Source organism: Cnephaeus nilssonii (assembly GCF_951640355.1).
Source record: "Cnephaeus nilssonii genome assembly, chromosome: 3".
Lineage (NCBI taxonomy): Eukaryota > Metazoa > Chordata > Mammalia > Chiroptera > Vespertilionidae > Cnephaeus > Cnephaeus nilssonii.
The window spans coordinates 102,590,588-102,734,766 of NC_137074.1; the positions used below are offsets into that span (position 1 = coordinate 102,590,588).

Here is a 144,179-nt window from a genome sequence, read left to right on the forward strand (position 1 = left end):
TAACATTTAAGTTTAACTGCTGGTTAAATTGTAAGTTTTACCATGATTTGAGTCTATACTAGGTTCTGCTACAACTCTCATTTCACTAAGTCCAAAGAATGTTGAGAAGCTAGAGAGACCACAGCCAGTAAGTAGGCCCCTATTTATCTGCTTATCATACCTAACAAGTTACACTACCAGGAATTCATCCTTTCGGTGGAACTCTGATAACTCTCATTCCATTCCTGAGTTCACCTCCTTAGTGCGAAAAGGGGTTTGAGAAAAGGGGGTGGGGGGTCGGTACGGTTCATTCCTGGAGCTCCTTTTTCTGAAGTAGTGGGGAATCGAAAACCTTGGATCACTGGGGGTGAGGCTGGAAACTGCACGCCAGGGCAACAGACTTGTGCCCACAAACCTTCAGAAGGACCAAAGGAGCAAGGAGAAGGCTTTGGCTTCTTCGGGGGTCAAAGAAGTATTGTTTATTATAACGGTTGATGCCTTCATTGCAAAATTTTATTGGTTCATTCAGATGAGTACCAAAAAGCCTCTAGTAAAGGAAAAGTAAATTGCATTTACACATAGATATGTAGTTAAAAATATTTTTCTTTATAAAACAACGCTATTATGATAAAACTTAATTCATTTGACCAATTCTGCAAAAGGAATCTCTATCTTATAAAGGATAAATATGCTAACTCTGTCCCCAGATTCTTTAACATTTGTTTATTCTTATATGATTTCAGATGTATTATTAGTTGCAATAATAATGCCCCCCCAAAATCCCATATACCCTTTTTCCAGAATCACCAATTGTTTCCTTTTTGCCCCATTTGCTTTTTCATTTATGCTCACTCTGTTCAAACAGATATATTTTTTTAACCATTCGAATGTAAATTGTAGGCATCCTGCCCCTTTGCCCCTAAAGACCTCATTGCATTTCTCCTAAAACATCTTCTTATATAAGTAAGGTAGTTACCAAAGTCAGGAAATTTGACATGTAGTAGGTACTATTATCTAATCCACTGTGTTCAGATTTCATTTGTTGCTCCAACGCTGCCCTTTTGGGCAATTTTGTTTTCCCACTTGCATTGCATTTAGCTGTCACTGTGCATTTTGTGATCCTTACAGCGTACTTAGACTGAAGAAAAGTGGTTGGCTTTTGCTAACTCCAAGACAAGGTCATTTCTTGGATTTAATTCAGAAGTTTAAGAGCATGAACAACAAGATATTGATTGTGCTTTGTTTTCCTTGAGACATTCTTATTTGAGGTGTTGGCAGATGTTTTGCTAATAAAGTTTACTGTTTCCTAGGAGGGAAGCAGGTGGAGGCAGGGCGGTTGCCTCACAGTCCCCATGGAGGGGATGCTTCGGCCTGAGCTCGTGGCGTCGCCCCTTTAAAAGACATTGATTGTTGGAGTTCAGCAAATTGTTCTTGAATTGCACGGACTCACATTTAATTAAATAGGTTAAATGTCCTGAACCAGTTACAGGATCCATGACCTTCACCAAGTATCTGGCTAAGAAGGGTGCTTATTGTGTTTATATACTCACTCCATAAACAAATATAATGCGACTGAGTCTATTAGGTAAATAACAGGTGTCTAGTGTTTGACTATGGATCTGTTTCTGATGGATCTGGTCCTATCTATACTAATAAAAGGGTAATATGCTAATTAGACTGGGTCGACCGAACATCTTCTGGTGGTCAAGTCCTCCTTCCAAACAAAACCACGGTGGTGGGGGCCAAGGCAGAGGTGGTTAGGGGCAATCAGGCCAGCAGGGGAGGGCGGTTAGGGGCAATCAGGCTGGCAGGCAGAGGGGTTAGGGGTGATCAGGCAGGCAGGTAGAGTGGTTAGGGGCTATCAGGCAAGCAGGCAGGTGAGCAGTTAGGAGCCAACGGTCCCGGATTGTGAGAGGGATGTCCAACTGCCGGTTTAGGCCCAATCCCACCGGCAGTTGGACATCCCCAAAGGGGTCCCAGATTGGAGAGGGTGCAGGCCAGGCTGAGGGACCCCCCTCCTGTGGACGAATTTCATGCACCAGGCCTCTAGTCTATATATATAAAAGCCTAAGTGACTGAAGGACTGGTTGACCGGTTGCTGTGATGCATACTGACCACCAGGGGGCAGATGCTCAATGCAGGAGCTGCCCCCTGGTGGTCAGTGCACTCCCACAGCCAACCTCCCGTGGCCAGCCAACCTCCCACGGTCCCTCCCCCAGACCAGCCAGCTGCCCCTCTTCTCCCCCCCAACCCCATCGGCCCCCATCGCCGGCCAGGCTGAGGGGCCCAAATTTGTGCACCAGGCCTCTAGTTTGTATATAAAAGGGTTTCTACACCAAAACCCTGCCTAGATTCATTTAAATACACCCTGCAAACCCATGCCGAGAAAAAGAATTAGTTCTGTTTACTGCTTTCTGCAAAGACTTAAAAATGAGGCACCAGCCCTAACCAGTCTGACTCAGCGGATAGAGCATTGGCCTGCAGACTGAAAGGTCCCGGGTTTGATTCTGATCAAGGGTACATGCCCAGGTTGTGGGCTCAATCCCCAGTTGGGAGCATGCAGGAGGCAGCCAATCAATGATTCTCTCTCATCATTGATGTTTCTATCACCCTTTCCCTTCCCCTCTGAAATAAAAATATATATATTAAAAATATATATATTTTTAATGAGGCACCAGGCCACTTACTGCCTTTCCTGACAGGAAACATTTGCACAAGACTTTTGAGCCATTGTAATGCAAAAAGTTTCTAAAAGAGAAATCAGAAATTGTATTTCAACACTTGTTTCTCATTCTGCGGGGCCATCCTCCCCCGCCCTGCATTCTTCATTGCTTGGAGCTTTGGTGTGTGGTGGTGCCTCCCGGCCCCACCCCCAAGAGGTTTACTTAAGCCTATTCCCACCTCACCAGCAGATATTTCCCTTTGGAGAAAGCTTGTTTATAGCTGAGGACAAGTCCCAGGACCCACAGGCCGCCCTCTACAAACCAGCCCAGGTGCTGCTTCTTGGGAACAAGAGCGAGCATCCAAGACAGAAGCATCTGAAGGAAAGCGGCCGCCTTTGAACCCGCCCCGGTTGGTGGGGCAAGCTCTAGCCAGAGTGGGAAAAGTGAAACCTCTTGCAGGTGCCCGAGAAGGCTGGGAGGGCTAATGACCGGCTCCTTATTTGTGGGTGTGCTGCCCTTCCTCAGGGAGACGCCTTTCGGGGCTGTTTTCCTCCTGTGCAAACCTAAGAAGCTAATTTTAGAACCTGCCTGTAAACGCAGTGCGTCTCTCCACTCTGGTTTCTGTGCTTGTGGGTTTGGGTGCTGGGAAGTCAAGGCAAATGTAAATCGGTTTCTTTTTCTCTTATTGTTTGACTTGTAAGCACAGGATGGAAAGCTCTGCTCCGTGTGGCCACCAGCTCTGATTGTGGCTGCCCAGCCAGGTTTTGTCATTCATTTAAATTAGTGCCTCTCTGCCGAAGCCGGTTTGGCTCAGTGGATAGAGCGTCGGTCTGCGGACTGAAAGGTCCCAGGTTCGATTCCGGTCAAGGGCACGTACCTTGGTTGCGGACACATCCCCGGTGGGGGGTGTGCAGGAGGCAGCTGGTCGATGTTTCTCTCTCATCGATGTTTCTAGCTCTCTATCCCTCTCCCTTCCTCTCTGTAAAAAATCAATAAAATATATTTTAAAAATAAATAAATAAAAAATAAATTAGTGCCTCTCAGCTGGGACGATTTTGCCCCCCAGGAGACATTTGGCCATGCCTGGTGACAGTTCAGGTTGTCACAACGTATGGGGGTTGGGGGACAGTTGCTACTGGCATCTAGTGTGCAGAAGCCAGGGACGCTGCGAAAACCCCACAATGTGCAGAACAGCCCTGTCACAGAGAAGTGTCGGTCTGAAATGTTGATAGTGCCGCTGTAGAAAAAACAAAAATTAACTAAGTAGTCAATCAGGTCCCTGCTTCTCATTTAGGTTTTATCCCCACTGTTTGCTCCGCCACCCTGCGGGGGACCCACTCCATCCACAGTCCCTTTGTCTGCTCACCACCTCACCTCCTCATCCCATCCTCACTTTTAGAGTTGCCCCTGGTCTTCCTCTGCACTGTTGTCTGTATCTCTGCTGAGCTTGAGCTGGTGGTTGTTGCAGGGGATGGCCGCTCTCCACAGGAAACATCACAGGGCAGGATGGGCTCCAGGATAGCGGTTCACGACCTTTCGAACCCTCGGAGCTTGTCAGGAAGCACAGCCCAGGGCCGGCGCAATTTGGGTTTGCTGCTCGGAGGCACCCGGACAGTTTTTCATGCCGTTTCCGGAATTCACAGACCCTGAAACCCTCCTCCTTGTCCCTGGATTCGAGCCCCTAATGTAGGTAGCAATAACACAGTAGTGTTTTCCAGAACAATGCTGAAGACTATTATAAGCATGAAGTGTGACTGTGGAGTGTGTATGTATGTGTATATGAGTGTTTAAAGTTTTTTTTTAATTTTTATTTATTGATTGATTTTAGAGAGAGAGGAAAAGAGGAGAGAAAGAGGGAGGGAAGGAGGAAGAGAGAGAGAGCAACACTGATTTGTTGTTCCATTTATTTATGCATTCACTGGTTGATTATTTTTTATGTGCCCTGACCAGGCATCCAGCCTGAAACCTTGGCTTATAGGGACAACATTCTAACCCGCTGAGCTGTTGTAGGCCACCTCTCATCAACCCTAGAGAGGTGTTCTTAGGACAGCCCCCTGAATCAGCGGGAGAGGGCTGACCCCAACCTCCATCCTTGTGTTCTCATATAAATGAATTGATACAGGAGACCTTGACTGCATTGTGAAAGGCCAATTTATTAAAGCAAAACAAGCAAACATACATCTGGCTTATGGAGCACAGACGGGTTCTCAGCTAATCTAAAGAGCAAGTTGGCTGGGGGTCTGGGGCGTTAGATACCCTCCTGTCAATAGGCATTCAATTCCTCTGCTGAATATTTTGGTACAGATTAATTCTCAAGGTTCCTTTTTTTACTTTGTTGTGGCCTTCCCAAAATTCATGAAAAGTACCTGGCAACTTTACCTTAAGTCTTGAGACTGCTGGCTTCTCTTAGGAAGTAAAACGACCCTTTTTTTCTTCCCCCTTACCTCCCTCCCTTTCTGCATTCTCTCATTAGGGAGGTTTTTTAACCATTTGCTCTGGTGTCCTTGGTTGGGGAAGATAATAGTTTGTTAGTTAAAAGCTGGCTGTAAATTGCTCACACTGTTGGGACTTGTTTTAACTTTCCTGTCTCAGTTTCCCTATTTTCCTGCATTGAAATCCTGTAACAGGGCTTCCGGGCCAGGGCTAACGTTTAGATGTTTTCTTCTTAGAATAATCTCTAATCCAAACATCATCAAAGTGACAGCAGGGATCATGAAGACGCCCCTCACCCGTGATGGAAAAGAGAAGGAGTCGTTTAGCATTAAAGTTCCGCTTGTTTAGAAAAAGCATGGAGTAAGCACCTAACACTGGAAAAATACTGAAGTTCATGGAAGGCAAGACCTTTCTTCTTAAGGTCGCTGTCCACACAGATGCTCAGTAATGCCTCTTCTATTTGCATACTTTGGGGAGGTGCCCTGTTCTCTCTATTTGGGTTGAAGGATAGTGTGTGACTTGTAAGGCCAACCAAGTAATTCAGAATATAAATATTTCTACTTGAGTTACACAAGAGAAAAGTTCTAAAATGACTGCTAGGTGATGAATATTTGCCGCACTTTGAGTTGGTGGATGTGGAGTGTTTGGGGCTTTTAGCTGAGGAAGCTGTGCAGGTGGCACTTTTCTGTACATTCTGCCAAGTCCTTCGCGCTCCTGGAATTAGTACTGGGCAGCTGTGGTAAACAGCCCATTCTGAAACGCTTTCAGATCCAAATATTCCAACCAGAGACTCTGCCAGGCTCTGGTTAATTCTTGCGTATGTATTTTACACTCTGGGCAGAAATGCCTCCCTCATCACTCACAGAACCTCAGAAGACTATTCCTAGCTGCACCCTAGATTTAAAACACAATTCATAGGAATTTGCTTATTATGGCCTTATATTTGTTAGGAACACAAAATATTAGCATACATGGGTAAACTTGTTTTTCTCCTCTGATTAAATTTTTTACATCCATGCTTTTGAAATTAGTCCATGTTAAAAATATGAATAAGCAGTTCCTATGGGCAAAGTAAATAACAGTGAAATTTCTGCCAATTTCTATTGAAGATTATCATCATCCACTTTAGGTCTGGGAGGAATGAGCTGAATTTCTTTCTCTAAGCTACTCTCCTTTATTAGGGGCGTGCAGACTGGCTTCATCGCTTCTGTATCCTCAGTGACTAGCTTGGGGTCTTGTATGGAGAAGGTGCTAATGCCTGTTTGTTGCTAATGGTAAATTCAGCTGTAAAAATTCGAAGTTGACCTACTTAAAGTTTATAAGGGGTTGAATCCCTAAGGCAAGGTAGAGAGAAGCAAAAACAGCTGTGGGAATTTTTTTTTTTTTTTAAGCATTTGGACACAGCATCTTGGAAAATGGCCTGGCCCTGCCCTCATTTGCTGTCTTGTTTCAAAAGGGGGTGGGGGAGTCCAAGTGGGTAAGCCAGACACCTTACCTGCCACTGCTGCTCGAGGGTGCTGAGACATACTTCTAGCTTCACCCGAAAAGGTGTTCAGGCTTCCTCATCCTTTACAAGACAACTGCATAGTACTCTGGGCAAGTGCCTACTGTCGCTGTCTGTTAACTAGGAATGAACATGGTCATTTTTGTGAAAGTTGGTAACAAATATCTGATTCCTTTCCATGTGGTCTTTTCCTGTGATAGGTGTGATTTATCCATCAGGAATGTCATCCTGAGCTTAAGGGAGAAAAAGGTTTTATTTGTACCCTATTAAGGCAGTAGTGTAAGGGGTGGACTGGCCAATCAGAAAACTCCTCTAGGACAGCATCCACTCCAGGACCCACTTTAGTTCCCCTTTCTCCTGGCCTGTCGAGGACCTGACATACCTGGTCATAGGAGATGTGCAATTGGACTTGAGGATGTGGTCTCAGGAGAGCTCAGAGGCTTTGAGAGGAGTGTGAGGCCCTGCTCATTTTAACCTCCGCTGGCTGGAACCAAACCCACCAGCAGTCTCCCAAGTTAGTTAAGCAGCTGTCAGACGTGATTTCCTCTCACCCAAGAGGTACGTTCAGAACCCCTCAGGGGAAGATTTAAAAGATAAAGAAGGTGAGGTAGTATTTCTATCATGTGAGTGGTCTCCAGCCTTCTTCTGCCCTAGCTGAACACTCCAGCAGGCAAAAGCATGGAGCCAAAGGGCAGTCTTCCCCACAACCTGCCTGCCAGTCACCAGTTTGATCCAGGAAGAAGTGGAGACCAAAAAAAAAAGGAAAAAAAGAAAGAGGAGTAATATTTTATAAATTGTCTTTAAGGTGAAAACCAGTCTGGAGATAACATATTCCTTGTCCAACCCTACCCCTAAGCAATTTAAAATTCTTTAAAAGGTCTTGAAATTCACAGAAAAAAAAGGGGGAAAGACGAGGAGGCTCAGCAATTTTGTTGCTGTTTCTACTAAGAGTAGTTGAGCTGTGAGTTTTTTATTTTAGTCGGGGGTTGGAATGCAGCACATTCCTGCTGCAGGATCTGCCCTGGTTTTGTGCAGAGTAGTACTGACAGTGAATGGGAACTGAGACTTTTACTCAAGTCTTCAACTCATCTCCAGCAAAAATAGTTGAAATAAGACTACAGGTTAAGCCCGGGAAACCTGAGTGGGTACTCTTGGGGCTGAAGCCAGTAGAATTTGTTTTTCACCTTTACTGTTGAAAGTATTGCGTATGTCCCCCGATTCCCCCAATGGCCTCTCCCAGCCTGCCCCCTGCCCCACCCAAGGCCTTCACCACCCTGTTGCCTGTGTTCATGGGTTATGCATATACACATAGAAGTTCATTGGTTGATCTCTTCACCCCTCCCCCACCCTCCACTGCCTTCCCTCTGAGGTTTGATAGTCTGTTTGATGCTTCTGTGTGTCTTTATCTATTTTTGTTCATCAGTTTATATTGTTCATTATATTCCACAAATGAGTGAGATCATGTGATTCTTACATTTCTCTGACTGGCTTATTTCGCTTATCATAATGCTCTCCAGGCCCATCCATGCTGTTGCAAATGGTAAGAGTTCTTTTTTACAGCTGTGTAGTATTCCATTGTGTAGATGTACCACTGTTTTTTAATCCATATAGTCTGTTTCCAAATCTTAGCTACTGTAAATTGTGCTGCTATGAACATAGGAGTGTATATATTCTTTCTGATTCATGTTTCTAGTTTCTTGGGATATATTCCTAGAAGTGGGATTACTGGGTCAAATGGGAGTTCCATTTTTAATTTTTTGAGGAAACTCCATAATATTTTCCACAGTGGCTGCACCAGTCTGCATTCCCACCAGTAGTGTACCAGGGTTCCCTTTTTTCTACATCCTTAGTAACACTTAGTTGTTTGTTGATTTGTGGTACCTCATTGTCGTTTTTATTTTCATCTCTCGGATTAGTGACTTAGAACATTTTTTCATATGCCTTTTGGCCTTCTGTATGTCCACTTTGGAAAACTGTCTATATAGATCCTTTGCCCATTTTTAAAATTGGGTTGTTTAATCTTCCTTTTGTTAAATTGTATGAGTTCCCTATAAATTTTGGAGATTAACCCCTTATCGGATGTATCATTGGCAAATACGTTCTCCCATGCAGTGGGCTCTCTTGTTGTTTTGCTGATCATTTCTTTTGCTGTGCAGAAGCTTTTTATTTTGATGTAGTCCCATTTATTTTCTCCTTAGTTTCCATTGTCCTAGGAGATGTATCTATAAACATATTACTACGAGAGATGTCTGAGATTTTGCTGCCAATAGTTTCTTCTAGGATTTTTATGGTTTCATGTCTAACATTTAAGCCTTTTATCCATTTTGAATTTATTTTTGTGTATGATGTAAGTTGGTGGTCTAGTTTCTTTTTTTTTTTTTTTTTTGCATGTATCTGTCCAATTTTCCCAACACCCTTTATTGAAGAGACTGTCTCTGCTCCAATGTATGCTCTTGCCTCCTTTGTCAAATATTAATTGAGCATAATGGCTTGGGTCAATTTCTGGGTTCTCTGTTCTGTTCTTGTGCCAGTACCAGGCAGTTTTGAGTACAGTGGCTTTGTAATATAGCTTGGTATCTGGTATTGCGATCCCTCCAACTTTGTTTTTTCTCAAGATTGCTGTATCTATTTGGGGTCTTTTTTTATTCCATATAAAATTTTGGAGTACTTGTTCTAGGTCTGTGAAATATGCTGTTAGTATTTTAATAAGGATTGCATTGAATCTATAGATTGCTTTCGGTAGTATGATCATTATAATGATGTTGATTCTACCAATCCATGAACATGGTATATTCTTCCACTTGTGTATATCTTCCTCTATCTCTTTTTTCAAAATCCTGTAGTTTTCAGAGTATAGGTCTTTCACCTCCTTGATTAAGTTTATTCCTAAGTGTCTTAATTTTTTTGTTGCAATGGTAGATGGGATTTTTTTTTTTAGTTTCGCTTTCTGAGAGTTCATTATTGGTGTGTAAAAATGACATTGATTTCTGGGTGTTAATTTTATATACTGCTACGTTGATAAATTCATTTATTAAATTGAGTCATTTTTTGATGGAGTCTTTAGGGTTTTCTATGTACAATATCATGTCATCTGCGAATAATGACAGTTTTAGTTCTTTTTTTCCAATTGGGATGCCTTTTATTCCTTCTTCTTGTCTGATCGCTATGGCTAGCCCTTCCAGTACTGTGTTGAACAGGAGTGGTGAGCGTGGGTATCCCTGTCTTGTTTTGTTTCTAGGGGAAATGGTTTTAGTTTTTGCCCATGAGTATGATGTTGGCTTTAGGTATGTCCTATAAGGCTTTTCTTATGGTGAGGTATGATCCCTCTATTCCCACTTTGCTGAGAGTTTTTATCAAGTAAGGGTATTGGATTTTCTCTAATTCTTTTTCTGCATCAATTGATATGATCATGTGGTTTTTGTCTTGCTATCTGTTAATGTGCTGTATCACATTTATTGATTTGCGGATATTGTACCAGCCTTGCATCCCTGGACTAAATTCCACTTGGTCATGGTGTATGATCTTCCTAATGTAATGCTGGATCTGATTTGCTAGAATTTTGTTGAGGATTTTAACATCTATATTCATCAGGAATATTGGTCTGTAAATCTCCTTCTTTGCAGTGTCTTTTTCTGGTTTTGAGACTAGGGTAATGCTGGCCTCAGAGAAAGAGCTTGGAAGTATTCCTTCCTCTTGAATTTTTTGGAATAGTTTGAAGAGGATAGGTGTTAGTTCTTCTTTGATTGTTTGGTAAACTCGCCTGTAAAGCCATCCAGACCTGGGATTTTTTTTTTTATAATTATCACTGCTTCAATTTCATCAGTAGTTAACGGTCTATTCAGGTTTTCTGATTCTTCCTGATTAAGTTTCGGAATATTGTATTTTTCTGAAAATATGTCCATTTGGTCAATCAAGATTGTGCAGTTTGTTGAAATAGATTTGTGGCAACTCTATTTTTTACGATCCTTTGTATCTCTTTGGGGTCAGTTGTTTCTTCACCTCTTCCATTTCTGATTTTGTTTATTTGGGTTCTCTCTCTTTGTTTCTTGGTGAGTCTGGCTAGAGGTTCATCAGTCTTGTTTATCCTGTCAAAGAACCAGCTCTTGGTTTTATTGATCTTTAGTACTGTACTTTTGGTCTCTGTGTCATGTATTTCTATTCTGATCTTTATTATTTCCTTCCTTCTACTTACTCTGGGTTTCCTTGTTGCTCTCTTTCTAATTCTTTAAGTTTTAGGGTTAGATAACTTATTACAATTTTTTCTTGTTTTTTTTGTTTGTTTGTTTTTTTATGTGTGTTTTTTTAGGTAAGCCTATAGAGCTAAGAACTTCCCTCTCAAGACTGCTTTCACTGTGTCCCATAGATTTTGGATTGTTGTGTTTTCATTGTCATTTGTTTCTGAGATGTTTTTTATTTCCTCTTTTATCTCTTTGGTAACCCATTCATTGTTTAATAACATGCTATTTAGCCTCCATGTGTTCGATTGTTTTTGAGTGTTTTTATTATAGTTAATTTCTAATATTATGGCATTGTGATCTGAAAAGATAGTTGATATGATTTCAATCTCCTTGAATTTATAGAGACTTGTTTTGTGTACTAACATGTAGTCTGTCTTTGAAAATGTCCCATGTGCACTTGAGAAGAATGTATATTCTGTAGCTTTGGGGTGAAATGTTCTAAAGATGTCAATTAGTTGTATCTGATCTAGTGAGTCATTTAGGATTTCTGTTTCCTTGTTGACCTTTTGTCTAGAAGATTTATCATGATATCAGTGGGGTATTAAAATCCCCTACTATGATTGTATTGCTGTCTATCTCTCCTTGGTATCTTCCAGAAGTGGTGTTTTTTTTTAATGTATTTGGATGCTCCTGTATTGGGTGTATATATGTTTACCAGAGTTATGTCCTCTAGTTATATTGATCCCTTTAGTATTATGAAGTGGCCTTCATTATCTCTTGTTATTACCTTCACTTTGAGGTCTATTTTGTCAAATATAAGTATTGCTATCCCAGCTTTTTTCATTTTCATTTGCCTGAAGATTTTTTTTCCATCCTTTTGCTTTCGGTCTGTGTGAGTACTTTGTTCTGAGGTAGGTCTCTTGTAGACAGCATATATATGGGTCATGTTTTCTTATCCATTCAGCTACCCTACGTCTTTTGATTGGAGCATTTAATCCATTTACATTTAAGGTTATTATTGATGGGTATTTGTTTTTATTCTTTATGCCTGTTTTCCTTCTTCCCTTTCTATTTCTTCTTTTTACAGCAGTCCCTTTAGCATTTCTTACATTGCTGGCTTAGTGGTAATAAACTCCCTTACCTTTTTTTGTCTGTGAAGCTCCTAATTTCCCCTTCAATTTTGAATGATAGCCTCACTGGATAGAGTATTCTTAGATTCAGTCCCTTGCTTTTCATCACTTTGTATACTTCATCCCATTCCCTCTGGCCTGATGAGTTTCTGTTGAGAAATCAGGTGATAGTCTAATGGGAGAGATTCTGTCTCTCTCTTGTAACTTTTAAGATTCTTTTTTTTTCTTTGTCTTTTATGTTTGCCAGTTTAATTACATTGTGTTTTGGTGTCAGTCTTTTTTGGTTCATCTTGACTGGGATTCTGTGAGCTTCTTGGACTTGCGTGGTGTTTTTCTTCCCTGAATCAGGGAAGTTTTCTGTCATTATTTCTTTAGGTTTTCTATTTCTTGCTCAGCTTCCTCTCCTTCTGGCACCCCTATTAAGTGGATGTTGTTTTGTTTCTTGTTGCCACAGCTCCCTTAGGCTCTCCTCCTGCTTTTTAACTTTTTCCCCCTAGTTGCTGCTCTGCTTGGGTGTTTTTTTCTACCTTGTCTTTGAACTTTCTGATTCGGACATCAGCTTCTTCAAGTCTTCTGTTGAAACCTTCCATGGTTTTCTTTATTGCAGCTATGTCATTCTTCATTTCCTCTTGATTCTTATTCATGTTGGTGAAAATCTCATTCAGCTCCTTATAATTCTCATTTAATTGCATGTATTTGTCATCCAGACGATTGAGCATCCTTATTACCATTATTCTGAATTCTTTTTCTGACAAATTACTTGCCTCCATTTCATTTAGTTCCTTTTCTTGCGATTCCTCCTTTTTTCCTTTTGGGGATTGCTTCTTTGTCTACCCATTTTTGTTGTCTCATTGTATTTGTTTCTATGTCTTAGATGAAACTGCTATGCCACACATATTTTTGAGGGGTGTTCCTATGTAGTAGGTGTTTTGTGGAACCCATTGGTGCAGTCTCTCAGATCTCCTGAGTTGGCTGTTCTAGGAAAGCCCGCTACTTGAGTTATTTGGTGTAATTGGATCTTGAATGTTATTGTCCCATTCATGGGTGGAGTTTCCTTACAGGTTGTCTGACTGTGTAACTCACACCCAACCTCATCATGCAAGCTGTTGTGCATGTGCTCGGGGTCATGATGTAGGACTCGCTTCGCGGTCCTGGAGCCCACTGCCAGAGTGGCACGACACACAGCAGGGTCCTATAGCTCATGGGAGGTGTAGCATGACACACGTAGGGTCCCGGAGCCCGTGGCTGGGGAGGTAGGGGTCCCGATGTCTGTGGCTGAGGCGACACAACTTTGGCTGGGTTGGGGCTCACTCAGCAACTCACTGCGGGGGTCCCAGAGACAGCGGCCAGGGTGGCATGACTCTAGCTGGGGTGGCATGCACTCTGTGGCTCACTTCAGGGTCCAAGGTGGTATCCAAAGCCAGTCTGGGTGTTGGTGTGGCTGCACCCCTAGGTACAGCTGCTCTCCCCTTCGTGATGGTGTGGTTTCTGTGCCAGAGCCTTGCAGCTGGGGGAGTGCCTGTGGCTATAGCAGGGGCTCCCCGTCCAGGAGCCTGATCTGCCAGCCCCGAGACTCCTGCAAGATCTAACTCGCCCTTCACTCACACACACACCACACACCACACACCACACATGTCCTCACTCTCTCCCTCACTCTCGTCCTGCTGGCTGCCATGTATGTTTCTTTTCACCCCAGTAGAACTTTTGGAAAAGCCCATGGCTCATTGTGTTTCTTTCTGTCCTCACAGTATGCCACCACAGGCTGCTCCCTGACCCTTCACCACACAGAGAAGCCAGAGCACGAAGACATCTGTGAATACCGACCCTACTCCTGTCCCTGTCCTGGCGCTTCCTGCAAGTGGCAGGGGTCCCTTGAGGCTGTGATGTCCCATCTCATGCACGCCCACAAGAGCATTACCACCCTTCAGGGAGAAGACATTGTCTTTCTAGCTACGGACATTAACCTGCCAGGGGCTGTCGACTGGGTGATGATGCAGTCGTGTTTTGGCCATCACTTCATGCTGGTGCTAGAGAAACAAGAGAAGTACGAAGGCCACCAGCAGTTCTTTGCCATAGTACTGCTTATCGGCACCCGCAAGCAGGCCGAGAACTTTGCCTACAGACTGGAGCTGAATGGGAACCGGCGGAGGCTGACCTGGGAGGCCACGCCCCGATCCATCCATGATGGCGTGGCTGCGGCCATCATGAACAGCGACTGCCTGGTTTTTGACACAGCGATAGCACATCTTTTTGCAGATAATGGGAACCTTGGGATCAATGTGACTATTTCAACATGTTGTCCATGATGCAGTGAAATTATTTGGGCATAGTGCTCTATGGTTAATAAAGGATTTTATGGATGTTTTATTCACTATGTCTTCACAAGTCAGGGTCCCCAGTTACCTTGTGTTCTGTTTGGACATCAGCCCAATGGAGTTCATTAAACTGGGTGAATGCTGTTGGTCTGTTGGTTCTATAACTGGATTATTAAATTTTACTTCCTGAACAGCCCTTGACTGGTTGCTCAGGGCTCCTATAGACAGACCAGTAGGTTAAGACCAGGAGGCTTCTTCCTGCCCCCTCCCTAATTGGTCCTTCCAAATTGACAAAGTACAGTGACTGTCAGAAGATTGCTTTCATCTTGTGTTTAGGGGGTAGGAGTTGTTTTTAGTGCATTTTAAACTGTTTCTGTTTCTCAAACTGGAAGGCTAATCAGTATGCATCGTCACCTGGAGTACTCTTAGACATGCAGATTTGAGAGCCAATGAACTTAACAATCCCATCAGGTGATTCTTTTCAGCAGTCAAGTTGGAGAATTACTGGGTTAAGTTGTGGGGAAAGGGTCCAGATTTTAAAGGTGCTTTACAATTGCCCTCCACTGATACTATTTGTCTTTCTACCATTTCATCCCCCAACAGCCCACCCCCAAATTAAAACTAGAACTATAGGTCCCCAGGAACACATTTCTCTTGTGTTTGGTATAGATTACGTAGGACAGTGAGTCCTATGTCCACTGAAGTCCTCACATGATTAGTTTTTGCTCATCACTAGCACAGGGGAGCTGTTTACACGAGGCTTCCCTCAGGGGCCTTCCTTGATCATAGATGGTGGGAAAAACTAGGTCAATAGAGTGGGAAAAGCTTTATAACCAATGTCATATGCTTGCTACTTAAAGGTACGTGTCGGGGTTTTTTGTTTTGTTTTTTGCCACATTCACTTTAGTTTTTTAATAAATATTTTCCAAAACTGAATGTTGTACTTCATTTTCCAGATTGAATAACGGGCATTCATTGTATGCCTCCTGTGAGCAGGGCAGGGAGGCTGCACTGGCATCTGGGCATGGAGCTCTCACCATCTCCACAGAAGGAAACAGCCATTTGCCCAAGATCAGAGCTCAAGTCAGTGGCCACATTAGGGTCCACACTCACTTCCCTGAACATGGACTGTTGGTGGTGTTACAGGACTCTTCTATGGAGCTGTTATTTGTCTGACAGTGCCCGTGCTTATGGAAAAAAGAGTATTATTTCTCATGCTTTACAGAATCAGAAGGAGCAGGCGTGGCTAGAGCTGATGTACTGGGCTGGGTTTGAGCCAGGGTGACCCACTCCCTCAGTCCCAACCCTAAACTCTTAAAAGAATTCAGAATATTAGCCCCGAATGCTCCATGAGAATTGAAGACTGCTCCAGTGGCATTAGAGTAGTACCAGGTGGGAGTGGTGGCTTTAGAGTTGTTCTTTTTTTTAGGTGAGGTGCAGGGTTGAGTTTTCAGCCAGGGTAGAGTTCTGGCAGTTAAGGAATTGCCAAAGTGACTTATCTTCCAGGATAGTCTTCAATTACAAGTGAAAAGCAGTGCCCTGGACAAGAATCGGTGCTTAGAACATGTTTGGGAAATGAAAGGAAATAACAGCTCTTGTCACCAAGTCAGTCACATTTCAAGCCAATATCTGGAAGGATCTGTGGAGGTGAGACTAGGTAGGATCCAGGAGCAGGTGGATTTGGACCCTTGGGAGCAGAGCTGATCCAGGTCGGCTGTCCGGTGCAGGCACAGCACCCAGGCAATGTGTGTTGTGCATAAACTAGCCAAGTTCATCATGTTTGGATCTAACCACTCTTGTTATATATGATGGAAGAAATCAAGACTGGATTAGTCAATAAGTACCAAAGGGTAAAGCTATAATCAAAAGTGGAATCAAGGTACCCCAAAGCATAAAATGTTAGATCTTTAGCCCACAGAGGTGAAGTCATGGGCCAGCAGCCATACAGGGTACCGGTGGCAGCACTGAGTCAAAAATTCAGACTTCCTGACTCCAAATTCAAACATGCTTCTTATGTAACAAATGAAAATAAAGTTTTAGGCAACAAAACTCTGAACTTTTACTTCCAGAGTTATTTAGCCCCCTTAAATCTCTGTCACTGGAAATCTGTAAACTGAACTCTTACTCTGACTTTTTTTTTTTGAAACTAAGCATTTTCTGTCAGAAAACAAACAAACAAACAAAAAAAAAAAACACACCGGTTTTAGGAGGAAGTGAAAACACCAAAATAGATTATGTAAACTAAATGTCTCTTTATATAGTTCCAATTTCAAAGGCAGTTTAAAGCACAGCAATAAAGAGGGATGGGAGATATCTGTAATACTATCAACAATAAAGTAATAAATAATAAAATAAAGCATAGCAATAGACATTTGTCAAACTCATCACATGGTCCACTTTACATTTTCTTAAAACAAATTTTTTTTATTCCTGACCGAGTTATACTGAAGAGGAATATAAGACATTTGGGGGGGGGGGGGGGGGGGGGAGGCTAGCAATCTGAATCTGTGCCAGGAACCAGTATTCTGCCGCACATTCTTGCTAGTGTAATTGAGCCTCATCCCTCTTATCTGTAATGCTTGTACAGAGGCCATAAACCATGAACCATACACAAACCCCAGAGGGGGTTATCAGCACTGGCGTCAGGCCAGGCCTTTGGGTGTAATCTCACTTCCCCTATCCCAACCCACGGGGGGCTGCAAGGCCTGTGAAAGGTCCAGAAGCTTGATCCATATTTGGGGGACAAAGGAACTAAAGGGTATAAAGGGAAAGCTTCGTCCATATTCTCTCACTCAGGCTTTGGAGAACTGACTTCCCTGAGTCACTGTACTAGTACATCTGCAAATAAAGGGTTTCTCCTGGAATCTCTGAGTATTCATTGTATATTTTCCAGTCGCCTGGTAAATTCTGTAACACTACATTCTAATGTGATAGAAATCTGGCTGATCAAGCACACTGGTAGATTCAGTTTGTGCCTTATGATGCCCGAACCATTCTAAGGAAAAAATTTTCTCAAAATACCTTGGAAAAAATACTCATTAATTCTGGGTGACAGGAACCTGGGAATATATTATATTAGTATTTGCATTGTTCTCTATTTTTAAAGTCTTTAAAAACAACCAACTTTGAGATCAGCGTTCCCAACCTTTCTGTGAAGAGGAACTAGCCTTGGTTTCCCTGAATCCTTACAATTTAAGGGAGTAAGTGAACTGTCCCATGTAAATTATGGGAAACCAGGGAAGAGGTCTCTGAGGCATCACCGTCTGGAACTCTACTAAGTAGAACCTGAAACTACCAACAGATTCAAACCAATGGCTGAGTCTGTCTCAGTAGCAGAATCATGCAAATTCCTCACAATACCACCCCACAGAAATTGTCCTTTTACCTAACTGCAGGTTTTGGGGACTTGCCAAGTGTGACCTTAGGTTTATCAGCTGACCACTCTGGTTTCAAGTTTCCTTGAGAAGGCTAAAAAGGGCTAATTCCAATGTAACCCTGATATTTGGGGCTAGTGATCTGAATCCAAGCCAGCAAGCTCAGTGTACATTCCTGATAACCTATAATTAAGTCCCTCTCTCCTTCCCAGAAACTGGTCTTGCAGAACCTGTTACTGTGAACAGTGCACTGCCCCAGAGGGAGGGTTATTAACGCTGGCGCCAGGCCAGACCATCAGATATGGCCTGGAGACCCTCAACACCTGGGGGCCTTCTTACAAGGCCCACGAAAAGGACCGGAAGCATAATCCATGTTTGTGGGACAAGGACCACAGGGAGGGAGATATAAGGGAGGGCCCCATGCGTGTTCCTTCACTCAGATTTGGAAGGCTGTTCCCTGCGTCCACCGGTGTATTAAACAGTGTCCCTCCTTTTTCTTAGAAGTGTCTTTGGTTTTCTTTGGTCTTCTGCAACAGCTGGTTCCCTGACCGGGAAACCAACTGCGCTTGGCTTTTTTGGCCTCCGGTGAGGGGACAGGGCTTGGGGCCCGGGAGAGCAGGATGGGCCGCCAGAAGGCGCGCCCTGCTGATTTTGGCAGAATTGAACCGGGGGACGCCTGGCGCTCCCGGACCTCAGCCTAGGACCCGGCCGGCATCTGGAGAGAGTGGACGGACACTTCTGGACCTGTCGACAGAATCGGTAACATAGGGGCCCCAGTCAGTCAGGCCCACTCCAGTGAGTGGAAGGGGGAGCTTGATCACCTCCCCGGAAGTCATAGGACTTCATCAGTTAAATTGGTCAGGAATCGGGTGGACTGTGTTTTTAAACTCTGAGTGAATGTCTGGTGAAAGTGTGTGAGTGTGGGGGGAGAGGGCCTGCCCTCTCTTATCCTTTGTGTGGCTCCACGACCTTGGTTACGGAGTCCGAGTGGGCCCCAACCTGCGGTTCCGCGATGTGTCATACGGCATAACGGTGACTCACCCCCGCGTGGAGGTGACCAGGCCCGGGTTTATATGGGTGCACCTTAGCTAAGACAAATCTAAGCTCCCAAGGGACGCGGCCAGGCGGGCATCTGAGTGAGGATCTGTGAAAACAGGTCACCCCCTCCCTTGTCTGTCTCTCGCCACCAGTCATCATGGGGTCGGGACAAAGTAAACCCACTGTTCTAAATTGCATGTTGAAAAATTTTGAAAATGGTTTCAATGGAGACTATGGTATTAAAATAACCCCAAAACACTGAGGAAATTCTGTGAATTAGAATGGCCAGCCTTTGGGGTCGGCTGGCCCTCGGAAGGCTCCTTAGATAAGGGACTGGTCAGGGAAGTCTGGAATGTAGTCACGAAAGACCCTGGACACTCAATCAGTTTCCCTACATAGACAGCTGGTTAGAAATTGCTCAAACCTTGCAGCCTTGGGTCCGGTTCTGCGTGTGTAACAAGGGACAGAGTAAAGTTTTAGTAGCAGGAGTGAAGAGGCAGGCAGGGCAGGAGCAGGCTAAGGAGAGGCAGGCAGGAGAGGAGAAAGCAGAAGAGAAGCAGGCAGGAGAAAAGAAACAGGTCCCTCAGAAGGGAACCCAACCCCCTGTTCTGCCAGGACCCCCTGAGGAAGTCCCGCCAGTGTTACCACCTCCATATGTGCCACAGGCAGCACCACGTGCTCCCCCCGCTGGTCTGGAAGGTCCGGAAAGTCTAGAAACACCAGCCCCCTCCATCTCTCCTCAACCGGGCTCTCCTGAGCCAGTTGGGCGGCGCTTGCGTTCAGCCGATCAAAGGCCCAAGCCACAACCGGCATGTCAGATGCCTCTCAGGGAGATTCGGGGTGCCGAAGTGCTTGGCAAAGATGGGACCTTGCAGGAGGGAATGCCAGTCTATTATAATCAGCCCTTTACCACAAATGACATCCTGAATTGGAAACATCACACCCCAGCTTATTCTGAAAAACCTCAGGCCATGGTAGACCTCCTAGAAATGATTTTCCAGACCCAGAAGCCCACGGGGGTGGACTGCAAGCAGCTCCTTTTCACATTCTTTAACACTGAGGAGTGCATGAGAGTAGTAACAGAGGCTCGGAAGTGGCTCCAGACCCAGGCCCCGGCAGGAATATTAGATACAGACAGATGGGCCAGGGAGGCCTTCCCAGATGAGGAACCTGATTGGAACCCGAACTCAGAAGACGGAAGGGCCAGGCTAGAAAGATATCGGCTGGCCTTCCTCCAGGGGGTCAGGGCCGGAGCCAAGAAGCCCACCAACATGGCTAAAACCTCTGAGGTTTTCCAGAAGCCTGATGAAAGTCCAACAGCTTTCTATGAGGGACTATGTGAGGCATACCGGATCTACACCCCCTTTAGACCTGAGGCCCCAGAAAATCAAACCATGATAAATGCCGCTTTTGTAGGCCAAGCCCAGCCTGATATCAGGAGAAAATTACAGAAGCTAGAAGGGTTTCCAGGAAAGAATGCCACCGAACTGCTGGAGATAGCCAACAAGATTTTCATCAACTGAGACAGTGTGGCAAGGAGGGAGGAAGAAAAGAGACTACAAAGAAGGGCCAATATAGTAGCAGCGGCTTTTAGAGGCTCAAGCTCCCAGACAGATCAGAAAGGGAAGCAAGAATATAGATCAGGAGGAAAAGGAAGAGCGAGCCTGAGACGAGACCAGTGTGCCTATTGTAAGGAGACAGGACACTGGAAGAATGAATGTCCCAAACGACAAAGTAAGAAAACTGGACCCCTTTTTCTGCCCAGTCTCTATCAACCAGAGCCACTCGAAGCAGATCTCATTGGGCTAGCAATGGCTGATTCTGACTAGGACAGACTGGGCTCTTTTCAGCTAGGCCCCCACGAGCCCATGGTCAGAATGAAAATTGGGGGCCAGACGTGGACTTTATGGTTGATACTGGAGCTGTGCACTCAGTAGTCACACAGAAAATAGTGCCTCTCTCGGGAAAGGAGGTCACAATTATTGGAGCTACTGGGGACCAGACCCATAGACCATTCTGCCGCCCTCGTCGATGCCAACTTGGCGGTCATCAAGTAATTCATGAATTCCTGTACTTGCCAGACTGCCCGGTGCCTCTAATGGGTAGAGACCTTTTAGCCAAAATGGGTGCAGAAATCACTTTTGCTCCAAATGGCTCAGCACAGCTTCGCCTAAGTGAGGAGAGCTCCCCAATGATCCTGTCCCTAGCAGTGTGAAGGGAGGAAGAATGGAGACTTTATACCCCCCAGTCAAAGGCCTCACCATTAGAACCTAAATTAGAAAAAGAATTCCCACTGGTCTGGGCTGAAGGAAATCATCCAGGCCTGGCTAAGGACCACGCTCCAGTGCCGATTGACTTAAAGCCTGGGGCACAGCCTGTTAAAATCTGCCAATATCCAATTCCGAGAGAAGCATGCCTAGGAATCCAGGTCCACTTAGACCGGCTGCTTCAGTGGGGACTTGTTAAACGATGCAGGTCTCCATGGAACACGCCACTCTTGCCTGTCAAAAAGTCTGGGACTAACGACTACCGCCCGGTGCAGGATCTACGGGCTGTTATAACCCTGCATTCAGCACTGCCGAACCCCTACACTCTTCTGGGACTCATCCCATCAGAGGCGGGATGGTTTACATGCCTAGATCTGAAAGATGCCTTTTTCTGTCTTCGATTAGTGCCTTCCAGTCAGCCTCTCTTTGCTTTCAAATGGGAAAACCCAACTACAGGGGCCAAGGAGCAGTTCACCTGGACCAGACTGCCACAGGGGTTCAAGAACTCCCCTACTCTCTTTAGTGGAGCACAAGCATCTGATCTGTCTAAGTTCCCAGGACAGGACTTGGGGTGTGTTCTACTCCAGTATGTAGACGACCTCCTACTAGCCACCTCCACACGAGCTCAGTGCTGGGAGGGAACACGAGCCCTTCTGAGACTACTAACTGAACAGGTCATCGGGTGTCTAAGAAAAAAGCACAGATTTGTCAGAAAGAAGTCAAGTATCTAGGCTTCCGGATCACCCAAGGGAAAGAAGGCTGGGGACTGAAAGGAAGCAGGCAGTATGTGCCATCCCAGTCCCTAGCACCCGGCAGCAGATTCAGGAATTCCTGGGAGTGGCAGGATTCTGTCGAATTTGATCCCAGGGTTTTCAGACCTGGCTAAACCTCTCTATGAAGCTTTAAGAGGAGAAGAGAAGGCACCCATCGACTGGGGTCCCGAACAGGAGAAAGCCTTCATCACCATAAAGGCAAAGCTCACTGAGGCCCCGGCACTAGGGCTACCAGATGTGATGCGAGACTTTAATCTTTTTGTTCACAAGAACAGCGGGGTAGACCTAGGAGTTCTAAGCCAGGAGTTTGGACCCTGGCAAAGACCAGTAGCCTATCTCTCCAAGCGGATTGACCCAGTTGCCTCCGGGTGGCCGCCGTGCCTCAGGGCCCTTGCAGACATGGCATTGTTAGTCAAGGAAGCAGATAAGCTTACCCTGGGACAAAACTTAAATGTAAAAGTACCTCATGCTGTGGTCACCCTGATGGAAGCAAGGGGGCAGCACTGGCTGACTCATGCTCCAATAACTCAGTATCAAGGGCTGTTATGTGAGAATCTGCAGGTACGATTAGAAGCAGTGAGAACTCTTAATCCTGCCACCTTTCTACCCATCGCTGAGGGGGCCTCTGAGCGTGATTGCCTGGAAGTCCTAGAGGAGGTTCATTCCAGCCGGCCAGATCTAACAGATAGGCCCCTGCCAAACCCGGACTTGGTATTGTTCACAGACGGCAGCAGCTTCTTAGATGAAGGAAAAAGACGAGCCGGATATGCAGTGGTATCAAACTTTGAGATAATTGAGGCACAGGCCCTGCCTGAAGGATGGTCAGCGCAGAGGGCAGAACTTTGGGCCCTAGTAAGAGCCCTAGAACTCAGTAAGGATAAGCGGGCCAACATCTACACTGACTCGCGCTATGCCTTTGCTACCCTGCATGTCCATGGGGCCATATATAAGGAAAGGGGGCTCTTGACAGCAGGAGGAAAAGGAATCAAAAATCAGAATGAGATTTTATAGTTACTAGAGGCAGTCTGGGAGCCCAAGGAAATAGCCGCCATCCATTGCAAAGGTCACCAGAAAGGGAAGGACTCAGTGTCAGAAGGAAACCAACGTGCTGATGCCGCAGCCAGGCTGGCTGCTAAAGAACAAGTGGCACCGTCACGGATCATGTTGGCCCCTGAATTACCTGAACCTCCAAAATACACTCCTCAGGAGGAGGAATGGACCCAGCAAGAAGGGGGCAAGAGAACAAAGGAAGGCTGGTGGATACTCCCAGATCATAGGGTCTATGTCCCAGAACAGTTAGCCCATAAGGTAGTCCTCCAGCAGCATGAACTCACTCATTTAGGGAAGACTGTCCTAGAAGCTTTGTTAGGCAGGTACTACCTGATTGCCCCTCTTCCCTCCTTGTGCGCCTCAGTCTCTCAGCGTTGCCTCCTCTGTGCTCAGAACAATGCCAAACAGGGTCCTGTGGGACCGATAGGAGTTCTGCGCTGTGGGCAAGCTCCTTTTGAGGACTTACAAGTAGATTTTACAGAAATAGGGCCTAGCAGAGGGAATAAATACCTGCTAGTCTTTGTTTGCACCTTTTCAGGCTGGGTCGAGGCATATCCCACTCGCACTGAAAAGGCGACAGAAGTCACTAAGGCATTACTGTAGGATATAATTCCATGGTATGGAATGCCTCTGACCATAGGGTCCGATAATGGCCCAGCCTTTGTAGCAGAAATAGTACAACAGGTAGCTAAAGCTTTAGGAATTAAATGGAATCCACATACAGCTTACAGGCCTCAGAGTTCAAGGAAAGTGGAGGGCATGAACCGGACTCTAAAGCAGGCTATGGCTAAGCTATGCCAAGACACAACCTTACCCTGGACAGATATCTTGCCTCTTGTACTCCTGCGGGTACGCTGTGCCCTGAGGGCCAGGGTAGGTTTCTCTCCCTTTGAAATTCTATATGGCAGACCCCCTCCCTTAATTCAGCCAAAGGGAGATTTGGGGGAAACAGGGAACTTAAAAATCCAGAAACAACTACAAGGACTTGGAAAAACTGTCTTTGAGGTCCACAGGTGGGTTATTGACCGACTGCCCATCTCTCTAGGATAAGGTGACCAGATTCGAACCTGGGACCCTTGAGTCTGCAGGCTGACGCTCTATCCACTGAGCCAAACCGGTTTCGGCCCGGGGGAGGGGCAGGGAGGGGGTTCTTGATTAAAAATTTGATCTATATTGTAATCGCTTTTGGTTTTTTTAATAAAAGGAAATTCACTTCTTAGATCATCGTTGAATTTGCATCCTCTTTTCTTACTCATTATGTTAAAAATCTAAAAAAAATAATTTGAAATTATATTATAAATTATTATATACATATTGCTTAAAAACACAGTAAGTAGGTACATAATTACATGAACATATTTTATTGTTAGTTTATAAATTAAATTAATTTGATTGTTATAAAGTAACTATATTTTAAAAATTATTTTAATCCTATATTTCTTTCTAAATAATAACAGTACTAACTTGAATTATTTTTCCTCTGAATTTGCCGTAACATAAGTCGTAAGTGTCACTTTCAAGGCCGGCGCTAGACTTTTTGCCGCCACTATAAAATATAAATAATACGAGTACTGTCTGCTAAATTCAAGAAAATTTATGTATTTATGAAATAAATAAATAAATAACTTACCTAAATTATCTGAATAGCTGATTTGTAATGACATCACTTGTTTAACTAGCTTACTAGCACGCAGTACGATGTGTATCGTCTGAGAGACAGTTACAAAATGTTTTCTTCGTTGCCAATCCCCAAAAATGCCATTGTTCATTCAGTCCAAACAATGGTGGTCGGATTCTAACAACTGGTCGAAAATGCGAACTTTGATAAGCAGTTCTCGATAATCAGTTCTCAACAATTATTTGTTATTATTAAAGTTTAACCTTATAAAATTAACAAAACTAATATAAAACTCATATCCTGGCTAAATAGCCACATGGCCGCCGAAAACCGTATATTCCCTTCCCGTTCTCCCGCCGTTCCCTAGCTTGTCGTGCATTCTTTCCAAAAATCGGGACTTTTTTAAAACGCCGCGGGACGCGGGACAAATTGTTAAAAATCGGGACTATACCGCCAAAAGCGGGACGTCTGGTCACCTTACTCTTGAGACCACGGAGAGCTTGTGCGAAGGAAGTGTGCAGGGGCCCAGCTCCCCCAGCAGCTCCTGGCCTCACCACCTCTGTGTCTCTGTCCACCATTCCACCCAGCTAAGGGGGCCCGGGGGCTTTATTTATTTATTTTTAACATTTTTTAAATAATCCTCACCTGAGGATATGTTTATTGATTTGAGAGAGAAACATCCATCGTTTCCTTCTGCACGTGCTCGGACTGGGAATCCAAATCTACGGAGCCACCCGCCCGGGGCTCTGGGGCTTTAAATGCCGGAGTTGCACGCGGCTGGCGGTTGCCCAGGGAGACGGACAAACAACAGGGCGCGCCCCGGGCCGGGACCAACCGCATCCCCCTTCCGCCATGGCTGGCTTGCAGCGGCGTGGCAGCTTCAGGAAGCCGGAGGTGGAGGGCCAGGAGGAGGAGGAGGAGGAGGAGGAGGAAGAGGAGATGGGAGAAGAGGAGGAAGAGGAGGCCGAGGGGGAGGAGAAGGCAGAAATGGAGGAGAAGGCGGAGGCGGTAAAGCAGAAGAGGGCGGAGGTCCACGGGGCGTTGGACGATGAGTACTTCTGGAAGATGATGGACATCGACGAGGGCAACGAGGAAGACGCACGCCCCCGCCTAGCCAGCGTCGTGAGCCCCAGCCTGAGCTCCACGCCCAGCGAGGCTCGGACCTTCAGCCAGCCCGTGAGCCCCGGGGGCGTCAGCTCCAGCTCGCCCTCCAGCGCCTCCTCCCAGAAAAGTACTGCCCCTGCCCGCCCCTCCCGGGAAGCCTCGGGCCCTAGGGGCAGCGGACCCAAGGGCTCCAGAGCCTTCGTCCACCTGGGTGTCTGGTTTCTAAATATGGGCACCACCACCACCACCCCCAGACACACCTCTATCTCAGTCCCCTCTGTAAAAGGCATTGAAATCCTGGCTGAGCGGGTGTGATGGTTCACAATTTAGGATATAGGTGAACACCCAGCACGCAGGGGTCTCTCCCCTCTCTCCCCTCTCTCCCCTCTCTCCCCTCTCTCCCCTCTCTCCCCTCTCTCCCCTCTCTCCCCTCTCTCCTTTCTCTCCCCTGTCTCCCTCCCGTCTCTGCCTCCCTAACACCCCCCCCCCCCCAACACACACACACACACACACACACACACCCTCTCTCTCCCCTCTTGGAGAAGGAGTAGTGCCTTAAGGGTGCTGTGTAACTAAAAACAGTCCTGCAAAAGGCAAGTCCCCTTTCTGTCAAATTTCCTCTTTTCCTCTGCTGAAACCCCTTCAGTCACTTTCTTCGAAATGTTTTGTCAGGATAATTCTTTGTTGGGGCTGGAGGAGGGACAGGCTGTGCTGTCCTCTGCACTAACAGGGTGTTTAGCAGCATCCCTAGCCTCTAGCCCTGGCTAGGCCATTAGCTCCTACCCCACTTTATGACAATCAAAAATGTCTTCAGATGTGGCCAAATGCCTCCTGGATGACAAAATTGTCTTCTTGATAACCACTGATTTAGAGGCAATGGCTAAAATTTTTAATGTTTCATTCAACAGGTTTTCCTACGGTGTTTCAGACATTTAGGAAAGGCATGTCTGAAGTAGATTTAGATAGGTAAGAATGTTTTCATGTTATTTTTGAAGCTGATTACATTTACTTTTTGGATAAACATGTCAGGAAGTGGAGTAAAATAACCCAGGACATTTACAACTAATTAATTTTTTAAAGTTTTGGGTTTTTTACAAATCTACACTGTTAAACAATTTGGAAGAGATAGAGACAAGGTCCCTGCCCGTTTTCAACTCATCACCTAGCTGTAGAGAGGACAGGTGCACTTAATGTAACTCAATAACAACTGTATGCATGTGTAAGCGCTATGAACATTTAGGACATAAGTCTCTATTGGCTAAATTCAAGAGTGATCAAGGACACTTGAGGAGGAGAGTGGAAATTATGATCTTTTTCTTCTTCCTGTTGTTGCTATTAGCCTTTGAGTACTTTGAAATAAGAAGACACCAGAGAAATCCCTTTTGAAATATCTTTATAAATCTTCTCTGAAATCTACGCCAAACCTGAGACAACAATCTTGAATTACTATTCACCTAAGTTTTGCTTTTACAAGCAACTTCTAAATTATTAAGCATAAAGAGAATAGTTCTGTTCCACTTATATGTTTCTATGTATCCTCTTATTTCAACATTTTAATAAAAGATAATATATGTACATGGTTAAAATATTAAAGTATACAATTGTATAAAATTTTATTTTTTAATAGACTTTTATTGATTTCAGAGAGGAAGGGAGAGAGAGAGAGAGAATTATTGATCAGCTACCTCCTGCACGCCCCCCACTGGGGACCGAGCCCACAACCCCGGCATGTGCCCTAACCTGGAATCAAACCATGACCTACCTCCTGGTTCATAGGTCGGCACTTAACCACCGAGCCACACCAGCCGGGCAAATTTTAAATCTTCATACTCTTCTTCACCATCACCCCACTCCCACTCATCATAATTAACATACTGTTAACTGTGGGGAAGCACGGGACTTGGTCAGAAAGTCGGTAAGGAGGATTCTCTGAAAGGCTGGGCGGGGGGCGTCTCTAGGGGGACCTTGCCGAAGGTGGCAGACCCTGCCTTGACTTTTCCAAACAAGTCTGAGCTCCTGGGTGCTTTACTGTAATCTTTATGTTTAGTCTTTAGACATCCTTGCTTAAAGGACAGACATATGTCTTTTCAAGGATGCTTACCTTACTGATAGTATCTAATACTTAATTTTAATTCAAGCTATTGTTACAATAAAAGCCTGAGGAGGCAGGGGAATGGGGCTGTTTAGTTCCGATAGCCAAGCAGCCCCTTAGCCCTCTCTTTCACAGAAACGTGTGTCAGAGTAATCCATTCATCTATCGATCAGGGTCTGCTGGTCAGTCCTGACAGTTAACAGTTTGTTTTGCTTCCAGTACAATTTTAAGTAGCATATTTTCATTTCTTGACTTATCAATTTGTGACATAACTAATGACTTACCACCATGAAAGATAACAAATGTAATTTATACTTCCCTCCTCTCCATTTTTGGTAGTGACATTATTTTTAGGTTTTCTAACTTTTAGGACATTAATATATTTAAATCACTACTTCTTTTAGAGAGAGAGAGAATGGAAAGGAGGGAAAAAGGGAGAGAGAGAAAAACATCGATGTGAGAGAGACACATAGATTGGTTGCCCCCTGAATTCACCTACCTGTGGAGAGGACATAACTTGATCTCTAGAGCTGGGGATCAAACCTGCAACCAAGCTGCCTGCCCTTGACCAGGAATCAAACCTGAGACCCTTCTGTGCTACGGCCAGTGCTTTAACCATTTAGCAACACCAGCCAGGGCTAAACCTGTACTTCTTGACTTGTCAGCTTTAGCAGCTATTAACTTATGAAAAATTACACATTAATATACTTCTACTCCCTTCTATCTCTTCTCTCACCCTTCCTTTCCCAGTTAACAACAAATTATATAGCAAACTATATTAAAACATACATATATGATATATATATATGACTTTATATATGTATATATGTATATATATACACACATATATACATATATACACACACATATCCTATCTAATAATAGAGTAACATGTAAATTACCATCACTCTGCTACGCCCACGATTGGGCGGCAGGAGGCTGGGGGGCGGGACTCGGGGTGGCCTATCCGGCCATTGAGAGGCACGGATCCGCTGCCACTGAGGGGGGCTACCCTGCTGTTGAGAGGCGCAGGGGGCAGGACTCCCGTCCCCTGCGCCTCTCAAAGGCCAGATCCACGGCCGCTGAGGGGGCCTGCTGCGGACACCCAGCTGCACCTCTCAACGGCAGGGTAGCCAGGTGTCCGTGGCAGCCCCCCTCAGCGGCCATTGAGAGGCGCAGGGGGCGGGAGTCCCGCCCCCTGCGCCTCTCAACAGCAGGGTAGCCCCCCTCAGCGGCCGCGGACCATCAAAAGTGGGGAAGCTGGGTGCCTCTCTGCTCCGGCCCCAGGCCTTTCAGAAACCTCCGCCAAGCCAGAGGCTTCTGAAAGGCCTGGTGCACCAGCGGACAGGCACCCAGCTCCACCGCGAAAAGCGAAAGCGTGTAGGGGACCCTACACGTGCATGATTCAATCATGCACTGGGCCTCTAGTATACATATAATATGACTTTATATATATATATATATATGTATATATGTGTATATATATATATATATATATACATATATATATATACACACACACACACACACACACACACATATATATATATATACATATATATATATATAAAGTCATATTGCTTTGCCAAGCTTTATTATGTTTGTATTATATTTTGTAATTATAATTAACTCTAGTACTTTGGGTACAAGTTGATTCTAAAAATTAAAAACCAATCAACAATACTCAAAATTTCATGCTGACACCCAATAATGTTACTTGGTTTATGCACAGAAAAATAAAATCCTATGTTCACAAAGCTTAACTCCTAAAAGATGAACTTTTCAACTCTCAGTTGTTTTTAGTTATCTTAAATTTTTCTGAGTTGTGCTCAATGGCCACACTTTCTTGATTCCCATATTGCTTGCTTGCTTTTATTCTTTTTCTTTTTGCTGGAGAAACTCCTCAGGTAATTATTTCATATAGATCTCAGGGGAATTTCTGAGTCCTTGCCTGTCTTGAAATTTCTTCATTTTACCTCCTAGTTTATTAATCATATAACCTACTTTATTAATCATATAAAACAATAGATTTAAAACCACTCTCCCTTGTGCTCTGAATACATCGATTGCTTTATTGCATTCTAGTATCTGGTATTGCTGATCAGTGACTCTCAAACCCTTCTGATACTTGCTTATTTCCTCCCTTCACTGCCTCTGTTCTTTCCATCCTGCAGGTATCTGAAGGATGGCTATTGGGCCTCTGGATATCTAAGATTTTAGGTGTTTACATGCTACTGTGCAGCCCTTGCACAGATTTTATTTCAGGATTCATGTTTGTAGCTTCTAAGAACCAGTTCTTGTTCTCTACTGCTGTTCAGATAGTTGTGTGGGGTCTTTTTGAATGTCTTTGGGGGTATTCTTACAACATACTAAAGTTCTTTGTTCTTTGTATTGCTTCTTTTTTCTTTCAGAATCAGTTGTTCTGGTTTATTTATCTTGGTCCTTCCTCTTCCATGCTACTGATTGTCCTTAAGTGGCTGATAATCCTTGGTTACCTAATGACTGTTAGCTAAAATGGAGTCCTACAGCTGAGTAGTTCTGGTGTGTGTGTGTGTGTGTGTGTGTGTGTGTGTGTGTGTGTGTGTGTTAATTTTTTATTCATTGACTAGAGGCCCAGCACATGAAATTCGTGCATGGGTAGGGTCCCTAGGCCTGGCCTGCGATCAGGGCTGATCTTCCCCAGCTGCCGGCAGTTGGCCCTGCCCTCCCCTGCCCACCCTGTCGCCCTCTCTGTGTGGGGCAACTGGCGAGAAGATGGGGACCCCACTTGTTCGCACCCGCCTTCGCCTGGTGCTGCCCACCACCACCCACCCTGGGTTCCTGTTCCCCATCGGGCGATTGGAGCCTGCTGGCCAGCGGGGAAGGACCAAGAGGTTGGCCGTTCCCGCCCACTCACCGGCCCTGCCCCCACCACCGGTGGCCCTCTATGTGTGGGGTGACCAGCAGGGCGATCGGGGCCCCACTCGCTGGCACCCACCTTGGCCTGACTCCGCCCACATCCGCTGCCACCCAACCCCGGTTCCCCGTTCCCCATCGGGCAATCAGAGCCTGCTGGCCAGGGGGAGGGACCGAGAGGTTGGCTGGCAGGCCCTGATTGGGGCCTGCGGGCTGGGGACAGATCCTGCATTGAGTGTCTGCCCCCTGGTGGTCAGTGCATGTCATAGCGACTGGCCATTCTGCCATCTGGTTTATTTGCATATTCTGCTTTTATGTAAAGAGATTTTTAGAGAAAGAAAGAGAATCATCGATTTGCAGTTCCACCTATTTGTGCATTCATTGGCTGATTCCTGTACATGCTCTGACCGGGGATCAAACCTACAAGCCTGGCACATCTGGGCAATGCTCCAATCAACTGAGTTACCCTGCCCGGGCCTGAGTAGTTCTCTTTTCTGACAGGGTATGCAGAGGGGAGTTTGACTGTGAGTCCTATGTAGGTGGGTGACGTATTTCAGAGCCAGCTTCCGGGGAGTGTCAGCAGGGAGCAGGCAAGGTGGGCAACCCTACTATTGCTAGGCTGGCGTTAGGATGAGGACGCTTGACTGTGTGGCTGCAGTTCTCTCTAGATAGAATGTGCCTTCCCTTCACCAAGGCCCGCTGAGCAGATCCTCAAGAATCTCTTACTGTGCTCTGCTTCTCTCTCAGGCCTAAATCCCTCAGGCTGGCTGCTCACATTTTCTAGAAAGCAGTTCTTTGGGCTTCAACTGGAATAAAAGCAACTCCTGCCAAATGCTCTGTACAAGGGGAGAGAAGGAATCTGCCTGGAAGCTCTTCTAAGTTCACTCCTTGAACTTGAATGACAGGCCCCAGCCCCATGTCTGCATTTTGTTGAGTCTGAGCTGGGAGCTCCTTGGAAAATTCCCTTCAGAACAAAACTCTCTTGTCTTCAGCTGTGGTGTTTCCTGTTCTGCTTTTCCATCAACCTGAGGCCACTTACTTTCTTTTGTATAAGAACTTCTTCAATATTATCTACTGATGACAGCTTTCTTGTTTTCCAGGGCTATTGCTTGTTTGCTCTTAAGTGTTTGGTATCTCAGGAAGGAAGGGCAAAAACGTGTGCTCAGATACCCTCTTGACCTGGACTCTCTACACGGGAAGCTCTTTCCCAGATCAAGTCTTAATTTCCTCTCATAAATCTTCCTGAGAAAATGCTTCTTTCATATTTCAAAGCATTCTCTGGTGAATTTGGTGAAGTGTGTTTTTAAGGAATTCTGGCCTAAAACGCCATAAAAATGCCACCAATATTGGCTCAAGTTCTATGTTCAGTGGCCCTATTACTATTCAGGTTGAAAATGAGGCAAACTTTGGGAGCAGGTAAATGTAGAGTAACAGGTTTGGGAGCCAGACAGGTCTGGACCCCCACCTGCCTCTGCCATACATAATTTCTGAACGGTTCCCTAATAGCCTCAATTGCCTTGCCTGTAGAAAGGGATACTAGCACCTGCCTTGATTGTTTTTTGCAAAGATAAATAATGTGAGAAAGCAAATACTATGTATGTACTGCTACATAGTCAGTTCTCAGAAAATGTTGGCTTTGTTATTATCCTTGGTCATCTGCCATCTTGACACAGGATTTCAGAAACAATCTTTGGTGTTGGTTTAAGGAAAACAAAGAGACCTAAATAAATAATACACTGCTTTTGTTAACCATTGCATTAGGTGGGGGGGTGGGGGGATCCAAACATTAAATGTTGTCTAGGGATTGCTCTTCAATGTGCCTGTACTCTTGGTCCCTATAACTTGTTTCTCTAGGAGGTTAGATAAACAGACTTGCACAGGTAGCTTCGGCAGAGGAGTTCTTCGCCCATTGCAAGGTGCAGTCATTTCAGAATTAAAACAAAACACCCCACTGCTACAATGTTCAATAAACAAAGCATCAAAACAGGAAGGTGGAGACACAGGAAAACAAAGAAACATGGAAAAGGGGACAGTTCTGAAATTGACTAAATTTTTGGAAAAATTTTGTTTGATAATTTTGGAAGATGCCCAAAATTATTACAAGAAAATGAAATTCAAAGATGAAAAGGAACTTGAAAAACAAGTTATCATGTACTTGTTACCAGTAACAGTCATTTTAACTAGTAAAAGTCAATAAATTCCTGCCTTTCTATCATGTCAATGATAACTCAAGTAACGGATTAAACTACTTGTAGGAAGAATGCAGATTTTTAAAATTACAATGCATTTAGCTTTAGCTTCAGCCTTCTAAAAAGAGTTCTCATTTAAATTCAAGCACATTCACCATCACTGCCACCACCACGAGCAGCACACACTCACAGAGTGGTGGTAATTGAGTCCCTGAGGGAGGTAATATGGCATTGGGAGCCTCCAGGATTTAGAAAAGAGTACTTGCTAAAGAACAGATACCATGCAAACACACTGTGCCTGACTTTACTGGAGAGATAAAAATGGAAGAAAATATTTCAAAGAAAATAGAATTCAGGATCTTCTATGTACACTTGTTATTTGACTATTAAATGTACTATATTTAGAACTGATAACGACTATATAGGTATACTCAAAAATAATGTTTTGTCTAAATTTCAGGACGAGTTATTATGGTTTACATCCAGGAATCCCAATATCAGTCCAAACCGAAGAAAGTTGGCTTCAAGAGATGTCCGGCAAAAGGAAGCCTCGTGAGTAGTTTGATTTTTAGCTTTTGCTGGGTGATGGGATGCACATTGGGAAGAGCAGTGCAGGCAATTGGGAAGTCCAGGTTTGAGCCCCAGCCCCAGCACTACCATTGTGAGGACTGGGCAAGCCGCCTCACCTCATTCAGTCTCCGTTTCCTCACATGCTGGCAATAAATAATACTGCTACTGTCACAGGGCTGTTATGTAGATCAAAATGAGGTTAAATGTTTAAACTCCTGGGCACTTAGTCTCTTAAGAAATAGTGGTGTTACTGCTAAACCCCCTGTTGGGCTCGGGCTGCCTGTCACTATGTCCAGTAAGGAAGGCAGGGTCGAATCCTATAAGGCATTTATGGAGAAGGCCAGCCAACCAAGAAAACAGGGTGCTTACAAGCATTCACATCCTGTCTTACCCAAGGTGCAGGGGACAGGATTATAAAGGGGAAGGGGCTAGAGCAGTGATTCCCAATGTGAGGCACACACCCAAATTGCACAGGGGGGCATTTGATTTTTAAGGGGGGCAATTTAAGAATAAGTTATTAACAGTTACTTTTTTGCATTTCTTATGTTTCTAGGGGCCTCATATACAGTATATAAATATATATTGTCACATATTTATGCTTTTCAGTTCTCATATGTTTTGAACTTTATTTGCTATTTTTTCATATTATATTTTTAAACAGTTTCTTAGTGATTTCTTCCACAGTACTTCAACTGTCGTTTCGTTCTTTTATTTTTCTCTTTCATGGATGCCATGTTCTTTGGAAGCTTGTTTAGACCAAGTTAATGGCCTTTTAGGCTTCCTCCACATGAATAGGAGCTCATTTTTTAAATAATCCTATATAATAAAAGCCTAATATGCAAATTGTCCCCTCGGGTGGTCGTTCGACCGGGAGACTGGATTCGACCGCTCACTATGATGTGTGCTGACCGCCATGGGGCGGCGTGGGACATGGCGGGCATTGGTGATGCGGCACTGGCAGTGGACACTCAGATGCCAGGCGCCTGCCCCACACTTGCACAGCCTCCTGGGTGAGCCGGGCCACAGCAGCAGGGAACGTAGGGGCCGGTAAGCTCCCCGTGGGTTCATGCAGGAGCCGGTCTGCGAGGCCAACCGGGAGAGAGCATGCTGCCCGCCTGGCTTCCTTGCAGCACCACTGGGTGGCCCAGAGGCCCATGCTGCGCCCTGGCCCGCAGTATCCGCTGCACTCACCGCATCTCCACGTGGGGACTCGGGCACCGTGACTCAGGCAGAGGGGGGTGCGGGGGCCCAGAGGCCCAGGTGCTGCCCAGAGTCCAGAGGTCAGCTGGGACCTGCCCTTCCACACCAGACGCTTGCACTTCAATCGCCGGCCAGGCCTAGGGACTGCACCTGTGCATGAATTTTGTGCACCAGGCCTCTAGTAAGAATTATATGAAACGGGTGGGGGGGGGGGGCGGGTGCTTAGGATTTTAGAGATGCTTAGATGGGGCATATCTAAAAAAGGTTGAGAACCACTGGGCTAGAGTGAGGCTGGGAACAGAATGCAGCTACCTGCAGCCCTGAAGGTCCGCAGACATCAGCGATTGTCCTTAGTTACCAGGCGATGAGATGATGTTCTGACTCCTGGTAGGTCTGTCTGACCCTGCTTATTGGTTCTGCTACTGGATTCACAGTTGAGTCACCTCCTCAATCGCTGACATAGGCCTTGAAAAGGAAACTTAAGTAAAACTTAACCCTCTATTCACATATGAGAAACTTAACTCCCTATTCACATAAGTATATGTGTTCTAAGATTTAAAATAATATGATTATTTTTCAGATTAATTCAGGTGCTCTATCTACCAGATTATAAGTCCCCCTATCAGTAGTGTTTATGTTCCCAGCAAGTAATAATGTGCCATTATATTTTGATACATATCTTTATTTTTATTATAGAACATATGCATACTGTTTTTAAATGTCAAACCATTATATAATACATTAGGTAAGTGCTAAGGAGAAAAATCAAGCACATAAACGGATGGAAAATGTTGGGCAGGAAGAATGCAAGCTTATACAGGGTGTTCAGGGAAATCTTCACTGAGAAGCTGAAATATTTGCTCAAAGACCTAAGAAAAACAAAACCTCAAATAGGTGAGAGCATGAGCCATCATGATCTCTGGGGGAAGGGTGTTCTAGGCACAGAAAACAGGAAGTGCCTCCTAGAACAAAGAGGCATCCTGGGTGGCTGCAGTGGAAAAAGTAAGGAGGAGAATCTTAGGGGACAAGGTCAAAGAGATAATGAGGACCAAATCTTTTTCAGTGGGAATGAAGTGGGAAATCACTGGAGGGTTTGCACAAAAGAGTGACACAACCTATCGTAAAAATATTTTAAAAACGTTAATTATTGCCAAATTAATCTCTGTGGTCAATGTAAGTTTGATTGGATTTTTCATTGGAATTTGACAAGTTGATTCTTTGATCTGGGTTGGCAGTGTTAAAAGATCAATCGAGGCATTTTCAAACGTTTAAGTGCTTATTTGAACAAATGTTCACCCAGATTGTGCAGCATAGACCAGGAGTGTTTAGGAACCCTCCATTGACAATGGGAGAGGTTTTTATGGAGGAGACACAGGAGCAAAGCAAGGAAATTATTTTATTGGCTACAGCGCCAGTGCTTACACTATTTGGGGAAGCCTCGTTGGCTGTTTGTGATTGGCTGTTCTTCTTAACCCTGAGGCATTTTCAGGAATTGACTCTGGTTTAGGTTTCAGCTTGCTTACATCGGACAACAAGACTCTGCAGCCACCTCTAATTTCTCCTTGTTTAATTAACAGTATTTGATTAGTGTACCTGTCCATTTTTTAAATGAATCTTCTTTTGTAGGTTTTTTTGTGTTGTTGTTTGTTTGTTTTTCAAGAGGACTCACATGCAGCTCTTATAAGTTTATTCCTAGGTACTTTTTAGTCTTTTTATCAATGTAACAATTAGCATTTTTTTTACTATTATATTTTCTAATTGTTTATGTTACTGCATTGGAAAACTGTTTATTTCTATGTGTTAATCTTCTATCTCTGACCCTCTTATTAATTCTATCAGTTTGTCACATGAAAGCCTATTAGACAATTATATTTCCTGTGAATAACAGCAATTTTATTTCTTCTTCAATTTTTTTTACTGAACAGTATGTCGTGCACATCTTCCCATGTTAGGGAAGATGGCTCTAATCCTCTGAATGACTGCACAGTATTCGTCTATGTACAGTTATTGTGACTTAGGTAACAAATCTGATTGCTAGGTATTTAAAGGTTGGTTAGGTTTGGTTTGGTTTGGTTTGGTTTGGTTTGGTTTGGTTCCTTGAGTTCTTCCCAACAGCAAATAATGCCTTAATGAAAATCTTTGTGCATTGATGTTTTTATACAGCAGGTCCTTGAATAATGTCATTTCATTATAATGTTGATGATATTAAATCTTTATAGTTGAAAGTATTACATATGTAGGAACTTATTGCTTGTATATCAATAGCCAATGGTAAAATCAATTTTGTTATAGATCATTTCACTTAAAGTCACTTAAATTAGGATTTATACTGTACCAGTGTTTGTATTTCTATTGGACAAAATGCCTAAAATGTATTTAAAATTATTTCAGATTCTCCACATAAAATGTGTGTTACCTCTGAAGCCTATTCTTTCTCCAGCAGCAGTCCTTGCCATCTCTAGCTCTGCTGGGAGACTTATCAGCCTCCTCCCATTACCACTGAGCGATTGTAGATTGTTCTGATTGGTTTCTCATCAGTGCAATCCTGTGTGCTGAAACTTCTAGATTTACTCCGTTCCTGTTGTGTTGGTGGCTGCTTTCCCCATTTCCAGTACTGCCCTGGAGTAGGTGGAGGAAATGATACTGGTGGATTAGTTCATTGGGTTGAACTTGAACACCCCTCCCCCAGCACCTGTCTACCTGAAAAATCTTTTATAGAATAGCAGACATCAAGTAGACAGAATAGTACTTAAGAGATGCAGAAAATAACAGCATCTGCAAAATTCTATATAATAAAAGCCTAATATGATAAGTGTCTGGACATCCGTTCAACCAATCATATGTAATATGCTAATGATATGCTAAGACCACTCACCCGTTCACTATGACATGTACTGACCTCCAGGGGCAGACTCTCCAACCAGTAGATTATCTTGCTGCTGGAGTCCAGCCGATCAGGACTGAGCGAGATGGGCCTGACACGCCCTGGAGCCCTCCTGCGTCCCTCCCTGGCCCCAATCGTGCACTGGTGGGGTCTCTTGGCCTGTTGGAGAGCCGGTTTTGGCCCTATCCTATTCAACGCAGGAGCTGCCCCTGGTGGTGAGTGCACTCCCACAGGGGGAGTGCCGCTCAGCCAGAAGCTGGGCTCACGGCTGGCAAGCGCAGCGGCAGTGGCGGGAGCCTCTCCTGCCTCCGCAGCAATGCTGAGGATGTCCAACTGCCCCGGGGAGCAGGCCTAAGCCATCAGTCAGACATCCCCCAAGGGCTCCCAGACTGTGAGAGGGTGCAGGCTGGGCTGAAGGACTCGCTCCTCCCCTCTCCCCCCATCCCCCACCCCCAGTAAATGAATCTCGTGCACCGGGCCTCTAGTATGATTATAATCAAATAAAATATGCATCCATACAGTATTCTAGTACTAGAAAGGAGCAGAAACATTTTATGTTTTAATTAAATATTTATTGTTGAAAGTATTGCATATGTCCCCCCTTTTCCTCCATGACCCTTTCTACCATGCCCTGTCCCCTGACCCAGGTGTTCACCCCCTATTGTCTGTGTCCATGGGTTATGCATATATGCATACAAGTTCTCTTCCCTCCTACCCACCTACCCCCACCTTCCCTCTGAGATTCCACAGTCTATTCCATGCTTCTATGTCTCTAGATCTATTTTCTTCATCAGTTTATTTTATTCATTAGATTCCACATATGAGTGAGATCATGTGATACTTATCTTTCTCTGACTGGCTTATTTCGCTTAGCATAATATTCTCCAGGCTATCTCAAAGTATAAGAGATCTTTCTTTTTTACGGCTCCATAGTATTCCATGGTGAAAATGTATGACAACTTTTCCACAGCTTTTTTATCCACTCATCTACTGATGGGCACTTGGGCTGTTTCCAGATCTCAGCTATTGTAAATAACACTGCTATGAACATAGGGGTGCATGTATTCTTTCTGATTGGTGTTTTGGGACTCTTACTGTATATGCCTAGAAGTGGAGTCACTGGGTCAAATCGCAGTTCTATATTTAATTTTTTGAGGAAATGCCATAATGTTTTCCCTAATGGCTGCACCAGTCTGCATTCCCACCAGCAGTGTACTAGGGTTCCCTTTCTCCACATCCTCGCCATCACTTGTCATTTGTTAATTTGTTGATGGTAGCCATTCTGACAGGTGTGAGGTGAGTTTGTATATCTCTGATGATCAGTAATTTTGAGCATTTTTTCATATGGTTTTTAGCCATCTGTATGTCCACTTTCGAGAAGTGTCTATTTAGATCCTTTGCCCATTTTTTAATTGGGTTGTTTGTCTTCCTTTTGTTAAGTTGTATGAGTTTCTTATATATTTTGGATATTAATTCTTTAGCAGATGTATCATTGCCAATTTTTTAAAATATATTCTCCCATACAGTGGGCTCCCTTTTCATTTTGTTGATTGTTTATTTTGTTGTGCAAAAGCTTTTTATTTTGATGTAGTTCCATTTGTTTATTTTCTCCTTTGTTTCCTTTGCCCTAGGAGATGGATACCCAAACATATTGCTATGAGAGCTGTCTAAAATTTTGCTGCCTATGTTTTCTTCTAGGATTTTTATGGTTTCATTTTTTACATTTAAGTCTTGGATCCATTTTGAGTTTATTCTTTTGTATGGTGTAAGTTGGTGGTTTAGTTTCATTTTTTTTGCATGTATCTGTCCAATTCTCCCAACACCATTTATTGAAGAAACTGTCTTGACTCCATTGTATGCTCTTGCCTCCATTGTCAAATATTAATTGGGCATACTGGCTTGGGTTGATATCTACAGTCTTTCTTCTGTTCCATCTATATGCTTGTTCTTGTGCCAGTACCAGGCTGTTTTGATTACCGTGGTTTTGTAATATAACTTGATATCTGATATTGTGATTCCTCCAACTTTGTTCTTCTTTCTCAAGATTGCTACGGCTATTCAGGGTCTTTTTGGTTCCATATAAATTTTTGGAGTATTTGTTCTAGATCTGTGAAATATGCCATTGGTAATTTAATAGGGATTGCATGGAATCTACATTTTGCTTTGGGTACTATGGGCATTTTAATTATGTTAATTCCATCAATCCATGAACACAGTATATTCTTCCACTTTTTTTATATCTTCCTCTACCTCTTTTTTTCATTGTCCTGTAGTTTTCTGAGTATAACTCTTTTACCTCCTTGGTTAGGACTTCCAGTACTATCCTATATAATAAAGAGGTAATATGCAAATTGACCCTCAAGCCCTCATGTCACAAGATGGCCACCCCCACATTGTCACAAGATGGCTGGCAGGGGAGGGCAGTTGGGGTGATCTGGCAGGTAGGCAGTTAGGTGTCAATAATGCCAGCAGGGGAACGTTTCAGTGTCAATCAAGCCAGCAGGGGAGTGGTTAGGAGCCAGCAGTTCCGGATTGTGAGAGGGATGTCCCTCGAGGGGTCCCAGATTGGAGAAGGTGCAGGCTGGGCTGAGAGACACTACCCCCCCCCACCCCCCAGAGCACGAATGTCGTGCACTGGACCTCTAGTGTTGAATAAGAGTCGTTGAAAGTGACATCCTGTCTTGTTCCTGTTCTTAGAGGAAATGGGTTTAGTTTTTGCTTATTGAGTATGATGTTGGCTGTATATTTGTCATATATGGCCTTATTATGTGGAGGTATGATCCCTCTATTCCCACTTTGCTGAGAGTTTTTATCAAAAATGAGTGTTGGCCGAAACTGGTTTGGCTCAGTGGATAGAGCATCGGCCTGCGGACTGAAGGGTCCCAGGTTCAATTCGGGTCAAGGGCATATACCTTGGTTGCGGGCACATCCCAGTGGGGGGTGTGCAGGAGGCGGCTGATCGATGTTTCTTTCTCATCGATGTTTCTGGCTCTCTATCCCTCTCCCTTCCTCTCTGTGGAAAATCAATAAAATACATTTTTAAAAAATGAGTGTTGGATTTTGTTGAATGCTTTTTCTACATCCATTGATATGATCATGTGATTTTTGTATTTTAATTTGTTTATGTGATGTATCATGTTTATTGATTTGCAAATATTGTACCAGACTTGCATCCCTGGAATAAATCCCACTTGGTCATAGTGTATGATCTTTTTTAGTATATTGCTGGTTCCAATTTGCTAATATTTTCTTGAGGATTTTAGCATCTATGTTCATCAGGGATATTGGCCTATAATTCTCTTTCTTTGTAGTGTCTTTATCTGGTTTTGGAATTAGGATAATGCTAGCTTCATAAAAAGAGCTTGGAAATGTTCCTTCCTCTTGTATTTTTTCTAATAGTTTGAGGATGATAGATGTTAGTTGTTCTTTGAATGTTTGGTAAAACTCGCCTGTGAAGCCACGTGGACCAGGGCTTTTGTTTGCTGGGAGTTTTTTTTTTTTTATTATTACTGCTTCAATTTCATCAATTGTTATTGGCCTATTCAGGTTTTCTAATTCTTCCTGATTCAGTTTTAGAACATTGTATTTTTTTTTAGGAATTTGTCTATTTCATCCACATTGTCCAACTTGTAGGCATATTGTTGTTCATAGTGTTTTCTTACCATTCTTTGTATTTCTGTGCTATCAGTAGTTACTTTACTGCTTTCATTTCTGATTTTATTTATTTGGGTCCTCTCTGTTTCTTGATGAATCTGGCTAAAGGTTCATCAATCTTGTTTATCTTTTCAAAGAACTAGCTCTTGGTTTCATTGATTTTTGTATTGTATTTTTTAGCCTGTACCTCATTTATTTCTGCTCTAATCTTTATTATTTCTTTACTTGTACTTACTCTGGGCTTTTCTTGTTATTCTCTTTAAGTTATGGGTTTAAATAGCTTATTGATAATTTTTGTATTTTTTTGAGGTAGGCCTGTAATGCTATGAACTTCCTTCTCAGGACTGCTTTTCCTGTGTCTCAGAGATTTGGTGTTGTGTATTCGTTGTCATTTGTTTCCAGGAAGTTTTTGATTTCTTGCTTGATCTCATTTGTAACCTATTCATTGTTTAATAACATGCTATTTAGCCTCCATGTGTTTCAATGTTTTTGAGTGTTTTTATTATAGTTGATTTCTAATTTCATGCCATTGTGATTTGAGAAGATGCTTGATACGATTTCAGTCTTCTTGAACTTGTAGAGACTTGTTTTGTGTCCTAACATGAGATCTATCTTTGAAAATGACCCATGTGTACTTGAGAAGAATATACTCTGAAGTTTTGAGGTGAAATGTTCTATAATGTTCAGATCAATTAAATCCATCTGATCCAGCGTGTCCTTTAGAGTCACTGTTTCCTTAACTTTTTGTCTGGAAGGTCTATCCAGTGAAGTCAGAGGGGTGTTAAAGTCCCCTACTATGACTGTATTGCTGTCGATCTCTCCCTTGAAATCCTCTAAAAATTTTTCTATATATCTAAGTGCTCCTATATTGGCTGCATGTACTAGTATGTTTACCAAGGTTATATCCTCTTGTTGGATCAATCCCTTTAGTATTATGTAGTGACCATTATTCTCTATTGTAATAGCCTTCATTGTGAAGTCTATTTTGTCAGATATGAGTACTGCTACCCCAGTTTTTCTTTTTGTTTCAATTTGCATGGAAAATACTTTCTATTCCTTCACTCTCATCCTGTGTGAGTCTTTTATCTGAGGTAGGTCTCTTGTAGACAGCATATAATTGTGCCATGTTTTTTATCCATTCAGCTACCCTATGTCTTTTGATTGGAACATTTAAACTATTTACATGTAAGGTTATTATTGATAGGAACTTATTTATTTTCATTTTAATTCTTTATTCCTAGGTTTATCTCTATATATAGTCTTCTTCTCCTTACAGCAGTCCCTTTAGCATTTTTTGCAGTGTTGGTTTGGTGGCGGTAAATTCCTTTAGCCTTTTTTTGGGGGGTCTGGGAAGCTCTTTGTTTCAGAATCTATTTTGAATGATAGCCTTGCTGGACATAGTAATCTTAGCTTCAGATTCTTGCTTTTCATTACCTTGAGTACTTCATGCCATTCCCTTCTGGCCTGTAGAGTTTCTGATGAGAAATCAGCTGACAGCCTTATGGGAGCTCCCTTTGTAGTTAACAAATTGCTCTTCTCTTGCTGCTTTTAAGGTTCTCTCTTTGGCTTTAATTTTTGGCATTTTAATTAAGATGTGTCTTGGCATGGGACTGCTTGGGTTCTTGCTTGGGATTCTCTGTGCCTCCTGAACTTGTGTAACCTTCACCAGGTTAGCGAAGTTTTCTACCATTATTTCTACAAACATGTTCTCTATCCATTGCTCTCTTTCCTCCCCTTCTGGCACACCTATTATGCAAATATTGTTATGTTTCGTGTTGTCCCACAGCTCCCTTAAACTGTCCTTCTGTTTTTTAATTGTGTTTTTTTTTTCTTTTTGGTTCTCTGATTGAGTGATTTTTATTTCTACTCTGTCTTCTAATTCACTGATCTGATACTTTGCTTCTCCTAATCTGCTGTGTATTCCTTCCACTGTGTTCTTTATTAGTGCTATGTCATTCTTTATAGTTACTACATCTTTTCTCATGCTTTTGAGCATCTTTACCATCATTATGTCATTACTCTATGTCTCGTATAATTTCTTATCTCCATTTCATTTATCTCTTCTTCTGGAGAATCCTCTTGTTCTTTCATTTGGGGGTTGTTTTTTTATCTCCCCATTTTGGCTAACTGTTTGGATTTGTGTTTGTATATTAGGTAGATCTGCTATAACTCCCAATCTCTAGTGCAGGACAATTTCAGACACTGTTTGTAACTGGCTCTGAGTACCCTGTTTGGAGCTACCAGCAATCCACAGCTTGTGGCTCCCTTTGCTGAGGCAGGGTACCTTTGGAAAGGACCAAGATGTGCACTAAGGTCTGCTTTTCCTAGCCCTGGGCCCAGAAGATAAGGCAAAGACTCAAAGCCTCCAGAGATTCTCCTCAACCGGCAGTCTTATTGTTTTCACCCTTGATTAGCCTCAGGCTGTCGACCACAGGGTGGGGGAAGAGGTCTTCCAATAGGGTGGAGCAACTGCCTTCCCCCAAGCAAAAACCGCCTGAATAGCAAATGTACGTGGGAGAAAGATGTCCTCTACTATGTGAAGGAGTGACTCAGCACAGGAATCCAGGGTGGCTGCCCTCCAAGCTCCAAACCCAGAGCCCTCACCCTTGGACTCTCCTCATACAGCTCCAGTCCACTCTGCCCTCCCTCTGTTGGAAACCAAGGTGAGTGGCTGCACAAAAAATTTTGCATTGGCCCTTTAAGAGGGTGCCTGCATTTCCAGCCATCTCTCCCTGGCAGACAGCAACCCTGCTGCTTTTCACAGCCAGATGTTATGTGAGCTCCTTTCTCAGTTTTGGTGCTTTGGGCTGGGGAGCCAACTTGGGGTTTAGAACCCAGAGTTCTCAGTTAGAACCTCCCCCCTCCCCTGGCTGAGCTATCCCTCTGGGACTTCAGCTGCTGTGTGTGGGAGCCCGGCCAGCCCTTTCATGCCTCTGCACTTCCTACCAGTCTTTAAGCGGTCTCCACTTTCCATCCTTGGTTATCTGAATTCTCTCCAGCTAGTGCTCAGTTGATTTTTCTGGGTGGTTCGTCTGTATTTTAGTTGTATTTCCAGTTTGGTCCTGAGAGAGTGTCAGTGTAGCTTCCATTTACTCCACTGCCATTTTGGAAAATCTGGGGCAGATACATTTATAAAAATGAGGCTCATTGGAGTGGTGGATTTTCTCTCTTTGTTCCTTATTGCTGATAAAATGTTATTTAGCCTGGCTGGGTATGGCTCAGTGGTTTAGCATCCATGGGGAACCAAAAGGCCACTGAATCTCTTTCGGTCAAGGCATATACCTGGGTCGTGGGCTTGATCCCCAGTAGCGGGTGTGCAGGAGGCAGCCAATTGATGATGTTTCTCTCTCATCATTGATGTTTCTATCTCTCTCTCTCCCTTTCTCTCTAAAAAATCAATTTAAAAAAATGTTATTTAGAAAAAAGCCAAAAAAAAAAAAAAAAGGCAAACACAATAAGGATATATATTTTTCAAAGAAATATATATATGAGGCCTGGTGCACGAAATTTATGCATAGGGGGGTCCCTCAGCCCAACCTGAAACCTCTTGCAATCCAGCACACCTCAGGGGATGTCCAACTGCCAGTTTAGGCCCGATCCCACGGACATCCCTCTTGTAATCTGGGACCACTGGCTCCTAACTGCTCGCCTTCCTGCCTGCCTGATCACCCCTAACCACTCTGCCTGCCTGCCTGATTGTCCCTAACCCTTCTGCCTGCCTGCCTGATTGCCCCTAACCACTCGCCAGCCTGCCTGATCACCCCTAATCACTTTCCTGCCTGCCTGATCGCCCCTAACCACTCACCTGCCTGCCTGATCACCTTTAACTGCTCGCCTGCCTGCCTGATTGCCCCTAACTGCCTCTGCCTCAGCACCTGCCACCGTGGCTTCGTCCAGAAGGATGTCCGGAAGGTTGTTCAGCTGTCCAGTCTCATTAGCATATTATGCTTATATATATACATATATATACTAGAGGCCCAGTGCACAAATTCAGCTGGCTATTGGGGCTGATCATGGTGCAGGAGGTTGGCCAGCTGGGGGGGAGGGGGCATGGGAGGTTGGCTGTGGGACTGCACTGACCACCAGGGGGCAGCTCCTGTGTTGAGCATCTGCCCCCTGGTGGTCAGTGTGCGTCATGGCAACCACTCGACTGGTGGTTCGGTTGTTTGGTTGTTTGGTCGCTTAGGCTTTTATATATATATACTAGAGGCCTGGTGCATGTAATTCGTGCACTGGGGGGGTGTCCCTCAGCCCAACCTGCACCCTCTCCAATCTGGGACCCCTCAGGGGATGTCCGACTGCCTGTTTAGGCCCGATCCACAGGGACATCCCTTTCACAATCCAGGACTGCTGGCTCCCAACTGCTCACCTGCCTGCCTGATTGCCCCTAACCGCTTCTGCCTGCCATCCTGATCACCTCCTAACCACTCCCCTGCCAGCCTGATTGACACCTAACTGCTCCCCTGTCAGCCCGATCGTCCCCAACTGCCCTCCCCTACATATTCCCTCTTTATTGGATAGGGTTTTTTCTTTAACATATTGGACAGCCCTAACTGGTTTGGCTAGGTGGATGGAGCATTGGCCTGTAGACTGAAGGGTCGCAGGTTCAATTCTGGTCAATGGCATGTACCTTGGTTGGGGGCACATACCCAGTGGGGAGTGTGCAGGAGGCAGCTGATCGATGTTTCTCTCTCATAGATGTTTCTAGCTCTCTATCCCTTTCCCTTCCTCTCTGTAAAAAATCAATAAAATATATTTTAAAAAATAATTTAAGATTCCTCCATATCTGCCTGGCTGGTGTGATTCAGTGGTTGAGACCCCAGGCTGCCGCCGCTGGCAGGGGATCACACTGTGGGGGTGTGCGCCCCTGCCAGGCTGAGACCCCAGCCCAGGCTGCCTCCGCTGGCAGGGGATCCTGCTGTGGGGGTGTGCACCCCTCCCAGGCTGAGACCCCAGGCTGCCGCCTCTGGGAGGGGATCATGCCGTGGGGAGTGAATTTGTTTTTGTTTTTTATAAAGGGTCAGGAGGGCCTCTGGGCAGCATTCCGCCAGGCCGCTTACTCTGCAGGCTCTCAGCGGCAGCCCTCCCTGAGACTGGGGGACTCCGGCGGGGCTGAGAGGACTGGGCGCTGCCATCTTGTGGCTATGGGCGTCGCCATTTTGTCACGGAGTGATGGTTAATTTGCATACTACTCTTTTATTAGATAGGACTAGAGGCCCAGTGCACGAAATTCATGCACGAAGGGGTGGGGTTGTCCCTCGGCCCACCCTGCGCCCTCTCACAATTTGGGACCCCTTGGATAGAGTCCCTAGGCCTGGCCAGCGATCAGGGCCTATCGGAGCTTTCCTTCCCCCCGCTGCTGGCAGCTGGCCCTGCCCCTGTTGCTGCCACTGCTTGCCATCTGTGCGGCACTGCCACACACACCCTGCCACCTGTCACCTCCCTCTGCAGGTGACAGGTATGGGATGTGATCACTTGGCTGGCCTGGGCCTCCCTCTGTGGGGTAATCGATCATGGGGCCCCAAGATCGATTACCCCGCAGAGGGAGGTCCCACCCACCTACCACAGCACCTCCAGCCAGGTGGTCTGGGCCTCCCTCTGCAGGGTAATCAATCGTGGGGCTCCACAATCAATGGCTTTACAGAGGGAGGCCCTGCCTACCTGGCCAGGGCTCCACGATCGATTGCCGCACAGAAGGTGGCCTGGGCCTCCCTCTTTGGGGTGATCACAGAGCCCCCACCCCCATCGATCTCCCCACTGACCAGTGGCTTGGGCCTCCCTCTTTAGGATGATTGATCGCGGAGCCCCCCATCAATCACCTCACAGAAGGAGATTCCCCTCTGCAGGGCAATTGTGGGACGATGCCAGGGCCACCCGACCAATCACATCACACGTGCCTTGGCTGGCCTGGCGCCAGTGCATGTCATAGTGTGGTCTTCTGGAAGGTCGTCCAGACAGTTGTTCTCTTATTCAGTTGTTCGGTCAATTTGCATATTATATATTATATATTATATATTATATATTATATATTATATATTATACATTATACATTATATATTATATATTATATATTATATATTATATATTATATATTATATATTATATATTACTAGAGGCCCAGTGCACGAATTCATGCACGGGTGGGGTTCCTCAGTCTGGCTGGCAGTTGGGGCCTATTGGTGCCATCTTGCCCAGTTCCTATTGGGGCCGATGGAGGCCAGCCAGCTGGGAGGAGGGACTGTGGGAGGTTGGCTGACCGTGGGAGGTTGGCTGTGAGAGCGCACTCCTGCGTTGAGTGTCTGCCCCCTGGTGGTCAGGGTGCATCATAGCTATCGTCTGGTTGTAACAGTTGCTTAGGCTTTTATATATATAGATTGACTTCAGGGAGAAAGAGAGAGAGAGATAGAAACATCAATGATGAGAGAGAATCATCGATCTGCTGCTTCCCGCATGCCCCAACCGGGTACTGAGCCCGCAACCTGGGCATATGGCCTGACTGGGAATTGAACTGTGACCTCCTGGTTCATAGGTAAATGCTCAACCACTGACCCACACCGGCTGGACTCATGTTTTCTTTTATATTAAACTTCTTTCCTATTTTTTCAGGATTAATGACAAATATATATTCTTTTGACAGGGAAGAAAACACGCACCAAAAAGAAGGAAACTGAACCTGAAAGTATAGCTGCTATGTTAAGAGGTGAATGGAAGTTTGGCATCATTCCCTGTGTGGCAAAGGCAAACTGCTATTAGGGAACCTACTTAACTTGGATGGTTCTCATGCCCTTTAGAAAAACCCTCCCCGTAATAATATATGCAATAAGGTGGTGGAAAGGGAGGGTTTCAGGGCATTTAAATGGTGTGTGTGTATAGGGGGGTGTGTGCATTTGCATGTGTGTGTGTATGAGTGCATGTGTGTGTGCATGTGTGTGTGGGGGGGGGGGGGGCGGGGTGATGGGCTAGGATCTCCAAACTAGAGAAAATGGGATACAGTGCACAAAGACTTTAAACTTTCCTTCTAAATCTATCCTTTTCTCTTCAGAAAAATGGGTAATTAATCCAGAAGAGCTAAAACTAAATATTTTATGTGAGTTGGAGGTAAGAAATATTTCAGTCCAACTAGTAAATCATGCTCATGGTAAATCGATCATTCACCTTCATTTTCTCTTTCTGTGTCTCTCTTTAAAATTTAGTTTGAGGAAGACTTTATAACATTGTTTGAGCCTTCTCTGAGAACATTACCCAGTGTCGGGCCACCATCCTTTCTGGCATTCAAACAGGAGCATTCCACTCTAGGCACGGACTTCAAGGTGATTTTCATTTTTTCTTTTTTTACTCTAATAAATGAAGTGAAAAGGCACATGATGATTTGCACAAAAGACAGTGAACATACTTTTAAAAAACATAGGCAAAGAGCCCATTTACTTGAAATAGCATTTGGACATAGGATAGCTATGGTAGTTTCCTAGGGTTGCTGCCAAAAAGGGCCACAGACTAGGTGCCTTAAAATGACGAACACGTGTTGTCTCCCAGTTCTGAAGGTGAGAAGTCCAAAGGCAGTAAGTGCCGCACGCAGGAGAGTAGCCTTTCTTGCCTCTTCCAGGCTCCTGGTTATGGTTGTCAGTTCTTATGCTTGGCTGGCAGCGCCCTCACTTCAGTTTCTGTCTTAGTTGCCCTGGAGGTTTGGGGGTCTGGGTCCAAGTGTTTCTCTTCTCCAAGGACACTAGCCATGTTGGATTAGGGCCCACCCTAATGACCTCATCTAAACTTGATGACATCTGCAAAGACCCCATTTCTAGATAAGGCCACATTCACAGGTTCCAGGAGTTGCGACTTCAGTGTCTTTTGCGGGGACACAATTCAACCTGTAGGAGTGGCCATAATGCCTGGGAACATAGATAAGATGTAGATGTGCCATATTGGATCATGTTAAGTGACCACTGCCTGTGCTTGGTGGGCAAGGAAAAGGTCATCTTAGTAATTCCAACAGGATGGCCCAGCACCCGCTTCACGTGAGTGGTGAGAGCCTGCCTGGTGGAATGATTATTCCCAAACTTGGGTGTTATGGGCATGTGGAGAGAGCTGCACAGCCCCCACATGGCAACCCCTTTGATTACTTCTCCTGGATGCACTAAGGCGCAGGCTTATTCCCTGAAAACAAGACACCAATCATGTGAGACGGCCTGTGGCCAGTGCATTGAAGGACTTGGTGGGAAATCTGTGGATGCTCTGAGGTGGTGTTCATTGCTGATTTGTGCAGCACATTGAACTGTGCGATTCTGGTGAGGGGCAACACGTTGACTATATCATGTCATTTAATGTCAACCAACATTTACTGTTTATATTTAGCCCAGGGTTAGTCACCCTATAGACCCTACAAGTTGAAATTCTTTATTCAAACATAACACCTTCCTCCTTCTGAACCACAAAGGCTCATATCCAGGGAAGTTTCTCAAGCTCTCTTCCCCTGACACCTAGAGATGCCCCTGAACATTAGCAAGGTCCTTTCTTCCAGGGACCTGTCCCTGCACTGGCACCTGGGCAGGGATGGCTCCTCCTGCTCTTCGGACAGACCTTCCAGGTCCTCTAGTCCGGGAGCAGAGCAACTGGCTTTCCCACTTTCCCCTCCAGTCATATCCTCTTCAAATGCAGATTACAATCCCACTCATGGTCTTTTGAATCATCTCCACCTTGCTTCACCCCAGGTAAAGGGATACCAAGACCCTTGAATGGAACAGGTTTCAGATGTCCTGGCATTGTTAAGCTCTCCTTCTGCCCTGCTCCATCATCTGGTAGCCATCCTGGATTTACTCCACCGTTTCTCTATTACAAGGCTTTACCATTCCACTCACCCACTAAGTCCTCTGCTTTCAGCTACATTATTGTGTCATTTTAATGGCTAAAGGTATTGAACAGAACTCCAGGATGGTGAATCCCTGACTGTACTGGCCACCTCAGTTACACTTTGGACCCATGATGGCCATCTTGCCAATCCCAGAGAATGGTTCCTATGGCAAATACAGATGCCCTTGTGGCATTCATGACCTGTGAGCCATAATCTTTGTCTTTTCCTGAGACCTGTGCTGAGGCTAGCCTGCTTGCCATCATGACCTCAGATCACCAACATGCCATAATGTATCAACCCCTCACGGAGCCACCTGAACTCCTAACTCCAGATCTTCTTCTTGCTTCCCCTGCTCTCTCCTTCCCCCTCAGGAATTACCTTCATAGCCCAGACCAGAGAATTCAGAGCCCCAATCTGGGCTTCTCCTTGAGAAAGGACTCTAATTTAGAATGGTGATCATTATGAATGGTGACCTGCATAAGTAATGTCAAGACTTTTTTTACCTGGCACTTCTTGAAGGAGTTTATGGCATTCAAAATCTTAGACCATTTGCCTACAATTTGATATATGTTATCTCCTGTCTCTTGCATCTACTTACACACTGTATATCCCCCTCCCCAACAAGAGACTCTGATGTCAACAGTCATTTCTGAAACTTTGTTCTTACACTAAGGAGCCATTCAAAGGCCCAACACAGCTCCTGATGGGCTCAGCTGTACTCTGGTGAACTGCACCCGAGAGAGGCCCTCAGCACCACCTCAGCATCCTCAGTCCTCACCAACTCATTAACAGAAGTGATGTCTCATTCTGGAATATATAGACCTTGCTGGCTTGGTACCTTCTAGTATAGAATCTCAGGCTCTTGAAAGTTTCCCGCCAACTATTTCTGGGAGACTTCAGGGTGTCTGGCAGGAGCTCTCAAGTAGGTCTGTACATCTCTGTACTCCTGCTGTCCTAACGGGCACTCACTGGCCTGCCCAGAGCCCTGGCTCCCGCTGCTGCTTGTGGGCAGGTCTTCATTTTCCCCCCTCTCTCAAGGGAGAAGAGGAAGAGATATTGCTGACGTGTGAATTTTGTGGGAGTGATCTGAGAACATTCCTTTCTGCTATGGACATTTCTTCTGACAGTAGCTCTGAACTAATAAAACATGTAAGTTCTAAAGCAGATTCACTGAGGAAATAGTGTTATTTTAAATACCATTTTAAAATATATGTAGTATTTTCTCCTTGCATTGCCATTCTTTAAAATTATGTGTTAGCAGTCGGGGAAACACAAATCATAAACACAATGGGATACCATTCCACACCCACTAGGATGGTATTAATAAAATGACAGACAATAACAAGTGTTGGCAAGGATGTAGAGAAGCTGGAACCCTCATATGCTATTGAAGGGGAATATAAAATGGTACAGCTGTGTTGGGAAAAAGTTGGGTAGTTCCTCAAAAAGTTACACATACAATTACCATATAACATACAAATCCATTCCTAGGTACATACCCAAGAAAATTTACAATACATGTCCACACAAAAACTGGCACACAAATGTTCACAGCAGCATGATTTATAACAGCCAAAAGGTGAAAATAATCCAATGCCCTTCAACTGATGAATGGGCAAATAAATGTGGTATATTCATAAAATCAAATATTATTTAGTCATAAGAATTGAAGTACTAATACATACTACAACATAGATGAACCTTGAAAACATTATGCTCATTGAAAGAAGCCATACACAAAGTAACGCATATTGTATGATTCCATGTATATGAAGTGTACAGAACAGGCAATAATAGAGACAGAAAATAGATTAGTGGTTGCCAGGGGCTGAGCGGAGAAGAGGATAGGGAGTGAGTGTCAATGGATACAGGTTTCATGTCCTAAAATTGATGGTTGTGATGGTTACACAACTCTGGATACACTAAAAACCATTGAATTGCACACGTTAAATGGGTCAATTGTATGGTATATGAATTCTATCTCAATAAATTTTTTTACCAAAAACTGTTATTATAGATTATTATTCAAACCCCATTAGCCATTTTTGGTTTTTACCCCCTCTAATTACCTTCACCCAGAACTAAAGAGAAGAAAATGACCTCTTTGTTTTTAGCCCATCTGTTGTAGTTCTTTCCAAAATCTGGTTGATTACATCTGTGAGGAAAAACGAAAAATCCAAAGCTCTAAAGAGGAATTCATCTGTATCGACCCTCACGCAGCCCACGGCACTGAGATGGAGCGACTCAGAGCAAAGGAAAAGGCCCTGCGGAGGTAACATGGAGCTTTGGGTATTGGGACTCAGATAAGTGCACTCAGATAAGCTCTTTGTAAAACGAACCTGGTTTTTCAAAATACATAATTTTTGAAGATATATAACCAGTGAAGAGATAAAATTGGTCAAAGCAAACCTATTACAAAACCTGGTGGATGTTATGAGATTCAGGAGCTCCCAGAAACTCAGTGAACTCACTGATTTAAAATAGAAACTTACCCAGATTCTCAGGACAATTCAGAATTCCTATTTTGGAGAAATTTGTCCACTAAACAAAATGGAGATCCATGTGCTTTGATTAAATAACTAGACTCACAAGTAATAACAGATAAAAAGTACAAGGGATGACATTGCAACAGTTACAATTTGTCATATACTTTTTACAGCTTGAAACATTAGATTTATGGATTTATTTATTTTTTTTTGTAGAAAACAGGAGCAACAAATAGCCAAACATTGGGAAATAAAAACAAATGAACATACTAGTTTCTCTGAAGAAGGTGAGTTCATCGATGCTCATGTTATAGATCAATTGTACATCAGAAAGCTCATATGTTTGACCAAGAGCTAAAACTGGCATTTTATTTTATTTTATTAATCCTCACCAGAGAATATTTTTCCATTGATTTTTTTTTAGAGATAGTGGAAAGGAAGGGGAGAGACAGAGAGAGAGAAACATTGATGTGAGACACATTAATTGGTTTGCCTCCTGCATGTGTCCTGACCAGGGCCAGGGATTGAGCCTGCAACTAAGGTATGTGCCCTTAAACAAAATCTAACCGGGGACCCTTAAGTCCACAGGCTGATACTCTATCCACTGAGCCAAACCGTCCAGGGCAAAACTGGCATATTTAAAAAACACTATTTAAAGTTTTCATTCCAGTCGATGCATTAGTCAAAATGGATCAGAAAAGCTGATGTTTCAAGTCATCTGGCTTTTGAAGTTTTTAGTCTTCATCTAGTTGTTATTGATTGAAATGAATTAGCAACATCTATGGTAGTATAGAGCATGTTACAGATAACTGCAAAGAGCTTTTGGGTTCAGTGTCTTTTGTTTTATTAAGCACATATTCCATTTTGTTTTCCAGCTGGGGTATGGTAAATCGGTCAAAAATAAATCAGATTTCTTTCTTGATAGGTTCCACAAGTCACCTGGCCAATATAGTTAAAGAGCTGGGACTGTTAAAGGAGCACTGATGTTAGAATCACAAGCTCTGAATTTATATCCTTGCTTTTCTACTTAGAGGCTGTCTGCTTTGGGGTAAATTACTTAATCTTTCTTAGCATCAGGCTCCTCCTCTACCACTCAGCACTGTGGAGAAGATACTTAGAGACAATATATTTTTGTTTTTTGAACTAAATCTCTAGTACAAAGTTCTTGATATTCAACTGTTTTCTACTAGGTCTAAGGCCAGAAAATTGCACTTAATGAAAATAAACATTTTTCTGTTTTATTTATTTATTTATTTATTTATTTATTTATTTATTTATTTATTTTACTTCCCTTATTGATCTTTCCCCGGCCACTCCCACCCCCACCCCCCCATCACATGCCCTCACCCCTCTAGTGTCTGTGCCCATTGCTTATGCTTATATGCATGCACACAAGTCCTTTGGTTGATCTCTTAATACAAAAACACCAACCCCCGCCTTCCTCTGAAGTTTGATGGACTGTTTGATGCTTCTCTGTCTCTGGATCTATTTTTGTTCATCAGTTTATGTTGTTTATTATATTCCACAAATGAATGAGGTCATGTGATATTTATCTTTCTTCGACTGGCTTATTTCACTTAGCATAATGCTCTCCATGTCCATCCATGCTGTTGTGAATGGTAAGAGTTTTTTCTTTTTTATAGCAGTGTAGTATTACATTGTGTAGATGTACAACTGTATTTATTTATTTATTCATTTGTTTGTTTGTTTGTTTATTTATTTATTTATTTATTTATTTATTTATTTATTTTGGCTTTCAAATACAGAAAGACAATGTTTACTAAATGGAATCATCTATTTTTTTCTAATACAAAGACTTTCATAACTGAAATATTCAACATTATATTACACACTAGAGGCCCAGTGCACGAAATTTGTGCATGGGGGGCAAGGGTGTCCCTCAGCCCAGACTGCACCCTCTCCAATCTGGTACCACTCAGGGAATGTCCGACTGCTGGTTTAGGCCTGATTCTAAACCAGCAGTCAGACATCCCTCTCACAATCTGGGACTTCTGGCTCCTAACCACTCGCCTGCCTGCCTGCCTGCCTGATTGCCCCTAAACCCTCTGCCGGCCAGCCTGATCACCCCTTAACCACTCCCCTGCTAGCCTGATTGACACCTAACTGCTCCCCTGCCAGCATGGTCGTCCCCAACTGACCTCCCCTGCTGGCCCAATTGCCCCCAATTGCCTTCCCCTGTGGGGCTGAGGGGACTGGGGAACTGAGACTGGATGGGCGGGGCTGAGGGGATTGGGGGAACTAACTGGATGAGGCAGGCCTGAGGGGACTGGGGAACTGAGGCTGGATGGGCGGGGCTGAGGGGGTTGGGGGAACTCTGGCTGGATGAGGCAGGCCTGAGGGGACTGGGGAACTGAGGCTGGATGAGGTGGGGCTGAGGGGACTGGGTGCGACCATCTTGTGAGGGCATGACAGTCAATTAGCATATTCCCTCTTTATTGGCTGTGGGCACCACCATCTTTGTGAGGGTATGATGGTCAATTAGCATATTCCCTCTTTATCAGATAGGATGTGTTTGAGGTATAAGTTATATACATAAAATTCACCCGTTTTAAATGTACAATTCAATACTTTTTTTCTTTATTGATTAAGGTATTACATATGAGTCCTTATCCCTCTATTGCCCCCCATCCCACCCCCGTTCATGCCCTCACACCCCCACTAGTGTCTGTGTCCATTAGTTACGCTTATATGCATGCATACAAATCCTTTGGTTGATCTCTTCCCCTTACCGCCACCCTCCCCTACCTTCCCTCTGAGGTTTGAGCATCTGATCAATGCTTCTCTGTCTCTGGATCTGTTTTTGTTCATCAGTTTATGTTGTTCATTATAATCCACTAATAAGTGAGATCATGTGATATTGATCTTTCTCTGACTGAATTATTTTGCTTAGCATAATGCTCTCCAGGATCATCCATGCTGTTACAAATGGTAGGAGTTCCTTCTGTTTTACAGCAGCATAGTATTCCATTGTGTAGATGTACCACAGTTTTCTAATCCACTCTTCTGCTGATGGGCACTTAGGCTGTTTCCAAATCTTAGCTATGGTAAATTGTGCTGCTATGAACCGGTGCATATGTCCTTTCCAATTGGTGTTTCTAGTTTCTTGGGATATATTCCTACAAGTGGGATTACTGGGTCAGTTGGGAATACCATTTTTAATTTTTTGAGGAAACACCATACTGTTGTCCACAGTGGCTGCGCCAGTCTGCATCATTCCCACTAGCAGTGCACAAGGGATCCTTTTTCTCCACATCCTCACCAGCACTTGTCTTTTGTCAATTTGTTGATGATAACCATTCTGACAGGTGTGAGATAGTATTTCATTGTCATTTTGATTTGCATCTCAGGGATGATTAGTGACTTTGAGCATCCCATCTAATAAAATAGTAATATGCAAATTAACCATCACTCTGCTACACCCACAAGCCACAACCACCAGCCACGCCCACCAGCCAATCAGGGGTGAGTATGTAAATTAACCCAACCAAGATGGCTGCAGCCACAGAGAGCAGGAGGGAGGCTTGGGTTTCCCCGGTGATGGAGGAAGCCAAGCTTTCCGCCTGCCCTTGCTGGCCTAGGCCTCCACTCAATGCTACAAAGTTTCAATTATAGAAGATACATTAATCCCAACAGAAATGGCTCCTGCCACAGAGCAAGCAGAAGGCTTGGCTCTGCTCCAGGCTACAAAGTTTCAATTGTAGAAGATAAATAAACCCCAGATACCAGGGCCTCCGCTTGGATCGCTGGGGGGCATGGTCGGCCTGCAAACCACCACAGGCCCCTCACCCAGGCTGCCCCACGCCCCAAGGGAACCCCCACCCTGATCTGGGACACCCTTCAGGGCAAACCAGCTGGCCCCCACCTGTGCACCAGGCCTCTATCCTATCTAATAAAAGAGTAATATGCAGATTGACCATCACTCCAACACACAAGATGGCTGCCCCCATGTGATCAAAGATGGCTGCCCCCATGTGGACACAAGATGGCCACCACAAGATGGCTAGCAGGGGAGGGCAGTTGGGAGGGACCAGGCCTGCAAGGGAGGGCAGTTGTGGGTGATCAGGCCAGCAGGGGAGGGCAGTTGGGGGCGATCAAGTCTGCAGGGGAGGGCAGTTAGGGGTGACCAGGCCGGCAGAGGAGGGAAGTTGGGGGCAAACAGGCTGGCAGGGGAGCAGTTAGACATCAATCAGGCTGGCATGGGAGTGGTTAAGGGGTGATCAGGCTGGTAGGCAGAAGCGGTTAGAGGCAATTAGGAAGACAGGCAGGGAGCAGTTGGGAGCCAGCAGTCCTGGATTGTGAGATGGATGTCCGACTGCCCATTTAGGGCAGTCGGACATCCCTCGAGGGGTCCCAGATTGGAGAGGGTGCAGGCTGGGCTGAGGGACACCCCCGCCCCCGTGCATGAATTTTGTGCACTGGGCCTCTAGTGTTTTTATATGTCTCTTGGCCTTCTGTCCGTCCACTTTTGAAAAGGGTCTAAGTCCTTTGCCCATTTTTTTTATTGGATTGTTTATCTTCCTTTTGTTAAGATGTATGAGTTCCCTATAAATTTTGGAGACTAGGCCCTTATCAGAGATAACATTGACAAATATGTTCTGCCATGCAGTGGGCTTTCTTGTTGTTTTGTTGATGGTTTCTTTTGCTGTGCAGAAGTTTTTTATTTTGATGTGGTCCCATTTGTTTATTTTCCCCTTAGTCTCCATTGCCCTAGGAGCTGTATCGGTAAAGATATTGCTACGACATATGTCTGATATTTTGCTGCCTATTGAGTCTTCTAATATTTTTATGGTTTCCCATCTTACGTTTAAGTCTTTATCCATTTTGAGTTTATTTTAGTGTATGATGTTAGTTGGTGGTCTGATTTCATTTTTTTGCATGTATCTGTCCAATTTTCCCAACACCATTTGTTGAAGAGACTGTCTTGACTCCATTGTTTGTTTTTGCCTCCTTTGTCAAATATTAATTAAGCATAATGGCTTCGGTGAATTTCTGGGTTCTGTGTTTGGTTTCATTGGTCTATATGTCTGTTCTTGTGCCAGTACCAAGCAGTTTTGAGAACAGTGGCTTTGTAATACACCTTGATATCTGGTATTGTGATCATGCCAACTATGTTCTTTCTCAGGATTGCTGCAACTATTCGGGGTCTTTTTTCATTCCATCTGAGTTTTTGTAGAGTTCATTCTAGGTCTGTGAAATATGCCATTGGTATTTAAATAGAGATTGCATTAAATCTATAGATTACTTTGAGTAGTATGGACATTTTAATGATGTTGATTTTACCAATCCATGAATAAGGTATATTCTTCCATTTGTTTATGTCTTCCTTTATATCTTTTTTCAGTGTCCTGAAGTTTTCTGAATACAGGTCTTTTACCTCCTTAGTTACGTGTATTCCCAGGTATCTTAATTTTTTTGTTGCAACAGTAAATGGGATTCTTTCTTTGCTTGTTTCTCTTTCCATGGGTTCATTATTGGTGTATAAAAAAGCCATAGATTTCTGGGTGTTAATTTTGTATCCTGCTACAGTGCCAAATTCATGTATTAAATCTAGTAGTTGTGGGGGTTTTTTATGGAGTCTTTGAGGTTTTTTATGTATAATATTATGTCATTTGCATAATATTATGACAATTAGCATTTGTCAAGTAATGACAGTTTTACTACTTCTTTTCCAATATGGGTGCCTTTTATTTCTTCTTCTTGTCTAATTGCAATGGCTGGCTAATACTTCCTGTACTATGTCAAACAGGAGTGGTGAGAGTGCACATCCCTGTCTTGTTCCTGTTCTTAGGGGAAATGGTTTTAGTTTTTGCCCATTGAGTATGATGTTTGCTGTAGGTTGGTCATATAAGGCTTTTATTATGTTGAGGTATGATCCTTCTATTCAAACTTTGCTGAGAGTTTTTATCACAAAGGGTATTGGATTGTGTGAAATGCCTTTTCTGCATCAATTGATATGATTTTGTGATTTTTATCTCTCAATTTGTTTATGTGATGTATCATGTTTATTGATTTGCAGATATTGTACCAGCCTTGCATCCCTGGTATAAATCCCACTTGGTCATGGTGTATAATCTTTCTAATGTAATGCTGGATCTGATTTGCTAGAATTTTGTTGAGGATTTTAGCATCTATGCTCATCAAGGCTATTGGCCTGCAGTTCTCTTTATTGTGGTGTCTTTATCTGGTTTTGGAATTAGGGTAATTCTGGCTTCATAGAAGGAGTTTGGAAGTATGTTTTACTCTTGAATTTTTTAAAATAGTCTGAGGAGGATAGGTTTTAGTTCTTTGAATGTTTCGTAAAACTTCCCTGTGAAGCCATTTGGCCCAGGGCTTTTGTTTGCTGAACTATTTTTGATGACTTCCTCAATTTCCTCCATAGTTATCAGCCTATTCAGATTATTTTATTTTTCCTGATTGAGTTTTGGAAGGTCATATTTTTCTAGGAATATGTCCATTTCTTCTAGATTGACCAGTTTGTTGGAATAGAATTGTTCATAGTATTTTTGTTTTTTGTTTTTGTTTTTGTTTTTACAATCCTCTGAATTTTGGTGGGGTCTGTTGTTATTTTGCCTCTGTCATTTCTGATTTTATTTATTTGGGTCCTCTCTCTTTGTTGGTGAGCCTTGCTAGAGGTTCTTGGTGAGCCTTGCTAGAGGTTCATCAATCTTGTTTATAGTTTCAAAGAACCAGCTCTTGGTTTCATTGATCTTTTATATTGTGTGTGTGTGGCGGGGGGGGGGGGGGGTGTTTGTTTGTTTGTTTGTTTGTTTTGGTCTCTATGTCATTTATTTCCACTCCTTCTGCTCACTCTGGGCTCTTCTTCTTGCTCTCTTTCTAATTCTTTAAGTTGTAGAGTTATATAATTTATTACCAGTATTTCTTGTTGTTGTTTTTTTTTTTGTTTTTTTTTTTTTTTTTAGGTAGGCCTATAATGCTATGAACTTCCCTCTCAGGACTGCTTTCACTGTGTACCATATTTTGGATTGTTTTGTTTTCTTTTTCTTTTTTTGCATATTACTCTTTTATTGGACAGGATTATTAGAGTTGTTCCTCTTTTTTCCTCCCATAGCTCCCCTCCACCAAGTTCCCACCCCACCCCATTCCCTACCCCCCCCCATTCCCTACCCCCCCATTGTCCTCATCGATAGGTGTACGATTTTTGTCCAGTCTCTTCCAACCCTGCAGTTGTCCCAGAGGCTGCTTACACTATCTTCATATTTTTGGATTCTTTTTTCTTTTTGCTTTTCCAGTTGGGTGTTTTTTGCTTTTTTGTATTTCAAATCTTTGACTTGATTCTTGGGATCCTCTAGTGTGCTGTTGGATCTCTGTATATTATTTTTTATTTCAGTCAGTGTATACTTAATTTCTAGTTGGTCCTTTTTCATATTCTCGAGGGTCTCACTAAATTTATCGGCCTTTTCTAGAAAATTCTTAAGTAACCTTATAACCGTGGTTTTGAACTCTATATCCAGTAATTTACTTTCCTCCATTTCTTTCATTTGTGACCTGTTTCTTTGTCTCTGCATTTTGGCTGCTTCCCTGAGTTGATAGAGTGGCTTTGTGTGCTAGGTGTCCTATAGGGCCCAGTGGCTCAGCCTCCCCAGTTACCTGAGGTGGACACTCTTGGTGCACCCCTTTGTGGGCTGTGTGCACAGTCTTGTTGTAGTTAAGCCTTGATTGTTGTTGGTATTACTGAGAGGAATTGACCTCCAGGCCAATTGTTTGTGAGGATCAGCTGTGTCTACGATGGGGGAACTTCTGTGCTGGAGACACCCTTATGGGGCAAGACTTGCTTCAGTGGGTCTCTGGAGTTCAGAGCATTTGGGAGCTTGTGTCTCCCTACAGATTGAAAAAGCCAGCCACATACTCAGTTGCCAGCCCTCTCCACGTGCATGCCTCCGTACCTCTGGACTTTACTTCCGCAGCTCCTCTGAGTCTCAGTGTGCTTTTCTCGTCCCTTCTAGTTGTAGAATTTCTACTTAGCCAGCCTTCCTGTGGTTCTGGATGATGTCCGTTTTGTCTTTTAGTTGTAGTTTTGAAGTGGTTGTGCATGGCAGCAAGTTCAGGTGTTTACCTATGCCACCATCTTGGTTTCTCCTGGATTGTTTTGTTATTTGTTTCCAGGCTGTTTTTTATTTCTTACTTGATCTCTTTTGTAATGCAATAATTGTTTAATAGCATGCTATTTAGCCTCCAAGTGTTTGAATTTTGTGATTGTTTTTATTGTAGTTTATTTCTAATATTATGCCATTGTAATCTGAGAAGATGCTTTATATGATTTCAATCTTGTTGAATTTGAAGAGACTTTGCCTGTGTCCAATATGTGGTCTATTTTTGAAAATGTCCCATGTGCACTTGAGAAGAATGTATATTCTGTAGCTTCAGGGTGAAATGTTCTGAAGATGTCGGTTAAGTCCATCTGATCTATTGAGTCATTTAGGATTCTTTGCTGATTTTTTGTCTAGAGGATTTTTCCAGTGATGTCAATGGGGTATTAAATTCCCCTACTATGACTGTACTAGATGCCTGGTGCATGAAAATTCATGCACTGGAGGGGGAGGAGTACCTCAGCCGGGCCTGCCCTCTCTCTCAGTCTGGGAACCATCAGGGGCAGGAGGCAACCAGCGATCAGGAGAAGGAGACGCCACATCACACCTCTGCTGCTGCCACTGCCGGCAGTACAAGCCTCAGCCGGCCCTGGTTACCTGAGCCTTGGCTGGCCCTGGGTGGCTGGGCAGCTGCCATCTGAGGCTTGCCTGCACCTCAGGCCGGCCCTGGGCAGCTGGGCAGCTGCCATCCAAGGCCAGCCCTGGTAGCCTGCGGGGCTGAGGGGATTGGGGGTCTCCTGAGGCAGGTGCGCCCCGACAGGGCTGAGTGGACTGGGCACCACCATCTTGTGGCTGTGGGTGCCACCATCTTTGAGGGCAGAGCAGTCAATTAGCATTTTCCCTCCTTATTGGCTGTGGACACCGCCATGAGGGTCAATTAGCATATTCCCTCTTTATTAGATAGGATTGCTGCAGATCTCTGTCTTGATATCTTCTAGAATTTTTTTGTGTGTATTTGGGTGCTCCTGCATTGGGTGCATATATTTTTACCAGAGTTATATCTTCTTGTTGTATTGATCCCTTTAGTATTATGAAGTAGCCTTCCTTATCTCTTATTATTACCTTCACTTTAAGGTCTATTTTGTCAGATATAAGTATTGCTACCCCAGCTTTTCTTTTTTTTTTTCATTTCCATTCGCCTTAAAATATTTTTCCATCCCTTCACTATCGATCTGTGTGAGTCCTTTGTTCTGAGGTAGGTTTCTTGTAGACAGCATATATATGGGTCATCTTTTCTCATCCATTAAGCCAGGCATCCTCAAACTACGGCCCGCAGGCCACATGCGGGTGTTTTTGCCGTTTTGTTTTTTTACTTCAAAATAAGATATGTGCAGTGTGCATCGGAATTTGTTCATAGTTTTTTTTAAACTATAATCCGGCCCTCCAATGTTCTGAGGGACAGTGAACTGGCCTCCTGTTTAAAAAGTTTGAGGACCCTGCATTAAGCTACCCTATATCTTTTGATTGGAGCATTTAGTCCATTTACGTTTAAGGTTGTTATTGATAGGTATCTGTTCATTGCCATTTTTCTTCTTTATGCCTGTGTTCCTTCTTCCCTTCCTATTTCTTCTTTATACAGTCCCTGTAGCCTTCTTTATGCAGTCCCTGTAGCCTCTTTTTGTCTGTGAAGCTCTTTATTTCACCTTCAATTTTGAATGGTGGCCTTGCTGGGTATAGTATTCTTGGATTCAGTCCCTTGCTTTGCATCACTTTGTATATTTCATTCCATTCCTTTCTGGCCTAATGTGTTTCTGTTGAGAAATTAGTTTATATTCTAATGGGAGATCCCTTATAAGTAACTTTCTGTCTCTCTCTGGCAGCCTTTAAGATTCGCTCTTTGTTGTTTACGTTTGCCATTGAAATTATGACATGTCTTTGTGTGGATCTTTTTGTGTTCATCTTGTTTGGGACTCTCTGTGCTTTTGTGACTTTTTTCTTCCCCAAATCAGGGAATTTTTTTGGTCATTATTTCTTCAAATAGGATTTCTAATCCTTGCTCCTCCTCTTGTCCTTCTGGCACCCCTATTATATGTATGTTACTTACTGGTAGTTTCATGTTTTCCCGAAGCTCCCTTAGGCTCTCCTCCTGCTTTCTAATTTTTTTCTCCAATTGCTGTTCAGATTGGGTGTGTTTTGCTGCCCTATCTTTTAAATCACAAATTCGGTCTCCCGCTTTTTCTAGTCTACTGTTGAAACCTTCCATTGTGTTTTTTATTGTAACTATATCAGTTTTGATTTATTCTTGATTCTTACATAAGATTTTTATTTTGTCATCCTTCCGGTTTATGAACTGTATTAGAGACCAAGTGCATGAATTCATGCTCAAGTGTGGTCTGGCCAGCCCAGTCCCAGTCAGGGCAGATCAGGGCTGGGTTTGTTAGGAGGAGGAGATGGTGGGAGGTTGGCCAGCTGGCCCACCTGGATCAGAGCCTGATCAGGGCCCCCAATCAGGGCCAGGCCAGCTTAGGGATGGGGCTTCGGGTGACTGGTCAGCCAGCCCTGCCCCGATTGGGGTTGGGGGGCTGGTTGGGGGTGGGGCCGGCCATTGGGAGAGGCTGTGGGTGGTAGGCCAGCTGGCTTCGTCCACAAATACAGTGGGTGTGGGGTGCCGATTGGGGGCCAGCAGCCTGGGGGTAGGGCCATGGATGGTTGGCCAGCCAGCCCTGGCCCTGATCATGGTGGGGGGGTGATCAGGGATGGGGCTGGGTGTGGGGAGGGGCTGCAGGCTGATCAGGATGGTCGGGACCCATCAGGGGCATGGCCAGACAGGAAAAGGGGCTTCAGGAGGTTGGCCACCCAGCCTCACCCCCTATTGGTGTGGGGGTGCAATCAGGGGAGGGCTGGCCAGGGGGAGGGGCTGCGGGCCTATCATGGTGGGGTGGGCTGATGGGAGCGCAGCTGGTGGGGTGGGAGAGGGAAGGCAGGGGGCATTTGGCTGGCAGGCCCAACTCTTTTTTTTTTTTTTTTTGCAGACCTGGCTCTTGATCAGGGTAGGAGAGTCCAATTAGGGGTAGGCTGGTAGGGAGGAGGGGCCACAAGCTTGGCCACTGGCCCCACTCCCTGTTCAGGCTGGTTCACCGGCCACAGTGGGCATCATAGCAACAGGTTGTTAGGTCGTTATGGCTGAGAAGTGCTCTATGCACCTTCTGGTGACCAGTTCTTTGGTTGTTTTGGTTGTGACACCTCTTGGCCTTTTATTATTATGATAACCCTTACTCTGAATTCTGTTTCTGACATATTGCATGCCTCCGTTTTATTTATTTCCTTTTTCTGGTAATTCCTCCTTTTCTTTCCTTGGGGGTTGTTTCTTTGTCTCCCCATTTTTGCTGTCTCTTTCTGGTCCTGGGCACCCTGCTTGGAGTTTGAGAGGTTGAAGACCTTATCAGGGCAATGGTCTGTAAATTGTTATCCCAGAGGCTGGGTCTGCCTTTGAGTCTCAGACCTTTATTGTCTCTGCTCTGAGTTGTATCCTCTTCTCTCACAGATCTGGTCCCTCAGTTGTCTGCTTTATTTTTTTTTTTAAATCCTCACCTGAGGATATTTTCCATTGATTTTTAGAGAACAGAAGAGAGAGGGAAAGACAGAGAGAAATATTAATGTGAGAGAAACACATCTATTGGTTACCTCCTGCACGAGCCCTGACCAGGGCCTGGGCCAGAGAGGAGCTTGCAACTGAGGTACGGCCCTTGGCTGGAATCAAACCCAGGACTCTTCAGTCCATAGGCCGACACTCTATCCACCGATCCAAACTGGCTAGGGCTCAGTTATCTGCTTTAGATTCTTGAGATGGTGGGAGCATGTGCACAGTTCCTCTGATGTGCGGCTTCCTGTGAGGACCCAGAGCTTTCTGGCGTGCAATTTGCTGTGCAGCTCTGGCACTCATGGCAGGGTTTCACCCTAGGTCCCTCTAGTGGCTCACTTGCAGCACTGTCCTCTGGCCCCGGGGTGGGCACACCAGCTTGCTCCAGGTTGCCCCTGAAGTGCTTTCCTATGGCTTGGAGTGAGGTGTGTGCTGGGTTGCTCCAGGTAGCCCCTGCAGAACTGTCCCAGGGACTGGGGAGAAATGGGTGTAGGTTGTTCTGGGTCAAACAGTCCGAGCTCCTGTGTGGCCTGAGTGGGGCACATGCTGGGTTGCTCCAATTCGCCCCTCCTCAGTGTGGAGTGGGGTTGGGTTGCCCTGGGTCACTCAGTCTGTACTCCCCTGTCACCTTGGGTAAGGTGTGCCTTGGGTTGCTCTGGATGGCCACGGCAGGACTGTGCCGGGAGCCTGGTTGGAGTGGGAGCAGATTGCTATGGGTCACAGTCAGAACTCCCCTGTGGTCTGGACTCAGGCATGCTCTGGGTTGCTCCGGTTCACCCTGACAGTAGGTCTTGGGTCTGGGGGTGGAGCGGGTGCCACGTGGCTCCGGGTCAGGCTACCAGCATGGTTCTGGGGTCTGGGGCAGGGGAGGGGCACAGGGTTCCCCCTGGCTTGCACTCACCACAGGGTCTTGAAGCTGGATTCTAGGACACTGGGTCCTAGCAGGCTGGTGAGGAAGACTGGTGTGGGAGCTCACTCTGGCGGCCCGTGCTCCCTGCAGACATCTGGGGACCTGCTGGGAGGTACTGCGCCACTTACTGCCAGGCACAGTGGTGGTTCCACATGGGTTATGGCTGGCAACTGGTGTTCTCTCGGCATCCTCTCCCCTTCCTTATTGAAAATTGTCTCCTCAGCTGTATCCAATTTGTTAATTCAGGGTGGATATTTTCTGATTTAGTTTATTTTCTAGCCTGCCCCTAGGAGGAGATTCAGGGCACTGCTGCCTGTTCAGCTGCCATTTTGCTTCCAGATCAAGGTGCTGGATCCCAAAGCAATTCTCATTTTTTTTTTAAATTTCTTTATTGATTAAGGTGTCACATATTTGTCCTCATCCCCCCATTCCCATCCCACACCCCTCCCCATGGATGCCCCAACCCCCTGTTGTCCTTAACCATTGGTTAGGCTCGTATGCATGCACACAAGTCCTTTGGTTGATCTCTCCCCCCTACCCCCACCCTCCCCTACCCTCCCTCTGAGGCCCGACAGTCCGATCGATGCCTCCTTGTTTCTGGTTCTGTTCTTGTTCATCAGTCTATGTTGTTCATCATTTCCCCTAGATGAGTGAGATCATGTGTTACTAGAAATATACTTATAAGAACCAAATGTGAGACGAGCAATAATAGTTATGCTGACAGGCAAATGGATCAGTCTGTAGTGAGTTTCTTTCTGGACCAACAGTTCTTTTGAGACCCAATTTCAATGTCCACCAGTTCCTTATGTGTACATGTCAGCACTGACTTTTCAGTTCTGGATGGTGGACAAATGGTGGTAATGCAGGTCAGACTCCCTCTGGTTTGGTCTCGCCCAGACCCAGGGGCGCAGCCTCACCTGGACTCAGGGGCGCACGGCCTCACCCGGACCCGGGACCCAGCATCACCCGGGCCCCGGGGCACGTGGCCTCACCCGGACCCGGGATCCAGCCTCACCCGGACCCAGGGGCGCGTGGCCTCACTCGAACCCAGGGGCGCGCGGCCTCACCCGGGCCCGGGACCCCGCCTCAACCGGACCCAGGGGTGCGTGGCCTCTCCCGGACCCAGGGGCGCGGCCTCACCCGGACCCGGGACCCAGCCTCACCCAGACCCAGGGGCACACGGCCTCACCCGGGCCCGGTACCCCGCCTCAACCGGACCCAGGGGTGCGTGGCCTCTCCCGGACCCAGGGGCGCGGCCTCACCCGGACCCGGGACCCAGCCTCACCCAGACCCAGGGGCGCACAGCCTCACCCGGACCCGGGATCCAGCTTCACCCGGACCCAGGGGCACGGCCTCACCTGGACCCGGGACCCAGCCTCACCCGGACCCAGGGGTGCATGGCCTCACCCGGACCCGGGACCCAGCCTCACCCGGACCCAGGGGCGTGCGGCCCCTCCTGGACCCAGGGGCGCGCGGCCTCACCCGGACCTGGGACCCAGCAGGGCTTTGTCTTCTTGATCCCAATTCCTGTCGGTCAATTCCCTCTCAGCAATTCCTTTGGCCATTTTCTCAAAGTTCCGGGGCGGCTGCCATGGAACTCGCTGGGCGGCGGGCTTGGCGAGTCTCCGGTGCACCCGGTGCACGGCAGCGGGCTGGTCCGAGGTCGCTGCGACGGCACTTGGGTCTGCAGCGGCGGCCGGTCACTGGGCAAGCACTCCTGGATCCGGGACCCAGCGGGGCCTCGTCTTCCCGATCCCAACTCCCATTGGTCAATTCCCTCTCAGCAATTCCTCTGGCCATTTTCTCAAAGCTCCAGGGTGGCTTCCGCGGAACTCGCTGGGCTGCGGGCTCAGCGAAGCTCCGGTGTGCCCAGTGCGCGGTGGCGGGCTGGTCCGGGGTCGCTGCATTGGCGCTCGGGTCTGCAGCGGTGGCCGGTCGCCGGGCGTGCACACCTGGCTGCTTCCAGGGCACTGAGATTCTCAAAGGACTCGGAGGTCAGCAGGTGCAGGGTCTCCCACCCCATGTCCCCCAGGGGCTCGTCTGTCTGTGCTCGGCAACGAGCGGAGCCGTCCCCTCAGCCGGAGACCGCCGGGGGAACCATGCCAAGCACATTCCAGGCCGCCATTGTGTCGCCAGAGCCGTAGTTCTTAAAGTGTGATCTTTGGCTCACCGGCATCAGCATCATTCCGCGTACCCCTCTCTTTTATTCTAGTTGTAGAGCATCTGCTCAACCATCCCTCCGGTGGTTCTGGATGGTGTCTGCTCTGTTTTCCAGTTGTAGTTTCAAAATTGTTGTGGTAGGCAACAATCAGGCGTCCACCCTATGCCTCCATCTTGGTCCTCTCTGTAGTTAAGTCTTGATTGTTGTTGGTGTCACTGGGAGGAATTGACCTCCAGGCCAATTGGCTGTGAGGACCCGCTGTGTCTATAAAGGAAGAATTGCTGTGCTGGAGACACGTTTATGGACCTGGACTTGTTGCAGTAGGGCTTTGGCGCTCACTGAGTCTGCCTCTTGAATGTGTCCCTTATGTGAGTGGTTGAAATCTGGTGTCATCTCACACCGACCACTAGATGCCCTCGTTTCTGGGTCTCCAATGGGGTGCAGGTCAGCTACTGTCTGAGGCCACTCAGCAGGAGTTACAGAAAAAACTGCAGTTTTCTCCTCTTAGCTTGGGCAGTTTTGGAGCAGTCTGACTGGAGCTGCAGTTTATTTGGTTAAGCTGCCACAGGGCAGGCCATTTATATGCAAAAGCTGCTGTTTGGAGCCTGGGCAGGTTTGTAGAATGTCCAGGGCGGGTCTCAGGGCGGGGCGGGTCTCAGGGCGGGGTGGGGTCTCAGGACGTCACTAGGCAAGGGCGTGGCAAACAGCAATGGCTGCAAGTCTGCCTTTTCTGCCTTTCCGCGTTTCCAAGTCCCCGCGTCCCGTGCTCCAGCGCAGTAAACACTGATTGCTGGGCGCACCTCTGCAAGAAAGTCACTCTCACTTTCTGACACGAAGGCCGAGAGTCCAGCTTCTCCCCGTAGGTGTCTGGGTCTCCCGTGCGTCCCCAGAAACTGGATTTCAGAGTGATCGGGAACTTATCTCCCTTCAGGTTGGAAAAAAAGCCACGCGCCCCGTTGCCCGCCACCAGCCCGATTCACGCGCTTTTGTACCTCAGCCCTTCCTCGTTTGTTCCTTCTTTTTCCTTCTTAGTTGTAAATCTACCATTCAGCCAGCTTTCCCGTGGTTCTGGGTGGTAGACGCTTTGTCTTTTAGTTGTATTTTTGAAATTGTTGTGCGCGGCACAGTTTAGTTGTTTAACTTTGCCGCCATCTTGGTTCCTCTCTCATTTTTCTTTTTTTAACAAAGGAATGAATGGTCTCATTTTTGTTTTGTTTTTTTTAACAAAGGAAGGTTCCTCACTTTAATTTAATGAAGGTTGTCATTTTTATTCCATTAAAATATTCCTGATGGAGCAATGCATTTGCAATAGTTTAAAGTTTCATTTTAGAATAGAGGCTTTTGAACATTTAAAACATACATGTACTTCATGTGATTCTTTTCCTTTTAGATCCAAAGCGCAGTAAAACAATTTCTTATCAACTTTCTGTGGATATTACAGAGAAAAAGATTGTTGAAGACAGACTATTTGATTTTGAACTAGACAAAAGAAACATGTCCATCAGTAGTTGTGATTCTAGGACAGCGTGTGGAAAGGTAATTAGCTTGTAATTTTTTTCTTGCTACTCTTTAAAAATTAGTTTTACCTAAAAGTATAAAAGCTATCATGATCAATATGGTAGCTTGTGTACATGGCACATTTAACTATGTGTCAAAAAGAATTGGTATAGCCTGGCCAGCATGGCTCAATGGTTGAGCATCAATCTAAGAAATAGGAGTTCATGGTTTGATTCCTAGTCAGGACACATGCCCAGGTTTCGGGCTCAATCCCCAGTGGGTGCATGCAGGAGGCAGCTGATCAATGATATTTCTCTCTCTCTCTCTCCCTCTCCCTTCCTCTCTCAATAAAAAAAATATATTTTTTAGAGGAATTGGTATAGACTTGGCCTTTTAACTTCTAGACTTTACAACAATACTTTACATATGTTTTATGGGGTACTAGTTTGGTTAAAGCCTTTTTACTTTAAAATGTAAATTGTACATTAAGGAACATTTGGAACCCTTTGAAAACTAAAAAGAAAGGGGAAAAGTCACCAAAACTCTCAACCACTTACCAAAAAGATCATTATTAATATTTCAATATTTTCTAGACTTGCAATAGCCGATATAGTAGCTACTATTACATACAGCTAAATTTAAAATAATTAATATTAAATAGAACTTAAGCTGTTATTCTTTTTTGTTGTTGTTGTTAATCCTCACCTGAATATTTTTTTTCCATTGATTTTTTTTAAAGAATGGAAAATAGGGGAGAGAGATAGATAGAGAGAGAAACATTGATGCAAGAGAGATACATTGATTGGTTGCCTCCTGTAGGCACCCTCTGGACCCTTCAGTCCATAGGCCGATGCTCTAACCACTGAGCAAACAAGCCAGGGCTAAACTGCAATTCTTTAGTCATACTAGCCACATGTCAAGTATTAAATAGCTGTGTGTAACTAATGGCTACCAAATTGCAGGGCAGATATAGGACATTTTTATGGTCACCAAAAGTTTTATTAGACAATACCCATTCTGGACATTTTTATGCAATGGTTTTTGTAAACATACTTATAATTTTATTATACTAGAGGCCCAGTGCATGATTTCGTGCATGGGTGGGGCCCCTTGGCCTGGCCAGCAATCGGGGCCAATCAGGGTCATCTGGCCCAGTCCAGATCGGGGCCAATAGGGGCTGTCCGGCTGGGAGGAGGGACCGTGGGAGGTTGGCTGGCCAGGGGAGGTTGGCCGTGGGAGCACACTGACCACCAGGGGGCAGCTCCTGCATTAAGCATCTGCATTAAGTGTCTGCCCCTTGCATTAAGCGTCTGCCCCTTGGTGGTCAGTGCATGTCATAGCAACCAGTTAACCAGTCGCTCAGTCATTCGGTCACTTAGGCTTTTATATATATAAATATGTAATTTTTACCTTCTTTTAAATTCAATTATAAAAAACTAGAGGCCCGGTGCACGAAATTCGTGCACGGGGGCATGGGGGTGTCCCTCAGCCCAGCTTGCACCCTCTCCAATCTGGGACCCCCTTGAGGGATGTCCTACTGCCCGTTTAGGCCCGATCCCACTGGACATCCCTCTGACAATCCAGGACTGCTGGCTCCCAACTGCTCGCCTACCTGCCTTCCTGTTTTCCCCTAACCGCTTCTGCCTTCCAGCCTGATCACCCCATAACCACTCCCATGCCAGCCTGATTGATGTCTAACTGCTCCCCTGCCAGCCTGTTTGCCCCCAACTTCCCTCCTCTGCCGGCCTGGTCACCCCTAACTGCCCTCCTCTGCAGGGTTGATCGCCTCCAACTGCCCTCCCCTCTTGTGGTGGCCATCTTGTGTTCACATGGGGGCAGGATCTTTGACCACATAGGGGCAGCTATCTTGATCTTGTGTTTGGAGTGATGGTCAATCTGCATATTACTCTTTTATTAGATAGGATAGAGGCCTGGTGCATGGGTGGGGACCAGCTGGTTTGCCCTGAAAGGTGTCCTGGATCAGGTGGGGTTCCCTTGGGGCATGGAGAGGCCTGGTCGAGGGGCCTGTGGTGGTTTGCAGGCCAGCCACGCCCCTGGAAACCCAAGCAGAGGCCCTGGTATCTGGAATTTATTTACCTTCTACAATTGAAACTTTGTAGCCTGGAGCAGAGCCAAGCCTCCTGCTCATCCATGGATTTGTTTACCTTCTATAAATGAAACTTTGTATCCTTGAGTGGAGGCCTGGGCCCGCCAGAGTGTGTGGAAAGCTTGGATCCCGGGGAAACCCAAGCCTCCCTTCTGGTAGCCATCTTGGTTGGGGTTAATTTGCATACTTTCCTTGATTGTCTGGTGGGCGTGGCTTGGCTGGTGGGCGTGGCTTATGTAGTGGAGTGATGGTTAATTTGCATATTACTCTTTTATTAGAGAAGTTGTTTACCATGATATTGTGTACCTTATATTAACACTAGGGGCCTGGTGCACGAAATTCGTGCACTGGGGGTCGGAGGTCCCTCAGCCCAACCTGCCCCCTCTCACATATTGGGAGCCCTCAGAGGATGTCCTACTGACGGCTTAGGCCCGCACACTACAGGGTGCGGGCCTAAGCCACAGTCTGGCCTCCCTTTGTGGGAGGCAACTGGGGTGATCAGGGGAAGGCACCAGCCCCATCACCCCGCTGCTGCAGCCACTGCCAGTCACCGCAGCCACCAAGGTGTTTTCATCAACACGGACTCCATTCCCTTCACCAAGAAAAAATGACAACTTTCTTTAGGCATTTTCAAGATGTGTCTTTCATAGGATATGCATTTCTTTATTTATTTTTTATCCTCACTGAGGGTATGTTTCCATTGACTTTTAGAGAATGTGGAAGAGAAAGGGAAAGACAGAGAGAAACATCAAAGTGAGAGGAACACTTTCATTGGTTGCCTCCTGCATGAGCCCTGATCTGGGCCCCGGCCAGGGAGGAGCCTGCAACCTAGGTACATGCCCTTGATCAGAATTGAACCCAGACCCTGCTGTCTGCAGGCTGAGGCATTATCCACTGAGTCAAACCGGCAAGGGCAGGATATGACATTTCTTAGCCCTCCAGCAGCGGACCTTCGTTTTTTTCTCCAGAAGTGTGGTGGAAAAACCCTAGATCACCTTCTTGGATTCTTATTACCCAAGTTACTAAGAATATTACCAGTGGCATACAGGAAGCGTAGCCAATGTGCAGTCAGAAAAGGTGTTTCCTCTATAGTTCACACCAATGGAGGGCTGTGCCCTGCCCAGGCCTAAAGCCTCTGGCCAAAGCTTTAGGCCTGGGCAGGCCCCTCCAGCTCCCTCTGATCACCAGCTCAGCCCCTGCCCAGGCCTGCCCAGACCGAAAGCCTCTTGGACAGGAGCAGACCCCCAGCTCCCTACAATCAATCGCAGGGGGTCCGCTCCTGCCCAGGCTGAAAGCAGACCCCCACCTCCCTGCCCAGGCTGATCGATCGCAGGGGTTCCACTCTTGCACCAGGCCGGAGCAGACACCCAGCTCCCTGCGATCAATCGGAGGGGGTCCATTCGTGCACCAGGCCGAAGCAACCCCCAGCTCCCTGCGATCGATTGCAGGGGGTCTGCTCTGGCACCAGGCCAAAAGCCTCTGGCAGAGGCTTTCAGCCAGGTGCCGGAGCGGACCCCAGCTCCCTGCAATCCGTCACGCCCACCAGCCAATCAGGGCGCCTATGTATGCAAATTAACCACCATCTTGGTTGGGTTGGTTTGCATACTTGCCCTGATTGGCTAGTGGGCGTGGCTTGGGCATAGTGAAGGTGCGGTCAATTTGCATATTACTCTTTTATTAGGTAGGATTATTTTAATATCTATGTGCTTTTTCATATAACTTATCTAACCATTCCCCTCTTATTGGACATACAGATTATCAACAGTTTTTTTGCTATAAAAAATAACATTGCTTTAAATATTTTTATGTATAAATTTATTTTTTATGTAAATATGATTCCTAAAAATAGATTCCTAGAAATTAAATTACTGAGACAAGGTTTGTTTCTATTGGGTGACATAGAATTTAAGGGGTGGCAGTGAACTGAAGTACCTGACAAAATCATATACAAAAACTGTCTGGAGAAAGATTACTCATCCAGCCCTCAAATTACTCCTATAAATTATCTTTCAAGTTCAATTACCAGCGCACATATAAAAGAACCAAGGACACTAGGAAACAACACCACAATAAAAAATCCAGAGAAATACTATCCAATAAGAAAAGACCTGCAAAGACTTTGGAAAGTGAAGTAACCTATGTTTATGAAAATAAAATATTGGCTTCAAGATATTTGGAGAAAAACAGAAAACTATAAAGTGACATAACAGGTTTGAAAAGAAAAAATAAACTTACAGAGATGAAAACAAAACAACTGAAATTGAAAACTTAAAAGAGAGTTAAAGACAATAACAAAATTCATCATGGGGACAAAAAAGGTAAGGAAAACAGAAGAGATGTTGTGAAAATAAAATGAGGGGCCTAAAATGTATTTATTCAAAATCTCAGAAGGAGAGGAGAAAGATAATCAGGCAAAGGTAGTATTTGAAAAGATAATGGGAAATTTTTCAGAACTGATAAAAGAGACTGACCCACAGATTTAAGAAGCCTAATAAATCCCAAGCAATGTGATTTTTTTTTTTTTTGTAAATACTACACTCTTCGCAGTTGAAAATACATAGCTCAACTTCAGACTTTGATAAATTTAAGTTTGTCTAGAGTAGCCAGACATTTCAAAACTAACAAAAGCAGAGAGTATAACCTCCCCGCTAGTAGAGGTAAAACAAAAAATAGAAAAATTTATTTGAAATAACCCCAAAAGATAAGAAAGAATAAGAGAAGAGAAAAGCAGGTAGAAAACATCAAGGAATGTCAGCAGTTATGTTATATGTAAACTAGAGGCCTGGTGCATGAAATTCATGCACGGGGGGGCGTTGTCTCTCAGCCCTGCCTGCACCCTCTCCAATCTGGGACCCCTCAAGGGATGTCTGACTGCCCGTTTAGGCCCGATCCTACCAGGATCGGGCCTAAACGGGCAGTCAGACATCCCTCTCACAATCCAGGACTGCTGTTTCCCAACTGCTCACCTGCCTGCCGTCCTGATTGCCCCTAACCGCTTCTGCCTGCCAGCCTGATCACCCCCTAACCACTCCCCTGCCACCCTGTTTGCCCCTAAATGCCCTCCCCTGCAGGCCTGGCCAACCCTAACTGCCCTCCCTGCAGGCCTGGTCCCCCCCAACTGTCCTCCCCTGCAGGCTTGATCGCCCCCAACTGCCCTCCCTTGCAGGCCTGGTCCCTCCCAACTGCCCTCCCCTGCTGGCCTGAATGCCCCCAACTGCCCTCCCTTGCAGACCTGGTCCCTCCCAACTGCCCTCTCCTGCTGGCCATCTTGTGGCGGCCATCTTGTGTCCACATGGGGGCAGCCAGCTTGTGTGTTGGAATGACGGTCAATTTGCATATTATTATTTTATTAGATAGGATAGAAGCCTTGTGCATGGGTGGGGGCCGGCTGGTTGGCCCTGAAGGGTGTCCTGGATCAGGGTGGGGGTTCCCTTGGGGCATGGGGCAGTCTGGGCGAGGGGCCTGTGGTGGTTGGCAGGCTGGCCACACCTCCCGGCGACCCAAGTGGAAGCCCTGGTATCTGGGATTTATTTATCTTCTATAATTGAAATTTTGTAGCCTTGAGCAGAGCCAAGCCTCCTGTTCGCTCTGTGGCCGCAGCCATTTTTGTTGGGATTTATTTATCTTCTATAATTGAAACTTTGTAGCCTTAAGCAGAGGCCAAGGCAGGCCAGGGTAGGTGGAAAGCTTGTCTTCCTCCATTACCGGGGAAACCCAAGCCTCCTGCTCTCTCTGTGGCAGCAGCCATCTTGGTTGGGTTAATGTGCATACTCGCTCCTGATTGGCTGGTGGGCGTGGCTTGTGGGTGTAGCAGAGGTACGGTCAATTTGTATATTACTCTTTTATTAGATAGGATAGACTAAATGCTCCAGTTAATAGACAAAGACTGCCAATTAAAAAATAAAAAGTCAACCATATACTGTTTATAAGAGACACATTTAAAATATAAGGATACAGCCCGGCTGGTGTGGCTCAGTGGTTGAGCAACAATGTATGAATCAGGAGGTCACTATTCAATTTCTAGTCAGAGCATATGCTCGGGTTGCAGACTCAATCCCCAGTAGGGGGTGTGCAGAGGGCAGCTGAACAATAATTCTCTCCCATCATTGATGTTTCTATCTCTCTCCCTCTCCCTTCCTCTCTGAAATAAATAAAAAATATATTTAAAATATAAGGATACAAAAAGATTAAATATAAATAAGTAAAAATAATATATCGTGAAAATAATAATGAGCATTACTAGAGAGAAAGAGGATCACTTAATAATCATAATAATTTTAATCTACCATTAAGATATAACATTACAAAATATTTTCCCATATTAATATAGTTTTAACCCTTTGCACTCGCTTGCTTTTTTCTCGAGCTGCTACCGATGCTAACTGTGTCGAGTCACACTTGACATCCAAGTGCAAAAGGTTAAAATATATAAAAGAACATTTCATAGAAATAAAAATATTTCAATTCATAATATAATGGGATGATTTAACTTACCTCTCACATAATTGAGAGGACTATTAGACTAAAAGAGAGAATACCTGAACAACTCATTTAACAAATTTGTTCATGGAATGGAAGATTAAATAGTTTAAATATGACTATCTTCCCAAATTTCAAATTCTAACAGGATGGTATATTTGTGTATGTGGGGGGAAAAGAGGTATTGGCAAGTTGATTCTAATATTTACATGGAAATATAAAGAATCTAGAATAGCCAAGACATTCTTGAGAAGAATGCTGGGAAGGATGGAAACATAGTCTACCAGAAAATTAAGACCTATCCTATCTAATAAAAGTGTAATATGCAAATTGACCATACCTCCACCACGCCCACCAGCCAGTCAGGAGCAAATATGCAAATAAACCCAACCAAGATGGCTGTGGCCACAGAGAGCAGGAGGGAGGCTTGGGTTTCCCCGGTGATGGAGGAAGCCAAGCTTTCCGCCTGCCCTTGCTGGCCTAGGCCTCCACTCAATGCTACAAAGTTTCAATTATAGAAGATACATTAATCCCAACAGAAATGGCTGCAGCCACAGAGCAAGCAGGAGGCTTAGCTCTGCTCCAGGCTACAAAGTTTCAATTGTAGAAGATACATAACTCCCAGATACCAGGGCCTCCGCTTGGGTTTTCCAGGGGGTGTGGCCGGCCTCCAAACCGCCACAGGCCCTTCGCCCAGGCCACCCCACACCCCAAGGGAACCCCCACCCTGATCCAGGACACCCTTCAGGGCAAACCAGCTGGCCCCCACCCATGCACCAGGCCTCTATCCTATCTCATAAAAGAGTAATATGCAGATTGACCATCACTCCAACACACAAGATGGCTGCCCCCATATGGTCAAAGATCCTGCCACCATGTGGACACAAGATGGCCACCACAAGATGGCCAGCAGGGGAGGAGAGTTGGGAGGGACCATGCCTGTAAGGGAGGGCAGTTGGGGGCAATCAAGCCCACAGGGGAGGGCAGTTAGGGGTGACCAGGCTGTCAGAGGAAAGAAATTGGGGGTGACCGGGTCTGCAGGGAAGGGCAGTTGTGCGGGACCCAGGCCTGCAGGGGAGAGCAGTTGGGGGGGACCAGGCCTGCAGGGGAGGGCAGTTAGGGGCAAACAGGCTGGCAAGGGAGCAGTTAGGCATCAATCAGGCTGGCAGGGATTGGTTAGGGGTGATCAGGCTGGCAGGTAGAAGCAGTTAGGGGAAATCAGGAAGGCAGGCAGGCGAGCAATTGGGAGCCAGCAGTCCTGTATTGTGAGATGGATGCCCGACTGCCCATTTAGGATGTCTGACTGCCCTGGTAGGATCGGGCCTAAACAGGCAGTCAGACATCCCTCGAGGGGTCCCAGATTGGAGAGGCTGCAGGCTGGGCTGAGGGACACCCTGCCTCCGTGCACGAATTTTGTGCACTGGGCCTTTAGTCCTATATAATAAAAGGTTAATATGCAAATCAACCGAACAGTGTACCAACCAGTCATGATGTGCACTGACCACCAGGGGGCAGACACTCGATGCAGGAGCTGCCCCTTGGTGGTCAATGCAGAGGCTCCCACAGCAGGAGCTCCACTCAGCCAGAAGCCCTGAGCCAGGATCACAGCTGGTGAGCACAGTGGAAGTGGCGGGAGCCTCTCCTGCCTCCATGGCAGTGCTAAGTAGCAGCAAGCCAAGCGGTAAGGAGCTAAGGAGTGAGCAGGCGGGCGGTTAGGAGCAAGCAGGTGGGCAGTCAGGAGCGAAGGGTCCCAGATTGCGAGAGGGAGCAGGCTGGGCTGAGGGACACCCCCACCCCATGCACAAATTTCGTCCATCGGTCCTCTAGTTATAAAATATGTGATTAAGAAAGTGTAATATTAGGGCAAGATAAACAAAGAATAAAAAGTCCAGAACAGACTCACACATACACAAACACCTGATTTATAACAGCAGTGGCACTGCATAATAACGGAGAAAACATAGCTCTGGGACAGTCAGGTACCCATAGTTTTTTAGTGAAATTGGAACCACTACCTCACATCATATGTAAAAATCCATTCTAAGTGGATTAAAGACCTTAATATGAAATGCAAAAATGCAAAGATTTCCTTTATATAGGAGAATAGCGACATTACCTTACGTTAGGGAAAGATTTACTAACTGATGAAAAAAGCAGTATCCGTAAAATATTTGATAAATTAAAATTAAAGGTGTGGCCCTGGCCACTGTAGCTCTGTTGGGCAGTGTCCCTTGTAATGAAAAGTTGTTGGTTTGATTCCTGGCCAGGGCACAGGCCTGGGTTGTGGGCTCCACCCCCAATAAGGGGCAAGTAGGAGACAGCTGACCAATTTTTTCTCTCACATAAGAGTTTCTCTCTCTCTCTCCCCCTCTACCTTCCTCTTTCTCTAAAAACCAATTAAAAATCTTATTAAAAAATTAAAGTTATGAAAGATAAGCCAAAAAGGGGTAGATATTTGCAGCACATGTGACATACAAAAGGTTTATATCCTAAATGTAAAAATACATGTAAAAAGTCCATCTAATAGAAAATGGGCCAAAAAATTTGCATACTTCTCCAAGGAGAAAATTCAAATGATCTATAAACATATATAAAGGAGTTCAACCTCATTAGTAACACTAGAGGCCCGGTGCACGAAATTCGTGCACGGAGGGGGGTTGTCCCTCAGCCCAGCCTGTACCCTCTCCAATCTGGGACCCCTTGAGGGATGTCCAACTGCCCGTTTTAGGCCCGATCCCACCAGGATTGGGCCTAAACGGGCAGTCGGACATCCCTCTCACAATCCAGGACTGCTGGCTCCCAACTGCTTGCCTGCCTGCCTGCCTGCCTGCCTGCCTGCCTTCCTGATTGCCCCTAACTGCTTCTGCCTGCCAGCCTGATCACCCCCTAACCACTCTGCTGCCAGCCTGTTTGCCCCCAACTTCCCTCCTCTGCCGGCCTGGTCACCCCTAACTGCCCTCTCCTGCAGGGTTGATCACCTCCAACTGCCCTCCCTTGCAGGCTTTGTCCCTCTCAACTGCCCTCGCTTGCAGGCCGGGTGCCTCCCAACTGCCCTCTCCTGCTGGTCATCTTGTGGTGGCCATCTTGTGTCCACATGGGGGCAGGATCTTTGACCACATGGGGGCAGCTATATTGTGTGTTGGAGTGATGATCAATCTGCATATTACTCTTTTATTAGATAGGATAGAGGCCTGGTACAGGGGTGGGGGCCAGCTGGTTTGCCCTGAAGGGTGTCCCTGATCAGGGTGGGGTTCCCTTGGGGCATGGGGCGGCCTGAGCGAGGGGCCTGTGGTGGTTTGCAGGCCGGCCACGTCCCCTGGCAACCCAAGCGGAGGCCCTGGTATCTGGAATTTATTTTCCTTCTACAATTGAAACTTTGTAGCCTGGAGCGGAGCCAAGCCTGGGGCTCCCTCCGAGGCCGTCAGCCATTTCTGTTGGGGTTATAATTGAAACTTTGTTGCCTTAAGCGGGTGAGCCCGGCCAGGGTGTGAGGAAAGCTTTGCTTCCCCTGTTGCCGGCGGCAACCCTGGCCTGCTCTCTCAAGCTCCATTCTGCTGCCATTTGTTTGAATTTGTTTACCTTCTATAATTGAAACTTTGTAGCTTGAGTGGAGGCTTAGGCCTGGCCAGGGCAGGCGGAAAGCTTGGCTTCCTCTGTTACCTGGGAAACCTTGCTCTCTGTGGCTGTAGCCATCTTGGTTTGGGTTAATTTGCATACTCGCTCTGATTGGATGGTGGGTGTGGCTTGTGGGCATGGCTTGTGGGTGTGTCGGAGGTATGGTCAATTTGCATATTTGTCTATTATTAGATAGGATGGGAAAGGAAAATTAAAACTACAACTAAGGATCTATACATACCTACATACCTATCATATTGGCAGAAAAAAAATATTTTAAAAAACTTAAGTCTGATAATACTGTATTGGAAAGGATGTAGAGCAACAATCACTATTATTTGCCTCTGGTGAGAATGTAAATTGGTACAACTTGGAAATCATTTTGGTATTATCTAGTAAACTAGAAGACAGACATATCTTGGGATTTAGTAATTCCTCCTCTGGGTATAATATCCAAAAGGAACTGGGTACCAGTATACATGCATAAGAATACCCACAGTGTCATTGTTTATAGTATACAAATGAAAGTTATTGGACACAGCTACATACTGGGACATGTATCAATGTTGACAGAAAAATAAAATATTGAAAATATATAATGTATGATTCCATTTCTGTAAAATTTAAAATGGTAAAATTAAACTGCATTATTTAGAAATTAGGACTAGTGGTTATGTCTAGGAAGGATATTAGTTTTGGGATAGGTACTCTGAGGGCTTCTAAGTATCAGCACTGTGCTTTCTTGACTCAGGTGGTGATAACAGGGGCATTTATAATTACTGATTAACAAAATAGCATGTTTTAACAACTATATGAATGTATTTCATATTTTTAAAAGTGAAAAACGTATTATCTTCTAAAACAAATGGCAACATTTAGATTAAAAAATTAGGTTGTTTCACTGTTGAACCCTAGGAATTCTTTGTTTTTAAAGCTTTTTATTGATTTTTAGAGTGAGAGAAAGGGGGAGAGATAGGAAGATAGAAACATTGAGGATAGAGAAACATCGTCGATCAGCTGCCTCCTGCACACCCCCTACTTGGGATTGAGCTCACAACCTGGGCATGTGTTCTGACGGAATCCATCCAGTGATCTCTTGGTTCCTGGTCAGACTCCAACCACTGAGCCACGCCAGCCGGGCACCCCTAGGAATTCCTGTATCCATTTGATCACAATTCAAGATTAGGAATAAGTGGAATCAAATTGAATCTTCTATTTTATTATAAAATATTCTTGGGGACGAATTCATATCCCTATCAAGTATTACCTATAAAAGAGTTAAACTTAGAGATAAAGTAAGAGCTCCCTGTATTTCTTTTTTATTCCCGCCCCCTCTATATTTCTTTCTTCATCTTTCCACACTCCACTAGTGTTTTGCTCAGATGAACCTCAAGATCACCCTTGAAGAGATACCAGATATGGCAGCTGTCACTGGGAGTTAAAGTCAGTTTACTGAAGTATAATTTACGTAGAGTAAAATATACCTTTCCTGGATGTATGGCTCTATGAATTTTAATCACCACTATAATCAAGATATAGAATATTTTCATTGTAGTGGGGCTGTTTTTTATCTCCTGTTTTGTTTTTATAGTACTTAATATGTGTGTAAAGTAAAACAAAAACCCTTCAAAGAGGTATGTAATGTCAGATTTTTGCCAGAAAGTTTTATCAAGTTATCTTCAGGGATTTGGGACAGTCTTTAATGATGTCTAAGGATTATTCCCTGTCACTGAAGCAGGGCCATAAATTTAAATTAAGAAATGGTTTGTATCATTGTCTAGCAAGCAAAGGGTGTCATACGTAAATGTGTTCTATGTGAAACAATTGACAGTTCAGTGTCCTTCTATCTCCTGTGGTTTATAGATCATGAGTGATGAGCTGGTGGAGAAGCACTATAAACATGGGAGCAAGTTTCTGACTTCATTTCCAGATGGGACAACGCAAATATTGTATCCTTTCTAGCTACAAGTTACTTTTATTAGCTTTATTTCTTCACAAAAAGATAAAGTACATAGAAAAAGATTTTTAAAACAGATATTACCCCCAAATTCTACCAACCAAAGAAAAGCTGTTAACATCTTTTCATATATCATTTCTTACTTTTCCCTATGGGCATATACTTTTTTAAAAATCAGTTCTTCCACTATTCATATCTTATAACTTGCCCCCCTTCACATATATTATACAATAGATAATGTTATGAGTATATAAAGTGCAATAAATATAGAACTATAACACCATTTTATAACCACACTAGGGGCCCAGTGCACGAATTTGTGCACCTTGAAAGGAACTCTGGGCCCCAATTGCCCCTCAGGAGCAGGGGGAGGTAGAGAAGCCCTGAGGGGTGATCAAGGCCAGTAGCCACCGCCTGAACCCGCTGATGGCGCCAAGCAATCGGGACTGGCGCCAGGCACCGGCAGCGGGTGCGCGCAGAAGCTCTAGCGAGGCCGGCGCCAGCAGCAGGTGCAAGCACCGGGTGGGACCGTGGCACGTGGGAGCAAAGAATTTTCAGTAACCACCAGAGGCTCGCCCTGATGACAGCGACCAGCACCCCACCTTAAACCCCTGCTCACCTGCTCCACCATCCCACTGCAGCCAACACCCGCCATATTCTATGCTCTGCTGACTGCTGCCGATGCCTGCCATGTCCTGTGCGCACCCCCTGGTGGTCAGCACACGTCATAGCGACCGGTTGTTCAGCTGTTTGGTTGTTCAGTTGTTCTGCTATTCAGTCTATTTGCATATTAGGGTTTTATATATGTAGATGGTATTTCATTATAGAAATGTACTATAATTCATTTAACCTGTCCCCTATTACCAAACAAAGGTGGTTTCACAATTTTTTGCTATTATACAAAGTACCTAAATGAACAGCTTTGTGCATATTTCCTTTCATACTTATCACTTAGTTTCTTGAATTAAATACCTAGTGGTAGGAATTCTGGGTAAGAACTTATGGATATTTTAAAGCTTTGATATATTTTGCCCCCAAGAAAATGTGTAGCAGCTTACCCATCCATGAGCACCATGTTATTTTTAATACAAAAATTCAATATCCATTTTATGGAATAGTAAGTTATTGGTCACGTGAACTTCTGCCTGATGGCCAGGCCATTTGGTATTTTGACATAAAGGCTATTTAATATCTTGAGGTAAACAAAAAGCCCTATGAAATGTGGAGAAATTTTGGTGAATCAGGGCCTCACTTTGTAGGAGAAAGTCGTTTTTAGTATAGTTTCCTAAATGTTTAGTCAAAGCTTAATAATAAACCAGTAAAATGACTTTCATGGCATAGGAAATGTAATAAAGTTTTAGTTCCTTAGACCCTATGAGAAAGAGTGTAGGTTTTACTTTAATTGTACCAATACACTTAAAATAGCTTCCCCAACTTTTATTATTAATTATCACTTCATGCCCTGGCTTTAATTACCAACTCTTAAAGACTGTGGCTGATTTTCAAAATGATTCAGTGTCAATCTTGTATTTACTTCATCTCTGGACTTATGGTCAGTTTAGATAGGACTAAGCATTAACAGTTAGTGAATTATCCTCACTATATTTGATTCCTTTTGGTGCTATTATAAATGGAATTTTTAAAATATATATTTATTGATTTTAGAGAGGAAGGGAGAGGGAGAGAGAGAGCAAAACATCAGTGATGAGAGAGAATCATTGATGGGCTGCCTCCTGCAAGCCCCTTACTGGGGATGGAGCCTGCAGCCCAGGCCTGTGCCCTGACCAGGAATCAAACCATAACCTCCTGGTTCATAGGCCAACGCTCAACCACTGAGTCACACTGGCTGGGCTGGAATTATTTTCTTTCTTTTTTTTTAAAATTTCTTTATTGATTAAGGTGTCACATATTTGTCCTCATCCCCCCATTCCCTTCCCACACCCCTCCCCATGGATGCCCCAACCCCCTGTTGAACTTAACCATTGGTTAGGCTCATATGCATGCACACAAGACCTTTGGTTGATCTCTACCCCCTCCCCCCACCCTCCCCTATCCTCCCTCTGAGGCCCGATAGTCCGATTGATGCCTCCTTGTTTCTGGTTCTGTTCTTGTTCATCAGTCTATGTTGTTCATCATTTCCCCTAGATGAGCGAAATCATATGTCACTAGAGATATACTTATAAGAAATGAATGTGCGACGAGCAATAATAGTTATGCTGACAGGCAAATGAATCAGTCTGTAGTGAGTTTCTTTCTGGACCAACAGTTCTTTTGAGACCCAATATCAATGTCCACCAGTTCCTTATGAGTACATGTCGGCACTGACCCCTCAGCTCTGGATGGTGGACAAATGGTGGTAATGCAGGTCCAACTCCCTCTGGTTTGGTCTCGGCCGGACCCAGGGGCACGGCTTCACCCGGACCCAGGGGCATGTGGCCTCACCCAGATCCAGGGGCCCACGGCCTCACCCGGACCCGGGACCCAGCCTCACCTGGATCCAGGGGCACACGGCCTCGCCCAGACCCAGGATTCAGCTTTACCTGGACCCAGGGGCGCATGGCCTCACCCGGACCCAGGGGCGCGTGGCCTCTCCCAGACCCAGGGTCGCGTGGCCTCACCCGGATCCAGGGGCCCACGGCCTCACCCGGACCCGGGGCCCAGGCTCACCCGGATCCAGGGGCCCACGGCCTCACCCGGACCCGGGACCCAGGCTCACCCGGATCCAGGGGCCCACGGCCTCACCCGGTCCCGGAACCCAGCCTCACCCAGATCCAGGGGCCCACGGCCTCGCCCAGACCCAGGATTCAGCTTTACCTGGACCCAGGGGCGCATGGCCTCACCCGGACCCAGGGGGGCGTGGCCTCTCCCGGGCCTGGGACCCAGCCTCACCCGGGTCCAGGGGCACACGGCCTCGCCTGAACCCGGGATCTAGCTTCCCCCGGACCCAGGGGCACGTGGCCTCACCCGGACCCAGGGGCGCGTGGCCTCTCCCAGACCCAGGGTCGCGTGACCTCACCCGGATCCAGGGGCCCACGGCCTCACCCGGATCCAGGGGCCCATGGCCTCACCCGGACCCGGGACCCAGGCTCACCCGGATCCAGGGGCCCATGGCCTCACCCGGACCCGGGGCCAGGCTCACCCGGATCCAGGGGCCCACGGCCTCACCCGGACCCGGGACCCAGGCTCACCCGGATCCAGGGGCCCACGGTCTCACCCGGACCCAGGACCCAGCCTCACCCGGATCCAGGGGCACACGGCCTCGCCCAGACCCAGGATTCAGCTTCACCTGGACCCAGGGGCGCATGGCCTCACCTGGACCCAGGGGTGCGTGGCCTCTCCCGGGCCTGGGACCCAGCCTCACCCGGATCCAGGGGCACACGGCCTCGCCCAGACCCGGGATCTAGCTTCCCCCGGACCCAGGGGCACGTGGCCTCACGCGGACCCAGGGGCACGTGGCCTCTCCCAAACCCAGGGTCGCGTGGCCTCACCCGGATCCAGGGGCCCACGGCCTCACCCAGACCCGGGACCCAGGCTCACCCGGATCCAGGGGCCCACGGCCTCATCCAGACCCAGGGCCAGGCTCACCCGGACCCAGGGGCCCACGGCCTCACCCAGACCCAGGATTCAGCTTTACCTGGACCCAGGGGCGCATGGCCTCACCCGGACCCAGGGACGCATGGCCTCTCCCGGGCCTGGGACCCAGCCTCACCCGGATCCAGGGGCACACGGCCTCGCCCGGACCCGGGATCTAGCTTCCCCCGGACCCAGGGGCACGTGGCCTCTCCCAGACCCAGGGTCGCGTGGCCTCACCCAGATCCAGGGGCCCACGGCCTCACCCGGACCCGGGACCCAGCCTCACCCGGATCCAGGGGCACACGGCCTCGCCCAGACCCAGGATTCAGCTTCACCTGGACCCAGGGGCGCATGGCCTCGCCCGGACCCAGGGGCGCGTGGCCTCACCCGGACCCGGGACCCAGCCTCACCCTGACCCAGTTCCCAGCCTCACCCGGACCCAGGGGCGCGCGGCTTCACCCGGATCCGGGACCCAGCGGGGTTTCGTCTTCTTGATCCCAATTCCTGTTGGTCAATTCCCTCTCAGCAATTCTTTTGGCCATTTTCTCAGAGCTCCAGGGCAGCCACCGCAGAACTCGTTGGGCGGCGGGCTCGGCGAAGCTCCGGTGTGCCCGGTGCACGGCGGCGGGCTGGTCCAGGGTGGCTGCGTCGGCCCTTGGGTCTGCAGCGGTGGCCGGTCGCCGAGCGTGCGCACCTGGCCGCTTCCGGGGCGTTGAGATTCTTGAAGGACTCGGAGGTCAGCAAGCGTGGAGTCTCCTACCCCATGTCTCCCAGGGGCTCGTCTGTCCGTGCTCGGCAGCGAGTGGAGCCTTCCCCTCAGCCGGAGACCGCTGGGGGCACCGCGCCGAGCACGTTCCAGGCCGCCATTGTGTCGTCTGAGCCGTAGTTCTTAAAGTGTGATCTTTGGGTCACCGGCATCAGCTTCATCCCGCGTACCCCTCTCTTTTATTCTAGTTGTAGAGCATCTGCTCAGTCAGCCCTCCGGTGGTTCCGGACGGTGTCTGCTCTGCTCTCCCGTCATAGACTCAAAATTGTTGTGGTAGGCAGCAATCAGGCTTCTGCCCTATGCCTCCATCTTGGTCCTTGTTTGTATAGTTAAGTCTTGATTGTTGTTGGTGTCACTGGGATGAATTGTCCTCCAGGCCACTTGGCTGTGCGGACCCTCTGTGTCTATAAAGGAAGAGTTGCTGTGCGGGAGACACGTTTATGTGCCGGGTCTTGGTGCAGCAAGGCTTTGGCGCTCACTGAGTCTGCCTCTTGAATGTGTCCCTTATGCGAGTGGTTGAAATCTGGTGTCATCTCACACCGACCACTAGATGCCCTCGTTTCTGGGTCTGCAATGGAGTGTAGGTCAGCTACTGCCTGGGGCCCCTCAGCAGGAAGTACAGCATCCCTTATATTCGTGACCTGTTTCGGTGTCTTCCCCTTTTGGCTGCCTCCCTATTGCTCAGCTTCCCCAATCTCCCTAGGTGGTCGCTCTTGATACCCCCCTTTGTGGGCTGAGTGCAAAGTCTTGGTGTTGTTAAGCCTTGATTGCTGTTGATACACTGGGAGGATGTGACCTCCAGTCCAATTGGCTGTGAGGATCAGCTGTGTCTATGCCGGGAGACAGCCCCATTCAACTAGACTTGCAAAATTGTAAAAGCCTCTGTGTTCAGCTTGGATGGGGCGGAGTTACAGGGAGGAGCCTACAGCCTTGGCTTCCCGTCAGCCCCGCCCTATGAGGTTCCTGTGTCTCAGTGTCCCTCCGAACTCCCAGCAAACTTTACCTCTGAGAGAAAAGCGCCCTGGAGTTTCGCGCGCTGCCAGTCTAGTCTCTCCCCCAATGAATCTGGATTCCCAGATTCTCGCCCGGAACTGGGTTTCCGTGTAGTCAGAATTGGGGCTCACCGCAGTCTGGCGCTTTTGTCTCCTTCCCACCAGGGCGACTCAGTGGCACAGTCAACAGCCCATCCTCCGCGCACAATCCCGTGCGCGCCTCCGGTGCTCTGCTCTTCGCCGCCTCTCTGCACCTCTGCCCCACAGCCCAGCTTTCCCCAGCCTGAGCCGGCTTCCCAGGGTTTCGCCCGGAACTGGGGTTCAGTGCAGTCAGAGCTGGGGTTCAGCGCAATCTGGAGCTTTTATCTCCTTCCTGCTAGAGAACGCCAGCCAGGCCGTCAGCCGCCCCTTCCTCTCCGGCTCCGTCTTCCCCGCACGCGCGCGGGCTCGTGTCTCTGCCCGTGTCTCCATACCTCAGGCTTTTACGGCTTCTCTGATTTTCCTTGTGGTTTTCTCTTTCCTTCTAGTTGTGGGCATTTCAGTCAGCCAGCTTTCCTGTGGTTCTGGATGATGTCCGTTTTGACTTTTAGTTGTGTTTTTGAAATTGTTGTGCCAGGCTCTAGGTTAGGTGTTTAACCTATGCCGCCATCTTGGTTTCTCCTGGAATTATTTTCTTAAGTTCACTTTCAGAATGTTCACTGCTAGAATAGAATAATACAATTTATTTTTATATATTAATATTGTAGCCAGCAACCCTGCTAAACTAAATTGTTAGCTCTATATTGTTTTGTAGATTCTTTAGGATTTTTTCTTTGTAAGAGCATGTCTTCCGAATATAGGGATAATTTTACTTCTTACATTACCTATTTAAATGCCTTTCATTTCTTCTCTTGGATAAAATTTCCCTGGCCAAAACCTCCAGTGCAGCCACAAAAGTGGGAAAGGATATGAGGGGGAAGGGCGGCTAATGCAGGTGTGGGACAAGGGGTTCCCATTCCGTCCGTAGGTTCATGCCCAGTAGCGATTGGTACAAAGGAAAACCCCCGAATGCGGTGAGTCAGTTCTGGCGTTCAGGAGTGTGCCAACCCACCTTCGACGGCGGCGAGCGGTTTGCCCGCCTCCCGCAGCCCGGCTCCCAGGCGCCTCCAGCGCGGGGGCACCCGGGCGCCAGGAGCCCTCGGGGCTCCCCTAGGCGCGCCCCCCACGCCCCACACACCTGCCCCGACCCTCCGCGCAGCAGCCCTCTCCCCCGGAGCGCACCGGGCGGCTGGCGCCCCCGCCGGCGCAGCCCCCCTCCCCGCTGTTTGTTAGGGGGGGAGGGCGGAGGCGGAGGCCAGCTCCCCGGGCTCCTGCCGCCGCTGCCGCCGCCTGGGTGGTTGCAGCCGCGGCCGCCTCCCGCCTGCTCGCTCCGGGGAGCGCGCACGGGCCCCGGCGCCCCGCCGCAGCCCATCCCGGAGCCGCGAAGCCCAGTTCGCCCGGGGCGGCAGACCGTGTGCCCCGCGGAGAAGGCCGACTGTCTGGAGAAGTTCTGACACAGAGCATGCTTCCATTGCGAGACCTGCAAGGTGCCACTCCACGTGAAGAGCTACAGGGGCTGCCAGACGCCCTACCCCAGCAGTCCTCCCCGGGTGGCTGGCACCCCGGAACCCCCGCCTCAAACCGCGGAGCGCGCTCCGGAGTCAGTGTGCCACCAGCAGGAGCTCCAGGAGGACCGGGTCTAAGGGCTTCAGCGGTGGCAGACACCCCAACTCCCGGGAGTCAAGCAGACCCCGGGCCAGAGCAGGATATAAAATACCGGCAAGTTTCAGGAGAGCCGCACACGCCCCAGAGCGGGTGGGGGCTTGGAGCCCGAGCGAGAGCCCCAGGACACCGCCAGCTCCGGAGACCCCAGGAGCAGCAGCCTCATCACACCCCCCAGCGCCCAGGTCACCAGCGGCTCCCGCAGCAGCAGCCTCATCACCCCCCAGCGCCCAGGTCACCAGCGGCTCCCGCAGCAGCAGCTGGCCCCACCCGTGGGGCTGCAAGGAGCCTGCACCCCAGGCTCCACACAGCGCAGCCCCCCGGCGGGGCCGTCGGAGACTACAGCCTCGGACAAGGGTGAGGTCTCCTTCAGGACCGGGACACCATCGTCAGCTGCGGCAGATTGATGACGGCGGGGGTACGGGACGTGGAGCGCACCGGTGACACGGGGATGCTGCCGGCCAACCACGTGGAGGCCCTCTGGGCCCGCTGGGGCCCGCCCCGCCCCACCCTTCAGCACATCCCACAGCATCCATCCGTCCTGGGTGTGCCCTGTCCGCCCTTCGGGGTCTCCGTGTTTCTAAATATGCGATGCTTGTTTCTTCCCAACCTCTTCCAGCTGCTTTTGCCAACTGAAGCCTTGTTCTGCAAAAAAACAAAAACAAGAACAAAACCTCCAGTGTCATGTTGAATAGAAATGGGGAGAGTGGATATTTTAGTTCCTGATCTTAAAGGGAAAATACTCATTATTAGGTTTTATTATTTGCTCTTTATCCTATCAGTATTATATATTTCATTAATTGATTTTCAAATATTAAACCAACCTTGCATTTTGGGGTAAACTCCATTTTGTCGTCGTACATGATCCTTTTTATGTGATGCCAGATTCTATTTTCTAGTATTATGTTGAGGTTTTTTTGTGTCTTACTAGAGGCCTGGTGCATGAAATTCATACATGGGTGGGGTCCCTAGGCCTGGCTAGGGATCAGGACCTATCAGATTCCCCCCTCCTCCTTCCCTGGCTGCCACCACTGCAAGGTTCCCTGCCTCCCTGCCCCCTGCCCCCTGCCCCCCCTTCCCTCACCACCCATGGCCATGGCCACCCACCCCTGGTTCCCCTTCCCAGCCCAGGGCCAGCCCCTATGCAGCCATCAGGACCTGCCAGCAGAGGGGGGAGGGGGAGGGACCAGGGGGATGGCCAGGGGGAGGGGCCACCACTGCAGCAGGCGGGCCCATGGGGCCTGCCAGCCAGGGGGAGAGTGAGGGGGAGGGACCTGGGAGGTTGGCCGCTGCCCCCAAGTAGGGAGCCAGCCCTCGGCCCTCCTGGGAAAGGGGCCATGTCCACCACCATCACCCACCCCCGGTTCCCGTCCCAGCCCAGCGGCCTGCCAGTGCGGGGAGGCCCCATCAGCCATCAGGGCCTGCGGGCTGGGGGAAGCTCCTGCATTGAGCATCTGCCCCCTGGTGGTCTGTGCGCATCATAGCGACCGGTCATTCTGGTCATTGCAGTCATTCCGCTATAACGGCCGCTTAGGCTTTTACATAGAGAGATTTGATTCACATAAAAAGCATAACATTTTAAAATGAAAACAGTATCTCCTGTTTTGGGAATGCTTTCCATTTTAAAGGTCTTTCTCATAAATTGAATTTATTCACAGCATAGCCAGGGACCATTAGAACAATGACCTTATCTGATCTCAGCTACCCATCTGGAAACCTAGCCATCATCCGCGTGCCCAACAAGACCCATGGTTTCACTTGCATAGTCCAAGAAGACATACCCACTCACCCTGCGATCCTGGCAGTGCTGGACTCTTCTGGCCGAAGTTCCTGCTATCACCCCAATGGAAATGTCTGGTAGGCTTCTAGTTTCCTCCTGCTACCATTGTGCTTTCTGGGTTTGTGAAATTTTATTTTTCCAACTTTATTGAGATATAATTGACATATAACATTGTGTAAGTTAAAGGTGTACAACATCATTGGTTTGATATACTTAAAAATTTCAAAATGATTACCACCATAGCATTAGTTAACACATGCATCATGCCACCTAATTACCTTTTTTGTGTGTATTGAGAACACGTAAGACATACTTTGTTACCAACTTTCACATATGTAACATAGTATTATTAAGTATAATTACTATGCTATACATTCGATCCCAGAACTTATTCATCTAATAACTATAAGTGTTATTTTTTTCTTTAAAATGATAAAAATGGCTTTAAGAAATGTTATTTAAGTTAATGGTCTTTAGATAGTTATGTTTAACTCATAGAACCATTTGATTTATGCCTTTTCGTATGCTTCTCTGGAAAAATCCTAGGCAACTTTGTATAACAAAGCTCATCATATTCTTTTTGCTTGCTTCTTTCTTTTTTCTTCTTTTTAATATTATTTTTATTTGGGTTTTTTTTCATCATATCCTTTCTATAAATGAAAAGAAAATATTAAGTATATAATTTCAATGTTATAAAAATCTCTATGTAAATTACATTAGGGGTATGGAATATGAACTCAGACAGTCTCTCTAGAGCCTTTGCCCTAATACTATTATACTGCTTCATCTATGGAAATAATTTACGATGGACAGGTGCTACAATGCACTGTTATTGTTTGAGATATATAGACTTTAACAGCTGATAGCTCGATTTTGAAAATTAAATGTATTTTAATAAACACTGTCTTTATAATTATTCAAAGTGTGTGTATACATTTTTTGGGACACCCTATGTTTCTAACTAGTAAGCATCCTATAGCCACAACTAACAAGAATAGCATACAAACAAAATCTCTAGAGAAACTAAGATCCTGATCCCATTTTGATCTACTAACTCATGTACTCTGTACTCTGACTTTATGTTATTTCATTTAACCTGAACAAGTGAAATTCAGGTTCTAACTTCAAATACAATTTAAACTTTTTGAGGTTTTCAGAAAGAGATATTCTCTCCCTTTAAATGATTTAAAGGGATAACAGTCTCATCCTGAGAAATTTTGCCAGTAATTGACAAAGCTTGGACACTGTCAGAACTTGAGAGAGTTAGGACACAGAAAGCTATTTGTGATTTTAGTCCAAAGCTGTAGTCAATGCATTATCCCCATGTATATTGGAGAACTTCTACTTCAGGGTTCAACAGCAACTCTATATTATGTTTGGTGGGGCACTATATTAATTGTCACCAGGTATTCATTAGTTTCTAGGACTTTTTCCTTGCCAGTGAAGCCCTCTGACCCACCAGCTCAACTCCTGGGCCCTCTGGCATGATTCCTTGATACACTCCGAACCCCTTCTCACTGCCTCTTGTGAAACAAGCCCATCTCCCCTACTGGACTGAAGATGCTTGAAAGCACACCCTGAATCTTTGCCTTTACATAGTATGTATCTGTACATGGTCTAGATTCAAGAATGTTTATTAAATAAATAATTTATATGGATAATTTTGTATCCTACTTCCCAGATACAATAAGATAACCATCTCAATTTCTCATTTGTACTTTTGCTATTAGATTACTGCCACTAGTCAATTCTGGGGAAATAAGATGTTAGAGATTTTACTTAGGGGGTCTTTATGGCCAATTCATCTAGTTTTTAAAGAAATAATTCATTATCAAATTAAGCCAACTTTCTAAGCACTCAGAACTCTACATATTCTGTCTCCTCAAGAAAGGCGTGGAGATCCAATTTGGAAGGAGGTGAGAGAGCATAAGGAGGTAACTGAGTAGAACAGACGTCATCAGTGCCACTAGCTTTCAGACTGTAGTAAAATGTGCATTAGTGATGGTGCTAAGAGACAGGAGAGCCTGGCTGGTCTAAGTTCACCTTCTGCTCTGTCACAGAGCTCTTCTCCACCACAGTGCCTCAGGGATGTCCCTTGAGCTCTCCTGCCCACCCCCACCCTGGCAAGAGGCCTCCTTAGACTCCTGGCTCCCAGGTGCCAGATGCTGTTAGAAAACAGCTCTCTTGTACTGAGGTCAATTTGGCCTTCCTCAAAATTTACACCCCCAATCTTCATTTTGCCATGGGGAAAATCTAAGCACTGGTCTTCTCCTGGCTTTCAGGTAAACCCTGTTCCCCTGTATTTCTTCTTGTCCAGATTAAACCTTCCACTTCATCTTTCTTCCAGCACATCATTTTCCAGATCCCTTTACCATCCTGGTCCCATCATTAGACCCATTATGGTATATTAGTAGGTCTTGAATTAAACCCAGTACTTTATATTAGTATAGCATTCAGTCACGGTCTTATCACTCCTAGGATCACCTGGGATTTTTCCACCATTTGCATGCTATTGGCTAGCATAAACTACTACTCCCCTCAGTTTGCAAATGTCAGGTCAAATTTCAGAGTTGAATTATAATGTTTCTGTTTGTGATTATTAATTTCCTTTCTGCCCAGGGTTTACATCAATGTCTTTGGAGGTCAATATTCAGATCAAGCTGGCAATAGAGTAAGAGCTTGGAATTGGTCAAATTCTGTCACTTCCTCGCCCGTTGTTTCTTTTAAACCCGTCTTTCTGGCTTTGAACCATTATGTTGGAATTCGCATCTTAGAACAAGACAAAATTTCAATCACTTTCCTAGCAATGGGTCAGCAGGCAAGAATCAGTGTCGGAACCAAAGTGGAGGTAGGTACATTTTTAAAAATAGTTAAATAGTAAGAGTAAAATAACTTTTGTTAGTGTTATTATTGATAAACTAGAGGCCCGGTACATGAATTCGTGCATGGGTGGAGTCCGGCCAGCCTGCCCCAATTGAAGGGGAGGGGCTTCAGGCAGTTGGTGGGCCAGCCCCACCCCCCGGTTGAACTCCTGGTCAAGGGGACAATTTGCATATTAGCCTTTTATTATATAGGAGGATTATACTTGTGTATAATCTACTGTTCACTAAGAATTTTGGAATTCAATGAAAAAACAAGTAGTGAAAGTTTCAAATGGAGTTGGGGCAGTCTTATTCATTGTTTCTTCATCCTCAGAAATTGCTTCTAATTCAGACTTGGATCCAAGCATCATTTACTGAGTGTTTCCTCTGTGAGTGCATAGTGCTGGTTTGGGGTTTGGTTTTAGGATTGCATTTGCTTCTCTCTGTGCTCTAGTAGAAAGCCCTGAGCTAAGTCAGGAGACCTGGATTCTAACACTGTTCAAGACCAATCATCAGCCCCTCATCCTTGGAGATACTTCCATACTGCCTAGCCCTTGGCTGAGTGAGGCTCAGTCATGTTCTTCTCTGGCTGTGCTCACCTCTGTCTCTGTGCTTGCTGAACCGCGCTCCTTTAATTGCCCTCATGGCTGCCCTTCCTATGGGATGAGACATCCTGAATTACAGAGTCTCTGTTTTACTGATTCCTCTACCCCACCCAGGGCATGGCCCAGAGGCACTCTCAGAAACTGGCAATACAGTTCAATGGTTAAGAACATGGACTTCAGGTTACATTTGATGTAGTTTCAAACCTCAACTCTGCCATTTAGCTAAGTGGGTAAATTTGAACTTCAATTCCCTCGTGTTAGTACACACAGACCCAGGGGAAAGCCCCAAGTCTGGAAATCTGCCTTCTTGAGTGATGGGCAGGAAGGAGCTGAAGAAAGAGGCAGGCCACTCCAGTCTGGCAATTAAAGAGTTTATTAAAGGAAACTTACATCTTGGGCAGATGAAGTGGGTATCCTCCACACTGCTTGACAGGCACCAAAGAATTAACAGAACAAGGCAGGAGGGATGGGGCACTGGCCCTGGACCCATCCCAGGTAAAGGAAAATGCCTTACATGTGTGCCCAGGTGAGGACAAGGGTCATGCCAGAACATGCACACCATGGAGCTTAAGGCAGAGATTCTGTTTAGGTCAGAAGGAAAGTGTCTATTACAGTCACTCCCTGAGGGTTTAGGGGAAGCAATTTCTGTCTGGCCCACGTCTAGCTCATGGGTCTGTCCTCCACACCTCATCTATAAAATGGGGATAATAATTCCTACCATATCAATTGTGGTGAAGATTCAATAAGAATGTAAAGTACTATGCGTGGTGCTTGGCATCAGTCAGTGACAACTCAAGATAGATGTAGAATTTAACAGTTATACTTCAATAAAGCTGAAATAGCCGAAACCGGTTTGGCTCAGTGGATAGAGCGTCGGCCTGCGGACTGAAAGGTCCCAGGTTCGATTCCGGTCAAGGGCATGTACCTTGGTTGCGGGCACATCCCCAGTAGGGAGTGTGCAGGAGGCAGCTGATGGATGTTTCTCTCTCATCGATGTTTCTAACTCTCTATCCCTCTCTCTTCCTCTCTGTGAAAAATCAATAAAATAAAAAAATAATAAAAATAAAGCTGAAATATATACACAGGTGTAGAAATAGATACAGATCTGTGTGTCTATATACTTATGCAGCATATATACTGTGTGGCTTTGAACAAGTCCCTTTAACTCTGACCTTTGTTTCATCAATTATTAAAGGAAGAGACTGCTCCAACTTCTAAGGTGTCTTTAACCTCTAAAGTTTATACTTTTAATTAAGTGGAAGTATGACCTCAATATTCATCCCAGGCAGGAATATCTCATAAACACAAACAGAAGGGGGACTTCAGATTCAGACAACAGAAAGAAAGCATCTACAATTGCTATCAATTATCCTAGCTGCATTTAACCAGTCTGGCTACTGCAAGTGGCTATTCAGGGTCCAGACATAGAAATTTACAATATAGCCTTGTACATTTGGTACAATCATCCTACCTAATAAAAGACAAATATGCAAATTGACAGCGCCTTTGCTATGCCCAAGCCACGCCCACCAGCCAATCAGGATGAGTATGCAAATTACCCCAACCAAGATGGCGGCTAATTTGCATATCAAGACAATGTAGAAAGAAGCCAAGAGCTTCAGAAGGGAGCAAAGCTGTGGAGAAGCAAGCAAGTCCGGGGGGGGGGGGGGGCGGAGGAGAAGGGAGGAGCAGAGGCAGGGCTGGGGGAGAAGGAAGGAGAGCAGGCGGGGCAGGGTAGAGTGCAGCAGGAAACCCTATTGCAGGATTTTTCCTGCAACGGGAATGCTAGTATATAATAAAACGCTACTATGCAAATCGACAGAATGGTGGAATGACTGGTAGCTATGAACTGACCACCAGGGGCAGACACTCAACATAGGAGCTGCCCCCTGGTGGTCAGGGAGCGTCGCTCAGCCAGAAGCCGGCTCAAGGCTGGCAAGTGCAGTGGTGGTGGCAGGAGCCTTCGCAGCAGCACTAAGGAGCAGCGAGCTGAGGGGTAATGAGCAGCAAGCAGGCAGGCAGTAAGGAGCGAGGGGTCCCAGACTGTGAGAGGGCACAGGCCGGGCTGAGGGACACCTGCCTCCCGTGCATGAATTTTGTGCACTGGGCCTCTAGTATATTTATTTTTAAAAATGTGCAAAATGTGCTCACTCTCCTCTCCCTGTTTAGAAATAAATTTTAATCAGAAAAACAGTCACTTTGATGCAAAAGAAAAAATTTGGTGTTAAAGTTTTTACTTTTCTCATTGTCCTCATGATCAGCCTGTCTTTGGATTTTTAAAAAATACAAATGGAACATGTGAATACATTCTCATATTTGAAGATTCAAATAATATAGCAATATACAAAGTTTAAAAATGAGATTTTCTTTTTATCCTTTCTGCTATTCTAATCCCTTTCCCAAAGGTAACCATAACCCAAAATTTGGTGTGTATTTCTCTTTTCTATGCATTTACAAATTACTTACATACATCTCTGATATATGTACTAGGAGCCCAGCACATGAAGTTGCGTGGCCCTGCCCACCCACCCACCACCCTGCCTTGACACCCGAACCTCTCCACGGAGAGCTCCAGCGTGCCTGCCCAGCCCCCGACCCCTCTGGCCTTCTCTGGCCACTTTGAGCCTTACCCTCAGTCCCTCTAGTTGCCTTGGGCTGGTCCCGCCTTCTCTGGCACCTCCGCACTTCTGCCCCGTCTCCAGAGCAACACAGCAGCTCCGCCCCATCATGGCGCCAGAGGAGAGTGTGGAAGCCTTCTGCCTGCTGCACTGTGCTCCTTCCCCCGGCAGGTGGGCGGCAGGGCACTCTGAGTGCCAGTGGAGGGTGAGGAAGGACTGGTGAGGGGGATGCTACGGGCTCTCAACCCTGCCCTCCCCGGCATGGGATGGTCCCGCCTCCTCCGGGCACCTCCCCACTTCCACCCCATCTCCGGAACAACACCCCGCTGCAAATGCACAGGCAGCCTCCTGTGATGGGTTGTTACACATTACGGCATCCCGACCATTGGCATATTAGCTCTTTATTATTATGATTATTTATTGTCTAAAGTTTTACATATGTCTCCTTTTTCCCTGATTGACCCCCCGCTATCCAGCCATTCCCACCCCAGGCAAGCCCCCATGGCCCCAGTGTCTGTGTCCATTGGTTATGCTAATATGCATGCATACAAGTCCTTTGGTTGCTCTCTAACCGCCCCTCCCTACCTCCTCTGCCATTTGTCTCTGGATCTATTTTTGTTCATCATATTATGTTGATCATTATATCCCACATAAAAGTGAGATCATGTGATATTTATCTTTCTCTGACTGGCTTATTTTACTTAGCATAATGCTCTCCAGTTCCATCCATGCTGTTGCAAATGGTAAGAACTCTTTCTTTTTTACCGCAGCATAGTATTCCATTGTGTAGATGTACCACAGTTTTTTAATCCACTCATCTGCTGATTGGCACTGAGGTTGTTTCCAAATCTTAGCTATTGTAAATTGTGCTGCTATGAACGTAGGGGTGCATATATCCTCTCTGATTGGTGTTTCTGAGTCAAATGGGAGTTCCATTGTTAACTTTTGGAGGAAACTCCATACTGTCTTCCACAGTGGCTGCACCAGTCTGCATTCCCACCAGCAGTGCATGAGGATTCCTTTTTCTCCACATCCTCACCAGCACTTGTCGTTTGTTGATGATAGCCATTCTGACAGGTGTGAGATGGTATCTCATTGTTATTTTGACTTGCATCTCTCAGATGATTAGTGATTTTGAGCATGTTTTCATATGTCTCTCAGCCTTCTGTATGACCTCTTTCAAAAAGTGTCTAATTAGGTCCTTTGCCCTTTTTTTTTATTGGATCGTTTCTCTTCCTTTTGTTAAGTTGTATGAGTTCTCTGTAAATTTTAGAGATTAAACCCTTATCTGAAATAGCATTGGCAAATATGTTCTCCCATACAGTGGGCTTTCTTGTTGTTGTGTTGATGGTTTCTTTTGCTGTGCAGAAGCTTTTTATTTTGATGTAGTCCCATTTGTTTATTTTCTCCTTAGTCTCCATTGCCCTAGGAGCTGTGTCGGTAAAGATATTGCTACGACATATGTCTGCTATTTTGCTGCCCATGGAGTCTTGTAGGATTGTTATGATTTCCCGTCTTACATTTAAGTCCTTTAGCCATTTTGAGTGTGTTTTTGTGTATGGTGTAAGTTGGTAATCTAGTTTCATTTTTTTGCATGTATCTGACTAAATTTCCTAGCACCATTTATTGAAAAGAATGTCTTGACTCCATTGTATGCTCTTGTCTTTTTTGTCAAATATTAATTGAGCATAATGGCTTGGGTCGATTTCTGGGTTCTGTGTTCAGTTCCATTGGTCTATATGTCTGTTCTTGTGCCAGTACCAGGCAGTTTTGAGAACCATGGCTTTGTAATATAGCTTGATATCTGGTATTGTGATCCCTCCAACTTTGTTCTTCTTTCTCAGGATTGCTGTAGCTATTCGGGGTCTTTTTTTATTCCAGATGAATTTTTGGAGAGTTTGTTCTAGCTCTTTGAAATATGCCATTGGTATTTTAATGGGGATTGCATTGAATCTATAGATTGTTTTGGGTAGTATGGACATTTTAATGATGTTGATTCTACCAATCCATGAACATGGTATATTATTCTGTTTGTTTATGTCTTCATCTATCTCTTTTTTCAATGTCCTGTAGTTTTCCGAGTACAGCTCTTTTACCTCCTTAGTTAAGTTTATTCCTAGGTATCTTAATTTTTTTTGTTGCAAAGGTAAATGGGATTGTTTTTTTCGTTTCACTTTCTGTGAGTTCATTATTGGTGTATAAAAAGGCCATAGATTTCTGGGTGTAAATTTTGTATCCTGCTACATTGCCAAATTCATTTATTAGATCTAGTAGTTTTTTGATGGAGTCTTTGGGGTTTTCTATGTATAGTATCCTGTCATCTGCAAATAAGGAGAGTTTTACTTCTTCTTTTCCAATGTGGGTGCCTTTTATTTTTTCTTCTTGTCTGATCACTATGGCTAGCACTTCCAGTACTATATCGAACAGGAGCGGTGAAAGTGGGCATCCCTGTCTTGTTCCCATTTAGGGGAAATGAGTTTCTTTTCTGCCCATTGAATATGATATTGGCTGTAAGTTTGTCATATAAGGCTTTTATTATGTTGAGGTATGATCCCTCTATTCCCACTTTGCTGAGAGTTTTTATCAAGAAAGGGTGTTGGATTTTGTCAAACGTTTTGTCTGTATTGATTGATATGATTATGTAATTTTTGTCTCTCAATTTGTTTTCTGTGATGTATCACATTTATTGATTTGCTGATATTATACCATCCTTGCATCCCCAGAATAAATTCCACTTGGTCATGGTGTATGATCTTTCTAATTTAATGCTGAATCTGATTTGCTAGAATTTTGTCGGGGATTTTAGCATCTATGTTCACCAAGGATATTGGCCTGTAGTTCTCTTTTTTTGTGTGTCATGTCTTCATCTGGTTTTGGGATTAGGGTAATGCTGGTTTCATTGAAAGAGCTTGGAAGTGTGCCTTCCTCTTGAATTTTTTGGAATAGTCTGAGGAGAATAAGTTTTAGTTCTTCTCTGACTGCTTGGTAAAACTCCCCTGTAAAGCCATCCAGACCAGGGCTTTTGTTTGCTGGAAGATTTTTGGTCACTGCTTCAATTTCTTTGGTAGTTACTGGCCTATTCAGGGTTTTTTATTCTTCCTGATTGAGTTCTGGCAGCTTGTATTTTTCTAAGAATATGTCCATTTCATCTAGGTTGTCCATTTTGTTGGAGTAGAGTTGTTCATAGTATTTTTTCATAATCTTTTGTATTTCTGTGGGATCAGTTGTTACTTCACCTCTTTCATTTCTGATTTTGTTTATTTGGGTTCTCTCTCTTTGCTTCTTGGTGAGCCTGGGTAGAGGTTCATCGATCTTGTTTATCCTTTCAAAGAACCAGCTCTTGGTTTTGTTGATCTTTTGTATTGTTTTTTGGTCTCTATGTCATTTATTTCTGCTCTGATCTTTATTATTTCCTTCCTTCTGCTTACACTGGGCTTTTCTTGTTGCTCTCTTTCTAACTCTTTAAGTTGTAGGGTTAGATAATTTATTACCATTTTTCCTTGTTTTTTGAGGTAGGCCTGTAGAGCTATGAATTTCCCTCTCAAGATGGCTTTTATTGTGTCCCATAGATTTTGAATTGTTGTGTTTTCATTGTCATGTGTTGCCATGATGCTTTTTATTTCTTCTTTGATCTCTCTGGTAACCCAATCATTGTTTAATAGCATGCTATTTAGCCTGCAGGTGTTTGATTTTTTTCCATTGATTTTATTGTAGTTGATTTCTAATTTTATGCCATTGTGATCTGAGAAGATGCTTGATATGATTTCTATCTTCTTAAATTTGAAGAGACTTTGCCTGTGTCCCAATATGTGGTCTACCTTTGAAAATGTCTCATGTGCACTTGAGAAGAATGTATATTCTGTGGTTTTGGGGTGGAATGTTCTGAAGATGTCAATTAATTCCATCTGATCTAGTGAGTCATTTAGGATTGCTGTTTCTTTGCTGATTTTTTGTTTAGAGGATTTATCCAATGGTGATAGTGGGGTATTAAAGTCCCCTACTATGATTATATTGCTGTCAATCTCTCCCTTGATATCCTCCAGAAGTTGTTTTGTTTTGTTTTTTTTAATGTATTTGGGTGCTCCTGTAATGGGTGCATATATGTTTACTAGAGTTATATCTTGTTGAATTGTTCCCTTTAGTATTATGAAGTGGCCTTCCTTATCACTTATTACAGCCTTCACTTTGAGATCTAATTTGTCAGATATAAGTATTGCTACTCCATCTTTTTTTCTTTTTTCATTTCCATTCACCTAAAAAACCTTTTTCCATTTCTTCACCATCAGTCTGTGTGAGTCCTTTGTTCTGAGGTGGGTTTCCTGTAGACAGCAGATATATGGGTCATGCTTTCTTACCCATTCAGCTACCCTATGTCTATTGATTGGAGTATTTAATCCATTTACATTTAAAGTTATTATTGATAGGTACTTGTTTGTTGCCATTTTTATTCTTTATGCCTGTGTTCCTTCTTCCCTTCCCGTTTCTTCTTTTTACAGCTGACCCTTTAGCATTTCTTGCATTGCTGGTTTGGTGGTAATAAACTCTCTTTGTCCTTTTTTGTCTTGAAGCTCCTGATTTCACCCACAACTTTGATTGATAGCCTTGCTGGGTACAGTATTCTTGGATTAAGACCCTTGCTTTGCATGACTTCATATATTTCATTTCATTCCTTTATGTCCTGATGTGTTTTTGTTAAGAAATCAGTCAATAGTCTGATGGGAGATCCCTTGTAGGTAACTTAGTGTCTTCCTGGCAGCCTTTAAGATTCTTGCTTTGTTGTTGGTGTTTGTCAATTTAATTATAATGTGCATTGGTGTCAGCTTTTTTGAGTTCATCTTGTTTGGGGCTCTGTGAGCTTCTTGGACTTATGTGAGTTTTTTCTTTCCAATATCAGGGAAGTTTTCTGTCACTATTTCTTCAAACAGGTATTCTAATCATTGCTCAGTTTCCTCTCCTTCTGGTACCCCTATTATTCAGATGTTGTTTCATTTTGTGTTTTCCCAAAGTTCCCTTAGGCTCTCCTCCTGTCTTTTAAGTTTTTTTTTCCAGTTGCTGCTCTGCTTGGGTATTTTTTTCTACCTTGTCTTCTAGCTCACTGATGCGGTCCTCCACTTCTTTTTGTCTACTGTTGATGCTTTCTATTGCGTTCTTTATTGCAGTGATGTCATTCTTCATTTCTTCTGGGTTCTTCATTTCCTCTTGGTTCTTACACATATTGTTGGATTTGTTTTCCATCCTTTTCAGCATCCTTTTGACCATTGCTCTGAATTCTTTCTCTGACATATTGCTTGCTTCCATTTTGTTTACTTCCTTTTTCAGTGATTCCTCTTTTCTTTTGTATGGGGGCTGTTTCTTTGTCTCCCTGTGTTCACTCCTCTCAGGGTGTCTGGTTATGTAGCTCTCTCTTCTGCATTGACTCTCTCTAGGCAATCTCTGACCTTTCTGTCCACGGATTGCCTCACCAGCTGTGTTTAATTCACCAATTCTGGCTGGTTGTTATCCGATTCAGCTGTTCTTTCTATCTTCTCTGTGAGAAGGCACAGGACCCATCTGCATATTTGGCCACCACCTTGTCTCCCCCTGGACAAACTTTTTAGGTGCCTGTGGTCGGGAGGCTGGATTCTCAGTGTTGTGGGTTCACAGCTGAGGCAGTTGGTCCCTGGGTGTTGTGGTTGTAGGGTCCTGGGAGGTATCCGAGGTCTCCCCAGTTGAAGATAAGACTGGGCTTCCGATCTCAGCCACTCTCTCCTTTAAGATGGTGCAGTCTCTGTGGCAGAGCTGGCTGCTCTGGGAGAGATTTCAGCAGTAGTAGAGGCTGCCCTGCCAGGGGAGCCTGGTTCACCAGTCCCCAACTGTCCTGTGGAATATAACTGTCCCTCACTCAAAATACAGACACTCCCTGCACATCTACGTACTCTCCTTGCACTCACACACTATCTTGCAGCCTGCCATCCCATCGGCTGCCATCTTGGATTGATACATACATACATCTTTTTAAAATAAAAATTGGATTAAACTATACAGATTATATTGTTAGGGCTTCAATTTATTTTTGTTTTCCAATTAACAAGTACTAAAGGTTTTCCCATGTCTGAATTTCCCAGCATACTTGTCCATTTTATTTTTAAATGTTACTTATAATATTTCCTATGTACTCTAGTTAATTTATGCTAAATCTAATGACCTCTTAGCAATTCACACACACACACACTGTTGCTCACTTTGTCCTCCATTGCTTCCAGGTCACTACTCTCCCTTGATTTTGCTTCCTTCTCATATTCTTTGTTGGCTTTCTTCACTTCTTTTTTCCCCAAATATTGAGGGCTTCCAGGGCTTACCTTGGGCTTCTCTTGATGTCTTTGAGTCTGCTGTCCTTAAATATCTCTACATGCTGATAGCCTTTTTGTTTTGTCTCTAGGGGGATCTCCCATGAACTTAACATTTGCAAATCTCTGATTCCAAACCTGCACCTCTATTCGGTGCCTACGAGAACATTAAATACTTTACTTAGCAAAATTCGACTTGAAAGCTCACTCCACCCTCCATCTTCTCCATTTCCAAAAAAAGGCAATACATTCACTCAGACAAAAGACTTGGAACTAGTTACCCTCCTTTATGTTTCATAGCCCCACTTCTATTATCTTCAAGTCCTATAAACCCTATGTCCAGACTCTAAGACTTCTCACATCCTCCAATCTATCTCTCTTGTCTGCCTCTCATATCTAATCTATCTCTTGCTTCGATGATTATAGTAGCCTCCTAATGAATCTCCCTGCTTCAGGTCTTCCTAAAGTCTATTCCAACATAATAATTGTAGTGATACTTGGAAAACATAAGTCTGGTCAAAACTATCCAGTGGCTTCTAATCCTATTCAGAGTAAGCCAAGGTCCTATAAAATACTGTACCTGACCTGGACTTCTTATTTCAATATGCCCTCTTATCACTCACCTACTCCTTTTTGCTGTTCCTAGACAATCCCAGGCATGTGCCTGCCACAGAGCTTTTGCACTTACTATTCCTTCAGCCTAAAATGTTGCTCCCACATTTAGCACATAGCTGCTGCCTCACTTCCTTCAGGTTTCTGACCCATCCCATCTAATCAACAGCACCACATCCCCACCTCCACCCTGTCACTCTGAATGCCTCTTTGGCCCTGTGCCACAAGTTCTAATATCTAGTGCTCTACTTTGGCCTGAAGAGTCCTAGGTTCGATCCCAGTCAAGGGCACATGCCCAGGTTGTGGGCTCCATCCCCAGTAGGGAGCGTGCAGGAGGCAGCCAATCAATGATTCTCTCTCATCATTAATGGTTCCATCAATGATGTTACCAGGGATTGAGCCCGAAACCTAGGCATGTGCCCTGACCTGGATTTGAACCAGCAAACTTTTTGTGCATGGGACAATGCCCAACCAGCTGAGCCACACAGAGCATATTTTTCCCACTATTTCTACCAGATTTTTCTTTGTATATTTTGAAACTCTATGGTTATGAAATTAAAGATGTTGACACTCTTCCTGGTGAGTTGTGCCCCTTACCCCTGTGCCAGCTTCCACCTCACTTATTTGCTCTTCAGCTATGCCTATTATTTGACTCAGTGTATCAGTGAGGGATGTTGGAGGGGTTTTTTGACAAATATTTTAATATCAAGGTGTATTATTTGCAATTTCTCTTTTAGTGGTCTTTGGCTTAAACACTATTCCATCTGATGTTAAATTTCTACACCTGCTTTCTTTAGTTAGCATCTGCTTGGTGCATTGTTTCCATCCTTGGACTTTCAACCTTTTAACCTAGTTTTGAGGTGGATGTGTCTCTTATAAAAAGCATCAAGATGGATTTTGTTGCTTTCCTCAACCTAACAGAACCAATCTTTTAATACATTTTATTTTAATGGTTACTGTTAACTATCTTTTTTATATAAATAGAATTAACTTCGAGGTTCTCTAGCTATTTCTTTTCCTTGACAACAATACTCTCAAGGCCTTCAGAAAATATAGATAGCCAATATTTTCTTATATATAATCTCCCTCTGGCTCCTAATTCTGTGTCCTTGAATACAAGCATCTCTAACAGGTAAACCTGGCGCCTCTCTGTCATGGCCTCAAATTTCCTCAGGTGTTTGGTGATTGTTGGTTTGCGTTCATTTTTGTTTGAGAATCCCTGCTTTCCTCCATGTTCTGCTCACTGAAGTTTGCTTCTGATAACTGTGGAGAAGTGGCATGTGCCGCTGAGGCTTCGAAGGCTAGTCCCATGCCAGGCTCTCAGCCCCAAGTGGGGCTCAACACAGAGGAGAGGACGAGGGCTACCTCCCAACTGACGTCCTCACACTTACCTCAGGGCCCCTCCCGCTTCTCATTTCTGTTCACTTGGAGCTCAGAAAGGGTGTGTTTTGGGTTAGTGGTTTCAGTTGGTCATTTATCACTCTAGATATGGTCCCATCTGCTTTTTTATGTTTAGGAATTCCTCAAGGTTATTTCTGATGATGAAAGTTTTTCCTATTTTCTAGAACCATTATTGATTTGTTCTCTAAAAAAGTTTTGTCATTTTATGAGACTTGGAATTGAAGGGAAGTTAAAAATGCTGATCAATTCTTGTTACTCACCATCTCATACACCTTCCTCCTTCCCTCCCTTCCTCTCCTCCTTCCTTTCATTTCGTGGGGGGAGGGGTGAAAATGCAGAACAATACTGTGATGTTAAATTTCTACACCTGCTTTCTTTAGTTAGCATCTGCTTGGTGTCTTTTGCAAGTAAGTGGTCACTCAGCTTGCAGAGGGTAGTGGTTTAGCTTCTGGTTAGCCTGCCCACTGAACCCCCACCCCTGGGAGCTGCAGCCTGGAAGCTCCTCATGCAAGGCTGTGGAGCAGACCCATTCGCCTTCCCTGCAGCTGCACAGAGACACCAGCCTGAATCACCAAAGGCTGTGAGGAAGTGGGGAGAGCAGAGGCCAAGGAAGGTTACTGTGGAATGGCCTCCTGGAGGGAGGGCACCTTTAGGAGAAGGAAAGGAGTTGTAATCATCCCAGTCCTTCTTCAAAACCCCGCTGGGTGCTCCCTCCTCTGAGGAGGGCTGCCCTCAGTGTCCTCCAAGCCTCCAGGCCAGCGCTCACAATGCTCTCCCCAACTTGGTGTTTCCCAGGGAAGGTACAGGGTTCAGCATCTTTGTGCTCCCCTCAATTTATGCTGGTCAAATTATTTGAATAAATTGTAAGCATTTGAAAGTGTCCAAATTCTGTTTGCTCTGGCCTGCTTGAGTCTCTCAAGTCTCCGCAGCATTGCAGCCCATTCCTCGTCCAGGTCAGAGTAACACCCTGGAGTAATATTAAATTAACTGAGCTAATATATATATTGGATTCCCTTGAGTCAACAGATAATTAGACTCAAGGGAATCCAACCCCAAATTAGTGCCGCCACCAGCCTCCCCACCTCCTTGGGCCCACAGGCACCTTCCCATTCTGGGTCCTCAGCTTCCCTTCTCTCTCCCTTTGCTGAACAGCTGACAAAACCCGAGGAGATTCCAGTTCTCCAATACGTGAACGGCGATGACCTTCTTCTGCTGGCCATTTTAATAAGGATTCGACGCCTGTTTCATAAACTTGAAGGATGTGTGAATTTTCCCTCTGGCCAGGTTTGGGAAAAATTAAAGCAACCTTCCTACCTTTCTTCACTTTCTGTAAAATTAATGGCCCTTTGTCACAATTCCAGTGTAAGGAAAGACACCAAAACAACAATAGCGGCTCTAATAAATAAAAAAATTTAACTAAGTATGATGGTGCTTTCATTTGTTTCATTGACTTTTTTTTAAGGAGGGGTGCAGGAGATTTCAAGAAGAGTATATAACATGACTAGGAAAGACCAAGAAATTGGCTTTATTATAAATTTAGAACACATCCTGAGTCATCACTGGTTTATATTCTTGGTATGGGAAAACAGTCTCACTTTCGGGACATCGGAGGATGAGCAAATCAGTAAAAGTGTCCGTGTCAACTAGAGTTCTATCGGGGGAAACAGAAAACAGGGAGGGGTCAGACGTTTCCAAAACCATCCTGAAGGCTGGGGAAGTGAAGGTCAAGAAAAACCCCACTGGCTTCCAGGAAATCTGGAAGCGAGAGGGTCTCAGGAAGCTAACAGCAAGGACGTGAGGGTGGCGGGAGCGCTCCTGGAAGAGCTGCCCCTCCATTAGGGAGTGTGACCAACAATAAATTAACCGGCCACCGACCTGATCCTCCGCCCTCCGGCCAGGGGTGAATGGGGGCCTGCTTCTCTCTCATCTGGCAGACCTCAGGCAGGTGCCTCTTGCTGGGGAATCATAACTGGAACTGCTGGCAAAGGGTTTTAGAACATTGCGCATTTCCCCTCCAAGGGAAGGGTGGGGTGCTGCTGAGTCTGCAAGGACAGCCCAGCACAGTGTCTTCTGCTCAATGACGAAGTTGCTTCAGAGAACAACAAAGAGTTGAGAGCGGGATGTCCTTGGAGCACCTGCACCCTGCCTTTCTGAACTTCCCGGGCTTCTCAGTTCCCTGTTCTTTTCTTGTAAATGTTGTAACAGTTTTATTAGAGTGGAATGGCCTAAAGCTATTATTCAACCTTATTTATTTATTTTTTTATTGTAGTTGACATACAATATTATATTAGTTTCAGGTGTACAACATAGTGATTCAACATTAACTTACCTTACAACGTGATCACCACAATAAGCCTAGCAACCATTTGTCACCATAGATAGTGATTATTATTAACTTTATTCCCTATGCTTTACAGTATATCCCCATGACTTACATTATAACTGGAAGTTTGTAATTCTTAATCCCCTGCTCCTTTTTTGCCCAACACCCTGTTCTCTGGGAGAGGGAGAAATGTAGTTTGAGGGGCCATTCCTTATAGTGAATTCCAAATTTGGTGCTAAATGCACAAGAGGGATTAAGCCTATCAACCACTCACCACTTAGTGTGAAGTACTAAACCCTATTGTTTTCCTACAAAGAGCCACCTGAGGAAGTGCACGTTGGGAAAGGAAGGTAAAGGAGTAAGTATAAGAATGGGGTATTTCTGGGAAGGCTGAGTGCTGTGCAGTAGGAAGTAGGAACCAACAAGGAAGGAGCTGAACCGCTGGGAGATGGGGCCTAATTCTTGGCATTAAGCCATTTGCCATCTTTTATGTTGTTGTTGCCTTTAGTTAGCTTGCTTTATAAGAACTCTGTTAACAGTGAAGGTTTGATTTTATTATTTTTTCATTTCTAAACTTGCTAATCTCCCCTGCTGTCTTTGTGAAAAAAGAGGTTACCAGACTCATGTCTGGATCAAGACTAAATCTCTCTTTTCTATTTTTGACTTTTGCCTCTTCCTTTTCAGTGATGAGGGAAATTTTAGTTTCAAGTAAGATAGAAATATTAAATTAATTGAGCTAATATATATAAGCATATCTCTGAAAAATAGCACATAAAGTACAAGTAACAGTCACAGCAAAACCTCAACTGAATCTGTTCTTGTACATTAGTAAAAGCTATTTTATGGGTGTAAAGCCCATAGTAGATACTGAATAACGCCTTGATTAATTGGACATAGGCAAAATAATGAGATGACATTTTTTTTTTACAGTAGTAGTTTCAGATGTCCAGCATAGTGGTTAGACAATTATATACTTTACAAAGTAATCCCTTGATATTTCAAGTACCCATCTGACACCATACACAGTTATTACAATACTAGAGGCCCAGTGCACGAAATTCGTGCATGGGGGGGGGTGTCCCTCAGCCCAGCTTGCACCCTCTCCAATCTGGGACCCCTTGAGGGATGTCTGACGGGCCTAAACGGGCAGTCGGACGTCCCTCTCACAATCCAGGACTGCTGGCTCCCAACTGCTTGCCTGCCTTCCTGATTGCCCCTAACCGCTTCTGCCTGCCAGCCTGATTACCCCCTAACCACTCCCCTGCCAGCCTGATTGATGCCTAACTGCTCCTCTGCCAGCCTGTTTGCCCCTAACTGCCCTCCCTTGCAGGCCTGGTCACCCCTAACTGTCCTCCCCTGCAGGCCTGGTCCCCCACAACTGCTCTCCCCTGCAGGCCTGGGTCCACCCCAACTGCCCTCCCCTGCTGGCCTGATCGCCCAAAACTGCCCTCCCTTGCAGGCCTGGTCCCTCCCAACTGCCCTCCCCTGCTGGCCATCTTGTGGTGGCCATCTTATGTCCACATGGGGGCAGCCATCTTTGACCACATGGGGGCAGCCATCTTGTGTGTTGGAGTGATGGTCAATTTGCATATTACTCTTTTCTTGGATACGATAGAGGCCTGATGCATGGGTGGGGGCCGGCTGGTTTGCCCTTAAGGGTGTCCCAGATCAGGGTGGGGTTCCCTTGGGGCATGGGGTGGCCTGGGCGAGAGGTCTGTGGTGGTTTGCAGGCCGGCCACACCCCCGGCGACCCAAGCGGAGGCCCTGGTATCTGGGATTTATTTATCTTCTACAATTGAAACTTTGTAGCCTTAAGCGGAGGCCAAGGCAGGCCAGGGCAGGTAGAAAGCTTGGCTTACTCCATTGCCACGGAAACCCAAGCCTCCTGCTCTCTCAGTGGCCGCAGCCATCTTGGTTGGGTTAATTTGCATACTCGCTCCTGATTGGCTGGTGGATGTGGCTTGTGGGTGTGTGGAGGTACAGTTAATTTGCATATTACTCTTTTATTAGATAGGATTATTGACTATATTCTCTATACTATACTTTACATCCCTATAACTATTTTGTGACTACCAACCTGTAGATCTTAATCCCTTCACCTTTTTCAACATCCCTCCTTCCCCTCTGTCAATCATCAGTCTGATCAATGAGTCTGTTTCTATTTTGTAATATATATGTATATACACTGAGTGGCCAGATTATTATGATCTCTGCATGCATAATAATCTGGCCACTCAGTGTGTGTGTGTGTGTGTGTGTGTGTGTGTGTGTGTGTGTGTGTGTTTTAAAGGCCCAGTGCATGAATTCGTGCATGGGTGGGGGTTTGGCCAGCCTGGTCAGGGGAGGGAACATGGGCGGTTGGCCGGCCTGCCTGCTGGTCAAACTCCTGGTCGAGGGGACAATTTGCATATTAGCCTTTTATTATATAGGATATACACTGAGTGGCCATATTATTATGCATTCAGAGATCATAATAATCTGGCCACTCAGTGTATATCACCTCTTATTTATCCACTGGTCTATTGATGGATACTTGGGTTGCTTCCATAGCTTGGCTATCTATATATATAAAACCCTAATATGCAAATAGACTAAATGGCGGAACAACTGAACAACCAGTCGCTATGACATGCGCTGACCACCAAGGGGTGGGTGCAGAACATGGCGGGCATTGGCCATGGTGGGATGGTGGAGCAGGTGAGCAAGGGTGCCAGACCAAGGTGGGGCACCGGTCACTGTCATCGGGGCAAACCTCTAATAGTTACTGAAAAGTCTTTGCTCCCACGCACTGCAGTCCCACCTGGTGCTGGCACCTGCTGCCAGCGCTGGCCACGCTCGCACCCGCTGCCAGAGCTGGAGCTGCTTCTCACAGATGCTGCCAGTGCCCAGCACCGGCCCCAGTCACTCAGTGCCATTATCAGGTGTGAGTGGCGGCTGCTGGGCCCAATCGCCCCTCCAAGTTTCTCCACCTCCCCTTGCTCCTGAGGGGCGATCGGGGTCGGCGGCTGCCTCTTGCACATGCTGCTGGCACCAGCCCCGCTCGCATCCGTGGCCGGCTCCAAAGCTGCCACTTGCACCTGCTGCCAGCACCTGGCATTGGCACCGATCGCCCCTGAGGACTTCTCTACCTCCCCCTGCTCCTGAGAGAGGATCGGGGCAGCAGCCACCGCTCACATGCACTGCTGGCGCTGGCCCCAATCCCTCCGCACCATCAGCGGGTGCGAGCGGGGCAGGCATCATCAGCATGTGGGAGCAGTGGCAGCGATGGCAGGAGTGGGGCTGCCAGCAGACAGGGGACCGAAAGCCGGGGCAGGAGGGGCTGGGCGGGGTCACGGAGATGGGCCGAGACCCGCCTCTGTGCTCACGGCAGCCTTGCAGCCCACATTTCCTTTCAAGGTGCACAAATTCATGCACTGGGCCCCTAGTCTATATATAGAAGCCTAAGCAGCCATTACCACCAAACAACTGGAATGACTGGAATGACCCATCAACCAGTCACTACGAAGCGCACTGACCACCAGGGGGCAGACACTCAATGCAGGAGCTGCCCCCTGGTGGTCAGTGTGCTCCCGCAGCAGGAGTGCACTCGTCCAGGCAGCCCACCAGCCCAGCAGCAGCCACTCACTCCCTCAGTAGTCCTGCAGGTCCAATCTCCAGAGAACGGGCCAGGCACTGAAGGACCAGTGCTGCCAGCACAATTCCAGCAGCACCACCAGCCTCGGGCATTTACACGCTCCTCAGGAAGAAACAATATAAAAGTGGCCGCCAGGTGGCTCCCGACAACCAGCATGAATGTCAACGGATGGATCTGGATCCCGGGCCGGCAAGGGCGTCCCACCACCAGCCTGGAAGGCCGATTGCATCCTGGCCCCCCACCCCCCTTGGGACCCCACCCGTGCATGAATTCGTGCACCAGGCCTCTAGTCATAAATAATGCTGCAATGAATATAGGGGTGCGTATATTCTTTTAATTTAGTGTTCTTGGTTTCCTCAGATATATACCTAGAAGTGGAATCACTGGGTCATAGGCAGTTCCATTTTTAATTTCTTGAGGAACCTATATATTGTTCTCCACAGAAGCTGCACCAGTCTACAGTCTCACCAGCAGTGTACTAGGGTTCCCTTTTCTCCACATCCTCACCAACACTTGTTGTTTATTGGTTTATTGATGATAGCCATTCTGACAGGTGTGAGGTGATATTTCATTATGATTTTAATTTGCATATCTCTTTTCATAATGGCCTCTTAGGAGAAGAGTCTATTAAGGTCCTCTGCTCATTTCTTAATTAGATTGCTTGTTTATTTTGGTGTTGAGTTGTATGAGTTCTTTGCCTCGGATGTCAGCTGCCCAGCCGAGGCTTGTGCTGCTGGCAGTGGCAGCAGCACAGGTGTGATGGGGGCATCGCCTTCCCCTGATCACTAGTTGCCTCCCACCCCTGAGGGCTCCTGGACTGTGAGAGGGGGCAGGCTGGGCTGAGGGACCCCCCCTCAAGTGCATGAATTTTCATGTACCGGGCCTCTAGTATGTAATACTTTCAACAATAAAGATTTAATTTTTTAGAAAATGAAAATGAAAAAAATAATAAATTAAATTAAAATTTAGCACATGCAAGTCATTAGACATGCCCTCATGGTGTTTATCTTCCAGTGAGAGAAAAAAGGAAGTAAATAATTTCAGATTGTAATAAATCCTAATAAAATGGTAATATGCAAATTAACCATCACTCTGCTACATAAGCCACGCCCACCAGCCAAGCCACGCCCACCAGTCAATCAGGGCGAGTATGCAAATTAACCCCAATCCAAGATGGCTACAGCCACAGAGAGCAAGGTTTCCCAGGTAACAGAGCAAGCCAAGCTTTCCATAGCCGTTGCAGGCCTAAGCCTCCACTCAAGCTACAAAGTTTCAATTATAGAAGGTAAACAAATTCAAACAAATGGCAACAGAATGGAGCTTGAGAGAGCAGGCCAGGGTTGCTGGCGGCAACAGGGGAAGCAAAGCTTTCCGCACACCCTGGCCGGGCTCACCCGCTTAAGGCTACAAAGTTTCAATTGTAGAAGGTGAATTAACTGCCACAGAAATGGCTGCCGCCCCAGAAATGGCTGCCACCCCAGGCTACAAAGTTTCAATTGTAGAAGGAAAATAAATTCCAGATACCAGGGCCTCCGCTTGGGTTGCCAGGGGGCGTGGCTGGCCTGCAAACCACCACAGGCCCCTCGCTCAGGCCGCCCCACACCCCAAGGGAACCCCCATCCTTATCTGTGACACCCTTCAGGGCAAACCAGCTGGCCCCCACCCATGCACCAGGCCTCTATCCTATCTAATAAAAGAGTAATATACAGATTGATCATCACTGCAACACACAATATAGCTGCCCCCATGTGGTCAAAGATCCTGCCCCCATGTGGACACAAGATGGCCACCACAAGATGGCCAGCAGGAGAGGGCAGTTGGGAGGGACCCGGCCTGCAAGGGAGGGCAGTTGGAAGTGATCAACCCTGCAGGAGAGGGCAGTTAGGGGTGACCAGGCTGGCAGAGGAGGGAAGTTGGGGGCAAACAGGCTGGCAGGGGAGCAGTTAAGCATCAACCAGGCTGGCAGCGGAGTGGTTAGGGGGTGATCAGGCTGGCAGGCAGAAGCGGTTAGGGGCAATCAGGAAGGCAGGCAGGCAAGCAGTTGGGAGCCAGCAGTCCTGGATTGTGAGAGGGATGTCCGACTGCCCGTTTAGGCCCGATCCCACTGGGATCGGGCCTAAACGGGCAGTCGGACATCCCTCCAGGAGTCCCAGATTGGAGAGGGTACAGGCTGGGCTGAGGGACAACCCCCCGCCGTGCACGAATTTCATGCACCGGGCTTCTAGTGCAATGATAAAACCAAAGAGAGTAATGTGGATGAATGGTGCCATGGGGTAAGTTGGGAAACTATGTTATGTGGTCAGAGAAGACCTCCTGGAGGGGCCAATATGTAAAGGTTGAGAAGAAACCAGTCATACAATGAGTTGGGAAAGAGTGGAAATAACTTTGCAAGCATGTTCCAGTAATAGTAAGAAGGCCACTGTGAATGAGGGGGAGTGTGGTACCAGGTGAGGCTGGCCACATAGGAGAAAGCCAGATAATCAAAATGCCAAGGGCAAAAGACAAAGAGAGAATCTTACAAGCAGCAAGAGAAAAACAGTTAGTTACCTACAAGGGAGCACCCATACGACTGTCAGCTGATTTCTCAACAGAAACTATGCAGGCCAGACGGGAATAGCAAGAAATATTCAAAGTGATGAATAGCAAGAACCTACAAACAAGACTACTCTACCCAGCAAAGTTATCATTCAGAATTGAAGGGCAGATAAAGAGCTTCACAGATAAGAAAAAGCTAAAGGAGTTCATCACCACCAAACCAGTATTAAATGAAATGCTGAAAGGTATTCTTTAAAAAGAGGAAAAAGAAGAAAAAAGTAAAGATAAAAATTATGAACAACAAATACATATCTATCAACAAGTGATCCTAAAAATCAAGTGAATTAAAAATCTGAGGAACAGAATAAACTGGTGAACATAATAGAATCAGAGGCATAGAATGGGAGTGGATTGATAATGCTCAGGGGGAAAGGGGTGTCTGTGTGGGGGGTACGTGAAGAGACTGGACAAAAATCATACACCTATGGATAAGGACAACGGGGGGGGGGGGGAGGTAAAGGCAAAGGGGGGGTGGGAACCGGGTGGTGGGGAGATATGGGGGGGAAAAAGGAGAAACAATTGTAATAATCTGAACAATAAAGATTTATTTAAAAATTTTAAAAAAATAATAAAGTTTAAAAAAAAAAAGAATGGGATTAGTGCCCTTATGAGAAGAGGCCCACTCTTTCCTCCACGTGAGGATACAAGGAGAGCTTAGCAGTCTGCAACCTAGAAAAGGGTTCTCACCAGAACCCGGCCATGCTGGCACCTTACCCTCAGACTTCCAGCCTCCAGAACTTCGAGAAATAAATTTCTGTTGTTTATAAGCTGCCAGCCTGTGGAACTTTGTTAGAAGAGTCTGATTGACTAAGACATGGTTTATACATACAGCGGAGTTCCATATAGCAATGGAAAGACATGAGCTGAATCAATATGAACAACCCTCAAAAATATTTTCACTTTAAATAAGAACATCAAAAGGGCAGAGAAACACGTTCAGTATTTTTCTATTTATATGAAGTTTTAAAACATGCAAAACAATCCCTTGTATCAGTTAGTTAGACATGCCTATGCAGGAACTATATAAAGCAAGCATGGGAATGCCGTCAAACTCCTGACAGGTGCTTCGAACTGTAGGTGCATGTGATGGAGAGAGGTTTACAAGGGGTGGGCACTGAGGAAGGTAATTATTTTTTTGTATATTTTTAATACCTGCAATTGTTCTTTTTTCCTTTTTTTAAAGACTAGTGAGAAGCAGGCAAGCAGACAGAGAAAGGCCATTTGAAGCAGTGACTAGTATTGGGGAGAAGCCACAATTCTGAGTCAGCAGAGGCTTCAACTGAGCCTTGAAAGCAGAACAGGGAATCTGCCACAAAGAGGGAACTTACAAATTTCTTTTCTCCTTATCAAAGGTTTTCTCCTTATTCAAACGTTCCTTTAACACAAACATTATTCTTGTTTTTTAACTCCATACTTACATAATTCTCCAGAAATCAAGACCAGATCAGAGTTTAACAATGAACAACGTAGGCATTTCCTACCCACATTCTTGCAATGCTGGATGATCTGGAATGCACATAGGTAACATCTCCCTATCTAAGAAGGTGTGATCCACTCTCCTGTGTCCACACTACCTGACTTCCTTCCCCAATGCCAAAGCCAGATGGGAAGGCCACACACTTGCCCACACTTCAAGTTGTGACAATCCATTCACTGCAGCATTCACAGGTGGGAAAACACTGTAATTCCTCAAAATCAAATGATTCTTTTTTTAAAAAAATGTTTTGGACCTGGCCAGCGTGGCTCAGTGGTTGAGATTTGACCTATAAACCAGGAGGTCACGGTTCAATTCCTGGTCAGGGTACATGTCCAGGTTGTAGGCTCATCCGCAGTGTGGGGCACACAGGAGGCAGCCGATCAATGGTTCTCTCTCATCATTGGTGTTTCCATCTCTCTCTCCCTCTCCCTTCCTCTCTGAAATCAATAAAAAGATATACATTTTTTAAAAATGTTTTTGCCCAACCAGTGTGGCTCAGTGGTTCAATTTCTGATCAGGGCACATATCTGGATTTCAGGCTCAACCCCCAGTAGGGGGCATGAAGGAGTCAGCTGATCAATGATTTTCATCATTGATGTTTCTTTCCCTGTCCCTCTCCCTCTCTCTCTCTCCCCCCCCCCCCCCCGTCCCCTCCTCTCTGAAATCAATAAAAATATATTTACCCTACTAGGAATCGAGCCTGCAACCCAGGCATGTGCCCTGACCAGAATCGAACCGTAACCTCCCGGCTCATAGGTCGATGCTCAACCACTGAGCCACATCAGCCAGGCCCAAATGATTCTTTAAGAATTCTTGTGACCAAAAGGTGATATGACAGATTTTCATGAATTCTATAACAAAATAAGATCTAGGAGACAGGATAAAATAACTCTTCATATTGATATACTGCTTACAGTTGAAGTCTTACATAATCCTGCAAATTCCCAGCAACACTAAAACAGAAAGATAGGAGTTCTTAGGTCTCACGGCTAACCAGGGAGTGAATCTGGAAAGTGAGCCTGGATCTTCAGACTCCACCTCCAATGTTCTTCCCTCCTTCCTCACCTGTGCACTCTTTGCCCAGGGCCTGCACGCTAAAGCGGAAACTGTCAGACAATCCTGGGGCAAGGCCCAGCTCTACCAACTAGCTTGTGCCCTTGGAACAGTTACTTAACCACCATGAGGCTCAGTTCTCTCTCTGTAAACTAAAAAGGAAAAAATCAACTGCTCATGGTCATAGTGACCATTAGAGAGAACATATGTCCTCTGCCCTGCCTGTTGTAAGCTATGCCCAGTGATGGGAACCAGGTGATTATTAGAGCCTGGAACAGCTTGTGCAGAGGTCCCAGCCTCTCATTTGTACAGTCCTGACCAAACCAGGGAATGCAACCACCTTTCTTCTGAAGACAGAAATGGATTACAGAATTCGGTTAATTTGATTAAATAATCAACAGGAACTGAAACCTAGTGTCTAAATGGAGTGATTTAATTATTGCTACAAAGTAGGCTATATTAATAAGTATTAAAAATAGTGAAGGTGATTTTGTACCATACCAACATTTTTTTTCTCCTTTACCAACAAAGAATCCGTTTAAAAAGTGCTATACGAAGCACATCCACACGTTTTTGCAGCCTTTATTGTTTATCAATCCTAAAGCAGATAAAGTTGTATATATGGATCAAATTATGCTTCATTAAATTATAAAGATAAGATTTAAAATAAATTACATTCTAAGCCTAGCTGGGTGGCTCAGTTGGTTGAAGCAACTCATACTCCAAAGTTCCATGCCAGGCCATGGTGTGTATGGGAGGCAAACGATCCATGTTTCTCTCTCACATCAATGTTTCTCTCTCTCTCTCTCTCTCTCTCTCTCTCTCTCTCTCTCTCAAATCAATAATGATAACTTTAAAAACATACACTGAGGTGAGGATTAAAAATAAAAATAATAAATTACATTCTAATGAATAGCCCTTGGCCCTTCAGAAGGAAACAAAGCAATCCTTCTAGACCAGTGATCTTCAAACTTTTCCTTTCTCATGCCCTTAAAAATTAACATGTTAAGCGCCCAGCCTGTTTTGTCTTGGGGATGGAAAGTATACTGTCAGTAAGCGCTTAACCTGTTAAAAAAGATTTTGTCATGTTCTAAAGGATAATTTTATTGGAACCAATTAATATTTTTTCACTCAAAATTGTGAAGATGAAGCAACGTAAAATAGGAGGAAAGGGAAGCTGGTCTTCAAGAATTTGTGTCTCCAGGTTTTTACTGGTATAAAATCCATGTCAAGCCTGCAGCTAGTCAAAGAATGATGAAAATAAGAAGAAAATCTTTATTTCAAACAGGTTCAGTGGTACGTGTGCTAAAGCAGCAGCTGGCTGAAGCAAACAGTTTCATTTCAAACAGCTTATCTATATACTGTATATATAAAAGCCCAGCGACCATTATGGCAGAATGACTGGACAACCAGAATGACCGGTCACTATGACACGCACTGACCACCACGGGGCAGACGCTTAACACAGGAGCTGCCCCCTGGTGGTCAGTGCACTCCCACAGCGGGAGCGCCACTCAGCCAGAAGCCAGGCTCACGGCTGGTGAGTGCAGCGGTGGTGGCAGGATCCTCTCCCGCCTCCGTGGCAGCGCTAAGGAGCAGTGAGCCAAGTGATAAGGAGTGAGCAGGCGGGCGGCAAGGAGCAAGGGGTCCCAGATTGTGAGAGGGATGTCCGACTGATAGTTCGACATCTCCCAAGGGATCCTGGATTGCGAGAGGGCGTAGGCCAGGCTGAAGGCTGCCCTTCCTCCCCCGTGCACAGATTTCGTGCATCAGGCCTCTAGTCCTATATAATAAAAGCCTAACAGGTCTCCTCGGGCAGTCATTCAACCGGGAGACAGCAAGTTCAACTGCTCACTATGACGTGCACTGACCACCAGGGGGCAGTGCGGAACATGGTGGGCGCTGGCAATACACTGTGACCTCTTGCTGGCTACCTGGGGGCAGGGGTGATGGGGATGGAGTGTGGTGAGAATGTGGGGTGTCCACCGAGCTCACTCTCACTTCCCCCTGCTATTCCCCCCCGGGACGCCAGGGCTCGCGCGGGCGAAGTTCTTGTGCTCAGATGCCAGGAACCCACAAGGAGCCCGCCCAGCACCCGCATGGCCTCTTCCAGGTGAGCCAGGCCACAGCTGCTGGGAGCACAGGGGCCAGTCGGTGAGGCCGGCCAGGAGAGAGTGCGCTGCCTGCCCGGCTTCCGTGTGGCACCGCTGGGTGGCCCAGAGGCCCACGCTGTGCCCCGGCCTGTGGTGTCTGGCTGTGCTCACCACATCTCCGCAAGAGGATTCAGGCACCGTGACTCAGGCGGAGGGGGATGCACGGGGGCCCAGGGGCTGCCCAGAGCCCAGAAGTCAGCTGTGACCTGCCCTCCCACACCAGACGCTAGCTCTTCAATCGCCAGCCAGGCCTAAGGACCGCACCCGTGCATGAATATCGTGCACCGGGCCTCTAGTTAGACTGTAAGACACTATAGGAAAGAATCCCCTGCTGTATTTCCTTTATATTTCTCCCGCAATTAGCCCATGGAAGTCATTCCTAACAAATACTTAAGACTTGACTGTAGGTCTCAAGAAAGCATGAAATTTGAATTTTAATCTTGACTCTTATTAACTGTGTGACCAGGGCAACCTGCTTAAGTGAACCCTTAAACACTATCCTGGAGTCCATACTTATCTTTGTGGTGAAATAAAGATAAATGTATGCAGACCATGCAGTGCAGTCCCTGGCCCATCCTTGGTGTTCAGTCACCGCCTGGCTTAGGCCTGGAGGAAGTCCCAAGGTCAGCTCTCTGAAGAAAAAAGGCCACTTGGGGCAGTGGTTATGGGGGGCACTGGCCCTACAGCTTCCCAGTACCCAGAACCTGCACTTCTCATAGCCGTGTGTGCTGTGGTGCACCAAGGCGGTTCAGGAAAACAGGAGTCTTGGCTGCCCCAAACGTGGTCATTAAAAAATTGTTTTTAATGCATGTTCTCCTTTGCATAGTTTTCAGTTGACATCGATAATGATTTATCATAAATTTAAGCAGTTGTGAAGAATGTAATTTCCAATGTATTGTAAATCGTGACATTTTGGAATAAAACATCCTATATAATAAAAGGCTAATATGCAAATTGTCCCTTTGACCAGGGAGCAGGACCATCCAGCCAACTGCCCGTGGCCCCTCCCCCTGGCAGGCCCGGCCTCTGATCGGCCCCCCCACCCAATTGTGGGCAGGGCCATTCAGCCAACCTCCTGCGTCCCCTCCCCCCAGGCCAGCCGGACCCAACCCATGCATGAAATCATGCACCGGGCCTCTAGTTATTTTATAAAATAAATCCATGGAATTTAAATACAATAACAATGATACCCACCATTATCCACTGAAAAATTATATTAACTAGCTCTTCTTTAATATTCTATTTTTTTTGTTTTTGAACTTACACTTTCTACTTCTTCCAAAGAAGTTTTTTGGACTGTGATATATTTTTATGCTTGAAGGTAAATTATTAGTTATTTGCTTACAATTCTTGACCACAAAAAGTATATATTTATTTGTAAAATTTTAAACTTTACTTTCTATGACCTCACGGCTCTAAGTGTTCAAAAATTATTTTGATTGAGTTAATATCACATTAGAAGCACATAACTGATCAAAACAACATGACAAATTTTTATAAGTTGAAAGTAAAATTTCAATGAAAATTTATGACTCACCCTTTTAAAATTTGGTTAAAAACAAAGAATTGCAAATCACTTGACAGTCATCTTCAAACTGGCAGCTGTCAGTTAATTTACAGGCCCCCAGCCACTAGTACCTAAGTTGGTAGAAGAAAGCTTTTCTCACAACAGTGTGTGTGTGTGTGTGTGTATGTGTGTGTGTGTGTGTAATTGTATCTTAGTATTCAAGATTAAGAACCCCCTCCATTTTGTACCTCACATGGGTGGGAAATTGAATGAAGCATATTTGGGGTGTCAACTCTAACCTGGATATTCAGCTAAAGTTCATCCCTTAGAGAAGCCTTCACCCCTGGGGGTCCTTATACCCCCTTTTTGAAGATCACTATTCTCTCCATTTTGGTGTATATTTTTATTTTCAACATAATAAGTAAAACAAAAAAAACCCACATTATACATACACACACACACACACACACACACACACACACACACACACACACACATTTTATATTTATACACATATGTACTCGGATGGCCAGGTTCCACCACTGGATTCTAATTTTAAGTTGGTCTGGGATGTAGATGTGTATCAGGAGTTTTTTAAAGCTCCATGCAGCTGGCCCTAACCGGTTTGGCTCAATGGATAGAGCGTCGGCCTGTGGACTCAAGGGTCCCAGGTTCAATTCCGGTCGGGGGCATGTACCTTGGTTGCGGGCACATCCCCAGTGGGGAGTGTGCAGGAGGCAGCTGATCGATGCTTCTCTCTCATCGATGTTTCTGACTCTCTATCCCTCTCCCTTCCTCTCTGTAAAAAATCAATAAAGTATATATTTAAAAAAAATAAAAAAAAATAAAGCTCCATGCAGCTGATGCTAACCTTCAAACAATAGATAATGACTAGATTAGGGATAAAATAAGGGAGAAAAACTAGTTCCTTAAAAGCATAATAATTGGCACAGATTCCTGCCTACACTGGCACCATCACCAAGTGTGGTGTCAGCCGGGCCTTTTTTCCCCCTTTGAGCTTGAAGGAAAAACCATCACCTGTACCATGAAAACCTCTGGGACAGGGCAGTTGCCTGGGAATTTGAGGACAGGGGAAGGACTGGTTCTTCCTGATAAAGCAGACTATCTCTTGCAGAGATCAAACTGACAGCCTTAGACTCAAAAAAAAAAAAAGTGCTTTATCAAATCACTTTAAAAAAAAAAAAAAAGAATCAATGCATTCATCTGAAGTGCAGCATCATTTCATTATCTTCTTTACTGCAGGGCATTCTATTCCTCTAGAAGCAATGTGTCTTGTTTTTCCATGGCTGTCTTAAAGATTTTTCTTTTCATTTTTGGTTTTCAAAAGATAGAAAAGCAATAGAAAAAAATCAACAAAACCAAAAGTTGGTTGCTTAAAAAGATCAACAAAATTGGCAAGCCTTTAGCTAGATGGGCAAAGGGAAAAGAGAAGACTCAAATAACTTAAAACAGGAAGAAAAGAGGAGACATCATTACCAAAGTTACAGAAATACTGTGAATAACTGTATGTTAACAAATTGTATAATTTGAGTGAAATGGACAAATTCCCAGGAATACACATAATACTGAAACCGACATAAGAATAAAAAAATGTATTTGGCCTATAAGAGATCAAGTTAGTAATTTTAACACTTCCACAAAGGAAAGCTCAGTCCTAGATGGCTACCCTGGTGAATTTTACCAAACATTCAGAGGAATTAATATTAATTCTTCACAAATTCTTCCTAAAAATATAAGAGAAGTGGACACGTATCAACCCTCCTTATAAGGTCAGTATTACCCTAATCCAAATCAGACAAAGATAGCAAAAGAAACTAAAAGATCTCTACTGTCGATGAAGAGAGATGTAAAAATTCTCAACAAATGACAGTGAACCAAATCCAGCAACATATAAAAAAAATTATACACCATGACCAAGTGAAATTTATCCCAGGAATATAAGGTTGGTTTAACATCTAAAAATCAATTAATGTAATAGACAACAGTATGGAGTAAAGGGGTGAAATATGATCATTTCAATAAATGCAGACAAAGTGGTCTGGTCACATAAAGAATCAACCACTGAATGCATAAATGAAATCTAAAATCAATTTTTAAAAAAAGGAAACAAGTTACAGAGGCAGAGTCCTCAGAGTCAGGTTCGGGGGTTAGCCCAGGATGAGCTGCCACTGCCCAATGATCCATTGGTTGCAAGTCTCGTGAGGACCCTTAAAGTTTAGAAGAAAGCAGAAGCACATGTCTGAGGAAAGGAGGGTGGGGTGGGCATGAGAAAGAGAGAGGGGGGAGGGGAGCTACATCCCTTGCCTTAAGGGTTTTTTATCTCTTCTAAAGGTGGGGAGTTTTAGGGGAGATCTCAGGGGAGGGTCTCAACAGAATATTCAACAGCTTTCCAAGTGTGTCCATGCTGACATACCAAAATGAGTGTACAGATAGGGGAATTTGGTATCATTCTCTGATCATTTTCACTGCTTTACTTTTACCTTGGGTCTGTCTGTATCTAATTGGGCTTTTTTGTTTATTCCCCTGACTTCATCGCCTCTGGGGTTTGGCTGGCCCTAATGGCATCAACTGGGCCTCTGTTATCGATCTCCCTGATCAGGGACTTAAGCTACTCACTCACTCTGTGGTTGGGCAGGAGGTATAAACTATCTGCTCTTAGGTGTCCTTGATTAGGGAAGGTAAGATCTTACAATTTATTAGCAAGTTAATTGCTCGGCCTTGTTTAACTACTTTGTCTCAGGTTCCCTCATTCCATTCACCAAGGAATTTTCCTAGCTTCTTACTATCCTGCCTCAACACTACAAGTAGAAAGCAGTGAAAGATGGGGTGCAAATGCCATGACACTTCCAGAAGGAAGTGGAGTCAGAATTTGGCACCATAAAATGAAAAAATGGAAACACATAAAATCCCAAGAACTGACCACTTGGCCCATGTCCTGGTCTATCTCTGCCTGAAAAAAACTTGCTTTCATTCTCATTTGACTTGTTCTTCAAATTTTTCTTGCACAAATCAAGAGCCTGAAGGTGGCCTGACACACAAAAGGTCCTGAATCATGCCAGGGCAGAGCCATCCCCCGACTCTGGTCTGATGACAGAATCATAATTTCTATAGAAATCTGCATATGCCTTTCTTGATTCGGTCACAGCAAACATAGAAAACTACAGTTCCTGGGGATACAATGATCCCTCCAACAATATGAAATCACAGACCCTAGTTCAACATGATGAAGACATGGTGCATTAAAAATCTGTATTTTAATACCTTAAAAATAGTGTCTCATCTCCAGATCCTATGGACTATTTAAAGATGAAATCTAGCAGCATTTTCTTATATGTATATTTAATATTTAGGGGGAAATGTCATCAGCACATTTCTTTGCGAACATACCTGCCCATAGCAACAACAGCCAAAGGAGTAGCTTTGTTTCTTTATTTCTCTTAAGTTGCTAGTACACAAACTAAATGAGTATACCAGTGGCTCAAGGGAGTGTTGATAGCAACCTGCTGGCCAGATTCTAATATCGTTATTAACCAAGCCAAGCAACCCAATGCTAGCTCTACCCATTTCAATAATTCCCAAATAGCAAAGAACTTGGTATGAGCAGCTTATAAACACAAAACCACAAATAAACTTGTCTAAATCAATTATGATTAAGAAGGAGATTGAGTGGAGTAAACAGAGTAAAGAGTTAATAGATGATAAAATTATTAGAATGGATATCAAGTGAGGAATACAATCCAAAGTAAGGAATGTGACCCAACTTGCATCAGGGTACACTTTTGTTTATCCATGCTCTTATTTCTCCCCCATCCCTCCTAGCCCCACTTAGATGAAGAGTTCTGATAATCACATTTGAATCCCTGAGGCCAACTCTACACTGGATTTTTCAGTGACATGAATCAATAAATCCTTTGTGTGTGGGAGGGGGTTAGTAATTAAGCTCAGATTGGCTTTCCCTAGTAATTTAGAGCTCTATCATGATTACTACAATAGAATAAGAAGTATGCAATCTATCTACTTAAAACTATTAAAAATTTAAAGATTTGTTTTATGTGAATATAAAGATCAGTTATCATTATAAAATATAAGCATAATGCAAACATGTTACCTGCTTTACTCTAGAAAATCTAGCAATTCACACCAGTTATTTTACTCAAAGATTTAACATTTCCTTTTAAAACATCCATCCAAAAAGATCCAAAATACTAACCAAAGGTTAAAAAACATGTCACATAAATTAATTGGAACAATGAAGTCCTCAACTTGTTTCCTTAGAAACATAATCTGTGATGGAAGGCGACTTGGCTTGGGGGGTAGTGCACACACAATACAATATATAGATAATGTATTATAGAATTATACACCTGAAACCTATATAATTTTATTAACCAGTGTCACCCCAATAAATTCAATAAAAAATTAAAAAAACATCTTACCTGAAATCAAATAATATGTCAACTGTAATTGAAAGTTTTAAAAATACATTAAAAAAAGAAACACTCTTCCTCTCATCTCATTCTCTCTTTTGAGTTCCAATTTTATTGAATTCTTGTTCTTAAGTTATTCTATAAACATGAAAGCAAATGTACAAAATTTCCTTCATGTTTATAGAACTACATTTTCTCCCAGGTGAGTCCTAAGTCTGGAGTTCTCTGTGGAACAGTGCTCCTCAGTGAGGACCACAGACTGAGAGCATCCACACCATCAGGAAGCGTGATTGAAATGCAAATTATCGGGTCCCATTTCAGACCAACTGAATCAACATCTCTAAGGATGGGATCCAGGGATTTGTACCAATGATTTTTAGGCACACTCAATTTTTAAAACCACTGCTTGCTGGAGTATGCTTACAGTTACCAAATTGTTTCCTTTTATCTTGTTCCTGCTTAACCCAGGCAACAGAAGAGATTCTATTAAATCTTGATTGAGAGTGGATGACATAAGATTCATCCCACATAAGATATAAAGTAGGTGAGACCAGTTTATATTTTTCTTCGGGATCCTGTTCAGAGCTAGATCTATTTCTATTTGCTTCTCTGCAGCCAAGAGAAAAGGAGCCAGGGACTGTGAAGAAAAAACCTCGGCTGAAATTTTTAAAAATATCTGAACTTTGTTCTCTCTTCTAGAACTATTAAATGGTCTATACCAGTCAAGAGGAAAACACCCTCGTTTTATTTCTCTCCCGACAGAGAGATGATAGTATGACTTTCTCAGGAATTGTGGAGGTTGCGGGTAAAGATGAGCAATGGTTCCTTTTTGCTCCACCCCCAGCACAGAAGCCACCAGAGCTGATGACAGCTCAGCAACACTGAAGCACAGTGGACTGCAGACTGAGGAAGTAGTTTTAAGATCCAAGAGTGGTAGGAGTTGAGTGCCAGACTTTGGGTTAGCACTGGTTGGTTTAAGAAGTCATTATAGCCCTAGCCGGTTTGGCTCAGTGGATAGAGTCAGCCTGCGGACCAATGGGTCCCGGGTTTGATTCCGGTCAAGGGCATGTACCTTGGTTGCAGGCCCCTCCCCAGCCTGGGCTCTGGTTGGGCTTGTGCAGGAGGCAACCAATCAATGCATTTCTCTCACATCGATGTTTCTCTGTCTTCCCCCCCTCTCTTCCACTCTTCCTAAAAAAATCAATGGAAAAAATATCCTCGGGTGAGGATTAACAAAAACAAAACAAACAAACAAAAAAAGAAGTCATTATAAAGTAAACATTATTTGAGGACACAAATTTTTACAACATAAAATTTTCCAAATACAGTTAACATATAAAGTGTTCTAGCATAGATTTAATTACACAACGGAGGGGTTCCTTTCACATGAGCTTAATAAAAGTTTATTTTCACAATGTTTGAGAGGTAAGCTCCAAACTTTACAATCCCTCACATTTCTCTCATAAGATTTTTTAAAAGCTTTAAAATTAAATATCAAATCATGCTTTAAAATTCTTTAGGCTATTTTTAAATCTAAATTTAAAATTATGACAATGATAAAATGCCAACAAAGTCCCAACTAAAAACATTCAAAGTAAGAATTACCATTAGGATCCTGTTTTATTTTGATAGTGGTAAAGGCTGATCAACTGCTGTTGTTGATGTTAGTGCCATAAGTAAATACCACATGTATATTTTGAAAACATATTTGTCTTGCACATCTTGATATTGAGGTATAAAGCCATGTTTTGCCAACTTCTTTTTATTAATCTAACAAATAATTTCTGCCACAATAGTAGCTGTGGTAAAAACCCCAATAACATTAGCAAACCTGCTGTCATGTTCTATGGTCTTCTAATTAATATAGTACATAGACATTTATAAACTATAGAGCCACACAAATTTGCAAGCAATTAGAATTCTGAAATGTTAGGAATAAAACTATATTATAAATAGCTTCATTTAAACTTTCCCTTTTCCCTTAAATTAGTCTTTTCATAGTCATTCTTTCCATTTTCACTAAAATTCCATTAAATCCTAGATTTAAATATGGCCAAAGATAAAACAATATTGAGATGAATATCAACAAAATAGCTGAGTTTTATCAGAGTGTAAGCTACCTAAAGTTATTCTCTAAAAGACAATTTATCCACCCAGGGCAAACATGGAAAATGTTAATCAAATCTTCGGTTTCTTCACGATTGACCTGCCAGATATAGTACATGGGAACATTTCCAAGGCTCCAAGTTGAAAGGTCTAAATACCGAAAGATTAACTGTCACTAGTGGAATGTCCATCAGCTGAAGAAAGACCCTGGACACACTCAGAAGATAGGAAGTTTGAGCTGGTACAAATCAAGTTAACAAGGTTTTAGCCCTAGTTGAAGATAACAAAATGTTATTACACCCCAAAAATAAAAATCTGTAAATCCCCAGGTTAAATTGTATGAAATTAGGTTAACAGTCTGCAGTCTTAATGAAAAGGATAAGCCATTTTAATAAATTTTCTGCAGGCTAACTTCCTGTCACCATGTTCCACCTCGAGGCTGTCACATCATGATCATTACCAGACATGCATTCAGCAAATATTTAATGACAAAGTATACAGTTGTGCTAAGTGTTTGTTTGGGGGACTGATGTTGAATTATCTCCAAACTTTTCCATAAATCCCTTTACTTCCACTAGCACTTTTATTCCTATATGGAGGCTGCAGTATGTTATGACTGTTGCTATATGGCCTTTTTTCTACATCATGATCCTACTTCTGCTAAATTACTCTTATAATCTTTTTAGAACTCTGAAAAGATATTAAACTCACTGAATAAAAAATTTTCAATTTTGTCCCTCAAATAAAATTCTGGTATGTTAGGCAAGTTAAATTAGACAAGTGATCTCCATTCATCTAATATTAATGTTGTAAAGAAGTTCAACTAAACTTTCTTTAATGAGACGAGTTTCAATTACCCTAAAAAATGGTAAGTGATCTATTATTTGTTGTGAATCTAAATCCCTAATGAAATTATCTGTAAGTCAAAAACAAAAATTTAAACAGACGACGGTTAAATATAACGTTAACAGGTACACTGGGCAATAAATTCAAAGTTTTTATTTAACTTATATCTGCTTACTTTTTATTGAGTTTAGTATAAAGGCCCAGTTAATCAATTCATTAGATTGGTCAAGGCAAGACACTTGAACTATAACAGGATTTTAAAAGCAGTTGGTCTTTTAGTCGTTTCTCTGGTATTCCCACGCATGTGCACACATACACACACACAAACTGCTAGAGAACTTTGCATATAGGATCTCCCCCCATAATTTTGTATAATGTACTGTTCAAAATCTGCAGTATTTTGAAACCTATATAAGTAGGACATGACCAAATTAGAGATGTCTGATAAACTCTTATAAAGTGAGAACTTCAGCTTATTCCCAAAAAGATTAATTCTAAACAATACAAAAGGAAAATTCATATAAAATCACAACAGATTTAACAGACATCCTTGGGGAAAAAAATCAAATTCTAACTCATTTTGCAATTTTTTCAAATATGACTAAGGAAAAATGGTAGAAGTAGTAATTTTTAGAAAACTATTAACTCAGTGGATTGGGAGGAGAAAAATTACTATACAGTATTATTGCACTCCATGAATGTGCAGAATTCCAAAATGTGCCAGCACTAAAATCTCTTGCATTGAGGTTTTCCAAGAGGTACAACGAGCCTGCTAAGAAACATCTGGTCTGTACTAACAGTTTGCTGTCTTCAGTACAGGCCTTCATAATGTCAGTCACGCTGCTCTTGCAAAAATCCCCTAATGTCTGAAAGACATATAAGAAAAAGAATATTTTATTTCAAACTTCACTCGTAAAATCAACTTCTTGATCAGAAAAGAACTGAGAACATCTCTGCTAAGCAAAAGTTAATACCTCTCCACGTTCACACATATTTGCTTATAAATTCTCTATCTTGAGCATGGTAAAAGAATTTTTATACTCTTAGGAACTAGTTATTTGAAGGTAGGGAGAGAATCTATATATATATAAAAGCCTAAGCAACTGTTACGACCAAATGACCGACCGGAACAACCAGTCGACCAGTTGCTATGATGTGCACTGACCACCAGGTGGCAGACGTTCATTGCAAGAGTTGCCCCGGTGGTCAGTGCATTCCCACAGCCAACCTCCCATGGCCAGCCAACCTCCCCCGACCCCTCCTTCTGGGTCAGCAAACCTCCTGTGGTCCCTCCTTCCTGTCCCTCCCCCCTGTCCAGCAGCCGGCAGGCCCCGGCCAGCCTGTCCCTGATCGGGACTGGGCAAGACAGCCCCGAAAGACCCTGATTGCCAGCCAGGCCTACAGACCCCATCTGTGCGTGAATTTCGTGCATCGGGCCTCTTGTGTATATATAAACAAATAGTATAATATATCAATTCTGGCCATTAGAAGTTCATAGTCAAAAAATAATAATATTATAAGCCCAATTATTAAGCCTTGAAGATAACTTAATACAATCTTATTTGATCTCTTCTAAATTTTAATGAAGAAAACATCCATCTGTTAAATCCCAAGATGGAAACCTAAGTGATAATATATGTAATATCTAGTATCTTACTGATTCCTGATGCAAATAAACTAATATCTATACATAGTTCTTATATTTTTAAATACTTACAAGAGTTTTCAGTGCTGATAGGTGGGGCTATGATCGATGATGTGGGATTGAATCCATATGGACATTGAGCTTCATTTCATTGTCAAGAATTTGAACAAGCTGTTGCATGGATGGAAGGTGACCAGATTCCAGCTTAGACCATACAGGTACATCTATAAAAATAAATTGTACCAGCCCTCAAAATTAAACATGATTCTATAATAAACATTCATTCTACAAATATTTATTGTCTATGTACACAGCTAAGAATAAAAAATGTGAGCAAAAGAATTAGGCTTCTTGTTCTTAAGGAATTTACATTCTAGTAGGAGAATTGAAAAAAACTATACAAATAGCTACAAAATCACAATTGTGTACTAAGAATTAAAACTAGAAGATGCTATGAGAGGGAGACCTGAGAGGCTGGAAAGGAGTCATTGCACTTACTTTGTTTGATTAATCTTCACCTGAGGATATTTTTTCATTGATTTTTAGGGAGAGTGGAAGAGAGAGAAAAAGAGAAACACTGATGTGAGAAAAACACATCGATTGGTTGCCTCCTGCATGAGCTCCAACCTGGGCCTGCAACCAAGATACATGCCCTTGACCGGAATTGAACCCAGGACCCTTTGGTCCACAGGCTGACATTCTATCCACTGAGCCAACCTGGTTACGGCGCAACTACTATTATTAAAAGGAGATTATAATTAAAAGTGAGAGCTGAGCCCTGGCCAGTTATATCTAGTGGTTAGAGCATCAGCCTGAGGAACAAAGTGTCATGGGTTCAATTCAGGTCAAGGGTGTGTATCTCAGTTGCAGGTTGTCTGGCCCCATGGGAGCACATACGGAAGGCAGCCAATTGATGTGTCTCTCGCATTGATGTTTCTCTCTCTCCCCCTCCTCCCTCCCTTCCACACTCTATGGAAATCAATGGAAAAATACATCCTCAGGTGAGGATAAAAAAAAAAAAAAAGAAAGTGACAGGTGAAATATAGAAGAGTGGTATAAGGGAGGCTGGAGAGGTAGGCAGGAACTAAGTCAGAGATCAACAAATTGCAAAGCGACAGATAGTAAGCATTTTCAGCTCAAAAAGGTATACAGTCTGTCACAGCTACTCAACTCTCCTCGTGGCCTGAAAGCATACATATATGAATGGGCATGGCTGTGTTCCAATAAGACTTTGTTTATAAAACATGCAGCATAAGATATGGTCCACAAAGTCTTGGTTTACTGATCCCTAGGTACATCATACAGGGCCTTTTTGCCATCCATGTTCAATGTTCTGGTCTTTATTTTGAGAACAAAGACAGTTAATGAATTTGAGGCAGTGAAGCAAGAAGATGAAATACGCATTTTTAAAAAATCACTCTATTTGGAGCAGGTATCAGCCATTTTTTCTATAAGAAGCCAGACAGTAAATATTTTCAGCTTTATGGATCAAGAGGCAAAATCAAGGATATTATATAGGTTCTTTTATAACTAGAGAGATAAAATTAAATTTCTAAATGTTTTTCATTGATGAAACTCAAAACTTTAGGACTAAACACTAATTTGAATTTCATATAATTTCTGTGTATCACAAATATTCCTGTGCTATTTTTAAACAATTAGAATGTATAAAAACTATTGTTATCTTGAAATATAGGCCATATTTGCTAACCTCTGGTTAGAGAATATATTAGAGGGGAATAAGATAATTGTGGCTTAGACTAGAGTGGTGCCAATGAAGATAAAGAGATGGAAGACCTAAGGATGGGGACTGATTTTTGAGAAATGTAAAAAGTGGAACTGAGAAGACTTGGTAATCCATTAGGGTATGGAGAGTAAGGGCAAAAGTGATTTTACCCATTCTGACATGGGCAATTGGGCAGAAGGATAATAGTGCCATTAAATAAATGAGAAATGCCAAGGAAAGAACAAATTGAAATATACAGGAATTACAGGAAGCAGAAATAATCAAGCATATGGGAATAGAAGTTTAAGATTCTGGGTGAAGCATCTAGAAGAGAGATCTAGAACTCTGTAGAGCTATACATTCAGGCGTCATCATACAGATGTTATTTTTTTACATATGCTTTTATTGCTTTTTTAGAGAGAGAGGAAGGGAGAGGTAGAGAAGATAGAAATATCGATGATAGAGACACATCAATTGGCTGCCTCCTGCACACCCCCTTCTGGGGATCAAGCCCACAACCCGAGCATGTGCCCTGACTGGGAATCGGACTAGAGACTCTTGCTGCATGGGATGACACTCAATCCACTGAGCCATGCTGGCCAGGCCAGATGTAATTTTAATGCCATGAGAGTAGATGAGGCCAATATAAAGAGATGATTTAGCATATTAAAAGCAGAAAAGCCTGATGCTCACTATAAATCACCTAAAATTTATCACAGAATGCAAACTATTCAGAACTCACCATTCAAAGTTATTTCAAATGCACCTGTTGACATACACTGGTTCTCAATCATGTTGCTCAAGAAGAAAACCATCATACATGCATAGACCTAGAAGAAAATATAATTAAGTACAACAGGCATGGAATCAAAACAGCATGACAACTTAAGAAACAGTAACCTTTAAGTAGTCTCATTTTTTTTGGTAATTGCTATTTTTAATTCTATTTTTAAAGTTTCTATACAAACTATTACTGCTATCCCATATGTTCAATAACAATACACAGAAAAAGAAAAATGCAATATTAATTCACAGCTCCACACATGCTAAAGAACTTATATATGACTAGTGGCCTGGTGCATGAAATTCATGAACATTAAAAGGGAAGAGACCTAGACCCAGCTGGCCCCACCCCATCAAGCCCCGCCGGCGGGGAATGCAGCATCACGTCCCCGTCCACCCGTGTGCACCTCACCACACATGCAGCCCTGCCCACCCACACCTGCTGCGCACACAGCCTCCTACTGATTGGTCATTACGGCGTGAGGTTGTCATGACTATTAGCATATTAGCTCTTTATTATATAGGATATTCATAATGTAGAGGCAGAATTTCTAGAGATCTCTTAATAGTCTTAGTAAGTTTAACAAAAGAATACCAGTGTAAGAAGGGTTCATTTGACCATTTTTATAATATAATGAATGAATTCACAAGAGACTACTGATGCAACAATCAGCAACTCCATGTTTTCAATACAACCTGCCCATGTTCCAAACAAATCGTTTCAAGTCAAACTGTGAAATATGTATTTGGTCTTCTTCCCAAGTTATAGCACAGAGCATCTAAAAACCCTTGAAATTTCCAGGGTGATGGGAACGGGAAAGGTGTCTTTTCTTATGTTAATGAAGTGATTTTTGAACAGTACCCAAGGATGGAGCTGATTGCCAGAAAAGAGGAAAGCCAGCCAGGTGATTAGAGCATTGGACATTTCCGTTTCAGGGAAAAGAGGGACAGGAGACCAAATTAGTTGCCAATTGCCAATGATTTAATTAATCATGCTTATGTAATGAAGTTGCCACAAAAACCCAAAAGGACTCGATTGAAGAGCTTCCAGGTTGGTGAACCTTTATGCAAAGACCAGAGGCCCAGTGCCTGGCCTGTGCCCTCTTGCAGTTCGGGAGCCCTTGGAGAGAGCGGGCCTAAGCCATCAGTCGGACATCCCTAGTGCTGCCACGGAGGCAGGAGAGGCTCCCGCCACCACCTCTGTGCTCACCAGCTGTGAGCCCGGTTCAGGGCTTCTGGCAGAGCAGCACTCCCGCTGTGGGAGCACACTAACCACCAGGGGGCAGCTCCTGCATTGAGCATCTGACCCCTGGTGGTCAGTGCACATCATAGCAAGCGGTTGAGTGACCTTAGCATATCATTAGCATATTACACTTTGATTGGTTGAATGGCCGACTAGACAACCAGACACTTAGCATATTAGGCTTTCATTATATAGGATGCAAAAGGAAAAAGAAAAACGATGCAAGGAGCATGGTATACCTGGAGAGGGCATGGATGCTCCCTTCCCATATATCTACCCTATGCATCTCTTCCACCTGGTTATTTCTGAGATATCCTTTTACAATAAGCTAGTAATCTAGTAAGTAAAATGTGTCTCTTGAGCTCTGTGAGCCACTCAAGCAAATTAAACAAACCCATGAAGGTGGCTGCAGGAACCTCCACTCTGTAGCCAGTTGATCAGAAGCACAGGTATCAACTTGGGCTTGCAACTAGCATCTAAATACCATAGTGTGTATGTGTGTATGGGGGGAGAGGAGGGCGGAGGAGATGTGTCTTGTTGGACTGAATTCTTAACCTGTGGAATCTGATGTTATCTCCAGGTAGATAAGTGCAAGAATTGAGTTGAATTCTCAGACACCCTGCTGATGTCCGATAATTGTTATGATGGAAACACACACATACACACACACGTTTAAATTGGGCCCATGAACTCAAGAGACAAACTAAGAAAAAGTAGATAAGAAAGCACAGGCATATATATATATCTTACCTAATGAAAGAGAAACATGCAAATTAACCATCACTCCACTACGCTCACAGCCAATCAGAGTGAGTATGCAAATTAACCCAACAAAGATGGAGGTTGATTTGCATATGCAGGCACGGAGTGGCCGGGAGAGGCATGACGCCTGCTATGAGGGGAAGGGGGGCGGCGGAGGGAACTACTGGAGCCGTGCTTCGGACAGAAGTGAGGACTTTCTGGCTCCCCCGGACTTGCAGGCTCCGGGCGGGCCGGGAGCAGGGACATGCCGACTCCCTGGCGGCCAAGGAGTGGGGACTTGCCGGCTCCGGGGCAGGCTAGGGAGCGGGGACATGCCAGCTCCCTGGATGGCCAACCAGTCGACCGGACACTTAGCATATTAGGCTTTTATTATATAGGACCAGAGGCCCAGTGCACGAATTTGGGCACGGGTGGGGTCTGGGCCTGTCGGAGGAGGAGATGGCGGGAGATTGGCCAGCCAGCCGCCCCAATTGGGGCCCGATCAGGGCTGGGCTGTCTCGGGAGAGGGGCCGAGGGTGATTGGCCGATGGGCCCCACCCCCGATTTGGGTGGGGGAGGGCCAGTGGGGGTCAGCGACCGGGTGAGGGGCTGTGGGAGATTGGCCAACTGGCCCCGTCTCTGATCGAAGTGGGTGAGCCTATCGGGGGCAGGGCTGGCTGGGGCGAGGAGCTGCAGGAGGTGGCTGGCTGGCCCCACCCCCAATTGGGGCAGGCCGGCTGTGAGAGGAGCTGCAGGACAATAAGGGTGGGTGGGCCAATCGGGGGTGGGGTCGGCGGGGGGGCATGGCCGGCTGCCCCTCCCTCGATCGGGGTGGAAGAGGCTGATCAGGGGTGGGGTTGGCTGGGGGGAGGGGCCACGGGAGGTTGGCCGGCTGGCCCCACCCCCAAATTGGGCCAGTTCTCTGGCCACAGTGGGCGTCATAGTGATCGGTCATTCCTGCGTTCCTGTTGCTGGCTTTTTATATATATAGATTATGTATATATTATATATATATATATATTATGTCTTGCCGGATATGATTAGCCTAATTATACAATCAAAATCAGGTTTTAAATTACTGTGTCCAGGTTCTACTAAAGTAATACTTCCCTATCCTTCAAATAATAAAAAAACTTAATCAGAGGAGGAACCAAGATGGCGGCAAAGTTAAACAACTAAACTGCCGCCTCGTACAACAATTTCAGAAATACAACTAAAGGACGAAATGTCTACCACCCAGAACCACGGAAAGCTGGCTGAGTGGTAGATTCACAACTAAGGAGAGAAAGGAGCACAAACGCTGAAAAGCTGAGGTACGGAGGCGCGTGAATCAGGCTGGTGGCGGGTGACTGGACGTGCGGCTTTGCTTCAACCCGAAGGGAGACAAGCTCCCGATCACTCTGACACTCTGAAATCCAGTTTCTGGGGACACGCGGGGGACCCAGACGCCTACGGGGAGAAGCTGGACGCTCGACCATTGGGTCGGAAAGTGAGAGTGACTTTTTTGCAGAGGTGCGCCCAGCAATCAGTGTTTACTGCGCTGGAACGCGGGATGCGGGGACTTGGAAAGGCGGAAAAGCGGAGACGGCTGATGGTAGCCATTGCCATTTGCCACGCCCTCGCCTAGTGACGCCCTGAGACCCTGCCCCGCCCTGAGACCCACCCCGCCCTGAGACCCTGCCCCGCACATTCTAAAAACCCACCCAAGGCTCCACACAGCGGCTTTTGCATATAAATGGCCTGTTCTGTGGCAGCTTAACCAAATTAACTGCAGCTCCAGTCAGACTGCTCCAAAACCGCCCAAGCAAAGAGGAGAAAACTAGTTCTTGCTGTAGCTCCTGCTGGGGGCCTCAGACAGTAGCTGATCTGCACCCCATTGGAGATCCAGACACTAGTGTATCTAGTGGTCGGTGTGAAACAACACCAGATTTCAACCACTCTCATAAGGGACACATTCAAGAGGCAGACTCAGTGAGCACCAAAGCCCTACTATGTCTCCAGCACAGCAATTCTTCCGTTATAGACACAGCAGGTCCTCACAGCCAATTGGCCTGGAGGTCAATTCCTCCCAGTAACACCAACAACAATCAAGACTTAACTACAACAAGTCTATACACACAGTACACAAAGGGGTACACCAAGAGTGTCCATCTCAGGTAACTGGGAGGTTGACCCGTTGAACCAATAAGACACCTAGTACACAAAGCTACCCAATCAACTCAGGGAAGCAGCAAAAATGAGGAGGCAAGGAAACAGATCCCAAACGAAAGAAATGGAGGAGAACAAACGAATGCATATAGAGTTCAAAACCACGGTTATAAGGTTTTTCAAGAATTTCATGGAAAAGGCCAATAAATTTAATGAGACCCTCGAGGATATGAAAAAGGACCAACTAGAAATGAAACATACACTGACTGAAATAAAAAATATTATATAGAGACCCAACAGCAGACTAGAGGAACGCAAGAATCAACTCAAAGATTTGGAATACAAAGAGGCAAAGAACACTCCTCCAGAGAAGCAAGAAGAGAATTCAGAAAGTTGAAGATAGTGTAAGAAGCCTCTGAGACAACTTCAAGCATACCAACATCAGAATTATGGGGGTGCCAGAAGGAGAGAGAGAGCAAGATGCTGAAAACCTATCTGAAGAAATAGTGACAGAAAACTTCCCCCACCTGATGAAAGAAATAGACTTACAAGTCCAGGAAGCACACAGAACCCCAAACAAAAGGAATCCAAAGAGGACCCCACCAAGAAACATCATAATTAAAATGCCAAGGGCAAAAGACAAAGAGAGAATCTTACAAGCAGCAAGAGAAAAAGTTAGTTACCTACAGAGGAGCACCCATACGATTATCAGCTGATTTCTCAACAGAAACTATGCAGGCCAGACAGGAGTGGCAAGAAATATTCAAAGTGATGAATAGCAAGAACCTACAACCAAGATTACTCTACCCAGCAAAGTTATCATTCAGAATTGAAGGGCAGATAAAGAGCTTCACAGATAAGAAAAAGCTAAAGGAGTTCATCACCACCAAACCAGTATTATATGAAATGCTGAAAGGTATTCTTTAAGAAGAGGAAGAAGAAGAAAAAAGTAAAGATAAAAATTATGAACAACAAATACATATCTATCAACAAGTGATCCTAAAAATCAAGTGAATTAAAAATCTGAGGAACAGAATAAACTGATGAACATAATAGAATCAGAGGCATAGAATGGGAGTGGATTGATAATTCTCAGGGGGAAAGGGGTGTCTGTGTGGGGGGTACGTGAAGAGACTGGACAAAAATCATACACCTATGGATAAGGACAGCGGGGGCGGGGAGGTAAGGGCAGAGGGGGGGGGGTGGGAACCGGGTGGTGGGGAGATATGGGGGGAAAAAAGGAGAAACAATTGTAATCTGAACAATAAAGATTTATTAAATTTAAAAAAACACACAACTTATTCTTACATAAATATGAAAACTAAAGCCAAAAGAGGTTAAGTGCCTTGCCCAGAGATAAAAAGTGGTTTAAGTTGAAAAAATATATGTAAACAGGTTAATCAGCAATAAGTACTTTAAAAACAAAAGGAAAACTCATTAAAACATATTCAGTGACAACCTAAAAACTTATAGTTGTCAAAGCTATTAAGTTACATACCTTATTTTCTTGGCCCCATTGCCAGATGCTAGGAGCTTGCATGCCAAAGAAAGCAAAAGGATCCTTGCCAACAATTATTAAGCCTATTAAAACTAGTTTGAAGATTGACAGGAAAGATGCTATGTGTCTATCAAGAGAAAAGAAAAATTCATCAGAAGCTGCAAATTCTCATTTACTTCAAAATTTCATTAATTCCAATGTATGTGTACCGACATTTTCTAGACACCAAATTTAAAAGTTACTAATTATAACTAGTGAAAAAGATAGTGACTAGTTTATTGAATAGTTTTAAAATAAAAATGTTATATATTTTAAATCAATCAAAAATTCACTTATAAGATTACTTATATAGCACTGGCCTTTAAAAAATACTATTATTTTAACAGTATAGAATTTTATGCCACTGACTAACTATAAAAATGTGGGAGTTCATGGTCTCTCTCCATAATAACAATTACAGAAAAACACATCTTTTGAAGAATTGTCATCTAGAAAATGATTCTCCTCTTCTCCTTTCCACAGAAAAATTCTTCTAAATTTGCTTTTTATGACCGTATTCTCTGTGTATTGTTACAACCAACTAAGAAATGATAATAACCAAGAAAGTTAATTGAACCACTTCACAAAAGTTTATGAAGTCAAATTCTTTTCCTCCTAAGTCACTAAAATTTACTTACCTATATATTGGTTGAGGGAGGTAATTCTCTCCTTCAATGCGGATGTCTGGGTACCGCTGGCTAATAACCCGCATGTACTCCTCAAACACCCGCCTATAACCTCAGGAAACACTGCAGAAAAACAAAAGAGCTTCCTGTTAAGTGGTTTAAAATATGCCTAGATTGCTTTAGCAGTTGGACAAAGCCTAAAATTAGTAAGATTAAAAGTGTTTCTCAAGAACAGTCACAAATTAATAATGACTGATGCTGGATAATGGGTATGGGGAGGTTTTTCCCCACAAAGTTCACATATTTAAGTTACCTCACCCTCAAGTAAACCCTTCCATTAGTATATTAGACTTTATAGATTTGGGTTACTGTTGATCAACAGCAAATACCTACTCACATATGTCATTGTACTTTGAGCTCTCTAATCAATTTGGCTTTTTAAAAAAATCAATGATTACATAAACACTGAAATAAAAACAACTTATTCATCTGAAATAGGGACTTTCAAAAATGGGGATAAGAAACTTAAAAAAATACCAAGGCAGGAGACATGAAACTCTGGTTCATATTCCCCTTCTGCCCCTAACTGGGCAAACATACCTGCTTAATCACAATAAGAGGAACTTAAATAACTTTTAGATCCCTTCTGACTTTAAAATTTAATTCCACTTTGTGAAGGAAAACAAAGATTGGGAAGATAATTTTCAACAATATGATAGTAATCCATACCATTACTCCAGAAATTAAGTCATCAGCACCCAATCAACTTGATTAAAATCTCTGAACTATTAGATTATGGATATGATATATGCTGCCCGACAAGAAAAAGGGAAGAATGCCACCAGTGCATATGTAAGAGAGGAAAAAAGTATACTGATCAAAGCAATTGAAGACACAAATAAAAAGATATCTCATGTTCATGGGTCAGAAGAATTAATATGGTTAAAATGTCCACACTACTCAAAGCAATCTACAGATTCAATGCAATCCCTACCATAATTCCAATGACATTTTTCACAGAAATAGAACAATCCTAAAAATTTTATGAAACCACAAAAGACCCCAAATAGCCCAAACAATCTTCAAAAAGAAGAATAAAGCTGGAGGCATCATACTTCCTGATTTCAAATTATATTACAAAGCCAGAGTAATCAAAACAGTATGATATTGGTGCATTCTCCCTCCCAGATGTACCCCAGCACCCTGCCCTTCTCCCTCTTCTTCCCTCGCAGGTGTGCATCTCCTAAATTCTAAGGGTCCCCAAGAGACTTGCAACCACGAGCAATGGGCAGTAGCAGCTCCTCCCAAGCTAACCCCCTGAACCTGTCTCCAAGGCTGCCTTTTCTCTGATTTTTCAATGGGATGACAGCCGTCCTGTCTTGGCTCACTTCTTTTCACTGTGACTTTTATTTCTCAGTGAGCCAAAGCAGCCCCACCCAGGCTCTCTCCTCTTGCTTCTTCTGCCCTAAGCCCTTCCTTGTTTCACTGTCCCCAACTTTAATAAATGTACTCTCAAATGTAAACACACACACACACACACACACACAAAGTGTGGTATTTGCATAAAAACACACAGCTCTAGCCAGTTTGGGTCTATGGATAGAGCATTGGCCCACGGACTGAAGGGTCCCAGGTTCTATTCTGATCCAGTGCATGTATCTCAGTTGCAGGCTGGATCCCTGGCCCTGGTCAGGGTGCATGCGGAAGGCAACCAATAGATGTGTCTCTCTCACACCGATGTTTCTCTCTCTGTGTCTCTCCTTCTCCCTTCCACTCTCCCTAAAAACCAATGGAAAAGTATCCTGGAGTGAGGATTAATAAAAAAACAAAAACAGACACACAGATCAATGGGGACAGAATAGAGAGCCAACAAATAAACCCATATATGGTCAATTAATTTAAAACAAAGAAGCTAAGAACATTCAATGGGGAAAGGACAGTCTTTTCAAATAATGGTGTTGAGAAAACTGGACAGCCACATGCAAAGAATGAAACTGGATCACTACCTTACATCATACACAAAAATCAACTCAAAATGAACTAAAGACCTGAAATCATAAAATTCTAAAAAGAAAACATAGGAGGGAAAGCTCCCTGACAACAGTCCTGGCAATTATTATTTGGATTTGACACCAAAGCAAAGGCATCAAAAGCAAAAATAAACAAGTGGGACTATATCAAACTAAAAAGCTTCTGCACAGCAAAGGAATCCATCAACAAAATGAAATGGCAACCTACAGGAGAAAATATTTTCAAATTATCTGATAAGAGGTAAATATCTAAAATATATAAGGATCATACAACTCAATAACCAAAAAATTAGGAAAAAGGCCCTGGTCGGGTGGCTCAGTTGGTTGGAGTGTCGTCCTGTACACCAAAAGGTTGTGGGTTTGATTCCCAATCAGGGCACATACCTAAGTTTCGGGTTCAATACTGATCTGGTGCATACAGGAGGCAACTGATCAATGTTTCTCTCTTACATCGATGGTTCTTTCTCATTCTCTTTCTCTCTCTCTCTCAAATCAATAAAACATAACCTCAAAGTGAGGAATTTTTTAAAAAATAGACAAAGAAGTTGAATAAACGGCCAACATGTACATGAAAAGGTGCTTAATATCACTAAATACGAGGGAAATGCAAATCAAAACCACAATGAGATAGCACATCACACCTGCTAGGATGTCTATCATCAATAATGAGGAGATAAGTTTGGAAAGGACATGGAGAAAAGGAAACCCTGTACACTATTAATGGGAATGTAAACTGGTGCAGCCACTACAAAACAGTACATAGGTTCCTTAAAATATTAAAAATAGAACTACCATTTGATCAAGCCACCTCACTCCTGGGTATATATTTGAAATAAATTAAATCACTATCTCTAAGAAATATTTGCACCCCCATGTTCATTGCAGCATTATTTATAATACCCAAGACATGGAAACAACCATGCCGAATGAATGAATGAATGAATGAATGAATGAAAACATGGCACAGGCCCAGCCCATTGGTTCAGTGGTTGAACATTAATCAACAAACCAGGAGGTCACTGTTTGATTCCTGGGCAGGGTACATGTCCGATTGTGGGCTTGATCCCCAGTAGGGGGCACGCAGAAGACAGCCAATCAATGGTTCTCTCTCATCACTGATGTTTCTATCTCTCTCTCCCTCTCCCTTCCTCTCTGAAATCAATAAAAAAAATATTTTTTAAAAAACATGGTACATATGATACAATGAAATATTATTCAGCCAAAGAAAAAGGAAACACTGCCATTTGGAATAACACGGATGGACCTTGACCACATTATGCTAAGTGAAATAAGTTAGAGAAACACAATTATTACAGATTCCACATATAAGTAAGATCTAAAAAAGTTGAACTTGCCCAATCAGTGTGGCTCAGTGGTTGAGCATCAACCTAGTGTGTGTGTGCAGGAGGCAGCCAATCCATGAATTCCCTCTCATCACTAATGTTTCTCTCTCTCTCCCTCTCCCTCCCTCTCTGAAATCAATAAAAATATTTCTAAAAAAGATAAAAAGTTGAACTCATAGACAAGTAGATTGGTGGTGGCCAGGTAGTGGGGGTCGGGAAAATGGGGAGATGCTGGTGAAAGGATGAAAACTTCCAGTTTTAAAATGAATAAATTTTGGGAACCAAATGCACAGCGTGATGACTATTATGAACAATACTGTACTGTACACTTGAAAGTTGCTAAGAATAGATATTAAATGTTCTCACCACAACGAAGATAATTATGTGAGATGATGATGTGTTAACTAACCTTTTGTAGTGTTTCACAACATACCTTGTATATGTATATCAAATCATCGCCTTCAGTATATACAATTTCTATTTGTCAATTACACTTCAGTAAAACTGGGAAGGGGAAGGCGGATGGTACCATCATAGCAACAGAAGAGCTTACAAATTCAGGTAAGATTGTTAAGTAGTTAAATATATTAAGTTCTAAGTTAAGGAACACATAAATATAAAGCAATGAAGGTACCACTTGGTACAGAAAAAGCAGGATTAGCAATTAAGTTATAGTAGAATAAAACCTCAGATGACAGCTTTTTTAATTACACTGTCATCAATGAAAAATGCCAACCATCATCATCAACCCAAGAAAAGGGCATCAAGTTTATGTCTGACAGGGTGGGACAGTCCAACTATCAATGGATCTCAACTTAAAAAAACTCACTTTTAAAAAGTGAGAAATTCAGTCTTTCTTAACAATTAATACTTCCTCTATATTTAGAATAAAAATTTCATGAAAGATTATGTCACTAAAAAGTAAGAAATTTTTTCAAAAGGAGACAAATCTCCATAGCTAAGTTCTTAAAAGAACTTACAAATCTCTAGATACCTTATCTTAACTAAGCATTCACCTTATCTAATATTTTCTTATTACTGTTCTTAGATTCACCAAATATTTTATTTTGCCACAACTGTGTTTTCTGTACGAAATTTTAATGATGCTTCTATTATACAAATAATCTAGATTACCTAGGTACCTATCTACCTTGAAACCAAGAAATGCCACCTGAGTTCAATGCCCAAGTTTGCATTGGTATTTACAATGAAGTTGATTATTTAAAATAACAGTATCTAACTTTTAATGCAGTATTTTCAGAACTAGAGACCTAATTGAGTTGAAACTTCTTTTTTTATAGATGAACGGAAAAACATGAAGCCCAGAGAGATCAAGTGACTTTTCCATGGTTATACATCCATGTATCATTTATTAATTCACTCAAATATTTATTGAATGCCCACTATGTGTCAAGCATTATATTAGGCAGTGGGTAGGTAGTGGTGAGTAACCTTAGTTAGGGCTGAGACTAGAATACAGACTTCATGACATGAGATTCTGGGCCACTCCCACTAGATCCCAATAGAACTATCAGATAATACAAGAGCCATCCTTCCCTGTGTCCAGGAAGTAAGTTCTCTTTGACCACAATGCCACAGTCAATTGCTCATTTAGTTGGCCTCCTGGTGGCAGAGATCTCTGAGGTTCTTCCATGGTGAAGACATAGACTCTCCCTCAAGGAGACCTAAGCCTGTGGGTCACATTTGCTCTAGGAGTCCAATCCTTCACCAAGGGAAGCCTAAGAGCCCCAGCTAGAGAGTTGTGTCTATGTGCAGACAACACTATTGGCAGATTCCTACTAGTTACCCATTTGTCTGGCTACTGTGCTCAGAAGCCTGACTCTATCCTCAGTTATCCCAGTCCCATGTCTCAGATCTTTGCACCAAATTCCAGATGAAACTAGCCCATAACCTTGAAATTCAAAAAAAGACTTTAAAACTGTAACTTTCTTATTTTGAAAAATGAAGCAGTTTACAAGACAAATAAAAAACACCGTATTTTTATACATAAGTAAACTTTCTTCTCTATATTTGCCTTCAGACTCATAAAGAAAAACCAAGGAACTTTTTTCCTATATAATTGTTTTCCTCAAAATAATTTTTTCTTTTTTAAAAAATATTTTTCTATTGATTTCTGAGAGGTATGGAGAGGGATAGATAGAAACATCAATAATGAGAATCACTGACTAGCTGCCTCCTGCACACCCATCACTGGAGATCGAGTCAGGCATGTGCCCTGACCTCCTGGTTCATAGGTCGACACTCCACCACTGAGCCATGCTGGCTGGGCTCAAAACAATTTTTCTGTTTTGAAATAGCAATCAAGACTGCTGACAGGATATAAAACATACATAGTGTTTATCGAGGTGGGCAAAATGTTAAATTAAAGGCAAACATACATGGTAAGGAGCAGTAGTCATTCCATAGCAACTATCATACCCATATCTTTCAGGTTATTCCATTCTTTCTGGGTCAGTGAATAAAACTATGACTTCTAGTATACAACCAACAAATCAGTATCTAAACATGCTAAAAATGTTGCAATAGCTGCCCATTCCTTCTGCCCCTGGGCCAAAGGTCCTTAAAAAGTAAATTTAAACTTTGAAAAAAATCTTAAAGTTAAGTCCTAATCACTTTGCAAATCTAGTAATACGAAATATCTTACTTATGGAGTCAACTTTTTTATACATAAGTAAACTTTCTTCTCAACTGCTCAATCTAAAATATTTTTCACAATACTTTTCTAAAAGAACTTGCATATAAATTAGGTGATTTGTGTATAATGAATAGAAAGGAAATTTAGGAAATACAGAAAAATCCTTTGTCCATGCTATTTCAAATAGACTCTGTGGTTTTTAAAGTCTGTCATGTTTTTCAGTCTCCTAATTCATGGTGCCAACCAACCCACTTTTCCCTTTTCTTCTTCTTATTCTTTTTTGTTGTTGTTTTTAATCCTTACCCCAGGATATTTTTCCCATTGATATTCAGAGAGAGTGGGAAGGAAGGGGAAAGAGGGGAGAGAGTAAAGTAAACATCATGTGAGATATACTGATTGTTTGTTCCTGGCACAAGCAAGTATTGAACAATTATTTATTGAAAAAATATTGATCGTAGAATAGGAAAGTTTGTTTTAAGCTATTTTGCACAATGATCTTTCTCCCTTCAATTTCATTTGTGTGTTGTATTGCTCTTTTGTTCTATTAGCAATTACAAATGTGTACAATTAACAGATGATCTATTGAACTAAAGTTAGAGTACTCAAGAAATATAAAATAAGGGGAAAAAAGCAACTGAAAGGAAGGTAAAAATTAGTTATCTTTTGTTAACAGTGGTGATTACTGAACGACTGCATTTTACAGCACTCAGATTTCAAATAGAATTTTCACATATTTATCCTCAATTGTCTTAGCTTCCTCTCCTTTCCCAAACAATCTTGCAAAGGAATGTCCAAAAGATTCCATCAAAACCAATATTCACCTTACTATATACAGATTAATCTCAGGGGGAGGGGGAGAGTAACAAACAAGCTAAATTTACCTGTATTTGATAGGGCAATTAATAAAGTTATTTCTCATCTACATATTTAAACACACACACACACACACAGGATCATGTGGTGACTGTAGAGCTTGCCAGGGGAGAGCCAGGTGTGGGGTCCAGTATTACCACCTGACAAACTCCAGGACTCACTGCCGCCCAGAGAAGAAAGGTGACAAATGTGAGGGCACTGGGCCTTTCTCCTCACCAGGGTCTGAGCGGTTCTTTCCACAGGCCATCTTCTTCATCTATTCTAGATCCCAGAGCGGGGGAAGAGTGGGTTCTTGGTACTGACGACTTGATCCTGTGGTTCACCTTAGGCCATGCTGCTCGCTGCCTGACTGTTCCCGCCCAGGGACTGACTCCTAGCCCGGGTCCCAGACTGTTCCCCTTGACAGGCAGGCTCACAGAGGGTTCTGCACTTACTAACGTTCCCCATCACAGGGGCCAGGAAGGATTATCACAACCCCTCCCCTACAGGAAGGTACTGGCCTAGCCACAGGGAATTCCTTCCCCTGATAACCTTCCCACACCCAGAGAAATAGCTCTCAATTTTTTAATTTTTGTTTGAAATAAAGTCCTTAGTTAGCCATGAAAAACAAAAAACAAACCTAAAGCACTTTTGTATTTAATATGCTCAGGGTGACTGCAAATGAACACTCTTAATAGATTTTTGGGACAAGTTTGTTCTTACAGCAAAAAAAGAAACAAAAATTAAGTATCAAAAG

General features: G+C 44.5%; 3 protein-coding genes across 3 annotated transcripts in view; 2 read left to right on the forward strand and 1 right to left on the reverse strand.

Moving 5' to 3' along the window:
* SIAH2 (siah E3 ubiquitin protein ligase 2) overlaps positions 1-15,138 on the forward strand; it is a 25,367-nt gene extending 10,229 nt beyond the window's left edge. The window contains exon 2 of the mRNA XM_079767348.1: positions 13,636-15,138. Within this exon, the coding sequence (XP_079623474.1) occupies positions 13,636-14,193 (558 nt within the window). The 3' untranslated portion in view covers positions 14,194-15,138. The remainder of the gene's footprint in view (positions 1-13,635) is intronic.
* Positions 15,139-25,174: 10,036 nt separating this feature from the next.
* ERICH6 (glutamate rich 6) lies at positions 25,175-105,366 on the forward strand (the record flags this gene model as incomplete). The annotated part of the gene is made up of 14 exons (XM_079766345.1): positions 25,175-25,553; positions 26,335-26,392; positions 33,063-33,154; positions 47,548-47,610; positions 47,953-48,008; positions 48,104-48,220; positions 50,794-50,904; positions 51,870-52,027; positions 52,458-52,528; positions 68,412-68,557; positions 80,583-80,668; positions 89,449-89,604; positions 92,147-92,375; positions 105,103-105,366. The coding sequence occupies 14 exons, from the start codon at positions 25,175-25,177 to the stop codon at positions 105,364-105,366; spliced, it is 1,986 nt and encodes a 661-aa protein (XP_079622471.1).
* Positions 105,367-125,612: 20,246 nt separating this feature from the next.
* SELENOT (selenoprotein T) overlaps positions 125,613-144,179 on the reverse strand; it is a 19,953-nt gene continuing 1,386 nt past the window's right edge. Inside the window, exons 2-6 of the mRNA XM_079763055.1 lie at positions 136,554-136,664; positions 135,877-136,003; positions 130,206-130,293; positions 127,810-127,961; positions 125,613-126,958 (exon numbers count right to left, since the gene is read on the reverse strand). Coding sequence (XP_079619181.1) covers positions 127,837-127,961; positions 130,206-130,293; positions 135,877-136,003; positions 136,554-136,664 — 451 coding nt within the window. The 3' untranslated portion in view covers positions 125,613-126,958; positions 127,810-127,836. The remainder of the gene's footprint in view (positions 126,959-127,809; positions 127,962-130,205; positions 130,294-135,876; positions 136,004-136,553; positions 136,665-144,179) is intronic.